Consider the following 144179-nt stretch of genomic DNA (forward strand, 5'->3'; position numbering starts at 1 on the left):
TTTAAATTCTATTCTAGATTTAATAGGTAGCCAATGCAAGGAAGCCAAAATGGGAGAGATGTGATCTCTGATCTTGGTTCCTGTCAGAACACGTGCAGCAGCATTCTGAATTAACTGTAAAGTCCTAAGAGACTTATTAGAGCAGCCTGATAACAAAGAGTTACAATAGTCCAGCCTTGAAGTAACAAATGCGTGGACTAGTTTTTCTGCATCCGCTTGAGAGACAATGCGTCTGATTTTAGCGATGTTACGTAAGTGGAAGAATGCAGTCCTCGAAATTTGTTTTATTTGGACGTTAAAGGACAAATCCTGATCAAAAACAACTCCAAGATTCTTTACAGTGGAGCTGGAGGCCAGGGTGATCCCATCTAAAGTAACTAAGTCTCTAGAAAGAGAGTTTCTGAGGTGTTTGGGTCCAATTACAAGAACTTCAGTTTTGTCTGAATTCAATGTCAGAAAATTGTAGGTCATCCAACTTTTTATATCCTTAAGGCATGCTTGGAGTTTAATTAATTGATTGGTTTCATCAGGCTTGATCAATAAATATAATTGGGTGTCTTCAGCATAACAATGAAAATTGATAGAGTGATTCCTAATGATGTCCCTAGAGGAAGCATATATAAACGTGAATGAATAGAAGTGGTCCTAGTACAGAACCTTGTGGGACTCCATGACAAACTTTGGCATGCATGGAGGATACATTACTGATGTGAACAAACTGAGATCGATATAAGAAATAAGGACTTAAACCAGCTTAGGGCGGTTCCTTTGATGTCAACTTGATTTCATTTTTGAATTCAGAAATGAATATAAACGATTAATTTAATAATAAGATAAAACCTCTTGCTGTTATTTCAAAGATCCAATCCTTTATGGTCCTGTTCAACTGTCTCACTGGACCTGGACCTTACAGTGTTGGAGCTGCAGGTATTCATTCATACACAGACTTAAAACTAGAAAGGTCGAAAGCTGTGAAGAGCATTCTGGACCCTTCTGATAAATTGTTATGAATTCAATGAAAACGTATTCATACCAAAACAATGTTTTGTTTGATATGACTACATTTCTTACATTCATTACTTATCTTGTGTTTGTTTATGTTTATTGCATTGCAGATTTCTATCTGATATCTCTATAATGAATTCTTGTAGTATTGCTTCATATTCTTGTAGGGTTATATATTATGTCTGTGTATAGACTGATGAGTTGCTGACAGTTGAGAGCTAACAAGTTCTTCTGGAAGCAGTGTGCCGTAGTTGTGCAGTAATCATGACACTGACACGCTTCTTTGTTAGATTTTTTTTTAATCAATTTACATAATGATGACAAACAACTAAAATGAAAGAGGGCACACTGACTGAAAAATAAATGTTCAACTTAAAAACCAAGATAGGGATCAACTGCTCAGAACAGGCTAAGTAGACCTACAGTATGTCTAATTCAAACCACAAAACTGAGAGGACGAATCAAAGTCAAATTCAAAAACGCTATATGGTAACAGCAACTAGAACCACGCGACTGAATCATTTCATTGCCTCTTGATGCCATCAGCTGGCAGTGCTGGCATGGGCTCTCCAGATGGCATTTTAGTGTTCTTGTGTTGGTACTTCGCTCAAAAAAATCTGTTGTGACCAAAACCTGGAATCATGACACATTATTCAAAGTGCTATCTTGTTCCCAAGCCTGAGATTCTTTTACAATACAAATCAGGAAACAGCCATGGTCCATGTTTTGGCTTTTACATCGAAAACCATTCCTTTATCATTGGCACTTCACATCTGTGTAAGAAAAACAATGTCCCTGTCATCTCCAATAAATAAATCTGACCAATAAAAACAGTCTGAACTCTATGTACATTGAGGACACAGCCCTCTATCCCTTTCTTTAAATAGAACAAAACACATACTTTATTATATAAAAAATATGAATTAAAGGGGAAGGAGTGATTGAACCCTTCCTTAAGAGAGAAGAGTGTCAGGTTTGTAGAAGAAGAAACTATTGTATGGGCTGAAATATGTGCCACCAGAAACTGAATTTGAATCATATTTGAATTTGAATTGCTTATAAATAATTGCATTTAAAAACTGAATTTGAATCACATAATTTGAATTTGTATTGTTCAATTTGAATCACTGGGACGGATTGGGTGAACCTGCCTAATCTACCTACCTAGTTTTTATAAGTTTAGGCAGATCCGCCCAATCCGTCCCCAGACAGCTAAATAGCTCCAGAAGCATGGGAATCTTTATGGACTACAGAACAAAGGAAACCAAATAGAATTTTTACATTTTGAGAACTGAATGTTCAGTTCCACACTAATAAATTCAATTTCAAATTACAATTCAGATTCATATTTTCAATGCAATGATTCAAATTGAACAATACAAATTCAAATTATGTGATTAAAATTCTGTTTTTTAATGCAATTATTCAAGTAAAGTGATTCAAATTCAATTATAAATGATTCAAATTCAGTTTCTGGTGGCACATATTTCAGCCCATACTATTGCACTTTCATCCCATCCTACAGAGACACTAATGGGCTTTACAATCAGCAGAGGAAAGAGCAGTGGCTTCCTGCTAGGTGTATGTGCTCATTCTCAGTTTCTGCTGTCATGTCAAAGCATTGTACATCCAAAAGAAACATTTAAGGGAGTAGTGTCAGAGGTTCCCCAAGAGGCAATCAAATTTGGTGGTCACAAGTAAATGACTAAAAGAAGCACAGTGATGGGCTTCAATCCCTGCTTGTGAGCAGGCTGGCTAGTCTGACCCTGTTCACTATTCCACTATACCATGTTTGACAGTGTACTTATTGATTTTGGTGTCAAGCCTCTAAACTTTACTTCCACCATGGCTAAAGGGACAAGGATGAGTCAGGTGGAGGTCAGACCGGCTGAAGCTGTGGGGGGACACGTCCTCTTAAACAGTACAACAGACTGTGTGCGTCCACATAGCCACATGGGATTTCTGCCTGCACCCATATGTTTTTTGACCACAGATGCTAACAAATTAGTATATGCAGAACCCTGTGTATACACATCTGTGTCCTTATTGAATAATGCAGCCATTTCCATGACCAAGCAAGTGGAGAATAGACTTCAGGCCAGAATTCACCAGAAAGTGACACCCCATTTCCACCTTGTATTAACATAAGTTCTGTTCTGGATACCTTATCTGGATCAGTGAGAGCACACCGTGTAAATGCACAAATGATCTACATCTGGAGGTGGTCGGGCTCACATTGTGATCACATCTTAGCCAGGTTTAAGTAACGTCTGTATAGTAAAAAGCTACAGGTAGTATCCAACATGTCTTCCGAGTTTAAAAATGGATTACAGCACCATCAAAAACAAACTGTAAACTTGCTACACAAAGTTGGCTGACTTGTCTACCTTGTCCAGATACAGATCACGTTATTAGCAGGTGGAAGTGGGGTTTATCCAAATCTAATGCAAACAACAACTAGAAAAGCTGCAATAAGTTCAACATTATCATATATCATTTTCTCTATTTTAAATTCTTCTTTTTCCACACCACCATGCAGTTAAAGGGAGATTCCAGTTTATTTTTCCAACCTTGTAACCACCAAGGTTTCACAGTGACATCACTTAAACACAAGTAGTCAGACATTCATATAGGTTAGACAGAAACAAACATGTAAATCTGATTATTTAAGCTCCCTCATGCGGAGAGTAACCTCAGACTAACCTGTTGGTTTCAGCTACAAAAATAAAACCCAAGTTATAATAAACTGGAATGATCCTTTCATAGCAGTGTGAAATCTTCCCTGTCTATAGAGGGCCATGAAATCCTTCAACTAAATCAAAACATTGTGATCGCAGCTGTGATAGGCACTTCCATCAATCCACAATCACTGTGAAAAATGTTTCTGCCATGTGTGCTTGTGGACATTGTCACCTGTCTCTCTCCTGAAGCACACGGCACACGTCTGTTATCTTTCATGTTCAGATAGCTCTGAGGCACAGAAAGGTCCATAAGCCAGCGGTGTAGTGTGCTGCCCAAATTCGAGGAGCAGAGAGGAGAACACGGCGCCTCCCGGGTCAGAATCGAGAAGAAGGAATACTTTGACTGTGGAAAAATACACTACGAGTAATGCACACAGCAGCAGGTAGGACATCAGTCTGTGTCACTTCTCATTTGTCCATTTCTAAATCTAAATCCTCTTCCTCAGCAGAGTCGATCAGACTCATGTACATGGAAGTATTGTGTAAATGAGGTCCAGAATTGTGTGTGTGTGTGTGTGTGTGGACAATATTTTCTTTTTTTATCTGAGAGTCATCAATTGTTGTATACTGTTGTGAGTCAAATCTGTTTTGCACATGACACTGAATACAACATGGACTGTTCTGATAGCTCAGTGGTTCTGGAGATCTTTATTGTCTCTCTCCTCATTTCCTGTCTTCATACTATCTGCTGTCAAATAAAGATTTGGGACACTTTTAAATTGATCATGTTTTGTGCAAAATGTTTTTATGGCATTGTTTATAGGGCCACAAAATACACCACAAGGAAGCTGCTAAAACAGATTTTTCATATTATATTTTGAGTGAGCTGCAGCAGAGGCTGAAGGTCTGACAGCATTGAGAGACTGTCATAGTGGCTGAGACTGTTGGAGGAGCCGGCTCAGACCACTTTTGTTTTGTCACAGTGAAGAAATTCTACAGCTTACTCCACACTTCAGTCACTACATTTACATGATGGTTGGGGCAGAATATTGTGGGGCACCTTGACAAATAAAACCAAAACTATCTGCATGATAACATGCTGAGACTATGTGGATTTTGTTTGTTTTTTAAGGGGGGGATATTAATAGACTATTTAATCACATTCAAGTCACTATCACCCAACACGTGGGTTATGTTTTGATCCAGTTCATCTGTTTGTTTGTCAGTTACCAGGATATCTCAGGCTTGATTTACATTATACAAGTAATCTATCTGCACAAAGTGTGGCCATCACTCCCTGAGGTGACACTTGACACTTTACCTCGATTTTGCCTTTATATAGTCTGATCATCCATCACACACTTGATGTGATTGCTATGCAGTGTGTGTGTGTCTGTGTGTCTGTGTGTGTGTGTGTGTGTGTGTGTGTGTGTGTGTGTGTGTGTTTTCCTTAGCTGTCCACCACCTGGTGTGGCAGAGTGACAGAGGAGCCGTTGATAAATGAGCCTTGTTTGTCTCTTCCCTTCAGAAAATATGTGAGCAGTTCCCCTTTCCCCTTCACAAAGATGGGCCCCCTCCTCACAAAGCGGAAGCCGTACTCCTTCAGGATGTTGTAGCAGTCCTCCACCACCTGGGGGCAACACACGCACAAACACACATACACAATATACACAAGGCTTTCAGAAAACCCCCCGAAACTAACTGATGCAGCTCTATGGAGACCTGCAATGAATCTATGCTACATTATTATTCAATGTTTAAATTAGAAAGCCATAGAGTTACAATATGCTGTGGAGTCAGTATGTCAGTATCATCCTTTGTGGATACCTGCTGTAGCTTTGCCCAACGAGAAATGTCTGTTCTAAAACTTTTTGTATTGCCTTACTATGGATGATTTCTAAAAACTGGGAACAGTGGTGAATCGAAATCACCAACAACTCATCCTGGAACTCACAAACGAACATCTAAGGAACTGCAGGCCTTGTTTGCCTCAGTGAATGTCGTGTTCATGATTCCACCAGAGAGACTGGGCAAAGATGGCATCCATGGGAAAGTGGCAAGGTGAACATCATTGCTGACCAAGAGAAACAGAAAGGGAAAAAATCCCGTAAAACATCCAGGGATCATGGAAGGCATGGGCAGTGTCACCTCAGAGCATGAAGGTTCCTGGTTTGAACCTCAGCTGGGGCCTTTCTGTGTGGAGTTTGCCAGTTCTCTCCGTGTCCGTGTGAGTTCACGCCAAGTACTCCGGCTTCCTCCCAGTCCAAAGACATGAACCTAACAGGTTAATTGGTGACTCTAAATTGTCTGTAGGTGTGAATGTGAGTGTGAATAGTTTTGTCTCTATGTGTCCTGTGATAAGCTGGTGATTTGTCCAGGGTATACCCCGCATCTCACCCAAAGTCAGCTGGGATAGGCTCCAGCCCATGTGACCCTAATGAGGAGAAGTGGTTACAGATAATGGATGGGTGGAGTCCTGTTACATAGTGATGTAAACCAACACCATACCAACATCATAGCAGTGGTGTATAAATATTCTGGTGGGACTGAACACCAGAATAAAAAATTCTGCTCTCTACAAGACCTTCTAAGGGGGGGGAAGTCTGGCCTTCAGTCCATGATCTGAAGTCTGACTCAGTTTGGTTTTGCAGCAAGACAATGATGTGTCTTTTAAGTCCTGTCAACTCCTGTCTGGATAAACTACATGGAGGTTTTGGAATGGGCCGGAACAATTAATTGTGACAAAACACAGAGCTGTGAGAAAGTATTTGAACACTTCCTAGTTTCTTCAACGAGTAGAAACAAAGTTGGATATTCTGCCCACTGTAGTTACAGACACATACGAATATATCTTAAATTTCCTCTTGATCATGTTTCAAGATTTTAGACAAAAAAAAAATGAAATGAAATGTATCACAGGAGTGAGGTGAACACTTGTGTAAGTTATTATACAAAGAGAATGTCCCTTCAAGAACACATTCTGCCTGAAACTAACTTAAAACAAACCTAAAATAAATCGATTTGTTGCAAACCTTTGAACCCTCTCTCAACAGTATGAATTTTGAGCTGCAGTAAAGCCCAACGTTATACCTGGATGTTTCCCATCACTCCTGTGGACTCCATGCGACTGGCCACGTTCACAGTGTTGCCCCAGATGTCGTAGTGGGGTTTTCGGGCACCGATCACTCCTGCTAACACTCCACCCTTATTCAGACCTGCAAGAGAGTGTTGACACATGTGACATGTAAGATCAAGACTGTTCAGATTGTACTTATGAGAACCTGGCTCATCATTTATCCCACCTGATCCCAAACCTTAGTCTCATATCAGTTAATGGAACACATTTAGCAGTTTTACAGCTGAATGTTACAGCTGAGATGTAGGGAGGCAGTTACATCACATGGGCGGCTGTAAATTGGAGGTAGAGCAGGTCGTCCACTAATCAGATGATTGGCGGTTTGATCCCCGGCTCCTCCAGTCTGCATCTTGAAGTGTCCTTGGGCAAGATACTGAACCCCAAATTGCTCCTGAAGGCTGTGCCATCGGTGTGTGAATGTGTATGAATGGTTAGCTCCTCAAACTGATGAGCAGTTGGCACCTTGCATGGCAGCTAATACCATCAGTGTGTGAATGGGTGAATGAGATATGTAGTGTAAAAGAGCTGTGAGTTATCGGAAGACTAGAAAGGAGATATATAAGTACAGTCCATTTATCATTTACATCGGTAGCCATAGTTTAATCACAAAGTCCAGGAGAATGAGCAACTCCAGCCTAACAGACATTGATTTTGATGTTTTATAGTTTTTACTGTGTACTTCATATCACAGCAACATCAGATGATATGAATATCAATGAGTGGAACCCTGAAACATGCACACAACAACACTGTTTAGATGCACATTGTTTTCAAGGGTATGCACCACATTGCCCTTTGCTGATAATGCAACTCAGGCAGTCACTGTGATGGATTCTAAAAGTCCAGTTGGAGTCAGCTACTTGAGTTTCAATAAGGGAAGGCTCCTTTGGGTTTATTTGATGCATGCGATTTTACATATGACAAAATGGATCACTTCCTGTGTCTAACCACACTGACAGCAGGAAGTTAATCACACACAGAGAAGTGTGTGAAGAAGACATACCAATGCGGAGCATGAAGTTGTTGAATGACTGGTAGTTGATGTTCATGAGTGTGACCTTCATGGCCAGAGCAAAGTCTGCCAGGTCTGCCAGGTGCTGCCAGCGCTCTCTGTCAGACTGCTCCTCCTTCTGTCAGACAGACAGACAGACAGACAGACAGACAGACAGACAGACAGAACAGCTCCATCAGCAAAAACAGCCACCAACCACATGCCGATGTCTATGATTATTATTATTATTATTATGTAAATTCAGCAACTTATTTGATTATGGGTTTATAACATTTTCATGTTAGTTCAACAAGTTAGAGACACACAGTGAAGTCACATGACCATGCCGACCTTCATGTAGGTGTAGCCATTGCTGACGTCTGGGGTGACACCTGATGCTGCCATGTAGGTGCTGCCGATGGTCTTGATCTTTGTGATGCAGCGGAACTGAGGTTCATCTAGCAGCTGCCAGGGACACAGGCCAAAGGTTAGCTTTACAAATACTCAGCAGATGTTCTGGCTCATGTTGACCCATACTCAAACACAGAGAGGAACAAGAGTGAGGAAGGCAGTTTACACTGTCAAAGTCTGAGATGATCTCATTGAGGAAGCGTAAGCATTCGATCCCTCCATTATTGATGCTCTCCTCTGTGTAGAAGTCAGAGAAGTTGGGGATTGAGGCAAACATGACTCCAATCTCATCGTAGGACTGGCTGTAAAGTTCCTGGAACAGATCAACAAGATGGAGAGACATCAGACATCAGAAATATTAACATGATTTTAAAGGATACAACTGTGACAAACAAACAAGCTGGGTTTCCTAAGAACTCACAGGAAAGAACATCCTGACTATTGTAGCAGTGTAACAGAAAAGTGAAGTCGCACACAGATTGAAGTCAGGGCTGACCTGCTCTGGTCTGTCTGTGGATGTGAGGGTCTTACCTCGTCCCTTTTCTTGGAACCCAGGAAGTGTCGGGCAACATGTTCGGGCAGCATGTTGGTCACCAGTGCTTCATTCCAGCGTCTCATCTCATAAACTTTCTCCTTCTGTTCATGGACCTCAATCTTCCACAGGAACAGGGTGCGGGCCAGCTTCTCCACCTACGCACGACAAAAGGGTGGAATGTTAGCATTTGACCAATACATGGACTTAAGTCTATCAGAAGAGCATTAACTTTTGTAAATACTAAAGAGAAAATATAAAATACAATACATACACAATACATGAACTTACATGTCGGGAGAAATAATAGAAGCTGACCATCATAATGAAGATCATAATTGTCATTGTGAACTTGGAGGGCACCAGGTATGACCTGCAAAGAACAATATTGATACTAGTGTTTGAATGCTGCAGTTAAAGTACTGAACACATGACAACATGAAATTAAGAGCCAAATACTTGAGCTTGACTGTAGGCTTTTATTTATTCCTACACAGGGTTTGGGCGTGAAGGTACTACAGGATGTGGAATGACCTCACCTGTAGTCCTGGAACCGGGCCATGTCGTAGCTGTCAAATATGTCCCTCCAGCTGTAGATGTTAACAATGCCGGTGGCCACGGTGATGAGCAGCATCAGTGTCAGCTTGACCATGTGACTGACCTGAACCAGCATGGTGGTTGCCATCAGTGCCAGCACAGCAATGTAGCTGTAATATTTGGGGTTGTCCCAGCAACCAGGGCCAGACCCTGGTCTGGAGGAGGAGGGAGCAGCTGTGGGGCTGCCTGAGTCTGGGACTCGAGGCAGACAACTCAGCTAGACAATGGAGCAACACAAAGTCATGAGGGAAGATTTATCATCAAACTGCATCAACACTCAGCTGTCCTTCAGCAGCAACATCCATAACTTACATTATTTTATGTCTCAGTTTCTTTTTCAGCACACAGGTAGTTCTCTGAGTGAGACAAAAATACAAACTCACCATATCCATGATGTCCGCCATGGTGAGGATGAAAATGGCTGCCATGGCCCAGGTATTACGAGCCCAGCGGGTGTGGTCGATCCAAGTGGAGAAAGACACCAGCTTCTTGGGAAAGACCTAACACAAACACCAACAGCACATTACTTATAGTAGTCCAGTACAGCCCATCAATCAAACCATTTCATTCTAAAGCCCCCAAACATTTTATCAAATTCAAATACACATACTGAAACCTTTCTGATTGGCTGAGAAGGTAGATATAGTTTTCAAGTCAAAAGGTTCTGATTCAAAACTGATATGATGTAAAGAGCTGATCATTTCTCTAGAGAAGCATCATCACTCTCATCATCACTCATTGATCTTTTTTGAGTGAGGACAGATAAATCATTGATACTAATTTGACTAACTAACTAACTAACTAACTAACTAACTAACTAACTAGCTCGTTCATGTGAAACAGACAAAAACTTAAAAGTTAGTTTGCTGTCATGAGATTGACTCAGGAGAACTGATTCTGTTAAAGCATTCATATTACATTTTGTTTTATTCATTGGTGAAAACATTTCATCATTGTTGATTTGATTTAGTGGTTGTTTGATTCTCATTGTTAAGAAAATTGGGTTTTTTTGCACGATGTTACATTATTTTTCAAGTCAGATGTTTTTGGAAATAACAGCATCAAACATATGCATGTATATCCAAACATATACTGTATGTGATATTAAAGTTAAGTGTCTTCTTAAGCATTCACAAAATGAAAATACATGTTCATGGTCAAGAGTACCAGCACAAAGGCAAAGCAATGTTCTGCTGTGGATGGTAGACTATTAGAACTATTTCAGCCACCTAAAAAAATTCTCAAAGCCACCAGACTCCTTTGACAAAAACATAATTTTACCAAAATATTTTCACAACACGGGACTCACACAGGAGGCGTTACAGCAGCGTGACGGCTGCGCCGCGGTTTAGCTGCGTCCTTTGCCCGGCGTCAACTCACACCGGACGCGTGTCAGCCGCGTTACGGCAGCGGAGCGAGCCAGCCGTATTCACGCGAGATCACGCGAGAATCCTGGACGTACGCGATAAACTGAAAACAACAACAAACAGCTGACTGCTTCTCCGACGTGGAGGAGATTATAAAAAGCATCTGTTGTGTCATAAATGATTGTGTGTTGTTCCACTTCAACAATCAGTCTCTCATCGTTCATACTGAGACCCTTTGATCGATCTTTGATCACCTGGTTACAGTGGCCCTGAAGTGCAAAACACAACAGCAAATTCAAAAACACAATAGCAAATCAAATAACACAACAGCAACTTCAAAAATACAATAGCAAATCAAATAACACAATATAATATCGAATAACACAAAAGCAAATCGAATAACACATTAGCAAATTCAAAACGGAAAGGGTAGGTACCCTCAGGTGACATGAATCGTCGCTGATTGGACTGGTGGTCCTCTGAACAGGAAAGACATGGCTTACATGTTTTCAAAATATGAGCGCTGTTAGTGACAACGTACGCGCTGCTATTAAAGCATATTTTGATGCACGACATGGATACGTGTTACTACGGAAGTGCATTGCATTCACTGGATAAAGAAATTAGACACTATCTCGTAATTACGAGAAAAGATCTCATAAAGATATTGGCACTTCCGGGATCAATAACCTTAAGTGAAACGTTTTTAAAACACAAAACACACATATTTTAGTAAGACAGACAACGAGCCACAACCTAATGTTCATCAAAACGAGCTACAACGGAGCCACACCAACAACATTAGTGTTTACTAGGACTTTTTATAATTTCTGGGAATTTCTATTAGGAATATTAATCAATAACTTGTACTGCAGTAACGCTATCTACACTTCAAAATCTAGTGCCCGACTACATCGGTTTGTACGGTAAAGCGTACAAACCGGTGCCTCGGAAACTCAGAAATCAAATAATAACCTCTTTTCTAAGATACATATGCAGATTTAGAAAAGTCATTAAATAAACAAATCAAATTGTTTTCTGACAACTTCACCTGATTCTTCTTCTACATGTTCCCAGCTCCTTCTGGGGTGATTTTCAAGTTCTTTCACTGCACCTGCACCTTGTACGGTAAAGCGTCACTGTGAAGACGCTTTACTGTACAAACTGATGTAGTCGGGCACTAGAAGTAGGTAGCTGGGGACATGTTGAACAAGAATTGTCAGAAAAAATTAGATTTGTTTATTTAATGACTTTTCTAAATCTGCATATCTTAGAAAAGAGATTATTATTTGATTTCGGAGTTTCCGAGGTGCACTTTAAGGCATCATGAAGCACTCACACGCTTTACCGTACAAACCGATGTAGTCGGGCACTAGATTTTAAAGTGTAGATAGCATTACTGCAGTACTGTATCATATTGAAGTTACTGATTAATATTCCTAATAAAAATTCCCAGAAATTATAAATAGTCCTAGTAAACACTAATGTTGTTGGTGTGGCTCCGAGGATGGCTTGTTGTGATGAACGTTAGGTTGTAGCTTGTTGTCTGTCTTACTACAATTGAAAATATGCGTGTTTTGTGTTTTAACAACGTTTCGCTTAAGAGTTATTGATCCCGGAAGTGCCAATATCTTTCTAACTTTACCGAAGTGCAGTGGCCAATAAGGCACCTTTCCTTATCGCGTAATTACAAGATCTTTTCTCGTAATTACGAGATAAAGTGTCAAAAAAATTTTAATCCAGTGAATATCATGCGTTTCCGTAGTAACACGTATCCATGTCGTGCATCAAAATATGCTTTAATAACAGCGTGTACGTTGTCACTAACAGCGCTCATATTTTGAAAACATGTAAGCCATGTCTTTCCGGTTCAGAGGACCACCAGTCCAATCAGCGACGATTCATGTCGCCTGTGGGTACCTACCCTTTCCGTTTTGAATTTGCTAATGTGTTATTTGATTTGCTATTGTGTTATTTGATTTGCTATTGTGTTTTTGAATTTGCTGTTGTGTTGTTTGATTTGCTATTGTGTTTTTGAATTTGCTATTGTGTTATTTGATTTGCTATTGTGTTTTTGAATTTGCTGTTGTGTTATTCGATTTGCTGTTGTGTTATTCGATTTGATGTTGTGTTATTTAATTTGCTATTGTGTTTTGCACTTCAGGGCCACCGTACCTGGTGCCACCGGTCATGACGTAACGTTGATGTGAAGTTATAAAAAGCTGCATGAACTGCGTATTGTGTTTTATTTTGAAAGGGGGCGGAAGTTTATTATGTTGATTCTGTGTCCGATTTCCTGTCTGGTGCGCAGTGCTCTGTTGAAATTTACGAGGTTTAGCAGCGGCTCGCGTCAAAAATAGAAATGCTACGGAATGCCGCTTCTGGGACGTACGCCTCCGGTGTGAGTGGCCCTTACAAATGTTTAATTTTGCTACAAATGTTTAATTCCTCTGTACATATTTAAATTTAGATTTATCTCAGGTCAATTTTAATGTATGGTTACTGTGTTATAGGTCAATTCTTCTTTTTTTAAATTACTTTTTATTCGCTTTTTTCTTAATAACATACACATATGTGCCAATTGGGCACAAAAACATACAACAAAACATAAACATAACAGGACGAGGGGAGGATTGTACATTATGTAAAACAGCAGAGTCAAAATACAAGTAAATAGACACCTTCATTCAAATTCAAATGTGTCTATTTACTTCTTGCATGTCTGTGTAAGCACATTATACACAAAAATATAAGGATGCTGCTCAAAAATAGGGGAAAGATTAAAAATTAAATCTTGATGGAGGGTTTGACCTTGTCTTTGCGGTCTATATGAAATCAGATCTTATAGTTAACACATAGCTGAGCCATTTTGACCAGTTCTCTTCAAAAATATCAGTTTGGTTTCTTAGTTTAAATGTAATTCTCTCCATAACATATATATTGTAAATTACATAAATCCACTCGTTTATTGTTGGTTTGTCTTTCTTAAGCCATTTTCTGGTCAGAGCGTTTTTACACCCCACTAACAACACTCTCAACAGGTATTTGTCCCGCTTTGCATATTCAAGTCCATCTAGATCACGTAAGTACATGACTTTGAAGTTTAGAAACATTTTCCTTTTAAAAACTGTCTCCAGGACCACAAGAATCTCTCTCCAAAATGGAGCCACAGAGGGACAGCCCCAAAAGTCTGCAGGCAGTCTGATCGGAATAGTTGGTCTTTGGTATGAACGAAAGAATCGAGTCATGTTTTTCCAACTGAATTCCCTCTGCTTCCCATCTTTCCTTAATTTTATTTTCCTTAATTTGGAAAGAGAAGTATGATCTCTTTTAAGATTTTGAAGAGCTGAATATAGTTTGGATATTATCTTTTTGAGCATGGCATTATTGTAAGCCCTCTTAAAAATGTTAAGAATTTCATCCCTCCCTGAAGTAAAATCCTTTAGGAATTTCTTGCTCATAAAATCCCTGATTTGTAAATGTCTAAAGTGATCTTGCTTTTGGAGACCAAATTTTTCTTTTATGTCATGGAAATTCAAAACTTTATCCTGATCTAAGAGTGTGCAGTTTACTGTAAGTCCATTTTCTGTCCAACTTTTGAACCTTGTGTCATACATGCTCGGTATGAAATCTGAATCGTATGAAAACCATTTAAACATTTCAGTTCCTCTCCTCAGTTGATATAAAACCATTTAAACATTTCAGTTCCTCTCCTCAGTTGATATTTTTTTGTTATTTCACCCCATGCTTTCAAAGAGCCAATTATCCATGGGTTGTTGGGGTCAGGGAGGTGACTAAATAATGAGGGATCTCCAACTAAATGATTAATTGGTAGTCTCTTTCCCATTGCCACTTCTATTTCTTTCCATTTCGATCTATAATTTGGAGTACACATCCCACTAACAGCCGAATTTGAGACGCTCTATAATCATTTCTCAAACAGGGGAGGGCTAGTCCACCTTTCTCCTTTGGTAATTGTAAAGTTTTATATTTTATTTTTGGCTTCTTCCCTGCCCATATAAATCTGGAAAGAATTTTGTCCCATTCTCGAAAATACAATTCTGGTTTCTCAATTGGTACTGAGTGAAATAGATATAAAAGTCTTGGTAGAATGTTCGTTTTAACAGAATCTATATGAGAACTGATATTCAAATACGGGATTATATTCCATCTATTGATATCCGCTATAATTTCCTTTTTGAGGGGGCTATAATTAATTTCTTCTAGTTCTGATATGTCTAAAGGCAGGAGAATTCTGTTATGACTGTGGTCATATTTTTTGTAGTCTGCTGTGTTTGTTTGTGTGCCCTGTGTCCTTGTTGTCAATTTCTTATGTAAATAGGGATGTGCCATCCCCTGGACATGATTGGTGGAGTCATTCCAGGCCCTAGCCGTGATTGGCTACAGCTGGGAACCACCTGGGATATAAGGATCCAAGATGGCGGCCGTCAGGGGGACAACCAGCACTTCCCCTATCCTCCTCCTCTCCCAACTGGCCACATGTCCTTTCGTGAAATTCATTGTGCTAGATTAGAAGTAGTTTTTTGTTTGGAAAGTAGGGGTGGACTGCCATTTTGTGTTGATCTTGTTTTCTCCTGTTTTCGTTAGTTAGGGAGGTAAGTCCATTGTCATTTGTTTTCTGACATTAGTGATTTATTTTCCAGAGAGAATTGTTTTTGTTGTTGTTTTGACCTTGGTCCACCCTGAAGTTGAACCTTAGTTGGAGTTATTTGATCCCTGAGTTGTGTAAATAAATCATTTTCTTTTCTATACAAACTTGTTGTACGTGGCTACTTGGGACTTTTTTGGAACCTTTTCTTGTTATGCTCTAGGCACCCCTAGACTGGGGCGTAACAATTCCCAAAGATTTTATAAAACTTTTCTTCCAGTCTAGATGGTACCTGAAGTGGAGATGTTGGACCTAAACTAAGGACCTGAGTTTTTTTTAATTTAATTTATAACCTATGACCGATATTCATCTAAAACAGACATTAACTCCGGCAAACTCTGATGGGTTTGAAAGGCTAACGAGCACGTCATCCGCAAACAGGGCCAGCTTTTGTTCACCTGCTGCCATGTTTATACCTGTGATTTGGTTGTTCTGTCTAATCCACTGTGCCAAGGGTTAAAAAAAAAATTACAAATAGGTTTGGACTTAGGGGACAGCCCTGTCTTGTTGATCTCTCCAGCAAGAATGGGTCTGTGAGCTCCCCGTTGATTTTTAGTTTAGCTGATGGTTTATCGTAGAGGGCTTTTAATGTATTAATAATTACTTGATTGAAACCAAATTTCTCCATAGCACTGAATAAAAATTTCCATCTGACTGAGTCGAAAGCCTTTTCGGCGTCTAAACTAACCAACATGGCCTGTATTTTATTTTGATTCATAGGTCTGATAATTTGTAGGGACTTTCTAATATTGTCATGTGTCTGACGTCCTAAGACAAAGGCTCTTTGATCCATATTGATTATTTGGGGTAGAATTTTCTCAAGTCTCTTTGTGATAACTGAAGTTAATAATTTGTAATACACATTAAGTACACTAATTGGTCTGCAGTCTAATTTGTCCTTGCTTACCTTAGGTATAACTGTGACATAATTGTTTCTTTCCATGATGTCTGGGTTTCCCCTTTTGTCAGGACCCAGTTGAAAGTTTTTAGTAAAATAGGTGTCAGAACCTCCTTCAGTTTCTTTCCCACTCTACGCTGAATCCATCCGTGCCTGGGGATTTATTAGCTTTGAGTCTATTAGCTGGGTAGATTTCTTATTTTGAAATTTGAGAAGCTAATAATTTATTTTCTTCCTCTGTGAGTTTTGGTAGATTTGAGGATTTGAGTAGTGACTCTATTTTCTGGTCGGTATTGACTTGAGGTTGTTAAAAAAAATTTTTTATAATATGCTTTAAAACAGTTTGTAAGTTCCTGAAATTGGTGATTTGTTCTGGTGATTTTTTATGTTCAGATTCTAGGTTTTTCAGTTCAGTCTGGAGAGTCTTAATTTTAGATTCTCTTTGTTTCTTAAGAAAAGATGTCACTGCAACCACCCTCCCCCTCATTGCTGCCTTGCAGGCATCCCAGAGTATAGGTGGAGAAACCTCTCCATTATCATCAAACTCCAAATATTCTTTAATTTCTTTCGCAAACTGTTCTGTCCTGCTATTGTTGAGTACACTAGGATTTAGTTTCCAGTGTGTAAGTTTCCTCCTACAGGTCATTTTTAGGGACAGATAGAGTGGGCAGTGGTCTGAAAGGTCCATTGCTCTAGTATGGCAGTCTTGTACTTTGCTACTGTCTGTCCCAAATATTAAAAAGGGGATGAATAGAAGGTATAGTCTTTGACTGATGGATTTAGGTGTCTCCAGATATCAATTAGTCCTATTTCTGATAATAGTAAATTCATATTCTTTGTTATTTTTTGGGGGTGAGATATTCTTATCCCAGTTGAATCAAGGTTTGGGTTGTGACCTGGACTTCCGTTTCCGATAGACAGTAACGTTGGTATGAAAGAGCTGAAGAAATAACAAAAAAACTCCCAAAATGTCTATAGATTGACTAGTTGAAAATTATACCCTATAATGGAAATTAAAGAGTTATGGACCTGAGATCTGGAGCGGTGACTCAAGAATTTCAAAAACAAAAGAAAACGAAGAAGGGGCGTCATAAGTCTACAAACAAATCAGTAGAAAGCATGGCGACCGAAAGCAGTTTGGAGCGAAATTTGAAAGAAATGCTGACGGGCTTCAAAGACGAGATATCAAGGCAAATCAGAGATTTGCGACAAGATTTTAATACGTTCTCAACGGAGATTAAAGAAATGCGAGGGGACATTAACAACATCTGTTCCGAAATTGAAACAATCACACAGAAGAGACTGGCCTCCGAGAGGACCTCTTTTCGAGATTAACATTGAACATTGGAATATTGAGTGAGTAACAAGAGACATAACTCCAAATATGACCTTTCATGTTAAAATGTGAGAGAACAGTAAATAAGGGGATATAAAACTGTATTGAGGTATTACCTAAAATAGACAAATGGGAAATAGCCTTTTGATACCACAATGTTTACCTGGCTTATAGGGGCCTGTTTCTCCCCTGAGCTTAAGAAAACATCATACATCAGGGGCTTTCCAGTAAGACCTCTTTCCTCTATGAACTAAAGAGGGATATCTTGAGTAACCATGTGGAGGTTAAATTAATTGGAAGTCTACAACTGGGGTTTGGAGTAAGGTTTCTGGGGTCACTGGTGCACCTTATGGTTGAAATCACACATTTTTGTTTTAATATTCTATGGTTGAAATCGCTTATCTTTGTTTTATTTTGGCTCTGTTTACAAAGACGGGGAGTAAAATTAAAGAAACTGGTATGATTAAAGTACTCTCTTTGAACACGAATGGACTAAATAACCCCATTAAAAGGAAACGTGTACTACAACAGGTTAAGAAAGAAAAAGCAGGAATTGTCTATCTCCAAGAAACTCATTTAAACGATGTGGAACATGTTAAGTTAAAGAAACTGGCAGGAGCCCAGGTATTCCACTCTTCTCACACCAAGAGCCAAGAGAGGAGTAGCAATTCTTATTAATAAGAGTCTTGTGTTTCAAATAGAAAAGTGTTTCAGAGATAAAGAGGGAAGATATGTAATGGTAACAGGTGAAATAGACCAACAATGTATAACTTTGGTTAATGTTTATAATCCACCAGGGACAGGAGAAGAAATGTTACAAAAAATACTGCATCTGATCATGATGGAAGCAAAAGGTATAACAATAATGGGGGGAGACTTAAATTTAGTTATGAACAAAAAAATGGATACACAAAGTAAAAGTAAACATAAGGCAGTGAAAGCAGCAGCCCTATTGAAAAAAGCTGAAATGGAGATAGGATTACTGGATGTTTGGCAAACATTACACCCCCAAGAGAGGGGCTATACTTTCTACTCTGACGCGCATAATGTGTTTTCAAGACTGGATTATTATTTCATGTTTAAAGGGGATATTGCAAAAGTTTCTAAATGTGAGATACTACCTATATCTATTACTGATTATGCGCCAATAATAATGGAGATATTCTTGAATACAGAAAAGGGAGAAACTCTATGGAGAATGAATAATTCACTATTAGAATATCAGGTACAGTATTTAAGGAAAATATGGAGAACAGCATAAAATCCTTCTTCGAGATTAACGATAATGGGGAGGTGAGTAACACAATATTATGGGAAGCAGCTTAAGCAACATTAAGAGGAGAAATCATAGCATACTCATCTTAGAAAAAGAAACAAAAAGAAAAAGAAGGGAAAGAGTTAGAAACAAAGATTACGGATTTACAAAAAGAATACGAAAGGGTAAGGACAAAGGAAGTATATGCACAATTAAATATAACCAAAAAAGCACTTGAAGCAATAGAAGTAACAGAGATTGAGAAAAAATTAACATTCAGTAGACAAAACTTTGAGAATAGCCCTAGAGCACTGAAAAAACTGTCATCCGAACTGAAGAAACTGCAAGAAAAATCTACAGTAGTTATGATTAGAGATAAAAACGGTGCCCTCCATAGGGGAAAATCAAAAATCGCTGCATGTTTCAGGGAATTTTATCAAGATCTTTATACTCCAGAATTACATGCGAGTGGGCAGGATATCCATAATCATTTAAAGCAATTAAGTCTCCCGTTAGTGACTCAGGACCAAAACAAAAATTAAGTACAGTCAATAACAGAGGAAGAGATAGTAAAGGTTATTCAGAAAGGCCAAACCGGTAGACGTCCTGTTAGTGATGGATTTACTTACGAATTTTATAAAGAATTTCAACACGTACTAACACCAGTCTTACGTAGGGCTTTCAATGATATTCTGGAGACTGGAGTTTGGCCAACGACCTGGAGTACAGCAGTGATATCAGTGATTACCAGAGAAGGAAAAGACCCAGAAAACTGCTCATCATATAGACCCATATCACTACTAAATGTGGATCAAAAGATATTTACAGCAGTAATGGCGAGTAGACTTTCAGATTCACTCCCTGAGTTAATTAATTTTGACCAAACTGGTTTTGTTAAAGATCGTTTTCTTGGTGATAACATTCGAAAGACAATTTATATTGTGGATCATGCCTCAAGAATAAAGAAATCAATGTTGACACTAATGCTGGATGCAGAAAAGGCATTCGATCGTTTATTATGGCCTTTTCTAATGGGAGTATGTGAAAAATTTGGCTTCCATTAGAGATTCATAAACTTGTTAAAGGGCATGTATAAGGATCCAAGTGCAAAGGTAAGAGTAAATGGGACACTTTCTGAAAAATTTACAATCAAAAGGGGTACAAAACAAGGGAATCCATTAGCACCACAGTTGTTTGCCTTATGTATTGAACCACTTGCAGAGAAAATAAGAAAAAACATAAAGATAAAAGGACTCCTTATTGAGGACACAGAACATAAAATTGCATTGTACGCTGATGATGTAATTTTATATTTGACGGATGTATGTAATTGATGTATGTAACTCTTTACCTATATTAATGGAGGAAATAGGAAAATATAGCTCACTAAGTAATTCCTTTAAAAGACAATTTGATTTTAAATGGGACCCGACTAAGGTGAAGTATTTGGGAGTGGATATACCTAATAATTTTGAAAATGTATATGCCTGTAACTATGGGAAATTGGAAAATGCAATAAAAAAAGACCTGAGTAGGTGGAAACTGATACCTTTCAAATTATTTGAAAAGATTAGTATACTTAAGATGAATATCCTGCCACGTTTCCTATTCTTATTCCAGAACCTCCCACTATTTGTACCATACACATCATTTAAACAGTGGGACAACCTACTGAGAAAATTCATATGGAATGAAAAGAGCCAAGAGTAAAAATAAAAACTCAACAAACAAAGGAAAGAAATAGGGGGCCTTGCACTGCCTAACTTAATTAATTATTATAATGCTGCACAGTTAAAAGCAATATTAATTATGAACAACAAAAACTGGAGACCAAAATGGAAAGAGGTGAAAGCTGACTTGGTAGGACAGTGTAACATATGGCTTCCATTAAGTAAAACTAAACTATATAATTTTACAGGAACACACACTATTAAAATATGGAGGAGGCTGTGTAAAGCAGTGAAGTCTAAGGATAAAGACTGGGCTTGCTTAAGAGAAATACAAAAAGACCCAGAGTTCCTCCCAAATAAAGTGGATAAGGCTTTTAAAATATGGGAAAGTAAAGGTCTGGTACCAGCGCCGGTTCTGGCCACATGTGCGCCCTCTGGGCCCCCCCCCCACCCGAGGCGAACATTTTCTCGTGCGCCCTCGCGGCTGCCTGTGCGCCCCTGGATGCGCCGCGCGATGTCGAAAGGTAGAAAAAATAAACAAGACAGTTATCCCGGAGAAGATGACTCTGATGACCGCTGTGCCACGCTGGCGGATGCGTGTGAAGCTAACGCTAACGTTGCTGGCTCCCCATCACCTGCCACCTTGGAAGACATCCTGGTAGCCATAAAAACGCTTGACAGGAGGGTAGACACACGGTTCACCGAGCTTAACGGAGTTATCGCGGACTTTAAAGTTGCCTTAACCGAAGTCAGCGAGCGGGTGTCGTCTACTGAGGCCGCCACCGAGTCACATGAGAGGCGACTAGAGCGGCTGGAGGAGCGATATGACGCATTAGCCTCCCAATGCAAACAGCAACAAGCCAAGCTGGAGGACCTCGAGGCCCGTTCCCGTCGGCAGAATATTCATATTGTCGGGATCAAGGAGAAGACAGAAAACAGCCGGCCTACAGAGTTTGTATCTAAGCTGCTTCCTAAACTGCTCGGAGAGGAGCACTTCAACCTTCCAATAGAAGTGGACCGTGCCCATCGGAGCCTGGCTCCGGCTACAGACGGCAGAGCGAGAGCCATCATCGCCAGGTTACACTACTATCAGGTTAAAGAGCTAGTGCTACGGCTCGCAAGAGAGAAGGCTCCTCTACAATACGATGGGCGCCCAGTGTATATTTTTCCGGACTTCACTTCGGCCACAATGAAGAAACGTCAGGCTTTTCGAGCTATTCGGGAGAAGCGCAGAGCCAAATCCATCCGATGTGGATTTCGACATCCAGCGTGGTTCGTGGTCACGGTCAATAACAACACCAGCACGTTTACCACCCCGGCCGAAGCCGAAGAGTTTCTGAGCCGTGAGGCTGATGGATGGGACGCAATCGCCAGCGCTTCTCCTCGCCGGGAAACGGAGTAATATCCTAGTCACGCTATGTCATAAATGCTGCCACACGAAAGGATGGCGTAAGTCAATGTTATTTGACAAAGACAGTTCACAAGATATGTTCATGTTCAGTCGGCGCAAGGACTAAGTAATTTTTTTTTATTTTTTTTTTTCAATGCCTGTATGTGAAGCGGGGTGTCTCCCCTGTTTGGAGAGAGATGGATAGTTATACCGCTAGTCTGAGCCACCAGCTGGTCTCTAAGTCTAGTATTGACTTAAAGTTAGGGGTATGGAAGCACTGCTCCTGTGTTCTTAGGGAAGGGTTTTGCGTTCTTTATGGGGTGTTTTATCAGCTCATCTGTCAGTTCGCATTTATTGAGTATGCATGGTCACAGTCATGGAAAATGTTTTTATTTTATTTTTTATTGTACATATAGTTTATGTTGACCGATCTACATGGACACAGCAATGTAAAAGTTAAAATAACTAGCTGGAACGTTAGAGGGATGAACAGCCCACTGAAAAGAGGGAAGGTGTATGCACATTTGCGTGCACTCAAGTCTGACATATACTTTCTTCAGGAGACGCACAAAAATCAGCAGCAAAAATACTTTGTCCCTCGTGGGCCTCCCAGGTTTATCAGTCAAACTTCAGTACAAAATCCAGAGGTGTCGCAATTATGATAAGAAAAAATATACCATTTATCCATTCTCAAACCATTTCAGACCAGAGGGGTAGGTATGTGATAGTCAGTGGGACTCTGAACTCCATACCGTTAGTATTAGTAAATGTTTATGGGCCAAATTTTGACGACCCGCTTTTTTTTCAGAACCTCTGCAAGGCTTTGCCAAATTTAGCAGATTCGAGTGTAATTATGGGTGGCGATTTCAACTACGTTCTGGATCCCATTCTTGATCGACAGCACTCCCAAACTAGTACTAGTACATGTAGAAACAGTGGCACACTTAACAATCTTATGCAATCTTACAACCTGGTAGATATTTGGAGACTTCTTCATCCCACCACAAAGGATTTTTCCTTTTTTTCCACAGTACATAAGTCCTACTCTAGGATTGATTTCTTTTTGTTGGATTCTAAACTGTTACAGTCAGTAATCGACTGCACATACCACAATATACTAATATCTGATCACGCTCCTGTTTCGTTAAGTCTTGACTTGAACCACAAGAGAGGTGAACATAGCTGGCGTTTGAATAATGCACTACTGAAAGATGAAGAGTTTTGTACCTATCTCTCTGATAAAATAGAAACATATTTAAGCACCAACGATGGGGGCGATGTAGATGATTCCACTCTGTGGGAGGCCATGAAGGCTGTCCTTAGGGGCCATATAATATCGTATGAGATAGCTAAGAAAAAAAAATCTAAACTAAGATTGACTGAAATTGATGATCAATGGGCCAAGCTAGAAGCTTCATATAAAACTGAACGTAAAATAGAAGTGCTTAATAAAATAACCGCCCTACGGTATGAATATAATTCTTTAATGTCAGAAAACGTATTAAAATTACTAAACTGTGTCAGACAGAGATATTTTGAGCTAGGCGACAAACCGCATAGGGTATTAGCTCGCCAGCTGAGGCAAATGCAGGCTTCCAAAGCCATACATTGTATTCAATCTGAGGGAGGTACTTTGCATACGGACCCAGTGAAGATCAATGAGTGTTTTGCGGATTTCTATGCTAATGTTTACAGGTCACAGGGCGACCTAGACTCTCAGGCTTTTGCTAATTTTTTTGAGAATTTAAACCTACCCAAACTATCGTTGGACTCAGTCGATATGCTTGATAAAAGTATCAATTTGGAGGAGATTACACAGGTTATCTCTTCATTCCCCAATAATAAGGCGCCAGGTCCGGATGGTTTTAATGTAGAATTTTTCAAAAAATTTGTCTCTAAGCTATCACCTTTGCTCTTACGGATGTTCAACCATGCGATGTTGACCTCTGGTTTGCCGCCTACCTTATACAAAGCTAACATCTCGCTAATTCCAAAGCCAGGCTGTGACCCTCAGGGGGTGTCATCATACCGCCCGATCTCGTTATTGCCCATCGAAACCAAAATTCTTAGTAAAGTTCTGGCCAATAGACTTAAGAATTGCATATGTTCTGTCATACATCCAGATCAAATGGGCTTTATGCCTGGTCGACATATGTATTTCAATCTACGCCGACTTTTCAACATATTATATGCCAAGCATTCAGGAGAGGCGGTTGTTATATCATCATTAAACCCCTCGCTGCTAGTATCAGACAGAGTCCTTTAATCTATCCTATTGACATGTTTGGCTATAAGCACTGTCTTTCGCTGTATGCCGATGATATCCTCCTGTACATTTCCCAACCACAAGTATCAATACCTCCTCTTCTGGCTCTCATTAACAAATTTGGCAATCTTTCAGGATTCTCCATCAATTGGGAGAAAAGTGAACTTATGCCAGTCTCTGCAACTGTCAATAAGGAATATTTACAATCTATTCCATTTAAGAAATCCTACAAAACTTTTACATATTTAGGTGTGACTGTCACCAAAAACCCAAATGAGCTCCTCCGATTAAACTGGCAAAGTAAAATTGAGAAACTTAAAACCAATATCGAATTTTGGAAAACCCTCCCAATATCCATGGTTGGGAAGATGAATGCAATCAAGATGATCGTATTGCCCCGCTTTCTCCATCTTTTCCAATCCATTCCATGTTTTATTCCATTAACATGCTTTAAACAGTTAGACTCAATCATTATGCCTTTCATTTGGAGTTATAAAACTATTAGAATCTCTAAAAAACACCTATCAAAACCAAAGGATGTGGGAGGGTTTGCATTACCAAATTTTAAATTATATTATTTGGCTGCGCATCAGGTCATTCTGTCGTGGTGGAAAAAGGGCCCTCCTTCGGAGGCAGACTCCTGCCCTGCGTGGCTGTATACAGAAAGAATGCTCTGCAAAAAAACTTCATTACCCGCTCTTCTTAACAGTCCTACTGCTGTTAAAAAGACATACTTTAATAACAGTTTTGTAATTGGTAACACAATAAGAATCTGGAAACAGATAAAACACCACATTGAGGCTCCAAAAACCTACTTAGACACTCCAATATATGAAAACCATTCTTTTTTGCCGGGTCTGACTGATAACGTTTTCCTCCTCTGGAAACAGAAAGGCATTCGCAACATACGTGATCTATACGTTAATGGCACTTTTGGATCATACTCGCAACTCATGGCTAAATATGACATTCCTAAATCTGGCCTTTTTCGATTCTTTCAAATCCGAAATTATGTCAGGACGCATTTACCCAACTTTGAGATCTTGGCAGAGCATGGGGTCCTTGAGGCAATGAACAAATGTGACCCTGGTGCTAAAGGGGCAGTTTCATTCTTTTACCAGATTCTGCAAAACAACACTTCATCGAAAACAGCAAGTATTAGGCAGGCGTGGAGGGATGAGCTGAATGTAGAATTGGAAGAAAAAGTATGGGATGAATGTCTGAAAAGTATACATGACTGTTATGTAAATGTCAGGCATTGCCTCATGCAGTTTAAGACATTACATAGACTCTATTACTCCAGAGAAAAACTGCACAGTTTTTTTCCTGATGTCTCACCCATTTGCAACAGATGCAAGTCTGCGACTGGTAATTTAGCACACTCCTTTTGGTTATGTAGTAAATTGTACACATACTGGAAAAATATTTTTCATTGCTTCTCTATGGCTTACACGGGACTCACACCGAACGCGGAACAGAAGCGGAACGGAAGCGGAACGGTACTTTGCCCGGTGTCAACTCACACCGGACGCGGATCAGCCGCGGAACGGCAGCGGAGCGAGCCGGCCGTATTCACGCGAGATCACGAGATCACGCGAGAATCCTCTCGACCCCTGCGGGGAAGTGGCCATTGCACCCACCATACGATATGTGCGCTAAGAGAAATGGCGACACATGCTTCACCTGAGGATTGAGACTTTGTAATGAAGACAGAGACGGAATGTTCAAAAAAAGTGGGCCCTGTTCTGCAAATGCTCCAAAGAAAAGACTAGTGTGTCAACGTGGAATACCTGTGACCTGTGATCTATTATGTACATACTAAATGAGCTGATTCTGTTCATGTTCTATTTGTGCGTTTTGGGGTGGGGGGAGGGTCTTGTTTTTTTTGTTTTATTTGTTTTTCCCTGTGCGTCCTGTGTTTCTTAAATTTTGAAAACAATAAACATATATATGAAAAAAAAAAGTGATAGTACTAAAATGTAACTGGACAAATTTACCAAATACTACAACAGAATGAAGAAGGGCAACAAATCATATCAGAGAGAGTGGAGGTGAACTGAATAAATCTATTTTGGAGAGAAAGAAATGGGAAACAGAGTTTTAAAGAAATCTATAGCCACCTAGATCCATATCTGGCAGGATTCGCTTGGAAGGTGAATAAAGATTTTTAGATCACCATCACACATAAACACACACACACAACACATTTCAGTTGCTGGAGAAATTGTGGGTTAGTAATGCAAACCACACACATATCTTCTATACGTGTGGTGATTAAAATCCTACTGGGAAAAGGTAAGTGGCTCTAAAAACAAATCTTGAAGTAGATATTCTAATAGGCAGCATATATAATATTGGGTTACTCCCTGTGTGATGTTGACACACTACACATCTTGATTCTGAATTACTGCACTTAAACAAATAAACAGAAATTGGAAAACACCTGTCCACCTAAGGTTAGACTCTGTGGAAGAATGTATGGATGGGAAGGTGACTTATAGCATTATTAAAAAGAAGTGTTTAAAAAAGAGGGAACTTTACCGTTGATACGAGATGGATTGGGGTGTGTGTTGATAAGTAGTGAGTATTGTGTGTGTGTGTGTGTGTGTGCATGTTGTGTGTGTGTGTGTGTGTGTGTGTGTGTGTTGTGTGTGGGGGGGGGGGGGGGGGGGGGGGGGGGGGGGGGCGCGTACAACATACATGGGGGGGGGGGTTGTACAGAGGCAAAGAAGTAACAAGTCATAGTCTGAACATGTATGTTTCCTCTATTTTATATTATTTTATATGTTTTTTTAAATGTATTATTATTTCTTTTGAGGTATATTTGCAAATGGTTCTGAATGAGTGTACACCAACCAAATGGACAAAACTATGATGGAAATATGGTATAATATGTGTACATTAGATACTCAGAGGCATATATGTAAACATAGATGTATAGTTTTACTTAATTTGTTTGATTGATTGTTTATTTGGTTGTTTATGATTTGAAGGCTCTTAATCACACATACACAGGGTGGGGTGAAAAAAAAAGTGTGTGATGATTGGGAAAGGAACTGTTAAATGTAATCATTGCTTGACACAATAAAGTATAAAAAAAAAAAAAAAACAAGCTGGAATTAACAGGTGTGTTGCTTTAGTAACAGTATTTTTAAACTAGAAAATTTCTAAAGAAATTTTGAGTGTGTGTGACTCTGGCCCCGTCGCCCCCCATACGTTATTACTGACCCTGCTCAGCAAATTCAGTACTAGAAAATTCCTGCAGAACTTTTGAGAGTGACGAGTGGGCTGCTGCCGGGGGTCTGTATTCCAAAAGAACACATCAAATAGTCATTTTTAACATGTTTATTTAGACACAGGAGCAGCTAGCGCTTACGCGCTAGCAATTAACATTAGCATGTTAGCATTAGCATGTTATCCTTAGCATGTTAGCACTGATGTGCTAGCAATTACCATTAGCATGTTACCATTCGCATGTTAGCGCTGATGCGCTGACACGCTATCAATAACATTAGCATGTTAACATTAGCATGTTAACATTAGTATGTTAGCGCTGATGTGCTGACACACTAGCAATTAGCATGTTAGCATTAGCATGTTAACATTAGCATTTTAGCATTAGTATCTTAACAATAGCAATTAGCATGTTAGCGATGATGCGCTGATGCACTAGCAATTAACATTAACATTAGCATGTTAGCATTAACATGTTAATATTAACATGTTAACATTAGTAATTAATATTAGCATGTTAACATTACCATGTTAGCGCTGATGCATTAGAAATTAGAATGTTAGAATTAACAATTACCATTAGCATGTTAACATTTTAACATTAGCATGTTAAAATGTATGCGCTAAGAATTAACATTAGCATGTTAACATTAGCATTTTAGTGCTGATGCGCTGACATGTTAGCAATTACCATTAGCATGCTGGCATTAATGTACACATTAGCATGCATTTAATTCTTAGTGGCAAATGTTAATTAACATGTTAACATTAACATGTTAACATTAACATGTTAGCGTTGATGTGCTGACGCGCTAGCAATTAACATTAGCATGTTAATGCTGATGCGCTAACGTGCTAGCAATTACCATTAACATGTTAGCATTAAGATGTTAACATTAGCATGTTAGCGCTGATGCACTGACGCGCTAGCAATTACTATTAGCATGTTAGCATTAACAATTACCATTAGCATGTTAACATTAGCATGTTAGTGTTGATGCGCTAAGAATTATCATTAGCATGTTACCATTAGCATGTTAATGCTGATGCGCTGACGCGTTAGCAATTAACATTAGCATGTTAAGTGCTAACGCGCTAGCTGCTCTGCTGTCTCTGTCTGCTATTTTAGACAGACAAGCTCAAATTAAGTGCCAAGAACTACTAAAATGGCCACCGCTCGGCTTCTGCCTGCTGGCCCCTCCCCCCTCTCCTCCTTCAAGCAGGCTGAGGTTGCCAAGCAACCAGGACCAACTCTAATCAGCTGCACCTGTTAGAATGTCAGTTGGAAATCCTGACAGAGACAGAGAGAAAATGCTGAGACCTTCCCTTGAACAGGAAGGATTTCTGGCCAAACCGTATTTCCAATCATTGAAACGGCTTAACCTGAAGCAGGCTGAGCCCTTCCTGATCGTCTACATAGGCATTTTGTGTTGATAAAGTCAAGAAATGTGCTCTTGGGAGCAATTGAAAGAACGTTACTTCTGCTTTCCTCCAGAAAATTTTCTGCCTTTTTAACATGGGAGTCTATGAGGCTGTCGATGGGTGCTGCTGCCGAATCTTTGCGTCTCCCGCCAAAACTATATGTCTGACAGCTTTAGCAGGTGAATGTGAGTGAGACGACAAATTTTGCTACGTTTCTATGTATAAATCGTGTCTGTAGTGGTACATTTGAGGCCACGGTAGTCAAATACGTTTTATTTTTTCACTGACAGTTGTCTCTCCTCTCCACTCTAGTGATGACATCACGCACTCTAGCTCTCGATAGTTCTCGCAATACACACCCATTCATTTTTTTGCCGTGGTTTTTGGTGATTTTTGGCAAAACCGTTTTCCGAAACTCTTAGAAAAGTCATAGCACACCGCACGTTTTGACACCCTGTTTGTGTATGTGCGACAAAACTCTGGGAGGAGAAGTGAGCCAAAAAACGGGCGTAAGAATAATAATAAGCGCGGTGGATAGCATATAATGGCATATAGTGTGCCTTACACGCACACTCAATAAAGAGAGGTAGTAAAAGGAACAGTTCACCTCCCTTTTTTTCCAGTCCTCTCACATAGTGATCTGCACAGGTTTTAGTGCTTTCAACAATGGGATTATCTTCTAAACTCCTGGAGCTTTTCTTTCACCCGTGACTCCATTTGTTTTCCTCCGTTATCCTTCAGTATCCTCTCCTCTAAGTTGGAGGACAGGTCCTCTCTGACAGCGGGCACCTCCATCCCCCATGCCCGCAGTTCCCGTGTAGCTTGATGTGTGTCCTCGTAGGTCCGTGGGCCGGTGCTCCAGTGGATCCGGATCGTCGTGAAAGGTGTTTGGAAACGAATGCCGTTTTCTTTCAGAGCTTTTTTAATTCCTCCATAGGCTTTGCGTTTTTCCATGACTTTGTGTGTATAATCATGGTCAAATCGGTTTATTGTTAAGATTAATTTTCTTTTTCCAGGCCAATGTCAATACCGTTTCCTTGACATCATGCTGCTGAAAGTTTATCACAATGGACCGAGGTGTAGCGTCCCGGCTTGCGGGTCAAAGCTCTATGAGCCCGCTGAATCCGCAGAGACATACCTTCGGGGAGGGTCAGCTCCGTGGTCAGCACTTTTTCCATAGACTTTATCATCGAGTCGCCCTCTGAGCTCTCCGGTACACCATAAACTTGTATGTTACTTTCCAAATCGCCGACTATTTAAACAATTTCCCTACGGGGATTAATAAAGTACTTCTTCTTCTTCTGATTTGCCGCAACCTGTGTTGCTCTCTCAACAGGCTCAGCAGAGCATCTTTCATTGCAGCGCCACTTGTTTCCATATCCGAAATGCGCTTCTCTGCATCGGTGATCGCCTGATCATGGCCCTTTAGCCTGGTCCCGACCTCAGTTAGCTTCTCGTTAGCTCGTGTCTCAGCGTTACTAGCTCATCCTTGAAGTATTTATTTAAATCTCCCTTGGGTTCAGAGATGGCTAAGTAAACGTCATTTTTGAAGTCACGGATATTGTTCGAGATAGTTGACAGTTCCTGAAACAGCTTGTCTGTAGACTCACCTCCATCTCCATCATCTATTTATCACAATTTTCATTTAGAGTCAGAATATTGGGCGATATAACATTTCCATAGGGTCTTTTAGAAATGAAAGCCATGCTTGGCAGCTTGAATGATTAAATGATTAATCTCACACTTTTGGGGCTTATTCCCAAATCCAAATTTAAAGTATCTCTGCTGCATTTTGGTAAGCAGTGATATGGACAGAGTGATTGATATTGTATTTGTATTTCAGTTTGGTGATTCTTTCAAACATCTTAAGAGTTGCTAATATGTTGATCTGTTTGATTGACAGGTGCCATATTCTTTTAGTCTAGTCCTCTCTCTTTTTGCAATTCAAGGCAATGTCCCTGAGAGAAAGACACAATCGCCATCCTTCAGAATGTTGTTGAATGTGTGTGTACTGTAGTCTGTTCTTCAGGTGTCAAATTGCTTCTACTACCTCAAAGTCTCTTGAGTCAAATCTGAGAAGAAGAGGATCTTCATATTGTAATATGTAGAATGTTTCTTAGTGGCCAGCCTGGGGAATATGTTCAAAGACTGTGGGTAGTGTAGCCTTGTGACCTGGTTGAGAGGGCCCCGTGTCTACCCTGTAACTAAATTTGAAAGTTTGCCCATAGTAGATGAGAGTTATTGATTTGATAAGAGTGAAATGTTTAAAATGTTTTGGACTTTCTGACTTTCTGTGTCCACACATTTGTGTTTGCATCATCTGACTGTGTTCATTAGTGCTGGTGAATATGTCAAACCTATAGGCCTTCCTTCAGCAGAGATTTTGACTCTGCAGGAACCTAATGACATGAATGAGGGCTCCATTCCATGTGGGTATCTCAGTATTCTTACACCACACCTGGGACACCTACATGGAACTGACCCATCATTCATGTTATTAGTTACACCTGAAGCTTCCTTCTGTGACATGGTGGTGGTAAGTACCCTAGATCCCTGAGCATTATTTACAGCGACTCTGCATTTTGTCAGTCCATGTGATGGAGCGCCTGACTGTGTGCATGCTGCTGTCTGACTGACCTGATCTGGTCTGAGTGCAGCCTGTGAGTCAGTCAATACTGGCCTGCCTGCTGGTTATCAATACATCTGAATTTCCATGACGAGGTGGAATCAGAAGTACTGTTCCAGCACACACACACACACACACACACACACACACACACACACACACACACACACACACACACACACACACACACACACTAAAGCCTGGTTTTCCAAGCTAATGTAGTGCTGCTGCCTTCCGTATGACAAAGCATAAAGGAAGAAACTGACGTTGAATATGTCTCTAGACACATGACGGCCTCACCCAAATGTGTCAATTAGCAGAACAGACTCCTCACAGTGTTCAGCCTCCTAACACTGATGTGGACCTTGTCAGAGCAATAACTACTGCTGTGCGTGGAAATCCTGAGCTTGTAGAAAAGTCAGAATTTAAGCATATGGTGGTGCTCGAGGCCCACTACAGTGTGTCTTCATGTGAACATTCCAATCGGTTCATTGTGCTGTTCTGTATAAATGCGTTCCAGGGGCAGTTGTTACGGAAAGAACGTCATTTTGATTCCACATCCATACTTAACACAAAGGCACAATATTATCTCACCCTTGAAAGGAAAGGGAGACATATCTCTAATACCATAACTTAAGACATATTTGTGAGAGGCAGGAGGACAAGTCATGTTTCCAGCTTTAAAATGGATACACACTGGGATTTGACCTAGATGACCTGACACAGTTGTTGGCAGTCACCACGTAAGGAAAAGGGGCTTCTAACTGATACCTGGTCCTACTAGGTAGTGGAAACACAGTATTTAAAACATGACATGTAAAGGCATAAAAATGTGTTGGAACTCACTCGAGGGAAGATGGCGGCCAGAGAACAGATTGTCAGGATGAGCAACAGGACTTCTCCCACTGCAAACGTGATGTAGTTTGCAATCAGCCTGCTCCACAACAAATAAGCATACAGAAAACCCTTGAGAGAACTATACAGCCCTTCAACTTGTCCAGATTCAGTATCCAAGTCCAGACTCTCTCATTTCAAAGTTTGAGAGTAAATAAGCTTGTAAACTGACCAGGGGTCTATGAGGGCCTCCATAGCTGCAGTGAAGAGCAAGACCACGCAGGAGCAGCAGAATGCAGCTCCACTTTGTTTCTCCTTCTCCACTGAGTAACGAGTCTCAAGGTCTGGATCCACAAACCTCAGGGAGAGCCTATTGGTGTGCTTCCCCTTCAGACTGATGACACAAGATGACGTCAGCACTCACATCAAATGTAAAACATCAGTATTACATTATCTACAGTTTATCTGTGAAACATTTTTATATTTAACAAGGTTGTGTGTCATTTCAGTTTGCTGCCATATATGCACAAGGAGAGGGCCATTTCCATGAAACAAAAGTTGAATCTGGCGACCTCTGTGGACAAAAGTGGTACTGTTTCCACCACCTCATTTGTTTCATTTCAAGGAGAATCAGAGTGAATCCGACCCGGTGGCAGGCATCCAGAATTACTGTACAGAAATACATTTCTTGCTGAAGGTTGTGTTTGTTTATGCAGGTCATATGGAGACATAAAGGCTTGTTGTACATACATGTTGCTCAGGAAAATATATTTGTTCAATTTACAAAAATATTTTGTGAGGTATAAGTTACCGACTGTTTCCAGCATGGTCTCAGTTATTTATGTCATTAGTGTATGTGTGTGTCCTATCTGGCAACAAGGAGAGAGTTCAGAGTGCCAGGTACTCTAAAGATAAGCGTGACGGAAGCAGCATCAGGAAGAAAAAGTTCAAACAGTAAGGAAGTTGACTCACGCTTGGACTATCTCCCTCTCCAGCAGAGCCTCATTGAGCAGTTTGTTGAGCTCCTGTTCATTCTCCTGAGCATCGATCACCCTTTCAGCCAAGTCCCGCAGCCGCAACCTTCTGCGGGGGTTAGGAAAAGATGGATTCACCACCTGAAAGAGAATGAAACACCCAAATATTCCATTTCTATATCTGATATTTACTATATCAATGCCATGACCATATCAACTAACTAATCAGTCAGGTAGTGAAGTTAAGCTTCATGCAGCTCTGCATCATCCCCAAACTCTGATGAGTTTTCTGTACTTCTGACATGGAGAAAGTACATCACAGAAGTCCTGTCCCCATATCACACTGTGAGAGAACAACACACTGTGAAGATCATCTGACCAAAGAGTCCCAACATCCACAAAGTGTTATGGAGACAGAGTGCATAAAAAGCGATATAAATAAAGTTGATTTGAGAGGTGAGTCCAGTGTTTTTGTGGTCTGCAGATGATGACTCTAACTCTTTGGAACTTTATTTTGGATGGGCAAAATGTCACGACTGAACACAAAATGATCTCATAGTCTAACACAATGATAGTATGCTGATAGTATGACTCGGGAACAGATAATGTGTCATGAAACATTGTGGGAGAGAATTCCACTTTGAACGTATACAGGTCCAAAGTTTCACTCCTGTCAATGCTGTTGTGAGCAGGGCTTGAGATGAGCTACATTTTCAGTATCAATGTAAAGTTTTGACAGCCTGTGACTCAGAGTGTGAGTTATAAAACAGTCACCAGTGTGACTCTTTCCTTTTTAATATAGGTGATGATTTCTTTGTTACCCTTGTGTCCAGTTCTTCTGGTTCTTCCGGTGTGGTGCAGGCTGTATTAACACTCCCGTTACACTCTGTGGTGTTGATCAGCAGTGGGGAGTTTCCATTGGAAGAGGTCACAGACAGCTTCTAATGTGACACAAGCAAAGTACTGCGTGAACACGATGAAAGGTTGACAGCCTTTTCTTCCTTCGCCTTTTACATTTCAGAAAATATCCATGTGTTTTGAATGCTGAACATGCTGTAGACTTTCTTACTTTTTAAAAAGACGAACAAAGAATTTAAATGTGACTTTTCATCTAACATGTCATCACTCTCCCTGTGCTGAATAAGCTGTCTAAATATAAGACCAACATTTGATTAGCCAAATATTTGCAGTGTGGGTGTGTAGCAGGTTTGACTCACGACACCATTGATGCCATTCTTTCCCACAGGACCTTTAGGAACAACCACCAGGTAGGTCTCGATACCGCGCTCCCTCAGGTAGTCACAGCGCTCCCCCCCATTCCCTGGCTCCACATCAAACTCACCATGAAGACACTCCATGGTGCTCTGTGAGATGTGGACACGACTGGTCCACACAGACAGACAGACACAGACAAACAGACACAGACAGACACAGACAAACAGACACAGACAAACAGACACACAAACAGACACAGACAAACAGACAAACAGACACAGACAGACACACAGACAGATACAGACAAACAGATACAGACAGACACACAAACAGACGCACACACAGACAGACACAGACAGACACAGACAAACAGATACAAACAGACACACAAAAAGACACACAGACAGACACAGACAGACAGATACAGACAGACATACAGACAGACGCACAGACAGACAGACACAGACAGACACACAGACAGACACAGACAAACAGACACACACAGACAGACACACAGACAGACACAGACAAACAGATACAAACAGACACACAAAAAGACGCACAGACAGACACAGACAGACAGATACAGACAGACATACAGACAGACACACAGACAGACAGATACAGACAGACACACACAGACACACACACACACAGGTTGAGGATTAGGAAGGTCATTGTAAATGGACTGTATGCATTCAGTCAATTTAAAATGACAATAATAATAACAATAATAATAATAATAATAATAATAGAGTGATGAATTACAACAGTAGACTACAGGACAACATGAAGTGAAAATGTTTGGTTCTTTTTAAAGATATTTAATTATTCTCAGTGTAAAATGTGTGCTGATCAACCCACAGAGGGATCTACAGAACCTTTAGCCTATTTTATTGTGTTGGCTGTCGTCTTCGATCACCAGCTGGCAGCTGTTTTCAGTGTACATGTGCTGCTCAGGAGCAGACAGACACAGTTAGAGAGTAGCTGGTGGACATGGTGACGAGTGAGTGAGTGAGTGAGTGAGTGAGTGAGTGAGTGAGTGAGTGAGTGAGTGAGTGAGTGAGTGAGTGAGTGAGTGAGTGAGTGAGTGAGTGAGTGAGTGAGTGAGTGAGTGAGTGAGTGAGTGAGTGAGTGAGTGAGTGAGTGAGTGAGTGAGTGAGTGAGTGAGTGAGTGAGTGAGTGAGTGAGTGAGTGAGTGAGTGAGTGAGTGAGTGAGTGAGTGAGTGAGTGAGTGAGTGAGTGAGTGAGTGAGTGAGTGAGTGAGTGAGTGAGTGAGTGAGTGAGTGAGTGAGTGAGTGAGTGAGTGAGTGAGTGAGTGAGTGAGTGAGTGAGTGAGTGAGTGAGTGAGTGAGTGAGTGAGTGAGTGAGTGAGTGAGTGAGTGAGTGAGTGAGTGAGTGAGTGAGTGCTGGTGCTAGATTCATTGAGACCACTCCAAATGAGTGCTAATGTTAGTCTGTGTCCGCTGGAGGTGTACACAGAATACGTTTGTGGTGCTTACAGCTTGTTATGGCCAAAAATTTAAAGCTGTAAATGTAAATATATAGACATAAACATTGCACCAACAGTGGACTGAAGGAGTTACTGTCTGTTCTTACCCCGGTATCCCCCCAGCCTCCATTTTGTTGGCCACAGTGACGTCTGTAGACCAGACGTCGTACTGCCAGCGTTTCTGACCCAGCACTCCCCCCAGGACTGTACCACTGTGCACTCCAACCCGCATGTCAACATCTGTCTGGGTTTTCTCTCGGACATACCTGTGGTTTGTTCATAAAGCAACCACATGAAAAGCAGCAAGAACCACAGCTAACTTCTGTTGTTACAATCATCACCTGTTTTCAGAACACACAAACACACCAGAAGTAAAGTAACTGAGGACCAAGTGACTAACCCACCGCATCATATTGTACACAGCTGACACTAACTGAACAGGCCAGCATCATCCTAACCCCCTGTCCCTGTACTCACGAGATGGCCTCCACCATGGCCAGACCCATCATGATGGAGCAGGCAGCGTGGTCCTCCCTGTAGTCTGGTAGCCCACAGATACAGTAGTAGCAGTCTCCTAGGATCTTGATCCTCAGCTGATGATATTTCTGATGGGGTAGATAAGGTTTAGTCAAAGAGATGGACCTAAGAACATAATAACCAAAGAAACACACTGGAATATCTGAATCCTTATCTATATCTTATCCTTTATATTATATTTTAGCAGTTACAGAAAGAATGGGTAATGCATAGATCCTCTTGGGCTGTGATTAAAATTAGGAACCTTGTCATCACTGTGAGGTTGCAAAGCCATGACAAGTTGCCATGAAACCACAACTTGTCATTTTTACATTTTTTGTCTCTGGATTAAACAAATCACATAGGGCATGTAAGTGTTTTTGAAATTTGGACAGGGGTACTCGCTTCTCACTGTTTCTTGGCCTTATGCAAAGCTAAGTTAATAATCTCCCAAAGACATGACGGTCTGAACCAAAAATCTTAAATTTGACTCATCAGACCAAAGTCCAAATTTCCACTGGCCTAATGTCCATTCCTTGTGTTTCTTGGTCAAAGCAGTTTGCTTCTTCTTGTTGGTCCTCTTCCTCAGTTGTGGTTTCTTTGCAGCAGTTTGACCATGAAGGTCTGATTCACACAGTCTCCTCTGAACAGTTGATGTTGAGATGTGTCTGGTACTTGCATTTATGAGGTGCTGTTAACTGTTGGTTTCTGAGGCTGGTAGCTGTAATGAACTTCTCTGCAGCAGAGCTGACGCTTGGTCTTCCTTTCAAATATTCGGGACTGACTGACCTTCATGTGATGATGAACTGTTGTTTCTTTACTTAATTGATTAGTTCTTGTCATAATATGGATTACTACAGAAGTTGGATAGAGCTATTTACTGTATGACAACACAACCCCTGAAAACACAACTGATGGTCTCAGACTTATTAAGAGGGAAAGAGAATTCCACTAATTAACTTTGACAATATTAATTAAAAATCATTCCAGGTGACGACCTCATGAATCTAAAGGAGTGTACCAAGCTGCCATTAAAACAAAAGATGGCTACTATAAATCTACAATATAAAACATAATTTGTTTTGTTTACCACATAATTCATATGATTTATTTCATAGTTTTCATGTCTTCAGTGTTAAGTATCAAAATAAAGAAAAAACATTGAATGAGAAGGTGTCCAAACTTTTGACTGGTACTGTATGTAAAATCTTAATATAGTTCTTTATGATTAGGTTAGTCCTAATCCTGGAGGAAGAACAGACAAATACAACAAAATGGAGATGTAATGCACCACTGGCTTGATCAGAAGATCATTTCTTTTTATGTAACTGATTGAATGACTTCAAATGATCCCAAATCATTTCAATGAAAGACAAGTATAAATTCTACATCTTGATCAACATCTTTACATCTTTAATTCATACATGTATATGACTGGAACAAGTAAATGTCATGGATCACTATTGTTAAGTAACAGTGTGAAACTCACTGCAGCCAGTTTGTCAAAGCGAGCAAAGAGCTCGTTGAGCAGTTTGACGAGCTCCTGAGCGCTGCAGGAAGACGACAGCTGGGTAAAGCCCACGATGTCTGCAAATAAAATACTGCATGACAACAAAAGACAGACATGTTAGTACTGACATCACTCAGCTGCACTCATATAAACAGTGTCCTCCATGCACATTTTCACTGTTTCAACATCCACACTGTGGAGGGTATTGTTTTCACGTTGTGTGTGTGTGTGTGTGTGTGTGTGTGTGTCCTGTAGCAGGAACTGTCATGTCACTCACAAAACTGCACAGGTGTGTGCAGTTGAGATTAAAATGAATGTCAAGCTCTAAAATAGGTGTGGTCTGACCCATGAGTACTCATGTAATGTTGTAAGGACTGCTGAGTGTCAACATGGGTGCTTATCAGTTACTTCCCAGAGAAGTGTGTGTCCTGAATCTCTCATGTATGATGCTGCTGTTTAGTTTACCACTTCCCTGTCATAAACACAAAGATCACAACCTTTCAAATTTGATCATAATACTTACAGTGAGAAGCTGAAGTCTGTGAATGGACTGTTTGTATGAGCTCAGGGTCTGACTTCTCTCATGTGTTATTAACACTGCTAATAGTGGGCTGTCTGAGCACCTCCCTGCTTGTTCTTCAATGCATGCTCTGTTGAATGGCGATGCTTTGGGTAACTGTTCCTGTCCACAACAGCTCTTTATGTTTAAGGCTGTTTTGAGTCACTTTCTCAACCACACTACATTCATGTTTAAAATGAACACCTGGCCTTAAAGAAAAGCTGTTCTGGTGCTGAAACAGATCTGACACAGACACAGAGCCCTGAATGTAGCATGTTACCTGACGTTTTCATGCCTGTACATGTACATGGTGTTGAACTGCTGCATCTCTTTCTGACTGGGCTCCTTCTTCATGTCCTGAAGCATCTCATCAGCTATGTGCTTTGGAAGGATGGAGAGCAGCAGACGTTCCTGTGAGGGACACACAGAGGACATCATCACACACAGCTACTGATGATAAACAGGGAGCATATGTCAGTTAAAGTTCTAACGTCCTGTCAGGATCACTGATGTCATCAAATTTTGGGTCTAGTGTAGATCGAAAGGCCAACATTAAGAAAGAGATCAAGAGAGAAAAGATCAACAGGTTGATGTTGTGCCGCCTGCATGCTCGTGTACCTGTGCATGACATGTAAACAAAACAGACCTGACCGCTGTGCAAAACGTATAGGATATCTTCACACAGTTACTTACTGTCATCACTATGACTACTGCATTTCTGAACAAGTTTCGCTGTCTGTCTTTTGTTCCAACCCTCACCTGTTTGCTCACGACTGAAAGGATGAGATTACAGGCTGGGCTCACTGTGAGGCACACAATTCAACATCTTCTGCCTCAACACAGATTACTTAGCTATGACTTTGCAATGGTATCAGATGAGGATGTCTCCAGGATAAAGGGATTATGGAGGAGAGGAGGAGAGGACACGCTAGAAGAGCTACTCTGATTAGTCTGCTGGTACGAGGACCAGGAGACAGGTACACTATAGTGTACAGTCCTTTAAAATCTAGCAACAATTAGAGGCACAAGAATACAGAGATGAAGAAGGACACATGGTGTACACAGCTGTCTATGTGGAGAGTTTTGTTTACAGGAAGCTGAATGGCCTCAAACTGTCAGTCAGTGCGGCTGTACACGGTGACCCAGACCTGCGCGCACACACACACACACACACACACACACACACACACACACTTTAAGTGTGAACACATTTAAAACAGGCCTTCACACATACATACAGTGTATATGGGTGGGGGGTGTGGGAGGGGCAGAGTGCCAGCTTTCTATATTCTTATCAAAACCTGACAGAGAGGCAGAGAAGCAACAAATGGCTGAGCGGGTTGGCTCTGTGATTACAGCTGACACCATCTCAGGAGGCTGGTTGCCATGGTACCCAGCAGCGACCGGATGCTCCTTGATTGGTCGGCGGGCCCTTGTATCCCAGCAGCCTGTGCTTCTCCATTAGTATTCTAGGAGTTTCTACCACTCTTAGTTTATCAGCCCTCTTTTTCTCTCTCGCCATCATTTCTCATGACACCTTCACTCTCTCTGTATTCCCCTCCATAATATGTCTCTCTCTGTCTCTCTCTCTGCTCTGCTCTGCTCTGCTCTGCTGCAAACCATCTGTTCCATAAATTGTAGTGAGATGAAGAATGCGAGGAGAGGAGGAGAGGTGACTGCTGACACAGTATAAGCTGAACAGGCATAAGACAGCCCCACAAACACACACACACACACACACACACACACACACACACACAAATAAGGCAGGCTTATTTTTAATAAGTCTCATAAAGGAAACACTGACCAGATGATGACTGATGCCAAAGATCCTGTCTCTGACTCTGGACCTAAAAGTGAGAGTGAAACAGAATGTTGTGCTGTCTGACCTGTTGCTGGCTCTGCTCCTCAAGGTTGAGTTTAACCTCCAGTGACTGTCTTGCCTCCAGAAAGGCCTTCCGATGCTTCCTGTCGGCCATGTAGTATGACATGACACCCACAGTGATGGCACAAGTATAGATCACAATGTTGGCCAGCAGCTTGAAAACAAAAGAGAAACAATTTTTAATAGACACATGCATAACAAAGGCATAACACTACAGAAGGTTTGAACAGAAATCTCTTCCATATTCACAAAGTTAATAAAATGTCCATAAAAGCTTTAAGAGGATATGTAAATGAATGTTTGTTTCGATCCATTTTATGTGAATATCAAGAGTTGGTTCATGGAAATAGTTGGTGGCTCTAACTAGACAGCTAAACAAGATGACGTTGTTTCAAAGAGCTCCAAATCATTTAATAATTAGAATAATTTAATAATTAACATGAGGAAGGTAGTGCCTTGGTTCTACAGCTCTGTGATGTCACATCCACAACGCTGGTCCGTCCACACAACTTTTACCCCACAAGGCGTGTTTTGCCTGCCACACTTTGTTAACTTGCTTAAATTTGGTCATTTTTTCTTGATTTTTGTGCTTTGAGGCTACGGAGTTCAATTGTTTCTCTTTTGTCTGTTTTTAAGATACATCAAGCAGCACAGAGCAGATCGACCAGACAGGACGTCAGACACACAAGTGACAGAGAGATTTCTACAGAGAGTCAATTTTCAAATTAAAACAACCTGTGCAATCTTCTCATCGTAACTGTGAAACTATTTAAGGCAAACAGGAAATACAGTTTCCTCTTTCAGGTTAAAGTGAATCATCTGACCACGGAACGTTTGGCTTCATCAGTATGGAGAATGAAAAGTAACAGGTAACAGGTTTTACAATAAAAACACTGGATGCAAACATGTTATCTGACGCTCTCCTTTAAACACTGTACCCTGAATTCTAATGTGTGCATGTGAGCATTTTGATGGTTGCTCATTTTGATCTGACTGTAGAAGAGTTGACCTCCTGTGAACAGGAAATAACAAGCTGTTTTTCTTGACAGTCCTGCCTGATATGCATTGTCCAAAAAAGTCTGAATGCATGTGTTTGTTGCCAACATTGCTCCTGCTATCTTTATGTGTAAATCTGAAATGTGGGTAAACTATTTGTCATTTTAAAAAGGTAGTTACATCAACTGTGGCTAGCACTAGTGCTAGCTACTAGTTTTATTGTAAGATCACAGAACCCTTGATCGTAGACTCAGTAGTTTTTTTCTGTGGGTAACGTAATGTTAATATTACGTAATAATAATAATATAAGTTGTGTTCAGCTTTATTAAACATTAAGACATAATGACTATTTGTCATTGTAGACATTTTGTATCAGGTTTAGGTATAGGTCTGCATTTGCCTGAATATGTTGACTGTGATGCTCAGGTTGGTTATTTGTAAAATAAAGATTTTTTATCATTCAGTGGAGACAAAAATGTGAACTGACACAATCAGTTTTCACACTTAAACAGAGCTCAAAGACTTTGCTGACTGTAAGAATTAGTTTGAGTTGTACTGAAATGTATGTATTATGAGAAAAACATTGAAACCATTTTTCTGTCTTTTGCAGATGAATCATTCCACAAACTAACTGTTATAAATGCTATTGAGGCTCATTCTGTACATAACAGGCTATTTGAAGAAAATAAATATGCCGTTCATGTATACCAGCCTGTATAGGTAAACTATTGAATATCTATATGTCTTCTAAAGCTCTTTTGGTTTACAGGAGGCTACGAGTAGGCTAGAGACATCAGCTCCTTGTCATATCAAATACACATAGTTATCAGTTTTATATTCAATTCATTTAATTGAAGTAAAAGTGTGTATGGTTTTGCAACCCGTTCTCATTCCCAACGCGTAAAATACCGACTCTTTGTCACGCCCCTTGGCGTCTGATACCGACGTAAAAGGTACCCTTCCGCATCTGTATGAAACACTCTGGGTTGTCCATTGACTCCAGTATAATCCGTTTGCACTGGTAAGAGACGCTCAGAGCAGAGCTCCAGCCGTCCATTCACTCCAATAATAACCCGACCAGCGATACATGACGCTGCAAGCTACAATCTGATTGGACAACCGAGGACCCTCTGGCTGGAACTGTTTTTCTCACTATGTTAAAGATTTCTTTTAATGATATCATCAACGTTTCTCAGCACAAACACGCCAAAGTGTCACTGATAATTCAACAATAAAATAGCTTCATGTTGTGGCCCTCGGTATGTTTTTTTCTCCTTCTAGCCTGAGAAATAAACTTTTTTTCCTATGTTTTTTTTCTATGAATAAAAGTTTATTTCTCAGGCTAGAAGGAGAAAAAAACATACTGAGGGCCACAACATGAAGCTATTTTATTGTTGAATTATCAGTGACACTTTGGCATGTTTGTGCTGAGAAACGTTGATGATTTCCTGGGTCCTCGGTTGTCCAATCAGATTGTAGCTTGCAGCGTCATGTATCGCTGTGGTCGGATTATTATTGGAGTGAATGGACGGCTGGAGCTCTGCTCTGAGCGTCTCTTACCAGCGCAAACGGATTATACTGGAGTCAATGGACAACCCAGAGCGTTTCATACAAACGCAGAAGGGTACCTTTTACGTCGGTATCAGACGCCAAGGGGCGTGACAAAGCGTCGGTATTTTACGCGTTGGGAATGAGAACGGGTTGGGTTTTGAGAAAGACAGTCTTAAGCTGCAATTTTTCAATCAACAAACTTTGTTTTTTATGAACTGATGGCACTCAGCTATATGGATAAAGTTTATGTCCTATTCTGACAAATAATTGCGTGTACATATGACAGCTGTTACTATTTGAAGTATTGATATTAATATAATTAATATAGATACTTTTTTAGATAAATAGAGGTTTATAAATCACAATTAGACAGAGTATTAATTATTAAGGTGATTTTATACAATGAACAGTTTTAACAACCACTTCAATCCTTTAAGACACTTGGGTTCTGATCCAGCAATAAAAACCTCATTAACATTTTTAATAAAAATAGAACCCCCATTTCATTTTTAGCATTTAGCAAACACAACTTCCCATGAGTGCTAGATATCATGGATTAAACAGCAGCAGAGACTAGTCATTTGTTGGGGACTATTTTCAGTGGTGGTGCTTTAGTGAAAATTTGGGGCAGCAGGACGGTGTGTGTGGGACTGAGTCAAAATAAACTACAGTGTGTGTTCATGGTAATGAAGGAACATGATCTTATGTACTTTTCTTCATTACCTATTCACTATCATTATAATTACTTATACACGTACATTAATATTACGATTCATTCCTACTTTCTTATTTACTCACATCTCTTCCATATTTAGGATTGGCTTGGTTTTGCTACTCTGGTCCAGTGTGCAAACTTTATTTTGATTAAAAAGAGACAGAAAGCAGCACTCTGTAGCACATGTAGCATTAGCAGATAACATCACAGCTTAGCAGACATTGGTGCAGAGTTAGTGCTTCTACATAGTGAGTTTTAACTAGTTTGTGAAACACATTTTTGGAAAGTAAATAAACAATAACGCCACCATTTTCACGTCTAATATGATCCTGTTCCTGAGAACCGTCATGTCACTCATGCTGATCACATCTGTTTGCTGTGTTAGTGAGGCAGCTAAGCCAGCTAGTACGTACAGTAAAGTAGAGGAAGCATAAAGCCTTGTTCTGAACTGCTCCCATCTGCCCTATGAAAGTTACTCCATTTCACTGTTAACACAAACTCAACACTTCCCATTTCTGTTTCAAATCAAAAGCCCTCTAGTGTTTCAGTGGACAGAAACTCCATTTCTTAGCAAGACTTGAATTGTCAATCATGTTGTGGAAAGCTCATTCATGGCTCTCATTATGAGTTGTGTCTAGATGGTTATCATAATCACAAACGACTCTTGTGAGATTTGTACCCAGTTCTGCATATGGAAGTTTGCTTTCAAGGCTTTGAGTGTGAAAGCGACGTTTGTGTCCCATGTGAAACCAAAACTCAAACCTGACCTATCATTTGAACCCAAAACCAGAATCCTTTACTCAAACTAACCAAATTGTTTTGGTGCCTAGACTTCCTAAAGGCTAACTGGAATAAATCCCACAAAAGTTTTCCAATTCTAGGGTTACCATGTAGACATGAACTGATTACATTAGGTATTACCGATCCAGTCCTTGGCTTAAAATCAAACTAGTTTAAAAATTATCCCAAACCTATTCATTCTGATTTCTATTCTTTATTGTTATCCTCTTTTGCACCATTTATTTGGACAAATGCATTTCACTATGATTAAACCCAAAAGTTTGGACACAACTTCTCATTCAATGGTTTAATTTGATCATTTTTATTGTCTTTATGATTTTCCTCATTGTAGATGAAAACTAAAGACATCAAAACTATGAAATACCATGTATGAATTATGTAGTAATCAAAAAAAACGTAAACAAAGCTAATTATATTTTATATCTTAAATTTTTTTGCTTTGATGACACCTATGCACACTTGGGGTCTTGAGGTCATCACTTGGAATGATTTTCCAACAGTCCTGAAGGAGTTCCCATATATGGTCAGCAAAAGCATTTCCTTCACTCTGAATCCAACTCATGTCAAACCATGTTCCTTCAAACAGTCCTTACATAGTCTGGAGGTGTGTTTGGGGTCATTGTCCTGTTAATAAAACAAATGGTGGATCTACTGAGCTCAAATCACACATGATGGCATCTCACTGCAGTATGCTATGGTAACTGTAATGAACTTCTCTGCAGCAGAGATAACTCTTCATCTTCTTTTCATTGGCCAGTCCTCATGAGAGTGTTTGATGGGTTTTGTGGCTGAATTCAAAGTTCTTGAAATATTCTGACTGACCTTCATGTCTTAAAGTGATGATGGACTGTTGCTTCTTTACTTAGTTCACTTAGATCAGATATGGATTGCTACAGTCGTTCGATAGAGATATTTACTGTATGACAACACTACATATCTGTAAACATTCATGTCTCATTAATACATGTTACTAACTAAACTTCTCCCCCGGAGTTTCTGTGCTCTGTCGTCCAGCAGGTTCTCGTGGATCGTGGCTGCTGCTGTGGTCCTGCACGACGTCCACTACATATATTATTACTGTCATTATTGCTACCATATCTCCATTACAGTTTATAGTTAATGATTTGCTGCTGCTGTGCATCTGTGTCTCTCTATAATAATAAATAGAGAGAAATAAAGAGTACGGTCTAGACCTGCTCTGTATGGAAAGTGTCATGAGATAACTTTTGTTATGATATGGCGCTATATAAATAAAACTGAATTGAATTGAACTGAATTACATAACAGGCAAAATCATTCCAGGTGACAACCTCATGAATCTAACTGAGACTAAGAGTGTGCAAAGCTGTCATCAAAGCAAAAGAATATAAAATATATTTAGTTTACACTTTTGTTTGTTTACTACAAAACTCAGGCTTTACTTATGTATGCATATCACTGTACATATATATTATTTTGAAATGTGCTGTATAAATAAAGTGTATTATATTCTCGTAAAGCTTAATACAATGACTTTTCCAATGTTAAATATTATTAATTAATATATAATAGTTGTGAAAAAGTGAATTTACCTGGTATGGGATCACTAAAGTCTATCTTATCTTATTTCCCCATTTAAAGAGTCAATCAATTAATCAATCATAAAACTGAAAGAAGTAACTGAAATGAGGTATCAAAAACTGTATTGATGAATGTATGATGATGGTCAAAAGTCCAAGAGTGTAGAGTAAGTAAGTGGACTTTGAGTAGGCATGTCATAGTCAAGAATTCAACATGGATGGTGCTCAGAATCAAACTACATCTGCTGATGAAGATCATGTGAGATAGTTGAAAGCACGTAAGTGGCTGTGAGTTTAGGCTGTTTTAGTATAAATACCAAACCTCAGTCTGCAGCTCTAAATGTGACCTTTAGAAATCCTGATGCAGCAGCATGAAATCATGAAATCTGGAAAGTGGAAGCAGCTGTGGTGGGCTTTTGGTCTTCTGCATCTGTGAAGCTACTTTTGTGCTCAAAGTCCTGGACCAGACTTCTGTAAGCTTGACGAGGTCTGGCTACAGCTCATCACACACACATAAATAAAATAATGTGTTTCAAGACAACCATCTGCTTGCTCCACCCCACCTATCTTTTTTTCTTTTAATTCTTACCTGTCTGCCGAGTGCTGCCCCCTGGATGTCCTCCTGCTGCTGCTGGGCGATAGTGACACCCAGAACCAGGGTGTGGACACAGCAGGATACAGTAGTGATGAGCACGATGGGTGTCAGTCTCAGAGGCAGCGTCAGGAAAAAGGAGAAGCTGAAGAAAGCCTGCCAGCCCACTGTGTCACTGGCCTGGTGGAAGCGAGCATAGTTCAAACCCAGGTAGCAGAATATCTGAGCTGCTATGAGCACCCACAGGGCGTAGGGCACCACCCGTCTCGAGATGCGGTCTGGGAGCAACCCAAAGCGACACAGCAAGTATAGAATAATATCTGCTGCCAGTCCCACTGATGCCACTAAAACAGAAGCCAGCTTGTCAGTGGTGTAGACCACCGCACACATAACGATGACATAGCTGTCAAAGAGGGCGGCGAACACAACAAGCACTAGCAGGGTTTCATGTCTCTGCCGTCTGAAATAAGTCTGGTAAAGGTTCTCCAGAGACTCGGGTGCAAAGGTGAGGCGCATGAACCTTGGCAGGCAGAGGCAGCATCCTGAGCTCCGAACTGTGACTTCATGCGTTCGCCCCACTGCCTGCCCAGGGTCAGAGGGCAGTGTCACCGAGCAGTCTGCCGAATACTCTGCAGAGTACTCCGGCTCTGAAAAGGCTCGGTTGCGAGGCATGGTGACCTCTCAGAACTTCTGCTTCCGGCCTTCACCTTTCGATCCAAAAAAGGAAAGCTCTTTGTCGTCCTACAGGAGAAGACTGAACGCTGAGATAACTCTCAGGTACATCATCTGCTGAGTAACCACCTTTTTCCCCAGAGAGCCTACATATGTGGCATTAATCACAGCAGTGTGTTGATTGTCAGGACCTGTACATTAGAGATGTCTTTGCTGTGCCTGTGTTCAATCCATCCAGAGCTGTCATGTGACTCAGTTAGTCCTGTGTCTCATGCACAGATCCAGCACACCTATTCTCTGTTAGAAACATTCATTAACAACGGATTGATTAACTTTATGTTTGCATGACTTCCTCTGTCTCCATCTTTCCTCTGGGTTGGACAGCTTTGTGCATATTGGCCATCCATAGTCCAACCTCACATGACCTGAATAAAGAAGAACAGAGAAGGAATTCAACATTGGCTTTATCCCTCAAAACACACACACACACACACACACACACACACACACACACACATTTGTTTTTCATCCAACCAAACCTGATGATCAGGTAGGTGTAGTACAGCCCCTGCTTCCTGCACCTGGCTGTTGTTAGGCTTCCTGTTTGTGTCAGAACATGGCTAAAGATATTTCACATATTTAAATACACTTGTCCTGCATACAACCAGCTCACACAGCCTACGTTGTTGTGTTTTCACAGTAACATTTGAGCAGGCATCGACTGTTATCAGAATATTCCTCCACTAGGTGACTAGCAGCTGGTTAATAAAGGGAAGGAAACAAATTCAGTGTGAGAATGTAAGCTTGGTTTAACATGCTGATATGATTTGTGATCAGGTCTGTCCGTGCGGGGGCCAGGCTCTCTGCTGTAGGCCTCCCTAGCTACATGTTGCGCTCGATCACACACACACACACACACACAGGCTGAGGAAACATGGTGAACACAGTCAGCTCAGCTCAGGCCATGCTGTCCAAAAGACATCACACTGTCACACAGCTGGACACACAGCTGGACACACCGCTGGACACACCGCTGGACACTGTGTGCGCGTTGTCAGGTATTACACAGAACCAACGGCACCCACTTTGTCACCCGGCCGAGTCTTTACAGGCTTCAGTTCTTCAGCATCTCTGAGCTGGACTGAGTTCACGTCTGGCTGACACTGACTCTGCGTGTCATGTCCTCTCTCTGTGTCTCTGTGTCTCTGTCCACCTGCCCTGCTGGAGCTGCTGTGGAAAGCCCGTCCACACTGATGCACCCTGGCTGCTTACCGTGTGTGCCGTGTGTCCTCCTCTGGCTGCTAACGCTCTTCCCTTCACACACACACAGATGTGTGTGTCCTCAGGCGGCCGCAAACACAGCAGCTGACATGTATCCGCTCACACTGACAACATGGAAGCAGCTCACGGAAACACAAACCCTGTGAGCTCCTGCTTCTTCTTTTTTTTTGGTCTTGGGTGTTTTCCGCAGAAGATACGGAACAGCCACACCGTCAATCACATGCGTTCAGACAACACTTCCGCTCACTTTCAAAATAAATCCGTCCTTTGCAAACGTGGATTTCAAACTTAGTTGAGTTACAGGGAGAATAAAGACATACAACATACAAAGATATTTTAAAGTTTCAATGATTATTTAACGTGGCCTATAACCTCTAGAGCTCTGTGTTCTGACATTGACTTTACATCATGGGTTTACCCTTTAGTGTTCATTCAACGTATCTTAGACTTCAGTCTTTCAGTCTTTCAGTCTTTGGCCTTTAGTAGTGGACAGTTTGCTCAGCTGTCATGCAGATGATGTGATAACAAATTAGCCATAATAACTGAGTGAAGTCCATTTAGTGATGAAGACCTTCAGTTGCGTTTGAAAGCTAGTAAGTGGACCTTGAGTTAAGATTTCTAATTGTCTGTAAAAGTATCAAACATCATTTGAGCTTCAGATGAAATCGTGTAAAAAACAGTCTTAACTCAAAGATTTTGATAGTAATTAGGACCGTTAAGGCTTTTATTTTGAAGGTAAATAGAGAATTTGCTCGCGTTCTCTGTCTAACTTGACACGGTCACCTCTCCATGTCCACATTTCTCTCTCAGTATCCCCGCCCCCTTAAACTAAACCATCACCGCCTCCCTCCCTCCATCCTCCTGGAGGACAGGAGGAGAACCAGTCTGCAGTGTGGTCTGACTGGCAACGATGGTTTATGAACTTATTCATCCATTTTGACAGGAGTATCTTTACCCAGCCACAGAAACATGGAAAAACATGATAGTTGTGGACACTTTCACAAATTTCAGTTTTTGCTCAGTATGTTGAGTTCATTTTTCAGTCAGTGCCTCTTTTATGCTCAAACCTTGTAGTGAAACCTGAAAGACAGAAAGGGACAGTGCAGTAAAACACTCATGAACCCGTCTGACAATAGCCCCTTTCAATGACACCACACCGCGAGTATGTCTATTGATTGTTCCACTGAAACCCTGCTGTGAACGTCTGATCATTACACAATTGGCCATCGATCAGAAACATCATTATCTCCCAGCTTAATTGTCCCAAATCAACAATCAAGGTCACATGGCAAAAACACAGAGTCACACATATTGTGTCTGTGCATTCACAGACTACACAGACATGAGGAACATGTCACCTCCAGTCTGGGAAATGTTAAATTAACTTTTGTCTCAGACGTGTTGTAGTCCACAGAGAATTACCAGGCTTGTGGATGATCAGTAATTCATTATCTCTGGATTTCCCTAATGATGTTACTGTGGGAGATGGGTTACAGCAGAGCACAGCCTGCACTATAATTAATTAACTGTAGGCAAGACTAGTTGTGGTGGAGACAGATTATGTGTTGGATTAAAGTAAACTGCATAATTTGAAATCTGACAGATAGCTTCTTTTTTCAGCCTGCATACACTCTGCATCAGTGTTATAAAAATTAGGGTTACACAGCTAGTTAGATGTTTTAACTTATACAATGTTTGTTCCTATTTATTACATGTCCTTAGGGCACTTCCCTTTATTGCTGTTTTCCTGAGACTGGCAGGGTAAGGTAAAGTTCAGGTTAATGTATAAATAGAGGGATTTGAGAACAGAATGGGGCCTAGGGACAGGTCAGAGAGGTGGCATCTAGATTGGGGACATACTGGCTACTCATTAGGGGATATGTTAAAGAAAGCTGTTTAAATGCATTATATGCAAATTGACTGTTAACAATTCACAGGGGTTGAGACAGCCCATCTTCAGGAAAATGTATAAGAACCAACTGTTAACGCTCCTCTGGGAGCCTTTTTCTCTGTAACCCCTTTAGTGTGTTGCACTGTGAAACGCTCCTCTTGTACAAGAACAATAAATTCAACTTAAACTTTGATGTTTTGAATCCGATCCTCCTTATTTAAGGGTCTTTCTTTAAAAATTCCCGTAACAATCAGTCCAGAGTGTTTGTCAGTGTATAGCAACTGACATACCAGCCCATTCTCACTCCCATTAAATACAGCAGTCTGGTCAGTGTAAGTGTCCCTGCACTTCAAACTATGATGCTATGGATACCAAGCTGTCCTATGTGACTAGATGGCAAATGTAAAAACTCCTGTGATCAACAAAAACAAACTAAAATGCTCTCAACGATTAGGAGTACAAATTCCTCAGTATTTAAGGGGACATCTGGAATTTCTTAAAGTGTCTAAGGTGAAATAGTCTCTGCCTTGTCTTTCACATTACAGGTCAGTATGCAGCGTCAAGGTCAGGGGGGCAAATTTCCTCCCATGCTTCTTCCAAAAATCCACTATTATCTTCTTATTATCGTCTTCCAACCAGTCAAGGTGCTTTTATCCTCCACACTCACACATTCATAGACACATTCATACACTGATGGTACCTTGTATGGCAGCCTCTGCCAGTGCCACTGCTTATCTTACCCACAGACACTTCTACATGCAGACTAGAGGAGATGGGCATCGAGGCACTCTCTATCACCTGAGCCACGCATGTGTGTGGATGTGTGTCCGCCAACCCTCACAACTTGGAATCTGCTTATCAGGAAGGATCCACATGGGCAGTTGGCCAGCCTGGAGGGATCTATTGTCTATGTCTGACCAACATATCGATATATCGATATCTATCGATATATATACATATCGATATCTGTGCTGTGGAGGATGTGTGCTATGGTGTATTCTGTTTATTGTTTGGGATGTAAGCAAACTGTTGTGGCTCCAGTGTGGTGGGTCATGAGGAGCAGATGTAATCCTTGACCAGCTGCTCAAAGGATTTCATCACTACAGATTTGTGATCCATTGGAATTTCAGGAGCCGGAACAAGCATTAACTATAAATACACTGCCTCAAGAGCTGTCCAAAGAAAGACAGTTATTTGGCATTTCCAGTCATTCCAATGCCATCGCTGACTCCTTTTCTCATTTCTCCTTCCAGAAGTTCAGAAGCTCTGCTCCCTATGCTGCTCCGTACCCCACACCATTTTTTCCATATACAGCGTTGACATTCTTCATGTAAATCTGACTCTCTCATCAACTCCTTGAACATCATCATCGATACCATAGCGCCATCAACCCTTTCATCTTACTGGTCAGCTTGGAAAAGTTTTCATCACATCCACCTCCAGTATAACTTTACCTTCCCATCTTTCGACTTAGTTACCATGACCTATACCATCAAAGGCTATTTCACAGCATCCACACTCCTCTTCAACCCAAGTCATTATGTCTGCATTTCGAAGCTCTCCCAGTTCTCTAAAGGCATTGTCGTACCCAAGTGCTATGGTAGATTCCTCTCCAGAGCTCCCCACAATGAAGCCACATCCCAAAGTTCAAGACCACAGCATTCACCACTTTGTTTTTGTCAATAAATCTTTCATTTTCTTCAGCTGATGGCGTATTCCTTGCTTGTAAATTGAAGCTTTAAGCAGAGTTTCAGGAGCCAGAACACGTGCTCCACTGTGCCTCTGCTGGCATTAACTATAAATAGACTCCTAACATCCTCCTCTTCCGCTCTCGTATTCTGAGCCATCTATCGGTGAAAACGAAGATGTGTTAAATGTTGTAGAAACAGAAACACATTATTATAATGTGGCTGTTTTGTGGTCTATGTGGTCTAGCCATGAATGAAGTGTTTTTGTATTTGTCAGATGCATGTCAGGAATAAGCAGTGATGATGATAAGTTTGGGGAAAGTTGACAGTTGTGAATTAGGAGAATTAGGGGAGCTTATATATATGTCAGAATAGTTGATACTGTTTTGGGCAAATGCTCAATAGTTAAGTAAAATGTAATTCAACCTCTTTTTAATGTTGTCTCTCTATTGATAGTTAAACTGGCGAGATATGTTTGTATAGTTGGTGGAACAGCAAATATTTGTACAAAGTTTCAGTTTTCATTTATATCCAGTAAACAGTTAGGCAGGTTCGGATAATAATTATTCTGGTGTGTCCTGTAGACTAGAAAGCATTTGTCTTGACTTTGTAAAAACAAGCCAAGTCAAATGATTTGATTGGGAAATGCTTGTTCCCATGCATCAGGTAGACACTGTCTTTCTGTGGACACAGCCAGAATCTCTTCTAGAAGAGATTGTTCTGTATCATGCTTCTTGTGGACAGTCTGCTTTCAGTGTGAAGCTTTATCAGCCACAAGCTAATCAACTCGGATTCTGTGTTTTAATGACTTTATTTGGTATGTAAATATCCTTGCTTCTAAAGTCAACATACACGTTGCATGTGTGTGTGTGTGATGCACAACTGTATGTAATGTGTATTGTGTTTTGTCTTGTTTGTTGCCAGGAGACTACAGATGCAAATGAGCATTGGCTAAATAATAAATGATTGTTTTTTAAGTGTGCTTTATTATAGTCTTTAGTGTTGACTCTTTGACTCAGAATAACAAACCACAGCTGTATAATAAAATCTAAATCTCCAGAACCGCGTCCTCGGTCTACCCATGGGTCCACCGGCCGCAGGCGTTCCTGTGGTGACGTCATGACGCAGCGTACGCTGCTGACGTGTAAGTCGGGAAGTGGTTGTCGAGTTGTCTTTAGCCTCGCGCTTCATGTCCGCTGTGCCCTCGCGCTCTGATCGGACTGTGCTGAGGTACCGGATGAAAACACCGCAGGACGAACCGGGCCCGGCTCACAGGTACGAGTGTTCTGATGACAGGAGTGTGGAGCTAACTGTAGCATCTGCTCCACCCACCGCTGTCACTGTTCACATCCACCCATGAAGGTGGTGTCAGCGGCATAGCCGTGCTGTTAGCCCCGGTAACATCTACTGAACCTTTCGGTTTATTGAGCGACCCTTTTAAATGGTGTCTGTGCTGAGCACGGGACAGTACGCAGCTGTCCCCGTGCCTCTCTGTGTATGTTTTCATGAACGTTATGATGTAGAACAAAAACAAAAACACACCGTGTCCGTGTGTGCTGCCACATACGTGCTCTCTTCCTGTTCCAACAACCACAACAACCGGTGCGTGGAGCTGACGGACGCCAGTTAAACCAAAACACTGCAGGCACCGACCCGGTCACCGACCCGGTCACCAGGCAGCAGGCACTGACCCGGTCACCGACCCGGTCACCAGGCAGCAGGCACGGCGCTGTGGTTAAAACCAAAGCAGATCACAGACACCTGACAGGCTCACTGTTTCTTCTGCAGCTGCCTCACAAAAAGGTTTACTGTTAGAGGTCCAGTGTGTCAGGTTTAGGGAGCTCTATTTCCAGAATATTCAAGGAGATGTTTTACAAATGTAAAACCTCCATGGATCAAAAAACAAGTCATAGTTGACCTTGTTTGCAGTTCCAGGTGTCCCGTCAACACTTTTACACGTCTCTTTTAGAATGGAGGTCTATGGTGTATGATCCAGGTCTTATTATAGGTCCTTGCGTCATGGGATGCTTCAGCATTCCAACTTCACAACAAACATTAGTCACATAAAACTCATGTGTATTGTTTGTATTTGGAGTCTTCTCAATGAATTGGTGTTTGAAATCGCTCATCACTGTTTTCCAGACCCCAGTGTGACATCTTCAGATGTCCAAAACCCAAACATAGAAAAACAGAGCAAGAAGCTGGAACTGATGATGTTTATCTTTTTGGCTTTGATAGTCGATTTTCCAACAGATGTAAATCCTGTTTCCACAATAGATTTTCTGGACTCTGTTTTCCACAGGTGTTGTTGAATGCATTGGTTTTATGAGGACGTGTGAGTGACTTGCACAACAACAATGGGGAAGAGGAGAGTACCAGATGTGTACAGAGCCCCCTTTCCCTTATACTCCATTAAAGTGGACCCTAAAACAGGGCTGGTGATCACCGCAGGAGGAGGAGGGGCTTCCAAAACAGGCATAAAGAATGCAGTGGTAAGTACTGGGTGTCAAGACAACACATTCTTTGTGTGGTTCTGTGTTGACTGTGTCTGATAAACCAGAGCACTGTAGAGTAACATGAAGCTTAGTGCTCTATGAGTACGCTGTCTCTGTCCTCTGGGCAGTACAGCTATCTGAGTTAGCTAGCTAACAGCAGCTATAGTTGGCAGCAGTTTACTCTACACTGTCCATCAGGAAACTGTAAAGCACAGAGAGTTGAAGTGGAGCAGCTGCAGAGATTTACAGAGACACCATCACACCTGATTACAAAATGTTACAAAAATGTTGCTTTATGCTTTTTACAATACTAAATTCATATTCTAAGTCCAAATAACACATCCTGTTGTACAAATAGCCCACACATGTTACATTCTGAACTCTAAGACACCTCAATGTTTTTGTGAGTTAGTATCAAAAGGACTCTAATAATAGACTAATACATAGCATAACAAAATCAAAGCAAACACTCTTTCCCACCAGAAATACTTGTGTGCACTCCACATATAACCTGTGTCTCTGTAAGAAAGAGGGAAACATATATGTTTAATGATTAATATTTCATAAAATCTGCTTCTGGATGTTTTACAGCAAACCTTGCAAAAGTAGCATTTAAAGATTCTTAACTTGTACTGTAATCACCAGAGCATGTTTAGTCTGAGTGCATCAGTGGAAATGTGGATTACTGACATTCTGAGTGTGCGTAAAGCGGCATCAGTGGCAGACTCATGCTCAGACTCTGTGTGTTTCAGCACTTCCTGGACCTACAGCTGGTTGGAGAACACCAGTACAGTGCCAGTCTGCTTTACTGCCATGACACTGAGACACGTGCCACCATGAACATGGCTGTAGGTAACGGTGTGATTGCTGCAGGACAGGACGGGACCTGTTGTCTAATGAAGTTTAAACACTGCACACAGAAAGAAGGAGGCAAAGCTGCTGCTAAAGATGGTGAGGCTCACCACCACGCTCTGAAATATACTTTATCTTAAAAATGGCATAAAAAATATGCTACTCATATTACACTCATTTGATAGATTAAGCTAATAATCTGTACAGCAACGATGAGCTTGTTAGGAAATGTTTGATAAAGTAACACCACGCCAAAGAACTACATCAGGTCATTGCAGCAGCGATGAGATTCATTGAGTTCAAATATATACAACATAGTCTCACAACTAGAACAGCATAAAGCTGGAGATGTCCAAATATTGAAAATAAGATAAGTTGGTAGTGTACAGAGAGTATGAAAAAAAATATGTATGACTTTGCTCATAGCGAATCACAGCAGGTGTTGCATTTAACGTGATAGAATGCGCAAAGATTGTTTCTGGAAAATCTCCTCATCCTATGATTTATACTGCAAATAGTATCATAATTCATTTTTAGCCAATTACCCAGCCCTAGTTATGTTTGTATCCCTGATTACAGTGCTGCCCATAAGTTTACATCCCCCGACACAATGTTTTGTTTCTCATTTCTCCGAGAAAATGAATGATAACACAAAATGTTTTCTTTCACTCTTGGATAGTGGTTGGCCAAAGCCATGTATTGTGAAATATCTGTGTTTACTCTTTTTAAAGCACAATGACAACAGAAACTATCCAAATCACCCTGATCAAAAGTTTACATACCCTTGTAATTTGGTCTGATAACCTGCACCTAACTTGAAACAGTTGGGATTGAATGGCTATTAAAGGTAAGTATCTTCACATGTGATCTGTTAGCTTGTAATTAGTGGGTGTGTATAAAAGTCAGTGAGTTGCTGGACTCCTGAGAAACCCTTGTATCACTCATGTGGATGCAGACTCATGGGAAAAGCAAAGCAAAGCAACTGCCAAAGGATCTGCGAGAAAAGGTAGTACAACTGTACAAATCAGGAAACGGATATAAGAAAATTGCCAAACAGTTGATAATGCCTGTCAGTGTTGTGGAGAAATTGCTGAAGTCAAAGGTCAATGGTGAAGTCAGGAGGGAAGAAAGTGTTCAGGAGCCTCTGATGTCTTATGCTGTATTATTTATTGATGCTTGGCCAAGGAGAACTAGAGACACTCTCAAAGTACACCTGAAGTGCTTGAGTCGGTCTCGCATTCTGATGAACTCATGCTGGTGGTCACACTTTAAACCCTCATAGATGACGCCACAAATACTTTACGCCCAAAATAGTCAAAGGGAATGCATTTACCCATGTTCGTGTTCACCTTCAACACATTCTAGTCTGGAGACACTGTTGTCTGTTCATGCTAATGGAACGTCAACAGTTAGCTATCTATTATGTCTAGGAATGCAGCAACAGGCCTCTTCGACCCTGGACACCACAGTGTTGAGATATGGTGGCACCCAGGCAAAGACAAACAATTAATACTGCCGAGGACCACAAGGCTCACACGTGACCTTGTGTAACCCAAAAAGAGAAAATTCCATAACAGTCAGCACTGTTCAAACACTAATTAAGAAATGGAAAGTAAGAGGAACTGTAGACAAGCAAAGTTTCCCCCACAACTGCAAGGAAAATTGTTCGGGATGCGAAGAAAAGGCCTCAAATGACATCAGGTGAAATTCAACTCTCCCTTGAAGAATATCATGTGGATGTCTCAAGCAGTACTGTAAGAAGGTACTTGAAGAAAAATGGGCTGCATGGTAGAGTTGCCAGAGGAAAGCCACTTTTACGCAAATGCCACAAAGAATCTCGTCTCAAATATGCCACACTGCACAGAGATAAACCCCAAACCTTCTGGGAGAAAGTAATGTGGAGTGATGAAACCAAAATTGAACTTTTTGGGAAAAGCCATACACGCTATGTTTGGCGAGGCATCAACAAGGCCTATGATGAAAAGTACACAGTTCCAACAGTGAAACATGGTGGTGGAGCCCTGATGTTTTGGGGATGTGTGAGCTACAAAGGCACGGGAAATTTGGCACCGGAAATTTTTGAGTTAATGGCAAGATGAATGCTGCCAGTTATCAAAAAATACTGGAGGAAATTCTACACTCCTCAGCCCGGAGGCTGCGCATGGGACGTACTTGGACATTCCAGCACGACAACGTTCCCAAGCATAGGGCAAAAACAAACAGTCAGTAGCTACAACAGCATAAAGTGAAGGTTCTGGAATGGCCATCTCAGTCTCCTGACCTCAGTATTATTGAACCACTCTGAAACGTGCTGTTCATGCAAGACAGCCCAAGAATTTACAATAACTGGAGGCTTTTTGCCAAGAATAATGGGCAGCTTTACCATCTGAAACGATTAAGAGATTCATTGACAACTACCTCAAAAGACTTAAAGCTGTTATTGATGTTAAAGGGGGAAATACACCGTATTAGGAACTGGGGTATGTAAACTTTTGATCAGGGTAATTTGGGTCATTTCTGTTGTTATTTTGGTTTAAATTGAGTTCTCACATTTGTTTCACAATAAATGGCTTCAACTGTCCACTAACCACGTGTGGGGAAAAAAAGGTTTTTGTGTCATCATTCATTTTCTCTTACAAATGGGCAAGAAACTGTAAACTAACTTCTGTAAGGGTATGTAAACTTATGAGCAGCACTGTATATATCAATGGCTGTCTCACTTCACTTGTCACTGGCCAGTGAGTCCAACTGGACTCAACTTGGACTGTAACAAATTTCTGCCTTAATTTCTGTCTTAATTCAAATCAGACATGTTCAGGTGTGTTTGTTATCCAGTAAAAGCTAGTGTCCTCTGTGCAATAGGGAACAATGTGCAGCAGGGTGATGCCAGGCGGCGAGCTGGGAAAGGAGACAAAGGTGGGCAGGATGGTGCTGCAGCGTCTGGAGACAAGTCTGATATGAAGGATGAGACAGCTCACATTACTGTGACTGGTTTGGCTGAAGTGCAGTCAGACCTGAACCCTCAGGACCCGCTCCAGAAGGTGGTCAGGTTCAGTTCTGACCTGAGCCTTCTGCTGACAGGAGGCACAGACGGACACATCAGGGTCTGGGAGGTAAATACTGTCTGCCATGCATGTACTTTGACTCATTTGGGAGGTGAGGACAGTCTTCACAAAATGAGTGACCCTTTTTCATATAGTTGAAATAACTTCAGATCAAAAGTCATATCAGCAGGTTATAGTTTTTAAATGGTGACACTGCTTCAGTCCTCGAGGTTCCAGTTCAAGTGAATGAGCTGCTGGTACAGAGATGCTTTTTATATGGAGGACCACAAGTATTTAATGAATTTACAAGTCAGTGAAAACGCATAATACATTTGGTTAGAAATGAATGTGTTAACTAAATGAATTTGACATTTATTAACTAAAAGTCATTCAGTATTTATTTAATATTTAATGAAAAATAAAATATACAAAGTTTGTTCGATAAAACAAGACATCATTCAAAAATTAACGGTATATAATAATGAATTCACAAATAACAGCATTTAAAAGAGAAATAAATAACTACAGTCATGAAGATATGGATTTTAATTAGGCATTTTACCCCACTGCTCATCGAGCTCTGCTGGCTACCTGATGCAGCCTGCATTAAATTCATATCACTAATGCTGACTACAAGGTTGTTTCCGGTACTACACCTAACTACTTGAACGCAGGCTTATGTTACCTCACGACTGTTGTGTTCTTTCATTGAACGCCTGGCTCTGCCACCTGTTTGTTCAAGGCAGTTCAAACTTTTCTTGTCTGTTGTTCCCCATTGGTGGAACATCCTACCAGTTTCTACCAGATCAGGGGCGTCCCTCTCTACCTTTAAAAACCTCCTGAAGACCTCCAGCTCTTCAGAGAGGATCTCCTCTCCTACACTAGCAACAACTGGACATGAGAAATCTATCCCTTTAAGAATTGTCACGGCACACTGCTGCACTAACACTTTCTTATCACACTGTACCATGACTGTTTCCCTTTTTTGGATAAAAGCAACAACTAAATGAATAAATCTAAATTTCCCACTTCCATGTCCATCTTACTGCTGCTTTATTATGACCTTTTAGTCTTTCTGTGACAAAAAGTTCAGTTCATTTTTAAAACTAAAGAGGACATAGATGACATATTTTGATCATTTCACTGTTGTTTTATGTTTGTTGTAGTTCACCTTCATAAGCAGTTGTCTGTAATCAGCTGTTCACGGGACAGATCACTTGACTCTGATGGTCTTGACTCTTCTACAGTTTCCATCCCTGAAGAAGAAGTTTGACTTCAAAGCCCATGAAGGGGAGATCGAAGACTTGGACATAAGTCCAGGCAACAAGGTCAAATATTGACACCTGCTGCTGTGGATATTTAATGTCAATAATTATAGTATTATTGATTGATTAGTAATGATCAGTGTGTGTTGTCATGCAGCACTTGGTGACTGTTGGCCGGGACTTTGCCTGCAGTATGTGGAGTGGCAACCAGTTGGCAATGGGTCTTAACTGGCTTGAAACCATGCCTCACATACCTGAGAAGGCTTATCGATATATGGGCTGCAGGTAAGAAAAAACACAAGAGCTCTTCCTCTTCTTCTATGTAAGAGCATCACAGCTATTCACCTCACCATATCCATCTGGATGATGTGACTGTTGTATTTTCGTACTTCAGGTTTGGAAAGGTGGAAGATCAAAAAGATGCCCTCAGGCTTTACACAGTCCAGATCCCACATAAACGAGACCGGAAACCTCCTCCTTGTTACCTCACCAAGTGGGATGGCAAGAGCTTCCTGCCCATGCTGACTGCTCCCTGTGGCACTGAGGTCATCTCCACTCTGGCTGTCAGGTAAGTGACACTATGGATACTGACATGCCTTAGACCAGTGACTCCCAAACTTTTTACACTGTGTACCACCTCAGAAAATATTGGAATACATTTTATATGAACGTTACCACTGTGAGACAATCGGGCAATAACTTCTTATTTGTCTGTGTGTCTCGACCAAGTCTCTCTCCCTCGAGCAACTGTTGTGGTTTAGTGATGATCAAGGTCACTTAAACTTTTCTTCTGTGGAAGTTAATCCAAAATCCAAAATCTTGTCTTTGACAGTGACTCTGGAACATTTCTTGGCCTTGGAACCGTGACAGGATCAGTAGCTATCTACATTACCTTCTCCCTCCAGGTAAAGGCAGTGTGGACACACATCTCAAAGCAACAGGTACATCAATCAGTGCTCAGTGATGATAACTTGGTTGTACTCTGTATGTGTGTGTAGAAGCTGTATTATGTACAGGAGTCCCACGGCATTGTTGTGACAGACCTCGCGTTCCTGCCTGATTTGCTGAAAGGCAAAAATATCAAAGGGAATAATGAAACAGCCCTGTTGAGTGTTGCTGTAGACAGCCGCTGTCAAGTACATGCTGTCCCCAACCGAAGTAAGTACTACATCATTATCCTCTGAACACACTAACGCCATGTATCATAACCATAAGACCTCTCACCTTATGTTTTGTCCCTTTGTTTTGTCTGCAGCATCCTTCCCTATCTGGTTGGTGCTGTTCTTTTGTGGCCTCATGGTGGTGGCAGCTGTCCTCCTCCTACAGTACCTCTTTCCAGGATTTATTTAAATCATGTAAGTCTGTAAATGGGACAGGGTTGATGGAGTTTGGACACATCTTCTCTTAACTTACTTTGCCACTGTCAGCATCAGAAGTCCTCAGTCTGACATTCAAACCTCCACAAAGTGCTGCACCACACCTCCCAACTGAGGCTGTGGTGGCTCTTCCAGCGCACACTCTGACCAGCTTTTATGGCACCCTGACACTGTCCCCCTTCAGCTCTCACCCAGTGGACTCAAACCAGACTGTGTGATTTTATTTGCTTTGATCTCAATCAATTATTCTTAATTCTTTTGGATTTGTGTTGAAGGGCTCAGGTTCATGAATGTTTAAAGGGGTGGAATCTTTTTATCATCATATTTAAGGAACAATGTAAAAATATATAAATGGCACATAATGTGCCTGATTTTGTTGTGTGTTTACACATAGACACTTTGAATTGGCCATATCCTTTGAATAACTGTAGTTATTAACAGTATTAAATTACAACGCAACATTGCAACATCTACAAATGGAGAATCATTTGTGATTATTGCAGAACAGATGTGGGGAAATGGGAGTCAAGTTGCTAAAAGCACATAGGAAGTGTGTGAATCCTAATGAAAATAATGAGAACTATTTTTATTGGAGTGAAAGCTTGTTGTTGTTTTCTTTTATGGAAGACATTGTCACCTTTAATTTAATGTAAACATTCTGACTGCATATAAGTTGCCCAGCAGATGTACAAAAATGTGAATGATTTTTTTAAATGATGCCCATTATTGTAACTAACTCGGTGAAATAATAGAAGAAATAAAATATTAATAAGAAAGGTACTTAAAAAACACTTTTGGCCTCTTTATGCTTCCTGATCTTAACAGAGTCTCTGGTGTATATACTTTACAAATATACATAGTTATATGCAGAGTGTGGTCAGGGAGAAACTGAGGTAGATTGATGGAGGGGTTCGGAGATCGACTGCTGGTGGGTAGATTGGAGGGAACCAGGAGTTAAAGACTCTGAGTAGGGGAGCAGTCTCTTCTTTGTCCTATGAAGAGGAGAGCTTCAAAAGAAGGTTCAGGGATGTGCAGAGACAGGTGTTTCTAAACCACCTTATTCACATCTTTTCATATATGTATGTTAAGTACACTGGAGAAGATAAGCAACCAAGGAGTTTGATTATTTTGTTAGGGATTCCCTGGTGGTGTTCTTTAACAGTCTCTGTGATGACCACAGATCTTGGGGAAGTGGAAGCTTGAGTTTATTTGAAAACGGTAGACGGGTTGAAGTTGGCCAGACTGGTTGGTCTTGCTGAATTTAAGGTGATAGATAAGATTTTAGAATAATGAATGTGGATAGATTGTACAACCCTGTTTCCAAAAAGGTTAGCACACTGTGTAAAATGTAAACAGAAACGAAATTGCAATTGTGCAGTACACTGAGACCTCCTGTTTAATTGAAAATAGCACAAAGAAAACTTATCAAATGTTGAAACTTGAAATTTGATTTCCTTTGGAAAGTGATATGAACATTTTGAAGTTAGGTTGTGAAACGCTAAACTCCTGGTGGAACATGAATCACAATGAATGAGGTTAACTGGCAACAGGTTAGTAACAAAACCATTGTCTGTGAACACACTTGATCATTGCATGCACAAATGACAGCTGAAACTCTAAAACATATTTTAAGGAGGGCCAGATTTGACAAGATGCCTGGGGGCCAATACTAACATTTTAAAAAAGAAAAAAAAATTAACAATAAAAGTTACAAACAAATTCAAGTCAATTTTATTTATATAGCACCATATCATAACTTCAGTTATCTCATGACACTCCGTACAGAGCAAGTCTAGACCGTACTCTTTATAATATTATTTACAGAGACCAACAGTTCCACCATGAGCAAGCACTTGGAGACGGTGGTGAGGAAAAACGTCCTTTTAACAGGCAGAAACCTCAGTACCTGTACAGGTACTGGCGCTGCACGTGTGGCGACAGGTAGTGGCTGTGTGGTCTGTCCTTGTTTTTATCGTTTTTGTGTTGTTTTTAACGCTGTTAGTAAGAAATCAACCAACTTGATTGGACTCTTGACCCTCGTACTTTGAAGCTTTCTCTCTCAAAACATAGAGGCTTCGTGTTTTATTGTTATATGGACATTGTTTGCCGTGGCACAGTGTCTGTGTGATCCTCGCCTTGGGCAGACAGGCAGGATCCAGTACCTTCACCGAGACCTGGCTTACGTCAACAGATCCGGAGACTGACTTGTCACTCAGTGGTTTCGGAGTGCCGATCCGACTTGACAGAGACGCTGACGTCACTGGGAAATCCCACGGAGGAGGGGTGTGTCTCTGTGTTAATGAGTGGTGGTGCAGAAACATCACTGTCAGAGAGACTGTGTGCACCGCGGACATTGAGCTGCTGTCTGTGTCTGTGTGCCCTTTTTACCTCCCACGTGAATTCCCCCAAACATTTCTGACTGTTGTGTATATTCACCCTAAAGCCAATGTGAACAATGCGGTGTCAACTATTCACAAAGTCACACATAAGCTTCAGTCCCTCTGTCCTGATGCACCCTGCTTCATCCTTGGCGATTTTAACCACTGTGATCTTAAATCAATGAACAACTTTTATCAGTATATTTCGTGTCCTACCAGACTGAACAAAACCATAGACTTATGTTTTGGTTCAGTTAAGGGTGCTTATAAGGCTGTTGCACTCCCTCCCCTTGGCTCCTCCAGCCACAATTCCATCCTTCTTCCCCCCACCTACAAGTCCCTCCTCAAACGGGGCAAGACAACAATCAGACAGGTGGAGATGTGGACTGATGGTGCGATCGATGAGCTCAAAGGAGCCTTCGAATGTACGGACTGGAATGTTTTTAACTCTTCTGATCTCGATGAGAGAACAGTGGTGATATCCTCTTATGTAATGTATTTAAAGGACTCTGTTATCCCAAACAAACAAGTGAAGGTGTTTCCCAATAACAAACCTTGGTTAAATAGAGCAGTGAAGGATGCACTGCACAGGAAACATAAGGCTCATTCACATGGTGGAGACAGAGAAAAATCAGAAGCTAAAAAAGAAGTTAGATATGAAATTAGGAGGGCCAAACTACAATATAAACAAAAAATTGAGAAGAAATTTCATAGTAATGATCTAAGAGCAGTATGGGATGGCATAAAAGCCATGACAGGCCAGGATAAGAGGCAAAATAGGCCAATAAATGATGATGATGAATACGACTTCTCAGTTGCATATAACAACTTGTGTGATACGTGGGGCGAATGTAGTCTGACCTCTCCACTTACTATCACTGCCTCTGATGTAAGATCTGTGTTCCTTAAATGCAATTCCAGGAAGAGTCCAGGGCCAGACATGATTACTGGGAAACTCTTAAAAGTTGACCCGATGCCATTTGCTTATCAGCCAACTAAAGGAGTGGAGGATGCTACCACTGCTCTATTTAACTTTCTTTACAAGCATCTTGAGGGTAAGAAAACCCATGCTAGACTTTTATTCACAGATTTTTCCTCAGCTTTTAATACAATTCAGCCACTCATCTTATACCGCAAATTAGTGTCCCTTTTTAATCTTGATATTGGAATGGTGAAATGGCTCACTGACTTTTTAATAGGTAGGCCTCAGTCAGTTAGGGTTAATAATGTCTTATCCCGAAAGAAGATGACTTCTACAGGTTCTCCACAGGGGTGTGTCCTGTCCCCTTTATTGTTTATTTTATATACAAATGACTGTAGGAGTCAACACACTGACAGGTATTTCTTAAAATTTGCTGACGACACAGCTCTAGTCAGTTTACTCCACGATGGAGAGGTTGACCACGGGCCAGTTACGGCTGACTTTGTGGAGTGGTGTGACAGCCATTACCTCAAGTTAAATGTCCTAAAAACTAAGGACATGGTCATTGATTTTAGGAAAACTCCACATACAGTCCATCCAACCATTATCAAGGGTACAGCAGTGGAGATGGTAGACTCTTATAAATATCTGGGGACAATAATCGATAAAAACTTGACACATGACCTAAATACCTCAACAATCTGTAAAAAGGGCCATTCAGAGATTATACTTTCTGCGCAGACTAAAATCTTTTAATGTTGATGAGACCTTAATGGTTTTGTTTTATAGATCTTTTATTGAGTCAGTTTTAACTTTTTGCTTGATCTCATTTTATGGAAACCTGTCGGTTAAAAACAAAAATTGTCTGTTCAAAATTGTGAGAGATGCCAACAAGATAATTGGCATGCAGCAGCTCTGTCTCTCAGAGGTCTTTGACAGACGAGCCCTACAGAGGGCTCGGTCCATCCTGTCCAGCCCTGACCACCCATTGTTGCAGGAATTCATTTCTCTGCCGTCTGGACGGAGATACATGCTACCTAGGGCACGAACAAATAGGTATAAATTCTCCTTTGTTCCACGTGCAATCAATGCAATCAATTTGCACAATTCTTAATCGCACTGTTCTTGTGGCATCTTTTATCTTTTATACACTTTTTGCTTTCTGTCACTTATATTCTTACTTCGTTTAGGATTGTTTAAATCAAGTTTGGTTGTGCTGTACTCTGCGACATTGTTCTATGTCACTGTTTGCCTATTTATTGTTTGTTGTGTAAGTTACATTGTCACTGCAAATCAAATTTCCCCTGGAGGGACAATAAAGCTCTGAACTGAACTGAACTGGTAGACCCAAGCTCATTGGTAGACAGTCATCCACCACGACTGGTTGAGTTAAAGATAGAGAGGGGCAGATAGAGAGAGAGAGAGGGGGGATAGACAGATAAATAGAGAGACACAGATGCACAGCAGCAGCAAATCATCAACTAACTATAAACTGTAATGGAGATATGGTAACAATAATGACAGTAATAATATATGTAGTGGACGTCATGCAGGGCAGTAACAATTTGTCACAATTATATATATATTTTAAATGGCAATGTCACCAAATCTAAGCCAACCAGGTGTGAACAAATCTTAAAACCAATTCTGCCTTTCTTTACATCTAAAGTCAGATAACACAGAACAAATTGTATGGAATGAGTTAAACTTGCATGAAGCTGATACAAATCTTAACCTCATGTTCAATGTAGAGGACCATAACACCAGCAGTTATGTCCTTAGAGGTTAATGTTTAGCACATTCAAATGCTTCGTTATGTCAACCAAAAAAGCCAAATCTGCCAGCCATACAGTATCTGACAATCCTAGCAGGCCATAAACAATATATTCTAAAAACATCTCCAAACCTGACTGTGGGCCGTGATTGGACATGCCTGCTCTAAAACTAAAAGACATTTAACTAAGGAGTCGAACATTTTCAGGCTGCTCTTACACCCAAAGGTCAGGCTAACAGTGAAATAGTATGTGCCTTTCCAGATGACATTGATGAAGATTCCCAAGGTCACAGTAGATAGGGAAGTCTTTGAAGGCGCTGGCGATGTCTGCTTCAGACAACCGGGTAGACGAGGGAAATAGCTTGGCATAGCTATTTTCTTCAACTTTCCCCATTAGATAATGCCATAGAAACCAGCTAAAAAATCAAATACAAAATGAGCACATGCAGGAATTCAACTGTCAACTTCACTGTTACTCCTTTATTTACCAGCAGGTGGCACCATGTCTCTACTAAACAAAATGTTAAAGACGGTGGTGAAGTCACTGTGTGTTCATTTAACTTACATTCAGTTCAGTCACAGCACACCCAGCACCCCATGGACCACTTCTGAGCTAATGGATGGTCTTTACCTCAAACACAGGTCTCCATAGATTCAGTTGGCATCAGTGGCCAGGCCATAATGAATGTTTTTCAAAATACTGGTTGGGTTTAACCTAATTTTTATGTGTTGTGTGTACTGAATATACATACAGACCTGGCCGGGCTAACTCCTCAGGTCTGTATTTACTTATTAAACTGTATTCACTTACAAACTCACTTGTCCTCCACTTTAGCTGGAGGGTGATATTGGTTTCTGTCAGTAGATGGTAGTAGTGGTTTTGCAATGCTCGTGATTGACTATCAACCTTTTGTAGGAGCAAATGACCCTGGTCTGAATGGAACATCATACGTGCCATCATACAAAGTGATGATCAAGGCCTGTATTCATCTAAGATTTTATTCTTTTGTTGTATTTGCAGTTTATTACAATATATTTGGCATCTGAATCAATAAAATCTTTGTTCAACAAGTGTGACACTGCTGTGTCACTGCTCAACAATAATGGTCAAATAAAGACAATTATAAGACAAGACAGCAGACATGACTTGAGTGGTATAGCATTAAATGTGTTAACAAGTAGACAACATTGCAACCATGAGGTTGCAGTATCTGAATTTATTGTGAGCATCACTGAACTACTAGTGCGGTACATATCCTGTGGAAGAGGGTATCTGCCAGGAAGTGTCCTTAAAAATATAAAGGCAGCAATATCTAGTTTAGTTAGGTAAAAGATGTTCTAGACTTGTTGGCTAAAATAGAAAAATAAGATCTGAAACTGTCAAGTAGAACTGCATTTGTGGCTACATGCCATGGGGTAAGTGGGAAAAAGTGTCTTTTCATAATCTAGGTGAACTCCCCCCTACTCTTCTCCCTGTGCACCGGGACATAGCACAGCTGGGCAAGTTTGCAGATGTGGAGTCTACCAGGTGACCTGGAGTTAGAACAATCTTCCTCTTCTTGGTTCCATCATCACCCATGACCTCAAGTGGGAGCTGTTGTTCAGCTGCAGCAGAGAATGCACTAATGTACTCCTCCACCCCATCACGGAGTCCATCCTCACTTCCTCCATCGCCATCTGGCACACTGTGTGGTGTTGCATTGTACAACAGTATTGTACATGTGTTTCACAATATTTTTTAATGTCATATTTATGCTCCTATATTTGCAGTACTTGTTATTTATTCTTCCTTCATATTTTCTAATGTTTTTTGTTTAGTTTCTCCAAGCAATTCTACATCTTGCTGTACCATGATGCAAACTGAGGACCTGTACATTATGGTATCATTCCTCTACTGGATGTATTGGTAAAAAACATCTGTCTTTCACGACCCTGCTTACCCCAAACATAAAAAAACAGCCTATTATTTGAATACAGTGTTGCTATCAGTGTTTCAAATGCTTTCAAAGGTGTGACAGAAATCATAAAGCATGCATGTTTCCATTATAAATTCTGCCCTCTCCTGTTGCTGCTTCACTTGTGTTGAAGATCAAGCATTTGAAATTAGAGAGAAACAACTCCTTCTCTTAGATGAAAAATGTATCCTGGGGTCAAAAGCATATAAAATACCAAATGCCTATTAAAGGCAGTTCAGTTTAGTGAGCATCAAGGATAACATGAAACAGACAAGCAGGCAGACATTACCTGCCAGAATGATGTTGTACTGTATGAACAGATGACAGTCCCTATGCAGAATTTAAAAATGAATTAACCATCACATTCTTCTTTGAATTTGTGAAAAATAAAATAAAAAGGTATTATCCAAACACTCTTCGAGGTTTGAATAATTTATTGTAAAAATATATATTTTAGTTTGTCTGTGTAGTTCTGCTCATATGAAACAGAGCCTGCTCTACACAATATTAAATGAACATGAACACATGTTAAAAAGCTTGTTTAATATTCTGAAAAATAAGTAATTATCTTAGGTAAGCTTGTATAGTATTAAAAGAACCGATGTGTCTCTGTCTCTGAAAGTCCTCATTAACTAACCATTAATTATGTTACTGGGGGAATGGATGAAACCTCAAGAGCAGAAGAACAGAGAGGGGTCCTTTCTTCGGACAGACCACAGTCAATGTTACATGGACAGAACAAGAAGTGAAGTGAAGCCTATGCAGAAGTATCAAAAACTGCAGTTCCTCAAACATCCACTTAAGGCTGGCTACAGAGTGAGCCAGTCTCCATAAGTCCCCATGTCCAAATGTCCAACTTCACAGCAGAAATAAACATGTTTACAGCCTGGTACAAAAAACTGTTTTGGTCTCTGTATAGCTAACTGTATAACTGTACTGAGGGTGAGTTTTTATAGAACTCACCTGTTTAAATTATATTAAGGCTTGTTAAGTTATGCAGAATTAAGAGCATGTCTTCATACAGCCCATCTCAGGTTCCCTGATGATCCGTGTCTTTGCCCATTTTTAGATTAACTGGGATGCGGCAGAAGCACAACAGCCAGATCCACCACATTCTGAGTGACGTCTCTTCAGAAAAATATGGGTGAAGTTACGGATTTGATGTCCAGTCTTTATACTGTCTATGGTACAGAATAGAAATCACAGTACAGATACCGATGACAAAATTACATGTAGACTGTAAAACATGTGAAGAATATGGATCCAGAAGAACAGTGAGCAACATCAGGTATCACCATATAGTTACGACCTGAATCACATGACATCCTCTCCACCACGGAAGGCAGGACATGGAAACAGGAACAGCCACAAAAACACAGAAAAGATAGCACAATATTCACACAGACAGGGGTACAAACAAACACACAGGTGGAGAAAGAGAGAGAGGGAGAGAGGCTGAATCTCCAGGGGGACGATGATTCACATCTAAATGTCTGGAATGAGACAGCCAAGAGAGATACACGGGTCCCAGAACAGGTTGATGGTCCAGCAGAAAGAAGAATGAAATGAGAAGGAGAGATAGAGAGAGAGAGAAAGAGAGGAAGAGAGAGAGCGAGAGAGAGCATTGCTTGACAGGTTGTGATGAACAAAAAGAAAACTTAGAATCACTAAATGAAAGTTAAAGCAAATATGAATTTTTAGCTTGGGTTTAAAGGTCTCAATCTATGGTTCAATGGTTCTTTGTCTGATGCAGCAGGAAGGTTAGTCCAGAAGAAAGGGGAATGATAAAACGCCCTGGAGCCAGCTGACTTTTTCCACAGACACGAGCCCTGTATTTTGAGTGCAGAGCACATGATGAGATATAAGGTTTAAAGAGATCACACAGGTATGAAAGGGTGAGCCCATTTACAACTTTTACAAGTCATGGAAAGCTCCTTAAAATGATTCAGACATGGAAAAGAGTTTTGCTGCAGCACCAATCCCTTCAGGACCAAACCATTTGAAGACCACACAGCAAAACATTACAGAAATCAGATCAGAGACCACATGTCTATAAAATGACTCCTGTGGCCAAGAAAACATCAAACCCAAGGAAGTGTTCATGCACCAACCGTTGATTTGACTGCTCTGAGGTGTGCATTTAAACCATGAGGTGGAATTCAATATAAACAAATGTAATATTTGTTGCTGTGAACAAGTATTCAAAGTCCACCTTCAGCCACTTCACCTTGGTTTGTCTGAAGGTTTGTGTGACAGTTAACATTATACAACGAACAAACAGCTTTGCCTTTTAAGAGATTTTCAAGCTTTTAGAAGTAGTCATGTTATTTTGTAGGTGAACCAGAACTTCCAGACACCTCTTTGCAGTGGCACTTTGTTTTGGGTTTCTGTGGTAGCTTTGTGTCACTTTGTTGTCCATAATTAGTTAGATTTATTTATTAGTATTATTATATTATTATGTTTTATACCATAAAACTTCTGATTAACATGCTTTCTGTTGTGTCTTTATTCTGTACACACACACTTCATTTCTTATGTGCTGATGGAAAAGTGGAATATAATGTCATGGAGCCTGTCCTTTAGATTTTCATATTGCTTGTATAAAAGTGCTGAAAAAAGTTGAAGTTAACAAAAACACACAACGAAGCATGGGTTGGTGGATTGATGTTTCCTGATGGCTGATCACATTTTATCTGCACACACAGTTTACTGCACAGGAGGCTGTCAGAAAAGAAATGCTCCTTTTATCTGTGGAATTTAAAGCTCAGCCTGTAAGCCTCCCACAGAAAACTGATTGCGGTGGGAGAAGAAGAAAGTTTAGGCTCATGCAGACTGAAGCAATAATAATCTCTAATGTGTTCCATCTCCCATAAGGAATTATACCTGGTGCCACTCTGGCTGCCCCTTCACCTCATACCATCCCCCTCTATACACAGCCACTCTGGCTACCCCCCGGGTGAATGCGATGTGTTTTGTAAAAGAGCTTTGAGTGGTCAGAAGACTAGAAAGGAGATATATAAGTACAGTCCATTTAACATTTACACTGCAGCCCACTGATTGGTCAGAAAGTCATTACTTATGCCCCTTATCGTCTGTGCTCTCCTGCTTTTTTCAGCACTCTTTTGTCTCACTGCATTGAACCTTTGCTGTAGCAGTTTGTCTCCTTGTGACAAACACATCATCCTTTCCATGTCCGCTACGTAGTAAGACTTAATCCACATTGAGTTTTATGTTGCAGACATGATAAATGTTGTTGACCATCAGCTTTGCGACAATGGATTACTTGAAATTATCTACTGTGATCTGATCTACTGTGCTTCAACCCTCCTGTCTGACACACAGCGAGTCAGTCTCATGTTGCTGCATGAGATCTGTTTCTTCTCATCTGACCATTGTTTAAACGATGCCCCATCTTAGCAGGCTCAGACACACACACACACACACACGCAGACACACACACATACACACACACACACGCAGACACTTAGCAGACACACACACACACACACATACACACACACACTCAGTTCTTCTTGTAATGATGCCAGTGATTGTAGCCAGTACTCGAGTTGAGGGGGGATGGGGGAAAAATGGTCATAATCATCCCTCTTCTAAAATGGTCATCCCTTCTTCCATCCCTTATGGCATTTTATCAATGCATGTGAAAATTACTTATATTTAACACTGGAAATAGAATTACCATTCGACATTTAGGGGGGCTTTATGATAATCAGTCTATTACCTATGACAGCGGTTTTCAAAGTGTGAGGCGCGCCTCCCTTGGGGGGCGCCAGAGGACTTCAGGGGAGGCGCGGCGGGAGAAAAAATAAAGATATATCTTACAAAGATATGTGTCTCATCACTGTGCGATGAAAACTCGGAGAGCTAGCCCCCAAAGAGTAGCAAAAAAAATCCACAACATGACACAGTATGTCTGATCTTTGCTGTTTCGTGTCAAAAGTTTTATTCCAGCGTGAAGAAACGCTGCTAATGTCTCCTGCTAAGTCTCTGCTAATGTCTCCTGCTATGTCTCCTGTTAATGTCTCCTGCTAATGTCTCTGCTCTGTCTCTGCTTTAGTTTGAATCAGTCACGAAGCTCCTGGTTGTTACATAAAGACAAAGAGGCTTTGACAGTGAAGTGAGACCTCTTGCTGCGATATACTACCTTTGGGTTTACTTCATTCTGGATCGTCATTGGTGGGTCAAAGGTGAATGTGGGCGGTACTAATAGATTCTCCTGACTCTGATTGGTGGACAGGTGACAGGTGTCAATCATCCACACTGTGTTGTTTTAGCCTTAGCACCGCGAGCTGCTACCTGCTGCTTCATGTTCTTTAATACCGCTTGTTTCAAACATCGCGTCGTCTTAAAACTTGAAGTCTTCTTTCCTCCTCCTTAAATTGTGTTTTTTTTATTTTTATGATTTAGGATTTGCCATGTCTAGTAAGTCACCCTAAAATTGACTAGAATGCAGGAAATTGCATCTAAGAAATACAAAATTTCCCAGACCCCCCTGCTGGAAAATATGTCACATAAATGAAAAATTTCACCATCCCCCCTGGTTTCATTTTACAACTCGACTACTGATTGTAGCTATTTGAAAATGTAACTGATTACACTGAATGATACTTAAATACTGGAGCATTGATATAGCCCTTGTTCAAATTTTGGTCAGTCACTTACAAAAAAAAGCATATGGGTGAGGTTTATCAGAATGAATTCAAGAGACCGACTAAAAACTCTGAAGCTAAGCTCAATAAATTTGAGTGGGTGTGGTGTGTGTTGTACACCAAGAAAGTAGTACAGACCCAAATGCTGGACCCCCACAGTGAGGACGCTGGGTTCCTTGTGGTTCCTATAGTTTCCAAAAGTAGATTGGGAGCCAGAGCTTTCAGCTATCAGGCTCCTCTTCTGTGGAACAAACTACCATTCTGGGTTCAGGAGGCAGACACGGTCATCACCTTTAAGAATAGACTTAAGACTTTCCTTTTTGATAAAGCCTATAGTTAGGACTGGCTCAGGTCATCCCTTAGTTATGCTGCCATAGGATTACACTGCCGGGGGACCCCACCGAGGGTTATGCCTAGCCAGGCACGGTATTGGTTGAAGATGCACACATCTCCCTTACCGAAAACTCTCTCTCTCTCTCTCTCTCTCTCTCTCTCTCTCTCTCTATATCCATCTCTCTCTATATATATCTCTCTATATTTCTCTATATCTCCCTCTCTCTATATATATATCTATATCTCTATATCTCTCCATATCTCTCCATATCTCTCCATCTGTGGACATGTCTCATTAATGCATGTTACTAACCAAACTTCCCCGGAGTTTCTGTGCTCTGTCGTCCAGCAGGTTCTCGTGGATCGTGGCTGCTGCTGTGATCCTGCATGACGCCCACTACATATATTATTACTGTCATTATTACTACCATATCTGTTACTGTAATCATTTTTATCATTCATTATAATTCATTGTCATTTTATCATTCATTGTAATTGTACAATATGTTTGTGTTGATTTGTCCTGTACACGTGACATCCATTGCACGTCTGTCCGTCCTGGGAGAGGGATCCCTCCTCTGTGGCTCTTCCTGAGGTTTCTTCCACCTTTTTTCCCTGTTAAAGGTTTTTTGTGGGCAAGTTTTTCCTCACTGGAACCGAGGGTCTAAGGACAGAGGGTGTCACTCCCTGTACAGATTGTAAAGCCCTCTGAGGCAAATGTACTTTGTGACTTTGGGCTATACAAATAAAATTGATTTGATTTTGATTTGATTTGATGTGTTATACTGTGGGGGGCATTTTGCTGTCATGGTTTGGGTCTCTGTAGAGGGAAGGAATCATTACAAAGTTGTTCTTAGTGATCACCTTTATCCTGTAAATATCCTAACATTTGAGTGGTCTCTTTCAGGGTCACAATGTTCCCATCCATAGGACATGAGGGTTCCCATCAATGGTTTGATGAGCATGAAGGTGATGTGAATCACATGCTATGCCTTCATAGTCACCAGATCTCAACCCAACCAAACACCTATGTGAGATTTTGTTAGACAGTACTCTCCACCTTTAAAACGCAGAATGAGAGTGTGGAGGGGGTGTGGTGCATCAGCTGCAGGAGAGCAGTGCCAGGTGAGAGTGATTGGCACACCGGTATCCTGTTGAGTTAATCACTCTCTCCTTTTTAACACAGTAGCGTGCTGGACCTGGAGGGTTGGAGACACACGACAGACACATGCTCATGGCTGTCGCAGCACCAGAGAGGCACCTGCGAACGGCAGACGGAGTGTATTGTGCAGGAAATAAAGAGTTAAAAACGTCATCACCACTTGTGTCGTATCTGCCGAAACCCACAGTGGCATCAGACTACGCCACAGAGAGAATATATTTTATAAGAATGGTGTTCATCCTTTTATCCAGTAGAGTCCACAGACCTGTACAATCAATGCTGAGGTGCACTGAAGCTGTTCACACAGTGGCCCAACACCTTAAACACAAGATTAAAGAATATAACTTAGAGTTCTCTGTTGCTGCTTATCACTGCCATGATGATCCTCTGGACCAGAGTTTTCATGTTGGGCTGCTTGTCAATTAGAACAGATGAAATGCAAAATCCACATATACTAAAATAACCCCAGTCTATGCTAAAACATTGTAATTGTTATTCATCTCAGCATAGTGAGCAGAGAGCAGAGTGAGCTGGCTATTTAGCCATATCCTGTACCTTTGGAGGGCTTTTGCTCTACAGAGAATTAAAGGGAGTTACATCAGAACGATCAGAACTGTCAAGCCTTGTATCAGTTAAGTATCAGAATTCTGTCAAAGACTGAAAACAGCATTGAAATTATGTCAAAGCAAACTGTGAAAAGAAAAGCTGCTCAAAAGCATATTTTTCCCTTAAAACACTGTTGGTCTCTAGAATGTAAAGAAAGTGTAGGTTCTCTAGCTGATCAGAGAACAACAACACTGGTTCTGAATTAACATTAAAAATATTTGTCAGATTAATTTAGTCACTCACAGCTCGTCATTGGAGTTTTTATAGCACACTACTCAAACAGAAGAAAAAAAACTCTTTTCTTGGGGACTATTTTCAGTAGCAGATTAACCAGCTTTTGCTTTAGTGAGTGATTTTGGCAGCAGGATGGTGTATGTGGGAGTCAAAATAAACTCCTACTGTGTGTTCATACTAATGAAGAAACACCTCACCAAAATGCAACAGTGTAGCTCATAAATGTCTTCACCAAAACAGCCTTCTACCAACTTAAGAACATATCCAGAGTTAAGGGCTTTATGTCCCAAACAGATCAGGAGAAGCTGATCCATGCTTTCATCTCCAGTAGACTTGACTACTGTAATGGTCTTTTGACTGGACTCCCCCAAAAAAGTATCAAACAGCTGCAGCTCATTCAGAACGCAGCAGCTCGAGTTTTGACCAGAACAAAGAGATCAGAACACATCACCCCAGTTCTTAAGTCTTTACACTGGCTCCCAGTTAGCCACAGAATAGATTTTAAAGTTCTGCTACTAGTTTACAAATCACTGAATGGTTTAGGCCCACAATACATAAATGACATACTAGTAGAATATAGACCCAGTAGGGCTCTGAGATCTACTGACTCAGGTCAGATAGTGGAGCACAGAGTTCAAACCAGACATGCTGCTCACAACTGGAACAAACTACCAGCAGGACTGAAATCAGCCCCAACTCTTAGCACTTTTAAATCCAGGTTAAAAACTTTTCTATTTTCACGTGCTTATGGCTGAGCTCTTTTGAAGAACTTTTAAAGAATTTTTAATCATAATCCAGTGATTCGCTTAATGTTTTAAATTGTTTTCAAATTTGCTATTTTAATGATTTTAAATGACATTCTGATGTTTTTAATTAAATTTTCTTCTCTTTTTATTTTTTATTTCTATTGCTATTGCTTGTCTTAATGTCAAATGTTTTTCCTTGCCTCTGTAAAGCACTATGAATTGCCTTGTGTACGAATTGTGCTATACAAATAAACTTGCCTTGCCTTGCCTTGCCTTTTAACAGTTTTTAGCTCTTCAAGCAGCATGGCTCTAGAAATGGCAACATCTATTGGTCAGTCTGATTGTCCTGAATTATCTTAATAACTGCATGAAAGTCTTATGTACATTCATAGTACCCAGAGGATGAGCCCTGCTGACTTTTGTGACTGACTGGCTTTTCCTCTAATACTATAATAACGCATACTATATAATAATGCATGAGGGTGGCCGTTTTACATGAAATGTCTCAGCTGTTGGATGCATTGCCATGAAATTTGTTTTGACATTCATGTTGACTTCAGTATTAACTGGGATTCTCTGGCTTTTCTTTAAGATGGGCTGTGGTGTTGCACACAGTACGTGTTAGGAGGATAAAAAATGTTTTTTAAAATGACTACAGGTACATGTCTGAAACCTGTGTCTGCAACCAGTCAGGTTTATATGTTCTATTTGTATTTGTGAAAGCTCATCATTAATATTACATTAATTAGGGAGATTTGTGGCTCCTGTCCAAATGAGATAACATACTGACCTCACACAGACCAAAACCAGAAGGATTAGTTACCAATGGGCAAACACCTTGTATACGGCTGCTCCAATAAGTCTCTGAGGACTTTGCAGTTAATTCAGAATGCTGCTGCACGTGTTCTGACAGGAACCAAGATCAGAGATCACATCTCTCCCATTTTGGCTTCCTTGCATTGGCTACCTGTTAAATCTAGAATAGAATTTAAAATTCTTCTCCTTACTTACAAAGCTCTTCATGGTCAGGCACCATCTTATCTAAAAGAGCTCATAATACCTTACTACCCCTCTAGAACACTGCGCTCTCAGGACGCTGGGTTCCTTGTGGTTCCTATAGTTTCCAAAAGTAGATTGGGAGCCAGAGCTTTCATCTATCAGGCTCCTCTTCTGTGGAACAAACTACTGTTCTGGGTTCAGGAGGCAGACACGGTCAACACTTTTTTTTTTGTTGTTAAAGATATTTCTTTGGCCTTTTTAAGCTTTATTTGATAGAGACAGCTGAAGAGTGACAGGAATGTGTGGAGCGAGAGATGGGGAATGACATGCAGCAAAGAGCCACAGGTTGGATTTGAACTATGGGCCACTGCGGCAAAGACTGAGTCTTTGTACATGGGGCGGCTGCTCTACCAACTGAGCTAAACAACACCCCGCAGTCAATACTTTTAACAGTAGACTTAAGACTTTCCTTTTTGTTAGAGTTTGGAACTGTTGGTCTCTGTAAATAATATTATAAAGAGTACGGTCTAGACCTGCTCTGTATGGAAAGTGTCATGAGATAACTTTTGTTATGATATGGTGCTATATACATGTATATAAAACTGAATTGAATTATACTTGTTAAGGTAACAATTGTCTCCCTAAATTTATCCAGCTAACACAAAGTTGAAGTCACTGACAACTGATGATGGGAACGGCAGCATCGACACAGTAACTGTAAACTTGAGCTTTTGCATGGGACAATGTAGCTCAGCCACCGTGACGCCTAAAATACACTGTTAAAACCTGCAGCACCAGAATATGGATACAGTCATTACCTGGTTTGGTGAAGCTATGTGGATCATGATCTGGTGGTTTGGCAGTGTGTGACATGTAAAAGCCAGGCAACACTGTGTGTGACCACGCTGATGTGCAGGTGGTTTGTGGGCTTCGACAAACTCCAAAGAAAGCCTTGCAGTCTCTCACCCCCTCACACACACACTGACGTTAGCCTGTTGCTCATGGTTTAAGTGGGTGGGAAAGATGTCACACTGCTAAGAATGGACGACGACTACACATGCAAGCATGCCAGATACCAAGACCACATAAACAAGAGGGAAAGAGTGGCCACACTTTATTTAGAGTGCTACTCAGAAGGCAGTGTAAGTGCATTATAAGGTCAAAGAAGTGGGTGTAAGTAGAACGAATAAAACTACAATTTAATGAACATAAAGTGGAAAATGTGTAGTTTGAACACTTCATAGGCAACACACTATTAGTCATATCGCCATTACAATTTTTAGTTATGTTTATCATTGTTATTGTTGTTGCTGTGCATATCTCTGTCTCTACCTCTGTCTCTTGCGCTCTCTCTCTCTCTCTCTCTCTCTCTCTCTCTCTCACGCTTTATAAACTTAGCAGGTAGCAGCAGATGCCGTCCACCATGAACTGAGTTTGGCTTAAGGTTTGCCAACGACGCCAAGTGCTTACTCATGGTGGGAATTGTTAGGTCTCTGTAAAAAATAGTATATAAGACGATTGAAGGTAGGCAATGAGCATGACTGAAAAAGTTAGCATTCATTGTTAGTGAGACTGGAGACTGCAGATTCCTGTTTTAAAGGAGAGTGGGAGCACACCTTGTATGTTTGCAGAACCATTGTGCGTGGTACACTTCTTATTTACCAATGTGAATGTTTCAACATGCACATTTTGAGAGCATAACCTCTGTTTGAATTGTCTGAGCTGTGGCTTTCTAATCCACTTGTGTACTTGGTCATGACATCTTGTCCTTCCTCTCTTACGTTAGCTCTGTGTCTGTGGTAGTTGACAAAGCCATTTCAATAAAAGTTAGGAGTGTTTGTTTGAACCAAAAACCTTCAATTTGATTTTTATTTTGGCAAACCAGACTGACTGAAGACTAGTTTTGCGTTGCCAGACCTATCTCCAGCTCCGGCTAAACCCATTATCATTCTGGTATAGAATATATATATATATATATATATATATATATAATATATATATATATATGATATATATATATATATATAATATATATATATAGTACTAACTGAAGTCTGATGACTCCCACAGCCTACTCTCAGCTCTACGTGTCACTGTGGCAGCCCAGTGTGTTTAGCACCATGGAATTAAATTACACAGATGATGGGGTTCTTGTGCACACACCCTGCTTCCATTTTGGGGTAATACAAGCAATTCTCAAGACAAACATGGAAAAGAAAACAAGGTCCTATTAGGAGGAGGCTTTTGGTTTCTGACAAAAGGGGTAATGAGAACAAGAAAATGACAGGGTGGTGGAACAACCATGTTCCTCTGTCTGTCTGGGGCTGACTCCCCTCTCTCGGTTGGTGACTTGAACTCTCCCTCACACAGAGCAGTGACTGAGCCCCTCTGAGGCCAGACAGTGGGAAAAATGATGCTTTGACAGAGTAAGAGGATCATCACACACCACATGTGCCACTGGCAAACACGTCTGAGGCTTTTTAAAAGTCCTTGTATCTTCATTTGTCAACATTTAGAGAGGGACGTGTGCATGCAGCAGTGCTTATTCCTGGTGGCTCCCACAGACCCTGTGGACAGCAGACAAGCAGTCTCCTGCTGATGACGGAGATGTGGTTTTACTACTAAATGTCAGACACACATACATACACTAACAGTGTATGTCAGCCCACTTGTGACACTTGTGTGCCACTTAAACATTCAAAACTTTTATGAACCCTTATGAACATAAGAACACTGAAACAGTTTTTGTTCAGACTCAGCATTAATGCGGCAGGAATATATATATATATATAATATATATAATATATATATAATAGTATATATATATTATATATATATATATATATATAAATATATATATATATAGTGTGTGTGTGTGTGTGTGTGTGTGTGTGTGTGTGTATATATATATGTATATGTATATGTTTTAAGACAGACCTGTCACACTGCTATTGGATTTGTGTGTGTTTGTCTTTTGTCTCAACCTCACAAACTTTTCTTGAGATGCCCAGCGGCGTTCTTTAATGTAATTTCGTTTTTTAGGTTTTTATCCACGTTATATATATGTTTTTAATATTGGTTTACTCATTTCACTCTCTGAGTGCCCTTAAATACATGTCACCTTTTCACCAGTGTACTACAAATGAAACAACTGGAGGTTGTTAACTGCTAACTCTCTGTAGATGTGTTATTTATTATATGGGATTTCTCATTATATTCATGTGTTGTCAGCTTCATGTTAAGCATGGATTAGAGTCAGCCTATCTGCAACCCATTTACAACCTGTAGCAGTTACTGAAGCTAAAAGCAGCAGACCAAACAATGTTTCTTTTAGATTAATTAACCTGGTAATGTATTTGAATAGAACTGCTTTTCTATTGGTCCAATAAACTCAGAGGTGCTCAGTCACCAAACAAAAACTGTGGATGACAGCGTGTTAGGTTGTTCTACAGCTGGTTAAACCTTCAATCCTCTCACATTGCACCCATGGGTGTTACGGTGTTGTACTTTCACAGAAACACACACACTGTGAGATTGTGGTGGGGGGCTTGCCTCTTTACCGATGGCATCACTCTCCACCACACTCTCTTAAAGACATAGTGAAATTATATGTCTAGGCCACAGAGTGATTCAGAGCTGTGCCGTTTGACTCGTTTGTCACTTTGTTTGTGATGGTTGTGTGAAGGAGGGAGGAATGTATATGGACCTGATGTGCTTCACGTGAAACAGTGAAGCTGTGTGGATTTCTATGATGGGAACCAGGCACACTCGAGGGCCAGCGGAGATCTGGGCCTTGCCTTGACAGCTTTGAATAAGTTGGGTCATGTTTTCATTGATAAATATTACAATATCAAAAAATGCCATATAAATAAATGCTACATAGACAGGCACAGGCTGTTTTTACATGTTTTCATTTATGATTATGTGATATATGTTATGTTTTTTCTCTGAATTTTTGTGTTATATGGGATGTTTTTTTCTGTGATGTTTTCATTTATGATTATGTGATATATGTTATGTTTTTTCTCTGAATTTCTGTGTTATATGGGATGTTTTTTTCTGTGATGTTGGTGGTTAAGGACTTGTTCTGATGGATCCAGCTCCAGATACATTTAAAAACTTTGATAACATGAAAAATCCAGAAATCACATATTTACCATCTTATTACTATTTAATGAATGGTAAGGCAGTACAAGCAATGATAGTATAAAGAATGGGCAGATTGACGTCACCCCTAGGTTTTCAAAGCACTGTTTTGAAGTCAAAAATATGCGACGCTGGCTGCCATCATGTTGCATGCACTGCTTCTTCCGCCTCCCAGTTAATCTAAATTTCCGTAAAGACATACATCACTGGTGGACCTGAGGCGGGCCAAATGATGCCTGGGTGCTCTAATAAGCCATCTGTAATGGCACTCAATATCATCTGAACTGGTGAGTTAAAGTTGTTGTTGGGGAAATTAGCTATGCAGACCAAAAGTGTTGTCTGAACCAAGCTGTAAACATGTTTATTTCTGCTGTGAAGCTGGGCATTTTTTTTTTTTTTTTTTTTTTTTTTTGAAAGATAAAGAATTTCAGGTGTATTTGAACATACTGGTTTGAAGAGAACACATTCTAGAATTACATTCAATAAGATACTTTAGAATTGTATTCAGCTGTGGCCACAAGATATAAGCAAACTTAATCCTTGTTTTTCCTAAAATCCTTCTCATACTTATCGTTTATACAAACAGGTGTGAGTGCTGTTCAAAGAGTGGTACATATCTGAGACCAAGTAACAATAGGAAAACTGTTTCTGAGCATTCATTTTTTAACACCTCTGGGCAAACTTGGTAGGCTGTACACAAGATCTTTGGTATGCATGATATTGCATCATTTATTAGACATCAACATGAATCCATCTGCTAGTCTGAAATGAACAAGATTAAATGGATGTCATCTTCATTCATCTGAAGGCACAAAGGAGCAACTGTTCTCACTCAGTTTGATTTCTACATTCTGCAGCTTGAATCCTGCTTAAAGCAAACAAACACAAATGGAGGAGGCTTTCATTAAGACAAATGGTAGGCCAGTCACTGGCCTACAGAGGGATGGTTGACACATGATGGAGGGTAATCCTTTGGGTATAGCCATTGTCAGTCTGTCAAACCCCTGTCAGTTTGGGAGTTCATGTCTTGTCAGCAGCACTTGAATGTCTACTCGATAGCATCAGGCCTGGTGGCCACATAGACAAAGACGACGATGAGCAGCACTATTACAGCCAGTGTAGGCAGTACTACAGTGGCTACCTGCTGTCCGGCTTCCTGCATTGCCTGCTTACGCTCCTTCTTATCTTTGGATGTTTCTTTCTTGGGTTTGCCTTTGAGCTGCCTCATGATGTCTACACGACCACTCAGTTTCACTGCGTCCACAGGAACAGAGAGTCAGAGTTGTGAACAGTTCCACGGTGATAAATGTTTTGGTAGCTTCTTCCAGTGTTTCTCCAACAATTCTAGACGTCAGCTTTGTTACAGCACAAAGTACAGTAAGTTAGAAGCCTGCTGTTCCTCAAGGAGCTCGACGTGGCAGTCGGGTTTGCGCTGCAGTGAAGTTTGCTCGAAGCTGGGCATTTTAATACGGTGGCTTATGGAGACTGACTCACTTCTGCAGCCTGTCTCAAATGGCAACTTGAGGAATTACAGTTTTTAGCACTTCTGCATCACTTCATTTCCCAGCACAGAAGGTTACTGCTTGAGTACAAGCAACTAAATCACTTGTGTGCTACTGTTTCTTTTGTGTGTAGAGAACATAGCCTCTAGGGGCCACTGTGGCCACTGTACTCATGCTCCTGAAACTGTCCCAATACCATGTATAGGCCTATAAAATAAAGTGTCTTTCCAGCTCCACAGGTTGATATTAGGGAAAAGGATGCATTAGACCAGCAAAGCTAAAGCACTCAGATTAGGAACACAAGGCATTGTTTGTCAGGTCATAAAGAGTCAGTTAGTGGCAGATCACCTAGCTCAACAGTAAAGTAGTGCTGAGTGTAAATGGGGAGGGTCATGTATGAACTCAAAGCACAGAGGAGCCACTGTCTCATGGCAGTAAGAAAGTTATAATAATATATATGTTGGATGAGGGCCCACTTCTCAAGATGGAGTCTACTCAGGGCAGTTGGTTGTAAAAAAAAAAAAAAAAAAAAAAAAGAGGACTCCCTGTGATGTCAAAGAGCATCTAAAAAGTCTAAATTGAATCACTGTAATAGATGAGAGTGGAGATTGGGAACAATAAGCTACATGAAATTAAATTTCCTCCAGTGATCAGGTTCCACGCTTTCACATTCAAATAGAAGCATTTTGTGACTTGGAAAAGAAGAGCAGGGGAAAAAGTGCTTGCAGTAGTTCATGATTTGATCATGCTTTGAAATGTTAATAGGACAAAATTTGAATGTGATCCCTCTTCAAAATAAACAGGGCTGGGGAGGGGCATATTGTGATTGGAGGGGTTAGTGTTTATCATGCATTGGGGCTCCGCTCTCTGCTTCAGAAAGGTTTTCTCTGGCAATGATGATCCAAACCAGCTCAAATAAAGGGCTGCACAGTTCAAGAAACGGAGTGAGTTTCTGTCACCCTGAGTACTTCAGCAGCCAAGCCCCCAAAACAGCACAGGAAAACATGGCAGCCCCTGCAGGGCCCTGAGTCAACAGGCCTCCTTCCTTTGCTGGATGCCAGCAGCTGCTTTTCCAATCACAGGAAAACCTATCAGCAGCCGCTTGTGGACACACTATAGTACACTTCTAGCTTCATGCTCAGTCTCTGAATAAAATCAACAATCTGATAGAAAGGGACATGGTCAGTCTAATCAGTGGGGGGATTATTACTCAGATACTTTACTTAAGAATATAAATAAAGATGAGAATAAAACAAAAGAAGAGTGACAGTCAAAGGCAATGTTAAATAAAGAAGTCTTTAGTTGTTCACAGTGCTTGCACCCTGATAGCACTGGGTAAAGAATTGCATAGCTCTGGTCCTTACTTACAAAAGGAGGAGCTAACGATTTTCCTATTTGTGTAATAGAACTTTAAAATAAATCCGAAAAGATTCTGGGAGCCAGTCCGGGTTATCTAAAGCTGGGCTGATTCATTCTTTCTTTCTGATTTCTTTCATTCTTTCAAAGCTTTTGTTTATGACAGCTGTAATTATTTTGTTACTTTATGTGATACCAAATCTTTAAAATACATTTTAAACAAAAGAAAGTAACATCACACATTATGGTACAGTTAATCACTCCAACCTGTGCACTTTGCTAACTAACTGGATAACTGGACTAAAATGAAGAAACTGAATATGTGTACAGTACTGGACTATATAAAAGATAGAAATAACAGTATGGCATTGTAGCGTCTAACCTGCCTGATCCAAAAAGGGACGAAGAATAGAATGATGTTTGTGGTGCTGGAAAATAATGGCAGAGAGAAACCTTCTGTCTCTGTAGCTACACCCTGAAAATAGGTTCAAGTTAGAACCTTAAGTGGTTCTTCATGGTGTTGCCATAGGGGAACCTTTTCAGTTCTGCAAGGAACCTTTTACCTATTGGCTCTCAAAGAACCTTTTATTATCAAGTTCTTCCCAGAATTTAGTGTAATTATTGTCCTTGAGTTTATTCAAAGTGCAATATGAAATAATTTTTAAAACTCTCTTCTTGCATTCACTTCCCCAAAAAATCATTTTATACTGGAAAGCTGATGTTGGAAAACACTGGCTTCACCGTTGGATATACGGTAATAGTATAAAATACAGTATAATAGAACAGCATTTTTATGTCGGTGAATATGAGATCAGACAAAGAAGTGCTTCACAGTAGGTAATCTACCTTATTTTCGTGTGTCTGGTGGTTTCTAGAATCATTGAATAGATATTTAGATAGAAAGGGATGTTTTGGTATGACTCATTTAACATCTACTACTTTAAATAAATGAAAGGATTACCAACTAGGCAAAGAAGGCAACTTCTGGGGAAAATTTTGTGACTCTGGGTTGGTGAAGCAACATCAGGTTTAGTTTAGATACTAACCAACATGTACACACGTAAAGTAATGAAACTGCCATAAATAGTCTTTTGTCTTTACACTGTGAGCGATGGGAACTTAAAAAAACTCAATAGATGAGGTGGAGGGTCAATGACGCCCCATGTGCCTTCTAACTGGTTAATACAGCCATGGTGATAGAACAGAACACAGAGAGAAGCTTTTCAGATCTGAATGCATCAGTCAAGAGCAAATCTGGAAAGTTGACTCTGGTCATCATGTGTGTATTAGCCCTGGCGAGGCGTTATATGCAAAATATGCTTCTATTTGTGTATTTGTACTATTTAAATCAGTTATATGAAACACAGTAGTTAATGTAAAAGAACATAAAAAACAGCCACTTTTGACTGTCCATCACTTGATTTTGGTGTGTCATTTTCAGTTTATTTGTTGGAGTTTGAAGCCGTCTCCTCTGGCAACAGGAACAGGCAAATTGAATTACATGGATTCTGATGAGCTAAGCTAAAACAGAGTTTTAATGATTTCTGTTTGGCAGAGGGCCCCGGAAATGGTGAGGGGGTAGACAGGGTGTAATTTTTGGAAATTGGTGTAGTACTGGAGCAGAGCCAGCATGAAGGCTTCTGATGGTGTTTGAGTGCTGCCCCGGGGTTAAGAAGCTAAAGTTTTTTCATGTCTTCATGTTGAAGCCCTGCATTTGATGCTTTTTGGAAAGCAGCACAGAGAAAAAGTGAAAAATAAGAAGGGCCCTCTTTGAACATCAGGGTGGTCCAGCACTTGTAGTCATTACCGTTGACTGGCTGCCTTCGGCTGCCATGTGATGATGAGTGATTCCTCCAGAGCCTGCTGCTGCTGCTTTCAGCAAGATATGACAGGAAGGTGAGAGGAAACACCAACACAAGAGCAGAAAAAAAGTGAAAACAGATTCAGAGAGCAGCCACACAGAGCTATGTCCAAAGCTGAAAAGAACTTTTTTCTCTGATAGCAACAATGATAAATGACATATAAAAAAAGATGGAGGTCACAGTGAAGGTCAAACACATCTGGAATATTGGCTATGACTTGTGATGAAAACTATATGTAAGATCACCAGTTCTCAACCTGGGGATCCCAACCCTCACAAGTGGTTGTAAAAGCTTCATGGGTGTTGCTAGACTGTCTAAATTTTAAGAGTAAGAAAACTTTGAAGAAAAAGAACTACAGGTATAATGAATTCAGCATTTCAGTATTTTCTGTTATTCAGGCAGATAATTGTATAAAAGGTTCCTCAGAATCTCAGGAATACTCATCTCTGATGAAATATGTAAATAATCTGTTGAAAGTTCATCCAAATGGCCCATTTGACACAAACACAAAGCTGTTCTGTTCTGTTATTGTTATGCATTGAATATAATATGAAATAATCAGATTTGTCATTTTGTCAGTTTACTCAGTGACAGAAAAGACTCCTGAAGGAAGCAGGTCAGGAAGCAGTGTGCAGTCTTCACATTAACATTCTCTTCTCAATAACCTGCAGGTCTGTTTCCAATTTGTCTGACTCGGTTGTTGTGATGTGACTGTAATGAGTTTAGTGTCATTATTATTGGTAAACATGCATTTAATAGCTAAAACTTCAGATGATTGACAGGCGGTCTTCGCTCTGGTAATGGTCTGTAGATGGAACTGCATATTTGGTCTCTGTCAATATGTATTTCTATTCAGTGGTGCCAAATATTGAAAGAGGGAATAGCAATTCATGGAATATGCAGGTCAAAACAGTGAGAGCGACGACTCCTGTTTATTTTTCCTGACTTTTAATGGATCACAACAGCTTCAGTGTGACGATTGTGGCAGTACAGTATGAATTGTCATGTAGGCCGTTATATGATTATTATTATATGTATTTATGTAAATAATCCACTCAAATCAGTTCAAAGGTTTTTTAAATCTCCCACATTTTTATGATCTTGTTCAGTCATTGATTGTTTTTACTGAGATGATATCATCAGGCTGTTCCATATATTTCCTCACGTAGAGCCTTCCACTTGTGGGAAGAATTCACACTTGCAGTTCTCTTGTGCTCAGTCGTATCCAGACATTTGATGCACCTCTGATGGTACTTTGTGGTAATCTGTGTGGTCATTTGTCAGTAAAAACACACCAGGATGTCAGTTAGCTGTTATAAAGATGAGAAATGCTGGTGAAATTAAAGATAGCACTTCTCATGTTGCTTTAAATAAGGTTTAATTAACTCATATGAAAGTCATCGCCACCTGGTAATAACACGTGAGCTGCATATGTTATCAGACTAATGACATTTGATCTTGAGGTGGATGCATCCCCACCTGGTATCAATAAACGTTCTCATCTTGTTGCTGCATTGTGATTGGATGTGTGGAGTCGGCAGGCAGAACTGGTGGATTTGTCAACAGCAAATGTGATTCAGGTCAAGTGAAGCAACACAGGATACTCGTGAAAGGACTGCTTTGATCTCCAAAGAAAGGATCACATGATTGACTCAGAATGAAAGGCATCTGTTGTTAACATGAATTACTGCTGGAAGCTAATCAAAGCTAGCGCTTCTGCTAGCGGGCCAGTTGGTTCATCTGCAGCTTTGTGACTGCCAGCTTCAGAAAGCAGGAAGAAGGAAGCAGAGTGAGGCGAATGGCTGATGCATCATGGTAAGATATGACTTCAGCTCCAAGGTTTGCACAGTCTTTACTTATCAGCCATTATCGTCCACAGAGATGAATAAGCACTGATACTTTGATCATCCCATCAGCCTGAGATCTTTATTGAGGAGGTGTGGTCAGATGAGCAATCTGGAATCTGTCAACACCTCGGCTCCCTCGGCCGGGAATTCCTTCTGTAGCCTGGCCACTCTGGAGCCGATCCACATGGAAAGTACTGCGCAGTGGAAACTGGCAGCCAAAAAAACTCAGACTTTGCAGTCCGCAACTCATCCAGATTAGCATTCCTTCCCCCTGACACATAGGCCGAGGAGCACATCATCATCTGACCAACAGCAAACGCACTTCAGGCCGGCGGGAGGGTGGGGCTGGGGGGGTAATAGTCTTATACTAAAGAAGAGGGTGATTAAAGGAGGATGTAGAGTCAAGCAGCATTGTGAAGCCAGTGTGCACTTTACACAACATTGGGTTCAAACTGTACACAACAGCAAACCCAACACGTGGGCAGAAGTCCTGAAACCTTTCGTGACTAAAACCATAACGGACCTCATCAGCTGAAATTCTTCACAAAAAACACATCGGGATGCTTTCAGATCTGTCAACGAAAGCTTGTTTCACTCACCTTCCACAGAGGAAGGAGAAGACTAAGAGGAACCCTTTTTCTTTTTAGCTCCATCCATTCCCATCATTAAATCATAAAACGCCTGGATGGCTCTACAGCCCAGGGTCTGCTCAGCCAGTGAGGGGGAGGGACAGGAGTGAGGAAAGAAAGAGGAGTGAGGCGAGGGCTGAGGGATGAAGAGGAGGTTGCCAGTTCATCAGTGGGGGTGTCGGGTGGGAGGGTTGCTGCTGGCTGCTCAACAGTAGCATTCTTTCACACGTAGCTGGAAGTAATCAGTGACTGAGGCTAGAGCGAAACTCTGAGCTCCTTCTGTTTGCTTTGGCTGCACCTCCCTTCTCCTCCCCCCTGCCTCCACCTCTTCATGCAAAGGTTCCATTTGAGCCCACATCCTCCTGCCTCTGTATAACCCCCCTATCCATCCGTCCTCACCAATCCACTCCAAATGATCTCAACTCTGTTGCCTAATCAGAGTGCAAGTGATCCTCACGTTTCCATCCTCCCTGCAGGAGAGGACAGTCAACAGAGAGAACAAAAGGAGGTGAGAAGAAAGAAGAGAATGTACGGTTGTGGGGTAGGACACAGGACAGGAAGAAGGAAGAAAGAGCCCCCCCCTACACACACACACACACTGGAACACACCATTTTTCTCAGAACCTGTTGAGCACAGACAGAACTCATCAATCCGGAGTCAGGCACACACTGCAGGGATAAAACAGATGCTGTAGGTTAATGCTTCCTTGCTGATGTCGAGAACAGGATGTTGCATAAGTCTCAAATCTCAATTGAATTCAAATGGCCTCATTGGCACTATAAAAGCAGCTGCAGAGCTGCCAGAGCTTTTTGGACCTTCGGTTTATATGTTGGAATGAGGACAGCATGGATGTAGTAATAACTGTTTTATTGCAGCAAGAGACATTGTGTCCTTGTGCACTGCCACAGCCATGTTCACTTTTGATGCTTTGTATGAGCTTTCAAGTCCAACTCAGATCTCATGTCATCCCATTTTTTTCATTTGTTTCAATAATATAATGTCTTATTAATATTTTATTATTACTAAAAGAAAGAACAACAGGACTTTGGAGGAACATCAGAAAGGATTCCCTTTGTTGGCGCGCTGCTGTGGCACAGAGAAACAATCCAAACAAACAGTTGTTCACTAGTTTACAAGGACAGACCACATCCTGTTAGCAGCAGTATTAAACAAAATGGTACAAAGGTACAGAGATACAACTAAATTCTACTCCTAAAGAACACATTTAGGCTACAAAATACAAAAGTGCACAATCATATGCACGGTTTGACGGTTCAACCCCAAATTGCTCCTGAAGGCTGTGCCATCAGTGTGTGAATGTGTATGAATGGTTAGCTCTTCAAACTGATGAGCAGTTGGCACCTTGCATGGCAGCCAATGCCATCATTGTATGAATGTGTGTGAATGGATGAATGAGATATGTAGTGTAAAAGAGCTTTGAGTTCCTGTCTAAACGCTTTGGGTCTGCTCTGGGTTCAGCTTCCCTGCTCATTCATTCTCAAAGCTGTATGCTGTATATAGAAGCTGTCCACTCAGCCTCTGTGAACACGCTGCAGTAACAACTGGGACATAGATGGGGCACACATTGTTCTGCCATCTTCTCAGCAATTCTGAGAAATATTATACAATTCATGTCATATAAAATATAATTAATCACAAACAAAATGTGGTAAAATATAAATATCAACACATTTTTTTGACTTTCTTTTTGGAGTGTGGGGATGCATTCAGGAATTTTAAACTGGCTGCATCCCTGATGACTACTTTATACACAAATACAGTAATAATGAAATTATTTGATCTTTGTATCTCCATTACAGTTTATAGTTAGTTGATGATTTGCTGCTGCTGTGCATCTGTGTCTCTCTATCTCTCTCTATTTATCTGTCTATCCCCCCTCTCTCTCTCTATCTGCCCCTCTCTATCTTTAACTCAACCAGTCGTGGTGGATGACTGTCTACCAATAAGCTTGGGTCTCCCTGATGTTTCTGCCTGTTAAAACGTTTAAGGTTTAAGGTGTTTCCTCATGGTGGAACTGTTGGTCTCTGTAGATAACATTATAAAGAGTACGGTCTAGACCTGCTCTGTATGGAAAGTGTCCTGAGATAACTGAAGTTATGATATAGCACTATATAAATAAAATTGAATTGAATTAATTGAATATTGAACATTTGTAAAGAATTTCTTTATATGTGGCTTGAGACAAAAACAGCAGGCAGGCAGCACTATCACGAATACAAAAAATGTATAATCTAAATTAACCACTGCTCCTCTGTCCCAAGGCGTCCCCAAGGGTTTGGTGCTTGGTCCTCTGCTCTTCATCCTCTACATGCTTCCCCGTTGGCAACATCAATCATTTTCTACTACTAAGCTGACAACATCCAGCTCTACATCTCCACCAAATCCATCACCTCTGCCACTCACTTCACTCTCTGCCTCATGACATCAAATCCTGGATGCACATTAACTTCCTAAAACAAATCAGAACCTTCACTGGCTCCTTAAAATCCTTTTCCTCACAAACAAAACCCTTCATAACCACGCCCCCTCCTACCTCACACCTTTTATAAATTGCTTTTAAAGTTTAACCTAAGTCTTCTTTGTTTGTAGTGCATTGTTTTAAAGTGTTGAGCCTGTGAAGTGGATTTGAGTATCTGGAAAAGCAGTCTTAAACAAAATGGTGCTCAGGAGGTAGAGCAGGTCATCTTCTAATTAGATCGATAGTTCGACCCCTGGCTCCTCCAGTCTGCATGTCAAGGTGTGCTTGAGCAAGATACTGAACCCCAAATTCCTCCTGATGCTGCACCATTGGTGTATGAACACACAAACACACAAGGTTGTCTTTAAAAATGCAATTTAGCTCATTTATATTCAAGTTATCTCATGACACTTTCCATATAGAGTACGTCTAGACAGTACCCTCGTTATATACAGAGACTTAACAATTCCCAATTATAGTGATGTTCAGTATGTTTCTAAAAATCTTCATTTTTTATTCATTACTTTAGGAACAGTTTGTATTTGGGGGGCGGGGGTGCATACTTTCCCATTATAACAGATATAAAAGTGCATGGAAACGTTCCTTGTAAGGGTCATTGGTCATTTGTATGGCAGCTTATTGCTGCCACGATGACATGAATTTGTGGAACCTTTGTTAGAACAACATTCACTATATATGTTTTATTATAAACTTTTGATTTCACAAACCAACATAAATTCTTCTGTTCTTCTTCTTAAAATATGATTCCTAATACCAAACTTAAAAAAAAACAAAAAACGAAAAAGGTCCAGAGACACTGTAACCCAGCTTACAGCAGTCCGTTATGCTACAGCAGAAAAAGAAAACAGATCAGTTTCTTGTTATAACTATAACAAGATGTTTTTTTTAAGTTCTGCTATATTATGCAACCTATCACATTATACATGTCATACTACAGTATACTATTTATCTTGATGATGAGTAGAACAACTGGTGAAAAAATCATGTGACGGGGCCCCGTGTACAAAGGCTCAGTTCTTGCTGCGGACGCCCAGAGTTCAAATCTGACCTGTGGCTCTTTCCCGCATGTCATTCCCCATCTCTCTCCCCACATTCCTGTCACTCTTAAAGCTCTGTCAAATAAAGCTAAAAAGAGAAAAATCATGTGATAAACTGAATCTAGGGGTTTACGAGTGGAGGCAAAGGCACGTCTTACAACATCACCATAATCCAGAACAGACAATTATCTACTTCCTCCTGAACATGGGGAATTCACTCATGTTTCTGTACCAATATTCATTTTTTGTTACAGCTTGTTGATATGTGTCAGTGTGAAATTTAAACATAACTTTTTGATCCAACCAGATTCCAAGATACTTATAGTCTGTAATATGCAAAGGATTATATTTTATGGAACAGCATATATGGAGTTGTGAATAAATTTTGAATGCATCTTTGAGTACATCTTGCAATTTGTTAAAGGATTCGTGTTCAATCTCAGTGAAACAATACAGAACTGAAAAATCTGCATAAAGATAGGCATTGCTATGTTTGTTATAAGGAAAGAACAAGACAGGACCAAATATAGATCTTTGTGTAACGTCCTTTCACAGTGGTATGAATCGAGAGCAATTATTTGCCAAAATCATGCATTGCTGTCTATGAGGCAGTCATTAACAGGATTTATGATCAAAACCAATGTCACATAGTGTCTTTTGGAACACAGCATGACCCAACAGTGTTGAGTATTCTTGTTAAAATAGGAGAATGCAGCACAATATATCCCTTCCATTATATAAGAATCACAGCTCTACTGAACCATCTATTCCTTTAGGTCTAAGTAGCAATGACTTCATGAGCTTCTTTAATGATAAAATTATAACTATTAGAGACAAAATCCATCACCTCTTGCCCTCAACAGGCACTGATCTGCATTCTGATACAGCAAGTTTGGAAACAGCTGTAAAACCTGATGTGTATTTAGACTCTTTTTCTCCCATCGACCTTCATCAAATAACTTTAATCATTTCTGCAGCTAAGCCGTCAACCTGTCTCTTAGACCCCATCCCAACCAGGCTGCTCAAGGATGTTTTACCTCTAGTTAGTCATTCTTTATTGTTTATGATTAATCTGTCTTTATTATCAGGATATGTACCACAGTCCTTTAAGGTAGCTGTAATTAAACCTCTTCTTAAAAAGCCCACTCTAGACCCAGAGGTCTTAGCCAACTACAGACCGATATCAAACCTTCCCTTTCTGTCTAAGATACTTGAGAAAGCTGTAGCTAATCAGCTGTGTGACTTTCTCCATAACAATAGTCTATTTGAGGATTTTCAGTCAGGATTTAGAGTGCATCATAGCACAGAGACCGCATTAGTCAAAGTTACAAATGACCTCCTAATGGCATCAGACAAAGGACTCATCTCTGTACTTGTCCTGTTAGATCTTAGTGCTGCATTTGACACCATTGACCATCAAATTCTTTTACAGAGACTGGAACATCAAATTGGCATCAAAGGAACCGCCCTAAGCTGGTTTAAATCGTATTTGTTAGATCGATCTCAGTTTGTTCACGTCAATGATGAATCCTCCATGCAGACCAAAGTTTGTCATGGAGTCCCACAAGGTTCTGTACTTGGACCACTTCTATTCAGTTTATATATGCTTCCTTTAGGGAACATTATTAGGAATCACTCTATCAATTTTCATTGTTATGCTGACGACACCCAATTATATTTATCGATCAAGCCTGATGCAACCAATCAGTTAACTAAACTCCAAGCATGCCTTAAGGATATAAAAAGTTGGATGACCTACAATTTTTTGATGTTAAATTCAGACAAAACTGAAGTTCTTGTAATTGGACCCAAACACCTCAGAAACTCTCTTTCTAGAGACTTAGTTACTTTAGATGGGATCACCCTGGCCTCCAGCTCCACTGTAAAGAATCTTGGAGTTGTTTTTGATCAGGATTTGTCCTTTAACGTCCACATAAAACAAATTTCGAGGACTGCATTCTTCCACTTACGTAACATCGCTAAAATCAGACGCATTGTCTCTCAGGCGGATGCAGAAAAACTAGTCCACGCATTTGTTACTTCAAGGCTGGACTATTGTAACTCTTTGTTATCAGGCTGCTCCAATAAGTCTCTTAGAACTTTGCAGTTAATTCAGAATGCTGCTGCACGTGTTCTGACAGGAACCAAGATCAGAGATCACATCTCTCCCATTTTGGCTTCCTTGCATTGGCTACCTATTAAATCTAGAATAGAATTTAAAATTCTTCTCCTTACTTACAAAGCTCTTCATGGTCAGGCACCATCTTATCTAAAAGAGCTCATAATACCTTATTACCCCTCTAGAACACTGCGCTCTCAGGACGCTGGGTTCCTTGTGGTTCCTATAGTTTCCAAAAGTAGATTGGGAGCCAGAGCTTTCAGCTATCAGGCTCCTCTTCTGTGGAACAAACTACCTTTCTGGGTTCGGGAGGCAGACACGGTCAACACCTTTAAGAATAGACTTAAGACTTTCCTTTTTGATAAAGCTTATAGTTAGGGCTGGCTCAGGTCATCCCTTAGTCATGCTGCCATAGGATTAGACTGAGGGTGTCACTCCCTGTACAGATTGTAAAGCCCTCTGAGGCAAATGTACTTTGTGACTTTGGGCTATACAAATAAAATTGATTTGATTTGATTTGATAATTTACATTTGGGGAAATAAGTATTCAACATGTCAATATCTTTTTGGTTAAAATAATGAATACATATATCTATAAAATGGTTTGTGTGTGTCTCTACTACTCCAAACTGGGCATCTTGGTTCACCTGATTTTGTCAATGGACTACACAAAATTGCCTTCTCATTGGAACCATGAGGCCATGTAGTTCAGGAAAATGCAATATTAAAAAGGGCCATCTTATAATATTTCCCTTTATGTAGAAGATGGAGAAGTATCTACCTGACGTTCTAAGTATCTAGTTATAAAATAAACTGGTCAAAATTGATACTGCCATCAAACAGAAAACTGCGGAATCACGTATTGGACCTATGATTTCTAACATATTCATAATTTACCTTATATGGAAAAACATTTTGAAGGGTGTGCATACTGTAAGACTGACATGACACCATCATAACCATGACATAACACCTGTCTTAAACATGAAAAACTTTAGGAAAGTTTTTGTCATTGTGATTTTCATTTGACATTATCATTCAGTCATTTTAAACATAAGCTTAAAATGACAGAAATAATGTAACTTTGGCAATATTTAAGATGTCTGACATAATTCTGCCTGAAAAATAAGAATGAGTCAGAAGGAGGTGGTAGGGGGAAGCTTGTTGAGGATCCAACTTCTCAGCAGTTCCATCTCAGGCTGGGACAACTGGTGGTACAGGCCTGGGAAGGAGTGGAAGGTGGTGGTCATGCCAGTTTTCCTCAGCAGCACTGATGTCTCTTCTCCCCACTGATGCAGCACCAGGTTATCACTGGTTCCATGGCATTGAAACAAGTCAGGTAGGGAGAGTCCTGTTCTGAGCCGCTCCTCCACTGCCTTCAGCACACAGACAGAAGATAAAAAATGCATGCTGCAAACATATATCAACATAGTTTGAGCTTTTCATCTCATCAACACCATGCTTGCTCAGTATTAATACATAATTAATTATCTTATAAACTAATTATGTATTAGTTTGACTAGCATGGCGAGCTCAATGGCGAGATTGGAGTGCAACATGTTGGAGGTAAAGCAGGATGATTCCTCTAATATCGAATAAAATACAAAGCTGAACGCCATATACAAGATGCAAAAGCACTTAAAAAAATGGAAACTGCACTTGAGTTGGGCACCAAGCGCATCGCCTATCTTGAGTCCAAGACAGACGATTCGGAGATCCGGGGCAGGAGGAAGAACTTAGGTCTCTTTGGTATATGAGAAGGTGCAGAGGGTTAACAGACACTTTTGGATTTCATTAATGGCATGCTGACATGATGGCTGAGGCTGGATCCTGACAGATCATTCACATTAGAGTGGGTTCATCGTACACTAGTGTCGGGGAAGCTTAAAGGTACAATATGTAAGACTGAAAGCCAAGCTCGAATTCTAAACAGTGGAGTGAGTCGCCCCCACCCCTCCCCTAACGACGCTCACGAGAGAGCACTGGTCGAGATACATACGTGGTAAATCAGACTGAGGGAGATTGTTTCATAGCGGTTACGTCCAGCACATATAAACACAGAGAAAGGAGAAAGGCCTGGCTTAATTCGTGGCAGCGGCAGCTAGTAGTGGCACCCCCACTGACCTGCTGAGGCAGCTGCCGGTGTCTGAGGCAGCACCGGTGTCTGAGGCAGTTGCTGGTGTCTGAGGCAGCTGCCACCGAGCACGGCCGGTGTCTGAGGCAGCACGGCACACGCAGGCAGGTGTACGTGTGCACCGTTACCGACACACGTAAAGTCAGAGCTGACTACGTATATTCCTGTCATAGCAACAAGCTGCTGTTGCATATTCTACTACTGCACCATTGAGAGCATCCTGATGGACAACATCAATGTCTAGTACAGGCACAGCACCGAAGAAAACCACAAGGCTCTGCAAATAGTGGGTTATTCAGCTAACTTGCCTAAGAGACATCTACACTAGACACTGCAAGAATAAGGCTACATGAATCATTAGGGATCCCAGCCATGCGGATAACAGCCTTTTCTCAATGCTGCGATCAGGAAAAAGGTTTTGGATATCCCAGGCCAGTACTGAGAAGCTCAGGAGGAGATTCTACCCTGAGTCTACACAGATCCTAAATGAGGACACTGTCCAGAACTATTTATGGCTATTATTCTTTACAGCTAAGTCAGATTCAAAAGGCAGAGGTTAACTTCAGGTATTGGGAAACCTGAAGAGTTGGAAATTTGCTCAAAATTTGCTTAAAAAGAATATTAGTCGAGATGCCACAACTCTCACAACTACACAAAAAGACAACTGATCTAATATGCCTCTAGTTTCTGACTGTATCTGTCCACTGTTAAATACTGACAATGATTCTTTAAATGTATTCACAAGATACAATTGCTTTGATTTGACAAAAGTCTGTTGGTTGCAGATGTACCTGAAAAGCAACAGAGTCCTTGTTGAGAAAGCTGGACAGTGCAAAAACACCTGCTACATCAGGGTGGTATCGACACACCAGGTGGAGGGCCATGGCTCCGCCCATTGAGAATCCACCTTTGATTAGAGGGGGAAAAAGAGAAAAGATCAACTGAAATGTTCTCTCTATGTAATAAGTATTAGAACAATAATTATAAACAGTCACATCATAAATATATTCATATTCATACAAGTAACAGGAGCTTACTCAAGGCATTTTATGCAGTCAGAGGTGGAAAAAACTTCACTTAGAAAAACATTAAGATGGATAGGAGTCCTCAGTTCCACATCATCATCATTTTTCTTTGCCTTGGAATAAGCAACCGCTCATGAGTCTGTCCTTAATCTCACACATCTGGGTACATCTGGGCACACTGTGTACATCTGGGAAAGTGTGCAAGTACCCATCATCCTGTCAGAAAGTTGAGGAACGAGGGAGAGTGAAAAAATACGAGGCTGAAGCGATGAAGAGTGGAGGTGGAATTCATAAATCTGGCCCGACAAGACCAAAGTGCGTGTGTGTATATACTTGTATACTAATACTACAATTAAAGCAAGTTGATTCATTTAAATGAAAAGATTACTGCAGCTAACAGTAAAGACCAAATAAACACAAAGGGAGACAAATATTAGAGAATAGTGTATTATTAAACATGATGACATCATAGCAGGCCATGCCTCTGCTGATATATTATTGTTATTGTGTGATTATCAGTTGGGTCGGGTCGATATAAACATTTTCCAATTGGTTTGACCTTAGGCAAAGGACTGGACTGGACTATTTATATCAAATCATACCACTAGGTGTTGCTGGTGACTCAGCTGTCCTGTACAAACATAATGAGAACCATGAATGAGAGTAGAGTTAGAGGTTTTCCACAACATATTCCTACAAATGTTTCACAATAAAAGCCTTGGCTAGGAATGAAGGTTGAAACATTGACCTAGAGGACTTTGAATTTAAAATAGATGCAGGAATTATTGAGTTTGTGTTAATAGCTTAATGGAACAACTTGAACGGGGCAAACATGAGCTCAAAGCAAGACTTTGGACTTGTCTTGCTTGACAAAATTGTGTATCATTAATATTGTATGACAGGACCCCCCTCAAAGACAAGATGGTTTATCCTTATTCATAACGTAACTGTAACAACTGCTAGCTCCTTTGCTAAGCAAACAGATATGATAAGCATGAATGACATCACTGTTCTAGTTTCTAGAGTTATACTGAAGTGAAAATGATTATTAACTTAAAAAATACAAAAATATTTTACAAACTAGTTAGAAACTCACTGTGAAGACAATTCTAACTTTGCACCAATGTCTGCTAATCTGCTAATGCTACCTGTGCTACAGACAGAGCTGAGAGGTTTGTAGTGACCGCACACTGAGTGCTGCTTCTTGTCTCTTTTTTATCTAAATAAAACCATTTTCAGTTCTTACACTGGACCAGACCAGAAAAACCAGAAACTGACCCAACCCTAATCATCAGCTAAAGTTAGCGGTAGCTGGCAGTAGCAAGCTGACTGGCAGTAGCAGAGTGTAGTGAATGGGCTGGATGATTGGTTTGACCACGTCCTGAATGTAGGATGGGCCTGATGGGCATGGTAGGAAAGTACCCGTACTGTAATGTAGGAGAACAGTGTGAGTGATGGGCGGGGGCACATACGAGCACACCAGCCAGGAGGAAGTTGCAATAGCCAGGCACAAGATAGTTTAGTCAAATATGTTAGTACGTTGGAAAAGGTCGGTCATGTTAGTATATATTAAACTATCATCTTGGGCAGCAATGAGCCCAGGGTGCAGCAATGGTACTCATGCATAATGGAAGACAGTGGAAGGAGTGGTGAATATGTGAATATGTGGCCAATGGCAAACTTATAACCAGTCTACATCCAGTGAGTAAGACTAGGCACGGTATACCAAGCCTCTGGAACCAGAACCAGAGCAGCATCCTGGGTGAGGAACAGACGTATATTCCTGATGTTGTGAAGAATAATTCTGCAGGAGTGGATTGCAGCAGCAATGTTGACAGCAAAGGTAACTGATCATCCACTGTTACATCACAATTCCTTGCAGACCAAGCTGCAGAGTTTTTAACTGTGATGGAGAGATCACGGGTAGAAGAGCCTTCCCTGAAAGGAAGTGCAGCTCACTCTTGTCAAGACTGAACTTTAGGTGGTGTGCAGACTAGGGCATGGCTATGTCGGCAGTGTAATCGATTATGGAAATACGTTGATTTGTCTAACGTGCGTTGAGCTGTCGCAATGAAGTGCTGCACCTGGTCAAAGCCTGGGTTCCCCTGCAGCTGCAGTTAAAAAATATTGCAAATGATTATCAACAAGTGTGGAGGTATTTTAGATGAAACAACATGGCTCATCGGCATGAAATATTGGAATATTAATGTGTCAAGTTTTTGATATTTATTTTAGGTGAATTCATTGTTTTTATTAATCAACTAAGACAAAAGCAATGTTTAAAATAACCCAAACATTTGCTGATTACTTACTTAGTTGATTAATTAAAACAAACAAACATTTGATTTCTCGACTGCAGAGATCTGCTAAGAGATGTTAGCCAGACACCAGAGATACAATTAGTCAAGTGTCATGTTGTCAAGTGTGACGTTGTAGGAAAAGCTTTGCGAGTGAATAATAAAGCCAAGGGCACCATGAACCCAACCTGCCTGCCTTGAAAACAGACTGATAGAGATGAAGATGGTCTCATTCAAATGTCTGTGTTGCTGTCATAAATAAATAATAAACACTTTGGATCACTGATAAACTGCCACAGTGCAGATTCTCTGCCTGTACCGCAAGACAACTCCACAGCCATCTTGCTGAGATTCAAGCATGTAACAGTACTAATAAAGTCAAAATGTCTGCCTTCATTTTGGCTGTTGGGTTTGGGTAAACAAATTGTCTTTATAAATATTGAAAGCATAAACCTAGTTACTACTACACTACTGTGTAGTGGAAGAACTTTGAGTTTATTAGTACTATTACATAAATCTTATTACTTGCTTGAAATTAAGTTTATTAGTTAATTTATATTAAAGTTATATATTGTATAATATATATGTATTATATATATTTGTAATTCAAATGGATGGAAATTTTTGAAGTGCACAAGTCCTGCATTTTGGCCAAATAGTTTTTTGAGTGTATGTGATAACGTTTATCATCTGACTGCTTTTATTTTTTGACAATTTTTTTTTTTTTTGTGATCGGAGTTCCCCGATCTTAACAATTAACTGGGTGATTACAATGTCATGATATTTCATATAAAAATATTTGGATAGATACTGAGACAATAAAAAAAGTATCTACATGTGTGTACTGTGGGTTTGTTTCCCTGTAAAATGTCCTGCTCAGGACTTGTCTTGATCATGATTAAACAATGTTTTCTCATCAGCTGATATTATCAGACTTTTCTCAAATCTCTCAAATATCGACATATGTCTGGCTCTGGTCTACAATCTAAAAAATATAACGTATCAAAATATTACTATTACCAATGTGAAATAGGAGAATCATTTGAAAAAGTTGTCAACATGGAGCACAGCCTTTGACTTGACAGGTCTGCAGTGTGTGTAAGAGGTTTCCCCTCCTCTGCACACTGAAACACACAAACACAGCCGCCTGCAGCCGGCCTCCCCCAAATCCTTTTCCATGGAAACTTCTGGCGCTTGTCAGTGTGTGAGTTGGGGAAGTGGACTCTGGGTACACGGGGCTGCATTTCTCCAGCACTGCTGAGTGACTCCACTGAGTATTTATAGTTAATGACAAAATGTTATGATTTAGTAAGATAATATTTCAGCAGTTTCCCAAGAGCATGTGTTTTTTCACTTACTTTCTCTGGAGCCTTTTAGCCCCCCCACACCACACACACAACCGTTCATATACAGTTATACATTTCAGGTTAACCCTTTTCCCACTGCTCTCAGCGGCTTCCCCTTTCATGTGCAGTCATTCTTCCCTGCCATTAAAACACTCAATGTCCTACCATATGTTTCCTGTGGGAATTCTTACCTGGCCTTAGCCATAATGTTTATGGTTCTTGATCCATGTGGTTTTATTTCATTGTTAATATCTGAACTTGATATGACTATTTGAGGCAAAAACAATTTCAGGACCTGAGAATCCCCTCTCAAAACCCTTTTTATTCTCTGCTGGCAGCATATGAAAGGACACGCTAACATGATGAGATGCATTTTACATCATGACAGAAGGAGTTTGGAACAGTCAGACTATGTGTGACTGAAAAAAAATAAAGAAGAAAAAGAATCTGAATATAAATCAGTTTTTTCTAATCAGATTTTAAATTTTGAAAGGTCATTATAAAAGCAACATTGTGTAACTTTTCTACCATAATTCCCACCACATATGCCTGCTTCTGCACTATGTAACGTTGTGCTCCAGGTACAAGAAGTACATAAAACTTTACCCCACACAGCACCAACTATTTCACTGATTTTGGAGAAAATGGATCATATTTTATGGAGAAAATGTTTTCTGGTTTTCCCTCCGACTCTCCACCTCAACTTTCTGTGATTTACAGAGTTTCCTGATAGACAGTGAAGTAAACTGGTGACAACTGTAGCTGCTGTTAGCTAATGTTAGCTCAGTTTGTTCACTGTCCTGCCTGGACTGTTAGCTCAGAGAACTGGGGGAGTGTTAGTGTTTGTAACACAGGCGTTTTAGACCACCGGGAAGAAGAGATTTTTAGACCCAGGGCGTGGGAGGGAATGCTGACAGGGACCAGAGCTGGTGTCATACTAGAATTTCATAGCAAATAAAAGGCTGAAGGACAGACACTGAGCTGGGCTTCTTAATCATAAGCAATGTAATCAGAACAAATACACCCGTACAACTGTTCATATTTACCACAGTGAGATTATGCTGGAGACAACAAATCACAAAAATACTAATTTCTATGGAGTGTTGCTTTAAACCTTTGTGACACGTAGTGTGCAGGCGTTGGCTTGTACCTCAGTGATGTGTGTATAATATAACTTTGGAATGTTCAGATATTAACCAGACATTAAGTCTAAATCAGATGCATACCAATTACCATCCGGTGTTTGGGGATCCCGGTGTTGACCTCGTCCTGAATGATGGACCCTAAGGTGCTGCACATGGTGTCTATGGATTCTAGGTGCTCTGGGCAGTCCCGTGAGATCTTGTAACGGTCAAACCAGACAGTAGACAGAGCCCCTCGCATGGGTGTGTATGGCCTGATGACACCAAGATGAGGATCAATGGTCAGCTACATGGCAAACCTATTAATCCATTAAGTGTGCAACGTGGCATACTTCCATCTATACCAGGAGTGTCCAGACTTTTTTTAAGGAGGGCCCGGGGACCAATACTAACATTTTAAAAATTAAAAAAATGAACAATAAAAGTTACAAACAAATGCACTGTTCTGTAATAATTTGTCACAATTATAATTTTTTTAAAAATGGCAATGTCACCAAATCTAAGCCAACCAGGTGTGAACAAATCTTAAAACCAATTCTGCCTTTCTTTACATCTAAAGTCAGATAACACAGAACAAATTGTATGGAATGAGTTAAACTTGCATGAAGCTGATACAAATCTTAACCTCATGTTCAATGTAGAGGACCATAACACCAGCAGTTATGTCCTTAGAGGTTAATGTTTAGCACATTCAAATGCTTCGTTATGTCAACCAAAAAAGCCAAATCTGCCAGCCATACAGTATCTGACAATCCTAGCAGGCCATAAACAATATATTCTAAAAACATCTCCAAACCTGACTGTGGGCCGTGATTGGCCCCCGGGCCAGACTTTGGACATGCTTGATCTACACAAATGGGTGATTCGTTTACAGTGAACATTTGACACTAAAAGTGTTCCTGGTTCTCGGAATTCATTATTTACGTAAATAGTCTAGCTGAGTAAATGAACAAGTATCTCAACCTGTTGGTGATTGTTAAAAAACATATTGCCACATTATCATTATGAATGCATTTGGTTCAGGGAACAAAACACACAAAAACACATTATCAATACATGATATCTGATTTAGTCAAATGTGACCTACCTCGCTGGAGCTGAGGGGTAAATAACTCTGATGTGGTCGAAGGACAGATCTGACACCATAACATCTTGAACCCAGGATCTCAGTCCCTGCCCAGTGTCACCTATACATTAAATCAAATAATCAGAGTTAGACCACAGACAGCAGGAATTCATTATGCATGGTGATTATGTTAGATGAATCCCGGATGAGGACAATGTGTCAGCTTTAGGTATTTTTATACAGTGCATTAATGTCTGTTATGAACAAGGTCTGTTCTCAGCTGTCTAACAGCCTGCTCATGCTGTGGACTACTACCACTTTGTTTCCTGTTTCCTCTACATACCATAGTTTTCGCCGCTCAGTATACAGTGTATCTAGTCTATTTTAAGAGGCTACCATATATAAATAAATAATAAAATATATAAAATGCGAGCAGTGATACCATTAACAGATTTGCTTTTTCCACTACTTTGGCCTTAGTTGCCCACGTCATCTTACTGCTTTGAAATAGATTTCATGCTCCTCACTGCATATTGTACACTCTGGTCAGAAGATCTTCAGTTGCTATGCACGAGATGCTGCAGCACTGGTATAATGTTATTCTATTATACAACTGACCTGCACTGCACGTGTAGTCTTCACTGCCTTCACCACTGAAAAAGCTGGTTTGTACCTGGTTAACTCATGAAAAGGAGAGAGCTGAAGCCAGGTGTTTTCGCTGTAACAAGAGCTAAATATCTGCTGGTCTAATAGAGTGTTTGTCTGAACATGGAGAAGCTGCTCTGCACATTTAGCTTAGATGACAGTTCATTTGAATACAGAAACTCCAAACTAAACTATGCACAGAAAGTGTTTGCTAGATTATTTCTTTGTTGTAACAATACATTTCTTATACCATTGGAAAGCCTGATGATTTCCTTTTTAAATGGTGCCACTTTGTAAGGAACATGCATTTGTGGGTTGCACACATGGACAGTTGGCCAAATCTTCTGGACAAACAGCTTTTCTTTACTGTTGACTCTTGTTTGGTGGATTGGATGATTCAAGTCTGAAGAAACAATTTAACTTTTTATTCATTTATCAAACAGTAGCCTCAGGAGTGTGGGGAAGAATCAGCCTGTTTCACTCAGCTCTCCCATGTGCCTGTTGTCATCTTCACGGTCTACATTTCTAATTATGTTTTTATTCTGCCATTTTGCCATGTCCACTCGCTTTGTATCTGTGTGTGCTGTGTGTCAGCGCTGTGCACACTGACCTAACAGGAACACCTCAAAGGAAGAAGTGCTCCTAGTCACCAAGCAGTGAGGATGTCCACGCTCAGTCTGTGTTCAGCGCAGCTATCCCACACACAATAACACATGGCGGGGAAACGAACACACGGAGAGGACAGAGCACCTGAGCCAGCGCCGGTCCTGGCCACATTTGCGCCCTGGGCGAACCCCCCCCCCCCCCGAGGCGAACATTTTCTCGTGCGCCCTGACGGCCGCCCGTGCGCCCCTGGATGCGGCGTCCGACGCCCCCCTCTGCCTTGTCAACACCCCGCTCCCGGGGCGCCCGCTCCGCTAACTTAATGAGCGGATTCGAAAATTACCGAGGTTTTTTTGCTTTTTCGGGCGTTCGTGCGCCCCCCACGGAGAATGCGCCCTGGGCGGCCGCCCACATTGCCCATAGCTAGGACCGGCCCTGACCTGAGCCGTGCAGGAAGATGATCGAGGCGGTGTGTTTGCCAGCTGGAGACGAGGCACAAGTCTGAAGCTTCCTGACGGCAGCCATGACAGCTAGACGGAAATCTCGCGAGAGGTTTCGGCCAGCAGAAGTGACTCTCGCGAGACGCATCACAAAGCCTGGGCTGGAATCCTGAAGTTATGAAGACACACCGTGTGTCATTCACACATTTCAGCTACATACACTGTGCAGGTTGTATACAGGTGTGTGTGTGTGTGTGTGTGTGTGTGTGTGTGTGTGTGTGTGATACAACACCACTCTCCTTTTCACAGTAGTTGTTACAAAAATGTATTTCAAAACATGCACCAAGTATATTGTGTTGCTTTATATCAAATAAACAGATGATTGAACACAATATATGAAGGTGTGCACATGCGCTGTAAATGTTCTGTCATCCTGAATCTTACATAATGTAACATCCAAGTAGATGAATGATGACTGATGGACACTTGGGGTCATAACATCTAAACAAAATATTATTTTGGGCACTTGGGCGACATGTACCTCACTGCTGCTCTTATGTGGTTAAATAGAGCATGTTTTCCAGTACTGTGTCATACACTATGTGGTTATCTCATGGAATGTCTGGATCTACAAATCAGTTTGAACACATTTGAGGGTCTTATCTTGTATAAACCTCGGCCTCTTTAACTTGGATTCTGGTCATTTTCTTCAGCCTTGCACTCAGAGACCACACAAACAGTGTCCCCGCCCTGAACCTCCACTAATGATGCTGAGATTGGAGGGAAGAGAGTTGCTTTATAAGGCCTGAACCAGATGTAGCTCCTCGGACTCTAAGTCTCTTAGTCGGTATTCTTGTGGTGATCAGCAAATGATGTATGCATAGCATATTTGTTGTATCTATGATTTCTGTTTTTTGTATAAATGATATCATATCAAATAAATACCTTTATACAGATGGTTTTGCCTAAAAGCAGTTACATTGTAAGGGTTTTAGTGTAGTCCTCCTGATGTTGTACAGGTGGAATCCAAGCAGCATCATTTTGAATTCATGATCTCTAATCTGGATTTGAACTGAAACATGACTGGATTATTGCTGCAGTGGATTAGCCCCTATAAACTTTAATTTCATGAATGTTTCTATTCCTGACCACAGACTGTATAAAATACGAACATAGTCTCCATGTTGTCAGCCACAGGTTTCTGAAGAGCTGTTGTGAAGCTCAGTGTGGTGGCTCTGGCCACTGCCATTGTGGCAGTCCTGCCTCTGCTCCCTCCTGGCTGATCTAGAAATGGTCAATGATGTGGACTGTGGGTAGAGCTGAGGTGGGCTAAATGAAGTCTGGTTACTAAAACAAGCTACCTGCAATGAAATCATGCTACTGCCAGCGAGTCTAATACAACACTGACGACTGTTTTATAAAATAAAATAAAAAAAATAGATGCCCATAACAGCAGCAGTTGCCGTGGCAGTAACTGTCCCAGACTCCAGCAACTGTCGTGAAGGCCAGTGGCAGCCTCCGGAAGTGCCACTACTAACTGCCGCTGCCACGAATTGAGCCAGCCCTTGCTGCAGCGATCATTAAGCAGCTAACTCCTAGCAGTTGCTAAAAACTGACCAGCAACCAGACCAGGTCTGACAAGATCTTGTTAATTTTGATGCATTTCAGCATTAAAAATAAAGAAAAAACACAGATTAAGAAGGTTTATTCAAACTTTTGATTAATACTGTGCTTTTCTGATTTCCTCCATAGAATCAATAGAATAGATACATACAGCACATGAAGCCACATGAAACACAGAACAGACAACAAGAACATGAGTCCAATAGTGTAATTGCTGCAGTTTGCTGAGGGCAGTGATGGCATGTTCTGAGATCTGTACCTGCGGCCGGATGGGAGAAGAGTGAAGTTCAGGGAGTAGCTGGGGTTGTGTGCTATGGTGACTCCTTGCATGTGATGGCTGAGATCAGAAGTAGGCAGATGAATGAATGTGTTTGTGGTGGTGACCATGAGCATCGTGAAGTGGAGGACGGGTTCTGCTGTTCTGCTTTGCTTTTGATTGATCACTTTTATTTTCTTTGTTGCATTTCATTGCATTTGTGTCATTTCTTTCTTTATCTTTTACTATCTAGTTTTTAAAAATTTCATTTTATTTGATCTTAATTGATTTTAAATGCCTCCCAATGCTATTCTTCGCCTTTGTAAAGCTCTGCCCCTGAAGAACTGCCTCTGTTTGAAATGTGTTACATAAATAAGGTGGTCTTGCCTCATGTGCAATAAATCCTGTGAGTAGAAGCAGTGTTGCTTTCTGAGGCTGAGAAAGTACATTTCTCTCTCAGTGAGAAAGTAAAGTGGTTGTAGTTTTTGAGGACTGCATAGACCACCAAGGCAGTCTTCATAATTAACGCTGAAATGTTCCTTTAAGATTTTGGGGGAGTCGTTGGGAAGTACTGCAGTTGTTCTGGCAGGCGCTCATATCTTAAGGCCTGGTTGTTGTAAGTGGTAAACAGTGGAGCCACAGACAGTAGCTGTGGAAACATAAATCAACCAATGATTCTTTCAACAGTCTGAACTCGACATACCACATTTCTACCACACTCACACACGCATCCACGTGTTCTCATGCACACACAGCAGGGTAAGAAAGCGCTGATCTGTGTTCAGACCCCTAATGAGCTCTCTCATCCTCAAGCTGAGAAAAAAGGAGGACAACCCTTCCTTTTGCTTTTATCATGCTGGAACCTTCATCAGCTAACTCCCAACTCCAACTATTTTTCACCGTCTCTGTTTTTCCACTTGTGGTATCAATTTGTTGAGCTGACATATTAACCGCTCTCAGTGAAACTCTTTTGGACACACAATGGAAACTTTTCTTATGACTGCTTATATCTCTTATTCTGTAACCAACACTTCAACTACTTTAAAAGTTTCAACAGACAGATGCATGCAGCGCTTGCTCAATGTTACGGCAGTGTTTTGACTTGTAAATCCAGGTGTGTGATTGCCAGCCCAGCTGGTCGCCGCTGATTTTTGTTCTCCTTTTGTTTTCATTCAGATAGAACAGCCTCTGGTTTATAGAGTTCTCTTTTGTTTGATTGATTTTGTTTCTTTAACAGCATCCACTCGCCCTTGGTTTTAATTTTAATACCTCACCTTCTTTTGTTTCATTAATCTGTATTTCGATCAATATATTTCTTTGTTTATTGAGCTGGGACATAACACTCATCATCGAATTACATTTTGTCTGATTTCACCTCTTCCTCTGAGGCTGACAGCTTTCAGCTCCAACTCTTTAATTGTCAGTTCACATCACATTAAGTCTTTACATACAAACTGTTTATTAAACCTGCTCACCTACACTTTAGCCTCATCCAGTTCCTACTTGTGCTTCTGAATAGAGATTTTTTATCTCCAGTGTTTCTACTCTTCCTTTTTTTGCTTTGTGTGGGATCAGCAGTACCTGCTTTCAACCCGCCATACAGTGTATCACTGCTGACCTCAGTATCCTGCTTCAACCTACACTGCAGTATGCACCCTCGGCCGCTCTTTTTCCAGCTTTTATGGCTTCACATCAAAGCTCCTCTCCTGTAGCCCTGCCAAAGAGCACCACATAACTCAACCAACATGAAAGTGTGGCAGAGTGTAAATTTTTTATGGACAAAAAAACAAAAGTAAACATGCTGAACCTCTTACACGCTAGATAATGGAGAGACAATACTAATGCTGTTGGCCCAGTTTGGAGCTGTGCACTCAGCTGCTCATTGCTTTACTTTTACATGCTCTCATGGTCATTCTTCTCTGCTCTGTATGTAATCTGTGATTCCTTCTACCTACAGCATAGGGGCAGAAGTTTTGGATTTGCAGGAATGCTCACAGGAGGCCAAGGAATTTTCTGGCAATGCTGTTTTATTCTCAGGCCTGACTTTGATGTAGATGGATGTATTCTCCATTCTTTCTCTTACTGAGAAAATTAGAAGCATGCATGTCAAGGTCAACAGGGACAGCATATGATACAGTGCAATTTTACTTTACAAAATTGGCCCAATGAAACTGCTCTATCTGTCCCAAAAGTATGATTAAGAAATAAATTATCCTGTTTATGACTTTGTTTTAGTCATGAGTAGTCCCTCGTCTACTCTCAGAACTTCTCATTCTCAGTAACCCCTATGCCCCACTCTCTCCACATGCCTCTTCCCATGAACACTGCTGCCTCTGTAGAAGTCTTCCTGCTGCTGCTGCTGCTGCACGAAGGCGTGGGGGTGGGTTTCACCTCACAACACAGGTCCACAGGAGGTTTGGCCAGGTAGCTTATAGCAATTGAGGTCAGATGCAGGGTAGAGAAAACTGATCCTCCACTAGCACTCAGGGGCAAATGTCTCCCAAGAGTTTTGGGGAAGCACCTGCTCTCCCCGGGCCTCTGATTTAACCGCAGTGCTTCTGTAGTTAGCCCAACTTCACATCAGTTTCTATTACACAAGAAAGAAAGAGGAAGCAGTGTTTTCTGAGCCCTGAGCTGCTCCTGCCAACTTCCAAGAGTATTTTTGGTTAAATGGTGAAAAAAGCTGGTCATCCCGCTGCTGGCTCTTTGCCTGAATGCACCCTAACAGACAGCCACTAGAAGTAGAGAAAATAAACATTGGAGAAATATGCTTTTTTGCTTTCTCTCTCAGATGTGAAGATGAATATCAATCTCATGTTTCTGTGTTAACCACACAACTTGTTAGCTTAGCACAAAGACTGGAAGCAGGGGAAAACTATATATTTGGCACTTGGGTGACAGAGCAGAGAGCAGCAGTGAGTTCTAAGTGTTCTGATAGTATGACAGCCAGTATAAGAAAGTATACATTCTTTTTTCTCACAGCATCCTTGATGGATTTAAAAAATTTTTTTGCCATTGAAGCTTTAATTAATGACCATCATGGTAAGCAGAACACAACAGGCAGGTGTAGGCTTAGCAGGTTATTTATAAAAAGGTGCGACAAAATACACAACAGGGGAGGAGGTGAGTGACGGTGAGGTCCAGGGAAGATATCCAGGACAGGAGGGTAAAGACTGGAGAACAAACAAAGGCAGGCTGAGCGTGGCAGGGTTGGAGGACAAAGCAGACAGAAGCAAAGACCAAAAAGATTCTTCCAAACATGTTTCTCAGAGCTGCTAAGTTGCTACATTACTGCGACGGAACAACAATGAACTGGTACAGTCCGGAAGGGTGAACCGGAGTTAACTACTGCAGGAGCTTGATGAGGGGATAAGTAAATGAGCAGGTGTGGATCAGAAAAGGTGTGGCAGGAAAGATTAGTGGTGTCCATGGAGGATTCATCATTGACGTGAACAAACTGAGATCGATCTAAGAAATACGACTTAAACCAGCTTAGGGCGGTTCCTTTGATGCCAATTTGATGTTCCAGTCTCTGTAAAAGAATTTGATGGTCAATGGTGTCAAATGCAGCACTAAGATCTAACAGGACAAGTACAGAGATGAGTCCTTTGTCTGATGCCATTAGGAGGTCATTTGTAACTTTGACTAATGCGGTCTCTGTGCTATGATGCACTCTAAATCCTGACTGAAAATCCTCAAATAGACTATTGTTATGGAGAAAGTCACACAGCTGATTAGCTACAGCTTTCTCAAGTATCTTAGACAGAAAGGGAAGGTTTGATATCGGTCTGTAGTTGGCTAAGACCTCTGGGTCTAGAGTGGGCTTTTTAAGAAGAGGTTTAATTACAGCTACCTTAAAGGACTGTGGTACATATCCTGATAATAAAGACAGATTAATCGTATCCAATAAAGAATGACTAACTAGAGGTAAAACATCCTTGAGCAGCCTGGTTGGGATGGGGTCTAAGAGACAGGTTGACGGCTTAGCTGCAGAAATGATTAAAGTTATTTGATGAAGGTCGATGGGAGAAAAACAGTCTAAATACATATCAGGTTTTACAGCTGTTTCCAAACTTGCTGTATCAGAATGCAGATCAATGCCTGTTGAGGGCAAGAGGTGATGGATTTTGTCTCTAATAGTTATAATCTTATCATTAAAGAAGCTCATGAAGTCATTGCTACTTAGACCTAAAGGAATAGATGGTTCAGTAGAGCTGTGATTCTCTGTTAGCCTGGCTACAGTGCTGAAGAGAAACCTGGGGTTGTTCTTATTCTCCTCTATTAATGAAGAGTAGTAGGCTGCTCTGGCATTACGGAGAGCCTACCTGTATTAATCAATATCATTATCTGATATTAATTTATTAACTAAGACAGGGTCCATATTTATTTTTCTTATTTTTCACTGTTGGAGAGGTCGATTTCATTTCTATTAGGTTTTTATGATCAGCTCCTCTTCTGTTTATGAAGTGGGGGGAGGGCTAGCTGAAGCTACCTTCGTTTGGTTACTGGGTACTTGCTAGCTATAGCAGATAAGGATTGTTCAGTGGTGTGGTACTGAGCCTCCAATTCGCTGAGCCTCACCTTTCAAAGCAGCAAATAAACTGCATGTATTACATATACCATTATCTGTAAAGGAGGACTAGTAAGTAGGGTTGCCACCTTTCAGCAATGAATATAAGGGACGCCCACCATGGCTCCTTAACCTTAAATAATGGGGCCATAACCAACTCCTGTGGGCCGGGGCGCCCGCAGCAGTATGTTTTATTTTGTGCCGTGTTAAAGGGGTAATCAAGAAAGCAATTAGTCAAACTTAATGCTTGGAATGCTTTATTACCATTGAACACATTCTCTTATAAAGTGTAATGAAATCTGTGTGGAGTGTGCAACAATGAACTTTTAAGACATAAACTAAATAGGCCGTATATGGCCATATATAATACTGTAATGGACTGTGTCTACACTGTGGCTGTTTGGGTTGCGTTCAATTAAGTTGTGCTGCAGTGTATGGAGTGACGTCTGGGTGGTGGCGTTATCAGAGGCTGTGAAGCCTGTCAATCATGGCAGTTGCCATGGCAATGAAGGGCGCGAAGTAGCAAGTTGGGATTGGTGGAGGATGGCTAATACTACTGAATACTACTAATACTACTGAATATTAAATAAATGATCATTCATTCGACTTTAACATCCTAAACAATCAATCAAACCACAATAGTCTACTAAAATCAAATCAATCATGGAAATCAGTCATAACATAATGTCTCATGCCGTATCAGTCTCAGGAGGTGATTGGGGTATGAAGAACTGTGACACTGACGCTTGGGTCTTCTGTGTTCTTTGGTACCTGCAGTGTTGCTCTCCTGATGCATGCTGTCACTGCGGCACTGAAAACACTCGCCAACACATTTTACAGTTTGCCTTGTAATCATCTCCACTGACGCTGTCCAACCAAAGATGTTCCTCTTCCCACTCACGTCTGTATTTTTGAGGATGTGGTGAAGTATATATATATATATATATATTATTTATTTATTTATTTATTTATTTATTTATAAGTAGCCTACACAGAATATAAGATTTAACTACCCACAAAATAAAAACTTTAAACATAAGGTGGCGGCGACGAGAGGACGAGAGGTGGGATTCAGATATCCCATACAGAGTGTGTGACACTCAAGTGTTACAGTCTAATCATAAAAAAAATACTTATAATGAAAAACCTAAGTGAGGCATGATTTCCCGATTCTGTACATGTATCATATACAATGCACTTATTTCTGAAATGCAAATTAGATTCATTCTTATTATTTTTTACAATAAACTGCAGTATAATATAACATATGGGAATGATAAGTTATGAAGTATTAACATAAATGATGTGCACTTTAACACTGATGTAAAGTTTAACACTATAAACACACTTTAGACAATATGAACTGAAACAAAACAAACAACCAGCCTTACAGCTCTGATGTATGAAGGGGTGGAAAATGAAAAACATTTTGATTGATTATTACAAGCAGAGCAAATGTTAGATAACCACATGCAGACAGATGTAAACCCCTGCTGAACAGATCTAATCTTTACCAATGACCCTGAGAAATGTAAGGTGGGAGGAGTTACCTACATTATTATTTTCATAACAGCTGTTAGGCCGCTCCATCACATTGACTGACATCAAAACAAGCTAACGCTAAAGTCAGGCTGAAAGTTACTAACGTTCTGCTACAGACAAATAAATACGTGACATCATCTTTACTGTACCTCTGTCTTTGTATCGCCTTTCCTCCTCTTCTTTTCTTTTCTACCTCCCCCGAGCACCAGAGAGTTTTGGTCGTTTCCACATTATTATTGTCAAGAACGAGGTGACGTCAGAAAACTGAGAGCAGGTACTTAATCAGTCATAATATAGTTTTACTATGAGAAAAGTTTTCTTTTTCTTCCCCCATTTGTGGTTCCCCCTGGATGGATGGTGCCCTTAGCATTTGCCTATACTGCCTATGCCACGGGCCGGCTTTGGTCTCTAGGCAACCGTGACAGCGCCAGGCACAGACAGCCAGAACACAGGCTTTTGATCATTATTGTTACATTTAGTGTTGTTGTGTGTGTGTGACAGACATGTGTATTGGACATTTATGGAAATACGGAACAAATACGGGATGCAACATTTAATTGCCAAATAAAGGACAATTCTACACGTGATCAAGCAGAAGAGAGCAGGAGAGGAAGGAAGAGAAGCCATTTCTAGGTGCTAAGCTAGACTGTGTGGCTAGCAGAAACTGGTACACAAATGAATGAATCGGATTTTATGTGCGAGTGAGAGAGAAAATCTGTTTGAGTGAGCAGGGCAGAAAACACTGTGGCAGTATCACCGACAACGTAAGTGACAGCGTACGCTCAGAATAGTGCGCCAGCACCCAGTTGAGTTTTAGATTATACTACCTTAAAATTTTCATGATCTTTACTTTTTTTGTGATTCTTGTCAGGGAGTCTAGAGTTTCTATTATTTGACCTCCAGTCATTTAACTGAAGTTGTATCAGGTGTGAGGCATCGGCTGTAGATTGGCAGCAACTGGCTGTCTCTCACTTTGATCTCTGTGAGCGCAGCAGCTAAAATGACAGACATGCTGCAACTTTCCACACTCCTATAGCATCCGCCTCAGAGTTTCTATTCCTGTCACTGCTGGGCAGCAAGCAATGCTAACTGAAGCAGGGGAATCCTCCAGCTTTCATACAAAAGCACCAGACTTTGATTGAATCATCCTGCAATAAGAGGGCCTGGGCTGAATGGGACAGACAAAAGAGAGAGAGAGAGAGAGAGAGAGAGAGAGAGAGAGAGAGAGGCACTGAAAGAAAAGAAAGGCACATAATGATCAAGGACTGTGAGTTTCATATTACAGTATTATATGCAATACTGAATAGCTCTTGTTGACAAGGTTCACCCACAACTAAAAGGTTTAATGTAATGAATTAATAAATAAATACAGATTATAATGACATGATTTGTTTGCATACAAATCGGATGATAAAGTCAAAATCTATGCTGGTGTAGGATAAATCATGGAGTATGAAGTATATAATACTGAATAAATAATGATAGTGAATCCATGAGGGTGAAAGCCCTGAAAAAAGTCTTGTAAGTGGACCTTGAGTTCATGTTCTGGGATATCTGTTCACATCAAATTGAATGACTATCTGGCTGGTAGTTTTTGAAATGTCTTGGATGGATGGACACTTGACCAGTGTCACTGCATCATCGTTATCGTGCTGATGGCAGCACAAAGAAAACAAGATACAAGATGTCTATGAAAGAAAGTCTAACAGGAAACTAAAGCTCATGACAAAAAGAATGTTGATTTTGGACAATTCTACAAAACTCCACACAATGTTTAATAATAATGTATGACTGTTCACTGCCAAGTTATTATTCATAAAAGAATATCTGCACAAAGCAACAATAGTGAGCCCTGGGGTTACTTTAGAAACATTAGATGAAACATTAGATTTTGACTCCAGTTGACTTTGTTCATAGTATGATGATAAAAACACTGTTGTTATTGTTGTTACCTCTTAATTTATTTCAGTAGGACTGGGTCAATACACTAGACCCAATGCAGTAGGCTCTGACAAACAAGTGAACCTGCCTCAACTTCTGCCCCAATGCAATCAGTCAGCAACGATCTGTCTGTTTTTTGAATTCTTATACCATTTTGTACCATATCCAGATACTTACCATTTTATACGATTGTTTATTGTAAATTTGCATTAAATGTTTTGGGAATGTTGTTCCTGACAAAGGAACTGAAGTGAGTGCGGAACCAAAACATCATGCAGACATATAGATGAATATTGTTGCTCTCGATGGTTCCAGGCTCCCAGGTTGAGGTGATAACTGCTGAGGACAAGTTGTAACTGCTGGGAATATCTGGGAGTTCACCGTCTTATCGAGGGAAAAGAGAGCGGAATGAGAGCTGTCCTGTAGGTGGACCAGGTGATTAATGTGCAGCAGGGCTGGCAGACACATTACCCATGCTCATACCTCTCACAGGAGAGAAACAAGCTTTGGCATCGAAAGGAAAACACCATAGTGGTAATGAATAATCTGGTGTGAACACGGCAGCGAGTTGAATTTCTACCTCTCCTTCGTTATTTTCCATCTGAAAATGTGTTGACGACATTCCAGTGCTTTGGAAAATGTGCGTGCTAAGTGAACAAACAGACATTGATTCAATTCCAGAGTCATATAAGCTAGAACATGATCCTAGGAGGGGCTGGGTGGAAGAAGGTGGTGGGGGGAGTACATTTTTCAGCTCACTCAGTGTGTTCTATATGTTTGGGTCCATGGACATTACCATTAAAATCTGTCTTCAATCACATGAAACAGTCTGATAATGTCATGTGTAAGGTATAACTTACTTATTATAACTTTATTTATATAAACTGATCTGAAACAAACAAACTCTCACAAAACTCACTGTTATAATAATGATAAGAAAAATATTAAATTTACTTCATTTGCATAGCTATGCATAGCATAGCACCTTATATGCAAACATGCAACATCCATTGTGCTAGACAGGAATGAAAAATAAAGAAACATTTAATGACAAAAAACTTCAAAAATACCTACAAATCAAACAGAAATTATATAAATACCAAAGAAAACATCTAAAAACTAAATCACATTTAAAGGTCCAGTGTGGATGATTTGGTGCCACCTAGTGGTAAAGTTACATATTGCAACTAAGTGACTACTCCTCGCCTCACTCTCCCCTTCTATTGTTCTGTTGTCCCTCCCCATCCTGTTGTTAAAGTGAACTTATTAGCAAAGATACTGAAAATCGCCCCTCTTCCCATATAAACCCATGTATTATTTAAAGATAAAACAAACTTTGTCCTCTAAGGCTGTCTTAGTCAATGAATTAATATCTGATTATGATATTGACTTGTTCTGTCTCACTGAAACCTGGCTGCAGGAGGATGAATATGTTAGCTTAAATGAATCCACTTCTCCAAGTCATTGTAATACTCATGTTCCTCGAAGTACTGGTCGAGGTGGTGGAGTTGGAGCCATATTTCTATAAGTCTATTAATAAATCCTAAACCTAAAGTAAATTATAATTCATTTGAAAGTCTTGTTCTTAGCCTCACTCACCCAACCTGGAAAACATTGCAGCCAATTTAATTTGTTACAGTATATCGAGCTCCTGGTCCTTATTCTGAATTTTTATCTGAATTTGCATCAGGCTTGATCTTTAAAACAGATAAAGTAATTATTGTAGGTGATTTTAACATTCATGTGGACAACCACAATGATAGTCTTAGTACTGCGTTTATCTCTCTATTAGACTCAACTGGCTTTTGTCAAAATGTAAATGAACCGACTCATTGTCTGAACCATACTCTTGATCTTCTTCTTTCATATGGCATTGAAATTGATCATCTAATAGTCTTCCCACAGAATCCTCTTCTGTCTGACCATTTTTTTATAACCTTTGAGTTCATACTACCGGACTATAAGCCTTTGTGTAGAAACTCCTACAGCAGATGTTTATCTGATAGTGCTGTAGCCAAATTTAAGGAAGTGATTCCTTCAGCATTGAATCAAATGCCATGTCTAACTGTAACAGAGGACTTGTCTACTTCCTTTAGCCACCCACAAATAGACCATCTTGTTGATAGTATTACAGGCTCATTACGGACAACTCTAGACTCTATTGCACCTCTGAAAAAGAAGATAATTAAACAAAGAAGGCTAGCACCATGGTATAGCCAGCAGACTCGTAAATTAAAGCAAGAGGCACGTAAATCTGAACGCAAATGGCGTGCCACTAAACTGGAAGAATCTCATCTAGTCTGGCAAGATAATCTCAAAACATACAGGAAGGCTCTCCGTAATGCCAGAGCAGCCTATTACTCTTCTTTAATTGAGGAGAATAAGAACAACCCCAGGTTTCTCTTCAGCACTGTAGCCAGGCTAACAGAGAATCACAGCTCTACTGAACCATCTATTCCTTTAGGTCTAAGTAGCAATGACTTCATGAGCTTCTTTAATGATAAGATTATAACTATTAGAGACAAAATCCATCACCTCTTGCCCTCAACAGGCATTGATCTGCATTCTGATACAGCAAGTTTTGAAACAGCTGTAAAACCTGATATGTATTTAGACTGTTTTTCCCCCATCGACCTTCATCAAATAACTTTAATCATTTCTGCAGCTAAGCCGTCATCCTGTCTCTTAGACTCCATCCCAACCAGGTTGCTCAAGGATGTTTTACCTGTAGTTAGTAATTCGTTATTGGATATGATTAATCTGTCTTTATTATCAGGATATGTACCACAGTCCTTTAAGGTAGCTGTAATTAAACCTCTTCTTAAAAAGCCCACTCTAGACCCAGAGGTCTTAGCCAACTACAGACCGATATCAAACCTTCCCTTTCTGTCTAAGATACTTGAGAAAGCTGTAGCTAATCAGCTGTGTGACTTTCTCCATAACAATAGTCTATTTGAGGATTTTCAGTCAGGATTTAGAGTGCATCATAGCACAGAGACCGCATTAGTCAAAGTTACAAATGACCTCCTAATGGCATCAGACAAAGGACTCATCTCTGTACTTGTCCTGTTAGATCTTAGTGCTGCATTTGACACCATTGACCATCAAATTCTTTTACAGAGACTGGAACATCGAATTGGCATCAAAGGAACCGCCCTAAGCTGGTTTAAATCGTACTTTTTAGATCGATCTCAGTTTGTTCACGTCAATGATGAATCCTCCATGCAGACCAAAGTTTGTCATGGAGTCCCACAAGGTTCTGTACTTGGACCACTTCTATTCAGTTTATATATGCTTCCTTTAGGGAACATTATTAGGAATCACTCTATCAATTTTCATTGTTATGCTGACGACACCCAATTATATTTATCGATCAAGCCTGATGCAACCAATCAGTTAACTAAACTCCAAGCATGCCTTAAGGATATAAAAAGTTGGATGACCTACAATTTTTTGATGTTAAATTCAGACAAAACTGAAGTTCTTGTAATTGGACCCAAACACCTCAGAAACTCTCTTTCTAGAGACTTAGTTACTTTAGATGGGATCACCCTGGCCTCCAGCTCCACTGTAAAGAATCTTGGAGTTGTTTTTGATCAGGATTTGTCCTTTAACGTCCACATAAAACAAATTTCGAGGACTGCATTCTTCCACTTACGTAACATCGCTAAAATCAGACGCATTGTCTCTCAGGCGGATGCAGAAAAACTAGTCCACGCATTTGTTACTTCAAGGCTGGACTATTGTAACTCTTTGTTATCAGGCTGCTCTAATAAGTCTCTTAGGACTTTGCAGTTAATTCAGAATGCTGCTGCACGTGTTCTGACAGGAACCAAGATCAGAGATCACATCTCTCCCATTTTGGCTTCCTTGCATTGGCTACCTATTAAATCTAGAATAGAATTTAAAATTCTTCTCCTTACTTACAAATCTCTTCATGGTCAGGCACCATCGTATCTAAAAGAGCTCATAATACCTTACTACCCCTCTAGAACACTGCGCTCTCAGGACGCTGGGTTCCTTGTGGTTCCTATAGTTTCCAAAAGTAGATTGGGAGCCAGAGCTTTCAGCTATCAGGCTCCTCTTCTGTGGAACAAACTACCATTCTGGGTTCGGGAGGCAGACACGGTCAACACTTTTAAGAATAGACTTAAGACTTTCCTTTTTGATAAAGCTTATAGTTAGGGCTGGCTCAGGTCATCCCTTAGTTATGCCACCAGGGTTATGCCTAGCCAGGCACGGTATTGGTTAAAGATGCAATCACATCTCCCTTACCGAAAACCCTCTCTCTGTCTCTCTCTCTGTCTCTCTCTCTGTCTCTCCATCTGTGGACATACATGTCTCATTAATGCATGTTACTAACCAAACTTCCCCAGGGTTTGCTCTGTGGCTCTTCATGAGGTTTCTTCTACCTTTTTTCCCTGTTAAAGTTTTTTGTGGGCAAGACAGAGGGTGTCACTCCCTGTACAGATTGTAAAGCCCTCTGAGGCAAATGTACTTTGTGACTTTGGGCTATACAAATAAAATTGATTTGATTTGATTTGATTTGATGTACTAGAGGGATCCAATATTAATTTATTTCCAACCTGAACATCATGTTTTTATCTAACGGAATATTCTTCTTCAGTCTATATTAGTCCACCGATAGTCTTTAAAAACATTTTCTCTGCGCCCACTGAACTGTTTGATCACTGACGTGCTGCACACAGACGAGGTACATACCTGTATTGATGAGGCAGTCTAACAGCTCCACAACACACAGAATATTTATTAAAAGAAAGCTGAAATTGTAAATTGTGAATTGTAAAATATCTGTAAATTGCAGATGTATTACTTTTTTAAAGTACTTCCAGTGGACTTATTCGTATTTGTTTACATGTTATAAATTTCAGGATGTGACAATCTGGAGATGGAGGAGTGATATTTTTAGCGATGAGTCAGGTGTGCTGTCATGCTGATTAAAGCACATTCTAAATGTCTAGTTGACCAATCAGATTACTCAGTTAGACCTACTTGTTGTATAAGCTGTGACGATGAACAGTGGATTTGTAGTTTAGTTTAGTGTGATATGATTATAGTACTGGGATTGTTTCTGACACTATGGTGGATGTCCAACATAGATAGATTGTTGATTTCTGGATGCCACAGCAGACACAGTATGTTAAGTGTGGTCTGGGGCAGTTTGGGGGGCTCCTGTTATCTCCATAGTTTTGAGCATATTCAGGTGGTCCTGACTGCACCACAGGACCAGATGTTCAATCACCCAACTGTACTCATCACCGTCCCGACTGAGGGTGATGGCGATGTTGTATGTCCTATTCAGATCAAATCAGCGGCCCCGATGATTAGCTGCTGTGCTGTGTGGTTGTGTGTGTGCAGGGTGCTTAGGTGTGTTTATTTTTGATGAACTGAATCAAAATTCCTCTTATTCCCCAATTTTCTTGCTATTGGCACTCCCTCTCTCTAATTAATTTCTTATGTCACTTAACCACAGAAGAATCTAGTTCAACTGCTCCTCGACTGATGACGTTGCTTGAGTTTATCTGTAAACCACGGTTTGTGGTTGTATGTGCAGAAAGTTTTTGTTAGTTAGTTAGTGTTTGTTATTAGTTGTTTGGCTTTGGTTGGGAACAGTAGCTGCCAGTCTATCTCAACACTGTGGTGGCCAGGGTCACAGAGACCTGTTGCTGCCTTCCTAGACATAATAGATAGCTGGCCGTTGACGGTCCAATCTGCGTAAACAGACATCTGTGTCTCCAGACTAGAATATGCTGACAATAACACCTCCATGGGTAAAGACATTCTCATTGACTAATTCTGGGTGTGTAGTATTTGTGGTGTTATCTTGGGGTTTAAAGTCGATCCACCAGGATGAGTTGGGCAGAATGTGAGACCGACTCAGGCACTTCTGATGAACTTTGAGAGTGTCTCTAGTTCTCCTTGGCCAAGCGTCAATAAATAATACAGCATAAGACATCAGAGGCTCCTGAACACTTTCTGTCCTCCTGACCTCACCATTGACCTTTGACTTCAGCAATTTCTTCACAACACACGTCCTGTCAGTGAGTTTACACAGGCTGCAGCCTCAAAATCTAGTGTAGCCAAAGCAGGGCTTTAATTCCAGCTTTGCCTTGTTTTATTTTTTGCCTGTAAGCATGTATTTGGACAGGAACAGGGAAACCGGCAACCGGTGGTGAGGGAGTGCGGTGGTGGGGGGGTGAGGGGAGCTGAGATGGGTTGCCGTGGGCGTGTCTATACCACTTGAATGTACACGCTGTGAAACAATCAGGAGATAGCTTTTTATTTCTCTGATTAACAGCTTTATCGAGGCCAGCGCTCGCTCTCTGTTATTGTTACTCTCTCTACTAAAGCGAACTCTCTCCCTCTCTCTCTCTAACCATCCGTAAATAGTAAATAGCAAGTCGGACTCAGATTTAGAAGCTGGTATGTGAAAAAAACAAAGTGAGAACACACAAAGGTAGATTATCAGAGTTCAGTCCGTGAATCCACCTGGATAGTCTCTGCTTCAGAAACATTTCAGGCTGTCTGTGAAGGTTTGACGGATTTGAGTGTCTTATTGGCTTGTGGAGCGTGATGTGGGGCTCCAAAATGTTGAATCTGGATTAATTTCTCTCCTGGACGCTGGCAATGTTTTTTGCGGCAACACCTGTATTCTGAACGCATGCTAAGTCAGGAGAGTGGATTGTCCCTGATAAAGTAGACATCGTGGATTGTGGCTGCTGTTGTGGTCCTGCACGACGTCCACTACGCATATTATTACTGTCATTACTGCTACCATATCTGCTACTGTGGTCATTTTATCATTCATTGTGATTCATTGTCATTTTATCATTCATTGTGATTCATTGTCATTTTGTCATTCATTGTAATTCATTGTCATTTTATCAGTCATTGTAATTGTACAATATGTTTGTGTTGATTTGTTCTGTACATGTGACATCCATTGCACGTCTGTCCGTCCTGGGAGAGGGATCCCTCCTCTGTGGCTCTTCCTGAGGTTTCTTCCACCTTTTTTCCCTGTTAAAGGTTTTTTGTGGGAAAGTTTTTCCTCACTGGAACCGAGGGTCTAAGGACAGAGGGTGTCACTCCCTGTACAGATTGTAAAGCCCTCAGAGGCAAATGTACTTTGTGACTTTGGGCTATACAAATAAAATTTGATTTGATTTGATTTGATTGTTGGGCTAATCATCATGTTTATGTCACTCAATGTTTGCTGGTATTTATGTGTTTTGGATTTTGTTCATTGGACATTTGTGATATGACCATTACAGTGGGTGGAAAAACGTCCATGGTTGTAAGGAATAAATGATTATTATACCTCAAAACAAGTTTGTCAACTGTCTCTAGTTTATTAGAATGATATATCTATAGACTATGGGAAAGAATCCAGAAGAACATTGTTAGAGGAACATCAAACCTGCATGTAAAACAGTAAGGCAGCAGTCCCCCACTATCCTCAACTGTTTCCCCATGTCATGATGTCATCCTCTAACCTCCAGTGCTGCTCTACAGAGAACTGGCTCCTGCCAGCAGGGCCAGGAATGTTGGATTGTTTGTTTAGAGGTTGCGAAAAGCATTTTGGGGAAATTGACACTTGCAAGTTCAACTCTGCCTAAAGACACTCACACTCTTCTGCACAGTAACACAATGTGAGCAGGTGGAAGGGGAAATAAATAAATTAACTTCATGTTTTTAACCATGGAGTGCGCTCATCTCAATCTCTGAAGTGTGTCATGTCAACCATCCACAGCTACTGTTTTTTCTATCAGTTAAAGTGTAAAAAGATAAAAATATAATAGAAGAATGCCTCATAGCAACACCAAGATGTGAGATCCATTCTAATGACTCCATCTGATTTAACTGTATCTCTGTTCCTGTTATTCCTTTGTGTAAAGGAAACAGATGATGCTAAAATCAAAGGATGTCAAGAGATCAGTATATTTGCCAGGACAGGACCACGATGGTGGTTATCTCAGGACACAACAGCAACTAGTTTCAGAACTCAGTTAAGAATATATGTGCTGAATGTGCAGGTCGGTCACAGAGGCAAACCATAACTGATCCATTTATATACAAAACAAAATATGTGAAAATGATCCTTGAATATTTGATTTAAGGTTTGTTTTCTTCTTACAGCAACAATAAATTAAATAATATAAAAAATAGAATTCTGATGCCCAGCTTTCCTGAGATGCTTATGAGCAAAATGTACGTTTGATTCAACATAATCAGATTAAATAAAAGTATTAGAAAGTCTGTAAGTAAATTCCAGTTCAAACTGTTTATGTTGTATAGGTTTGTAGGATTATTTCAGTTGGTGGGGATAACGTGATTTGAATCACTAGTGGGACATTAACAGAACTGACCCAGAGACAAAGTGACAAGACAAAGAGTTTGACTTCTATTACACATTCTCAAATCCCAAAGAATACAAAACCTGGTCACAATCTAGTAGAAGCCGTGGTAAATCAGAATTGAGATACCAATAATCAGTCATCCCAGAACTCCCAACTCCCTACTAAAGGCTGAGAGAGCAGTACCAGTCACCAGTGACGAAACAGTTGCTTACCCTTGCACCTGAATTCAATTAATCTGTAATCACCCTTCAACCATGCTGCATATTCAGGATTATGACTTATGACATACTTTGTCACACTTTGCCACATTGGGCGTTTGCAGAGAATAGGAGAAGTTTTTGAATAGTATGGTTCCACTAGTAAGTAGCAGTATGGTTACACAGAAAGCCAAAATGGAAATGGAAAGCCAAACCAAACACCCTCAAAATGGCAGACATGCCCCCAGCCTGACTGAGGCACTACAAACCTACTTTTCAGGAGTAGGACCATGCCTCAACTTCTCACTTTTTACATTCCTGTAAATACCATCTTAACCCTCTCCTCCTCTTTCACTCTCTTATTTTTATTCACATTTCTCTCCTTCCTCCTCTGAGTTGGGTCCTGAGGTGGTCTGTCTTGCCCTGGTAATACAGCGGATTTCCCACTGAAGCTTCCCCACAACCAACAGATCAAAGAAGTACAAGAGTTCAACTTTGACGCTGTTTTTGTTTAGTTAATACATCATTTAAACTTATTCTGTTGATTTTGTGGTCCTTGCCGTTCAATACACTTTCCTTCTTCATTACCCTAGGAGGGTTTATAGCCAGAGGTGGCACCCCATCTGAGCTGTGGTCTGACCACTGCACACCCATGGGATAGAGAGGTAAAGAAAGACAAAGAAAATCACCTTTAAAGATGCTAATAGGTGAATCTTTGGACAGCCAGGCTGGCTATAGCCATATTTTTCTTTTTTGTAGTGTCCAGCAAACAATGTGGGTTCACTGTTGCCACCGTGGGTTCTTCAGCATAGAAACACACAGAAGAATGGTGATTTAACACGTACTTATTCACAGTACACACAATGCTCTGAAATGTTTGTAGGCTCCTCTGCATGCTTTCGCTCTTGCTGCCATCTCCTTGTGTGTCTGTGTCTGTTCTCAGGTCCAGCATGCTACTGTGTTAAAGAGTGCTGCTCTCCTGAGCCTTCTCAACACCATACATCCCCTGCAGCTGATGCACCACGCCCCCTCCACAGTGGGCTTCATAGATGGGTGGGGAAAACCTGGTCTGATTAGGAGAGATGGCGTCCATCCCACTTTGGACAGAGCAGCTCTCATATCTAGAAACATGGCCAAGTTTATTCGTCAACTAAAAGCGTGACAACCCAGAGTTGAGACCAGGAGGCAGAGCTGCAGTCTTAAATCCATAGTCTGATAGTCTGAGTTTTGTGTTTATGTCTTTGTTAAATTCAATTGGCTTCTGATTGTAAATAAACCAACTTATTGTCTGAACCACACTCTTGATCTTGTTCTTTCACATGGCATTGAAATGAAACATCTAATATCTTTCCACAGAATCCTCTTCTGTCTGACGCTATAAGCCTTTTTGCAGAAACTCACAGCAGATGTTTATCTGATAGTGCTGTAGCCAAATTTTAAGAAAGTGATTTCTTCAGTATTGAATTCAATGCCATGACTCAGTATAGCAGAGGACTCATTTTGAGCCATGTATTTCTTTAGGTCTGAGTAGTGACTTCACAAGCTTCTTTAATGATACAATTATAACTATTAGAGACAAAATCCATCACCTCTTGCCCTCAACAGGGACTGATCTGCCTTCTTACACAGTAAGTTTGAAAACTGCTGTAAAACCTGATATGTATTTAGACTCTTTTACTCTCATCTAACCCTAACCCTTCATCAAATAACTTCAATAATTTTTTCATCTAAGCCATCAACCTGTCTCTTAGACTCCATCCCAACCAGGCTGCTCAAGGATGTTTTACCTCTAGTTAGCCCTTTGTGGCGTGGTCTGATGCCGCTGTGGGTTCTTCAACAGATATTGACTCAAACGGCAATGACGTTTCAATTGTTGGTTTACAATACAACTCAGTCGGTGTCGTTCTTTTATCAGTGCTGCCGACCGCTGTGAGCGTCTCTCCTTGTCTCGTGTGTCTCTTTTCTCCCAGGGCCAGCAGCCCCCCCCCCCATGGGAGCGGGAAAGTAAGTCGGCCACAGCCATCTGCGCCCCCGGCCTATGGATCAACGGGTGATCCGGGCGTTGGCATCTTTCATGTGGTGGAGCCACTGGAGGGCGGCGGGTCCAAGCAGAGGGTGAATGAGCGCCCCAGCAGGTAGTACCGCAGAGCATCGACCGCCCACCGGCTGGCCAGGCACTCCCTCTCCACTGTGCTGTACCTGGCCTCCCTTTCGGACACCTTCTGGCTGATGTAGAGAACCGGGCGGTCGACACCCCATGCCTGCTGGGACAGAATGGCCCCCACCCCTCTGCCTGACGCATCAGTCTGCAGGACAAAAGGGAGAGAGAAGTTAGGTGTGTGGAGAAGAAGCTCCCCACAGAGGGCCTGCTTTACCCTCTCAAGTGACACCAGGCACTGCTCCGTCCACTGGACCGGATGTGAGGCACCATTTCGGGTGAGGTCGGTCAAGGGGCTGGTCAGCTCTGCGAAGTTGGGAATATTTGCCGGTAATAGCCCCAAAAACCGCCGCACCTCTTTTTTTGTCTTGGGCCTTGGGCAGGCGGCAATCGCTGCTGTCTTATCTACCTGTGGACGCACCTGCCCACTGCCCAAGTGGTACCCCAGATACCGTACCTCCCTCTGTCCATCCAGCCACTTCTTCGGGTTCTGCCTCAGTGACTCGAGCACCGCAGCCACCTACCGCACATGCTCCGCCCAGGTGTTACTATGGATGATAACATCATCCAGGTAGGCGGCAACATATGCAGCATGTGGATGCAGCACCTGGTCTATGAGGCATTGAAATGTGTCTGGGGCCCCTAACAACCTCCCGAATGGAAGTGTAACGAATTGGAGTGGAGAAGGCCGTTTTCTCCCTAGACTCTGGAGATAAGGGAATCTGCCAGCAGCCTTTGGTCAAATCCAGCGTCGTAAAAAAAAACGAGCAGTGCCTAGGCAATCCAGGAGTTCGTCGACCCGGGGCATAGGATAGGCATCGAACCGTGAAACATCATCCACCTTGCAATAGTCCACACAGAACCGGATAGACCCATCTTTCTTGACTACAAGAATGATGGGGCTGCACTGTTGGACTCTTCTATTACACCCATCTACAACATGTCTTTCAATTCTGCAAGAACCACTTCTTGTGTTCAGGTATAGGACCGTGAACACACTGTCACGCCCGAGTGAGTCTCAACATGGTGTTGAATAAGGCTTGTGTGTCCTGGCAGGGGGGAGAACACATCAGCGTAACGCTGCTGCAACCTGGCAATGTCTGCTCTCTGGGACGGTGAGAGATGGTTTTCAGAAAGGAGCGAGGCAGGATTGGCCGATTTTGGTACCTTAGGCCCCAACTCATCTCTCTCTGCAATAGCCGTCACCAGGGAAACCGACTCAGCCTCTCTCCAAGCTTTAAGGAGGTTGAGGTGATAAATCTGTGTCGCCCCTCCCCTGTCAGATCACACGAGCTCATAGTCAACGTCACCCACTCGCCGTGTGACCACAAAGGGCCCTTGCCACTTGGCGAGTAATTTGGAGTTGGAAGATGGGAGCAATACAAGCACTTTATCACCCGGTGAGAATTGTCTTAACCTAGATCCTCTGTTGTACAATTGTTGCTGACGTTCCTGGGCCCGGAACAAATTCTCAGTTTTGCTCTCAGGTCCTGGACGTATTGAACTTTGTTTTTACTGGAGCTTGGACCTTCCTACCAGCTTTCTTTAACTAGGTCCAAAACCCTGTGTGGTCTCCTGCCAAACAGCAGTTCAAAGGGAGAAAATCCCATGGAGGCCTGGGGTACCTTGCGCACTGCAAACAACAGAGGATCTAGCCACTTATCCCAATTGCGACTATCATCATGAACAAACTTACGGATCATGGACTTCAAAGTCTTATTCAGGTGCTCAACGAGGCTGTCAGTTTGAGGGTGGTAAACACTGGTTCAAATTGACTTGATGCCCAATAATCCGTACAGTTCTCTCAGTGTTCGTGGCATAAATTGGGTGCCTTGGTCAGTCAGGATCTCTTTCGGGATCCCGACTCGGGAGATAACTTGAAACAGTGCCTGCACCACACTCTTTGCAGAGGGGTTATAATGAGCTGCCTGGAAGACCATTTCCTGGCGGCTTTTCGGTACCACCAACTGGGTAATTATTATTTCACCTGTCTGAGTGTCACAGCTCACTCTGTATAATCTGTCCATGCGCAATGAAAAGTGTTGATATGTTAACGCTGTGTCAGGGCGCACCATGTGACCATCAATTTTTATCACTTGGTCCAAGGAAAAGAGTAGAATATCATCACAAGACTGCTTGAGTGGAAAATCTTCCATGGAGTCAAACACAAGAACCTGTGGATGCCTCCTGCTGGCTCAACCTTCCCGTCCGCAATGTTGGACAACCTCGCATCACCGCTGAGCATGGCGCACATATCCCATGTCCCTGTTGGCTGTGAACGCACCCCCACACACTGTCTCACTAGCCTATCAAACCCCTGCCAATCAGTACCCAGAACATCCCTCCTGGGCCGGGGGAGGGTGCTGGAGGGCCGACAACCTGAACCACTTGACCGACCTCCATGAGCGGGCACTCACAGCGGAAGTGTCCGGGTTGTTCACACCTCCAGCAGTCCTGCCCTGCCGGCTGAGGAACCCTCTGTGAGCCGAGAGCAGCACCTGTAGCGACTGGAGCCTGGGGAGAAAAGAAAGGAGAAGGAGGATTAGTGCGGGGAAGAGGAGAGGGTCGAGCGGGTGTGTGGGGCGGGGGACCCGGCGCAGGTCTTCTTCTTCTGGGGTGCCGGCGTAGGACAGGCAAGAGAGGCTGGCTGACTCCCATGTGGCCAGGAGAGGACGACAAGATGGTCCTCCGCCAGGGTGATGGCAAAGGCAACCCAGTCCGAGGTGGCAGCTGGGAGCCCCTCCACGAACTGCTCCAAGATGATCTTTTCAAGTAGCCGGCCCTCGCCACTTATCACATCTTTCAGCTGCTGGGCAAAAACAAATGGGCGATCAGCGGGTCTTCTGCGGAGAAACCCAGACGATCGAGGATAGCCCTTTTTTATGTCTCCGTAATGTCCTCGGGAGGGGGCAGGCAGGCCGAGCGCTGCAGTTTGCGTGTCCCCCAACAATAGGGTAAGCAGCCGCATGGCCCACTCCACCCCCGGCCAGCCGCATGCCATTGCCTCGAACATCTCCAGAAATGTTTGTGGGTCATCATGTGCCGACATTTCATGGATCGTGAGTCAGACGAGTGAGGGGGCTGGAGATGCTGCCCCTGCCCGATTTACTATCACTTCCAGTAGCTGGGTCTGTCTCTCTGCCTGGCCCTGGAGCGCTGCAAGCTGTTGCCTGCTGAGCACCGCCTGGTCCCGGTTCATTGCAGCAACCTCTGCCAGCAGTGGCTCCGTCATACCTTGTCTCTTGCTGAAACACATTGGGCGCCAATGTGCCGTGGTCTGATGCCACTGTGGGTTCTTCAACAGATATTGACTTAAACGACGATGACGTTTTAATTGTTTATTTTGGTTTACAATACAACTCGGTCGGTGCCGTTTGCAGGCATATCCTTTTTATTTGTGTGTCGACAGCCGTGAGCGTGACTCCTTGTCTCGTGTGTCTCACTCTCACCTGGCGCTGCTCTCCTGAGCCCTCTCCACACCTCTCTCCTGCAGCTGATGTACCACGCCCCCTCCACACCCTTCTTTATTGGATATGATTAATCTGTCTTTATTATAGAAGAAGAAGATATACTTTATTAATCCCGCAATGGGGAAATTCTTGTTACACTCTATTTTTATATGTTACATGCATTTTAACCCAGACACACACATGCAGTACAAGGGCTCATAGACATACAGTTGAAGAGAGATGGTGGAGTGATGGGCGGCCCCCCTGAGAAGCGCCCAGCGAGCACTTTGGGGGGATCGGTGCCTTGCGCAAGGGCACCCGGCAGTGCCCAGGAGGTGAACTGGCACCCCTCCAGCTACCAGTCCACCTTCCATATTTTGGTCCACCTCCTTTAACGTAGCTGTAATTAAACTTCTTCTTATAAAGCCCAAGGTTTTAGCCAACTACAGACCGATATCAAACCTTCCCTTTCTGTCTAAGATACTTGAGAAAGCTGTAGCTAATCAGCTGTGTGACTTTCTCCATAACAATAGTCTATTTGAGGATTTCCAGTCAGGATTTAGAGTGCATCATAGCACAGAGACCGCATTAGTCAAAGTTACAAATGACCTCCTAATGGCATCAGACAAAGGACTCATCTCTGTACTTGTCCTGTTAGATCTTAGTACCGCATTTGACACCATTGACCATCAAATTCTTTTACGGAGACTGGAACATCAAATTGGCATCAAAGGAACCGCCCTAAGCTGATTTAAGCAGGGGCGGGTCCAGAGAATTTTCTGGTGGGGGGCACAGCGGGTAATAACAACTTTAATATTCATATTGTACAATTATACATGTTTTCATCTTGCTTTTTTTGACCACATTAAATCTGCTGGGTGTACTCTTACCAAGTGGTAACACACAAAACACTAGGATGTTTGCTGTAAAGAGTTAGTCAGAAGTTAGTCCTAGCTCTGTACAGTGAACATAGCAGTGTTCTGTGTAGTAATCACTTTTAAGCACCACTTAAATTCTTACAATGTAACAACAATATCCCATAATAACCAAATATAAATATATATATAAATATAAAACATAGAATAAAATACTCACTGTTCTGTGTAGAACACTGTGTAGCTATCAGTTTTAAATAAGACTAAGCACAATCATCACAATGAAATTTAGAACAGTAACAAAAATATCTTAACATCAGTAGTGCTCAGCTTTGTACAGTAAACATATGAGTGCAGTGTGCTGTGATAAGTTTTTAGCACCACTTGCTGCAACTGCTGGAGCTGCTGCAGCTGTCATCTGATTCAGCATGGTCATCACCAGGGTCAGTCCTCTCCCTTTGTGCATCTGAAAGTATTGAGTGACACAGTCAACACTTCATTAAGTCTATTTTTAATTGAACATACATGATTTCATTTTATTTTGAATGAAGCAGTGTACATGATTTTTTTAAATAAGATATACTGTAGCTTGAATTGCAGATATTTAACAAATACACAATTTTTTTTGACAATCTTTATTTATTTTTCAATTTAAACAATACAACATTAAATATGTAAAGAAAAAGAAAAGAAAAGAAAAGAAAAGAAAAGAAACAGTCTGTGTGAATTACATTAATGTTAAACCAATCCGGTTAATTATGTCTTCCCTTGTATGACAACCATTTTTCACTCCGTTTTAGAAAAACATCCTCTTTCAATCTCAGTTTATATGTAAGGTGTTCCATCTGTAGTATATCATCTATAATGGACATCCACTGTTTGTGACTTGGAGTGTCAGGCTTAAGCCAGTTCTTAGTGATGGTCTTCTTCCCAGCAACCAAAAGAATCCTGGTTAAATATTGATCACCCGCATGTACCATGCCCTCCAAATGACCAAGGTATAGAACTGAACAAGATTTGGGAATCACATACCCCAGAACATCACAAATAACCAAATGAACATTCTCCCAGAAAGGTTGTATTTTGATGCATTTTCAAAGAATGTGTGTGTGGTCTGCATCCATATGGTTACACTTCAATCCACTTCAATAGTCCAATTTCCTTTCCTATTTTTAGTTGTTTCACTGTAGAATACCATATATCCAAAGTAAGAGATATCACTGGGTTGAAATTCTGTTCATCTTTTATATAATTGGGGGTCCAATACTTGTTTGAATTGGGTATTTTAAGGCAGACATTTCAATGTCTTTCCATCGAGATACGTATCCCTCATCACACCAGTAGATTAGCTGTCGCAGTTGTGCAGCACGAAAATATTCTTTTAGGTTTGGGAGTGCCTTTCCCGTTTGTCTTTAGATAACTGCAATGTGGCATATCGTATTCTGGGCCGTTTACCTCCCCATACAAATCTCGAAATGCACTTATCCCATTTAAAAAACTGGTCTTTCGATATATCAACAGGTAAGGATAGAAACAAATATAGCAGACGTGGTAGAATGTTCATTTTCACCACATTTACCCTGTCAGTTAGTCCTAATGGGTAAGTGTTCCATCTGTCAATATCTCTCCTTATGTTTTTGTCAATGTGTTCATAGTTACTACTATATATTTTAGAGAGATCTTTGGTTATATTAATTCCCAAGTATTTGATTAGTTTTGCTTCCCAGTTTATCTGCGATTCCCTAAGTTCTTGGTTTGGTGAACAGTTGAGCATGAGCATTTGAGTTTTAGGTATATTTACTTTATAGCCAGAATAAAAACCAAATCTGCCAAGAAGTTGTGTAAACTGTTTGAATGAGTTTGCTGGATTTTTAAAAAATATCATAATGTCATCCACAAACAAACTTATTACATGTTCTTGTTTATTGATTTCTATGCCTTCTATTGAACTGTCCTGTCTGATCATCTGGGCCAATGGCTCAATATATAAGGCAAACAGCGTGGGGCTAAGACAGCAGCCCTGTCTGGTTCCTCTCTCCAAGACAAATCTTTCTGACAAAGAGCCATTGACTTTTACTCTAGCTGTAGGCTTGTTATAGATAGACCTGATGCACTGAACTGACTTTGAGTTAAATCCAAATTTTGCCAAAGTTAAATATAAGAATTCCCAATTAACTCTATCAAAAGCTTTTTCCGCATCTAAGCTGATCAAAGCTGCTTGTATGTTGTCTTTATTTATTTTATGTATAATGTGCATTGTTCTTCTAATATTATCTTGCGTTTGTCTATACCTAACAAACCCACTTTGATCCTCATCTATTAAGTCTGGTACAAATAATTGGAGTCTATTTGATAGAATTGAGATGTACAATTTATAATCTACATTTAGTACTGAAATCGGTCTATAATTTTGACAATACTCCCTGTCTTTAGAGGGTTTGGGGAGTACTGTAATGATTGCTTCAGTCCACGAGGGGGGTATTCTATCATAAGTCATGATCCAATTAAACGTAGTGTGGAGCAGTGGTGTTAGTTCTTTGCTAAATTTCTTGTACCACTCAGAAGGAAATCCATCACTACCAGGTGCCTTGCTTGATTTTAATTTTTGTATAGCCTTCCGGATTTCATCTATTGTTATCTTAGCTGCAATCTGTTCATTTTGTTTAGTGCCTATCGAGGGCAGGTCCAGAGAGTCAAGGAAGGTTCTTATTTCATTCTGGTCTAAAGTCGATGGCTCGGAATATAGTTCTTTGTAATAGTTTCTAAAAATGTTTTCAATTTCTTTTGGTTCACATTCAGGCTGGTTTGTTTTTGGGTCGTGTATTTTATTAACTGTGGTTTCTGTCTGTTGTTTCCGTAAGCGTCTTGCTCACAATGATTCATAGTAGTTTTGTTTTAGATATCTTGCTTTTGTTTCTGTTTCATATTGAAGTAAGTTATTAATTTCCTTTCTCACTTCGTTCATTCGTTGTTTGTGCTTTGGTTCAACTTTTTCTCTTCCCTTATGCTTCTGTTCCAGTTGTCTCAATTCTGTTATATATATTTTATACCGTCTTATCCTTTCTCTTTTGATATTACTTGTAATTGCAATCAATTTACAAATACACAATTTTAAGTGCATGGTGCCAGTTTTATACTGTGATTTAAAAGGAGGTATTAAAAGGAGGTATTTAAATTCCTTTATTTACTGAATAACTGTAAAATTTTGCAGAACACCACATTATACATTTTAAGGCTTTTCCCTAACACCTGCATTTTCACCTGGAGGTCCATGAGTGCTGGTTTGGCCCTGGAAATTTTGGTCTGTGTTAGCTGCCTGGCTGCATTCGGCTTGACTCTGACTCTCACACTTCTGCTGGTCACCTGCACTCTCCCTGCTAATTTTCTTAATGAATAAATTGGAGATATCTCCCTGCCTTCGTTTCATACTGTAGTCTACATTGAAAACGTGTCCACAAACACAACACCACAGCAACAACAATGATATGATGTTCTGTGGTTGACTGTTAATTTATGTCGCAAAGCACAAAACACACAACGGATGCACCACAATTGATGACAAATTTACATATCCAGAAATTGTCACACACCACAGCACTGGGGAGAGGTAAAACCCCTAACCTGCCCGACCTCAGAATGGGATGAATAGATATGATTTCACTTGGATTTTCTGAAGTCTGAAAACTCTCCTCCAGGAAAATTTCTTCCAGGAGTGTTTCCATGTCACAACCAAGAAACTGTTCCAGGAGGACTACAGGAATGACAGATTTTAAGGTCTCTCTTATTGCATAATGGACTACACAACTTTCTGCATGGACAGCATTGTACCATCCAAAATGGTCTGCTGCTTCCCAAACAATAAACCATGGATTAATGAGGAAATCAAACTTCTTTTGAACAGGAATGAGATGGCTTTCATGGCAAGGAATCAGAAGGTCCGTCCAAAAGGAGTTAAAGAAGAAGCCAAGAACAAATACATTGATTGGATCAAGGCCCAAATGGAATAGAGCAGGACAATGAGGCATGGAATGTGATGAAACATGATGACAGAATGCAGCAAGACTGCTCTGGAATAAGATAGGATAATGTATTGGTATGAGGCACCACTGCCATATTGAACATAAGCTTCTGCTTCACCATGTCCTTTCTGGCTTATTAGCCAATCATAGTTTATGCCCAAGATATAAAAGTAGGCTGTGTCCCTCTCCCTGACCTCTCGCTTCCTGCCTCTTCGGCCCGTCCACTTCCGTGTTGTTGCGTTCGCCGCTCACCTCATAGCACAGGTAGGTGCACCTTAGCGTCCTACGTGTGTTTTATTAACTAAAACCGTAACTTCTTAATAGATCCGGCATCTCCATTGCGGCCGAGGCGATATATTGGGGTCGTTTACCGCCGTTGACCGAAGCATAGGTGGGTCATGGTGAGCTTCTGTTGTTTATTGCTGTTAGCCAGGTGCTAAGCTCCCTTTTCGCTCCTCTCCCTCTGACAGTCTGCTGGTCACAGGGTGCCAGGGTGTGGCTTACTGGTCGTTAAGGATCCTCCAGCTGATGCGTCTCCTCCTGCCCCGGGTGTCTCCTTATGAAGATGCTATAGCACCTTATTTGGGCAACGTGGCCCCGACCTGGTTAATCTGCCCACCGTCACGGAAGCACCAAAGTACTCCCTCTAACAGTCTGCTGGTCACATTTTATGTGGTGGCTGTCTCCCCCTGTTGCCAACCCTCTTCATCCCTCTCCCTCTTTGGAAGGGATGCCAATTTACTGGACTGGAAACCGGAGTTTATGGACGTTAAAGCTAAGTAAGGAGAGCACTGAGTAATCACGGCTATTTAGCCACGGCTACTTTGCTGCTACTGCTGCTGCTGCTGCTACTGCTACTGCTGCTGCTACTGCTACTTTGCTGCTACTTTGCTGCATCTGCTGCTTTGCAGGCTTGGTTCGGGGTCCTGTCGACTGTGCCTGGTCGACTTGTTTCCTGCTGCTGGGCCTGGTTTCTGCTGCTGTTGTGCGTGGCGCTGTGTGTGTGTTGGACGCTACGAGCTCTGCCGGGACTCTCAGTCGGCCACTTGTTTGGACAGTGTGTGTGCGCGTGTGTGTGAGTGTTTTAAAGGTAATCTGCCAAGGTGTGGTGTAGTTGTGTTTTGAGTCTTACTTGGACAGTACCAACTGCCATGGCTGTGTGCGTGGACTGCACCATCTCTTACTCACAGTTGAAGAGTGAGATCCATCGACTTGAGTCCGAGCTCCAAAAAAGCTGATCGAGGGCTTTGTCTCGGTTGCCACTGCCCAGTCAAAACATATCTCACATTTACAGTCCTCAACTTTCACTGCTCCACCTGCACCATCACCTCCTTCACCCATGTCACCGGTGGTCTCGGATTCCGCAGCCACCCTCCCCTGGCAGGCAACGATGCACACCGGCACCTCACCTTTACCTGCCCGCCCGGAGGACCGTCTATGTGAAAAGAGCGGCCTCTCCTCGGACCAGAAGCCGGACGTGGAGACCGTGGGCACCACCAGGGCTGCTGCATTAGGCCTGGATACCTCAACCCTGCCGATAGGCACCCAGACACCATCAGCCGATCCAGGGGTCTACAGCGGATATGGGACAAATGCTCCGGTTCACAGCTCCACGCCGAACCGAGCCAACACCTGGACCCAGCCTTCCTGGACTGAAGTGGTGCGATGCGGTCGCAGGAGGGTCTCGGCTGGTGCACATCCACAACCTTGGCTATCTCAAACCACTTCACCGTTCTGCCGGAGGATGCTTCCGTCCATCCTAACGATGCACCTGCAGTTTCCACCTTACCTGGCCCTGAAGTCACCTCGGCTGCGCCTGCAGCGAGCCATGGTAAGGCCACTCGTCGCTCTTCTGCAGTAAACGACCGCCGTAGGTTGCTGAAGGAAGCCATAATCAGACGGTCTGGGGGTCTCCCTGGGGCTAGTCTAAAGCAGTCTCGTCGCCTCTGTCCACCTGCACAGACTCCCCGCTCTGGGCTGTCAACTTCTAAGCCGAGAGAGGCAGCGCCAACGGAGCGTCTTCAGCATCAACCAGGCGGCCCACACACCTAGTCCCCCCGTCCTCTCTTTCCTCCCACCACGTTGATCATCGGTGACTCCATAACCCGGGACATTCGTTTCATTAATGCGGCCACACACTGTTATCCTGGAGCCACAGTCCCACTCATTCTGGATAAACTTCTGGAAATGATGCACTCACTCCCAACCTCGATTAAGAGGATCATTGTTCATGTGGGAACGAATGACACCACCCATCGGGAGTCTGAGCGCACTAAAAATGATTTTAAACTCCTTTTTGGCGCTCTAAAGAGCTGTGGAAAGGCCGTTTTCATATCCAGCCCCATTCCGGCTTTGGGTCGTGGAGCTGGCCGTTTTAGTAGACTTCTCAGCCTTCACACTTTGCTCCAGTCCTCCAGCAAGATCTACAACTTTGGTTTTACAATTTTAACTTGTTCTGGGATTGTGACTCTCTTTTTAAACATGATGGGATCCACACAAACAAGAGGGGTAGCCAAATGCTGTGTGCTAACCTGCAGCACGCGGTGCACACCTTTCCATGTGACTGACTGTCTACAACTCCCACCCTCACACTGGATCCCCCCTCTCCCTCCACGACTGAACCACAACGTACTATTTTTTATGAGGGCTCTCCCTTCAGGTCCCTCCTGCTACTTACACCCACATCTGCTCACAACCAGCCCTCTGTTTGCTCTAGCGGTCCTAAAAGCCCAACCACTAGATATATTCCAATCAGAATCACTTCATCACACCAAAAAACAATAAGAGTGCCTAGACCGGTACTCCAGAATAATATAAACATCCCATTGATACATTGTACACAGCAAATTAAACCACAGAAATTGAAAATGGCCCTCCTGAACATTCGGTCCCTGACCAATAAAACCTTATCACAGAGCGCCGCCTTGACTGCATCTTTTTGTGTGAAACCTGGTTGGGTTTAGATGCACCTGCTGTTCTTATTGAAACTGCCCCACTGAACTATGCTTTTAATTTATCCTGTAGGCAGGGGAAGAGGGGAGGTGGTCTGGCCAACATTGCCTCTATTGCTGTTGACTGCAGACAAGTCTCCTCTGATGTTTTTAACTCTTTTGAATATCTTTCTTCTGTTTAAATGCCACCCACCCATACTTACAGTCACTGTATATAGAGCACCAGATCATTGCCCTAACTTTTCAGAGTTTTTATCTATTCTTAACACGAACTACGACAAAATTCTTATAATTGGTGATTTTAACTTGCACATAGACAACATAAATGACAAAAAGGCAACCGATTTTTTAAATCTTCTTGACGACCTCAGTTTTAGACAGCATGTCAGTGGACCAACACACCTGGTCATTGGCTAAGTTTTAGACGTAGAAATATCCTCAATTACAGATGTCGCCCTATCAGACCACTACTGCATTGAATTTACTGCCACTGCATCAACAACCCAGGTTAAAACTGAACACACTGTCAGAAAAACGAAAAAAGAAAGTTTTATAGCCCATATAAAAACACTGCCCCCACAAATTCTTCACTCATCCACAGACTTTTTAGCCAATGAATTTTATGAATTTTACGCACAACAACTGACCTTGTTGCACCAGTACAACTAAAAAAAGTAGCTCAAAAATGCAAGCCCCTCTGGAAAAATGAAAATGTCAACAAACTCAAACAAAACTGTAGGAAAGTCGAGCATGGATGGAGGAAAAGTAAACTCGTGATCCACTACGACAATTTTACATAATCTTTTAACAGACTACAACAAGGCACTAAGAAATGCCAGACAGAATCACTTCTCCGAAATTATAAATAAAAATCAAAACAATCCCAGAGTGCTCTTTAGTGCAGTTGACCATCTCATTAATCCTACAACTACATGTCCCAGTGAGTTTCTCTCTATCACTAAGTGCAATGAATTTTCTGCCTACTTCCATAACAAGATTTCAACAATTAGAACTAATATTAATCAAACAAGGTCTTTTAATGTTTTAGATTGCACTAAGCACTTTAATTATACCATACACTAATTTGCTCAGATTGATCCCGAGGCACTTAGTAAGGTGCTATCAGAGCTAAAACCCTCCACTTGCACACTTGACCCCATACCAAGTAATTTTTTAAATCTGTTTTTAGCTCCCTTTCAGAGGAGGTTTTAAATATTGTTAATGACTCACTATTTACTGGCACTTTCCCCCAGGTTTTAAAGACGCAATAGTCAAACCACAACTTAAAAAAACTAACCTAGATTCCTCAGACTTTAACAACTACAGGCCAATCTCAAACCTCACGTTTTTAGGTAAGATTTTAGAAAAAATAGTTTGTAAGTAAATTAATAATTTTATTACAATTAATAATATCTTAGAGACTTTTCAGTCTGGTTTTAGAGCGCACCATAGCACGGAAACTGCACTGGTAAAAGTACTCAATGATATCAGAATCAATACTGACTCAAACAAACTCTCTGTTTTGGTCCTACTTGATCTTAGTGCAGCTTTTGACACAGTTGATCATAATATTTTACTAAACAGACTTGAAAATTGGGTTGGCCTCTCGGGTGTGGCCTTAAATTGATTCAGGTCATATCTGACTGGGCGGGACTATCTTAGGGCCCCTTCTGTTCAACATCTACATGCTCCCACTCGGCAAAATTAGGTCATAACATTGAATTCCACAGCTACGCAGTCGACACACAACTGTACATCACAGTATCCCCACACGACCTCAAATCAATTTTTTTTCAAATCAATTTTATTTGTATAGCCCAAAGTCACAAAGTACATTTGCCTCAGAGGGCTTTACAATCTGTACAGGGAGTGACACCCTCTGTCCTTCTCTGTACTTCTCCATTCGGTATCGCTCAGGTCGCTCTAATGTTAATGCTGACTCCTTTTCTAGGCAGCATCACCATGGCAACACACCGCCAGATCTGGGGACATCCCTCCCAGGAACTGCCCTCCCAAAGTCTCTGAGATGTAAGGTTGAACCACCAGTACAGATGTCCCAAATGTCCATGTCTGCACTCCTCTCTTACACTCCAGATTACCTTTTCCACCCTCCAGCATGCAGATCCAGTGTTCAAATCAAATCAAATCAATTTTATTTGTATAGCCCAAAGTCACAAAGTACATTTGCCTCAGAGGGCTTTACAATCTGTACAGGGAGTGACACCCTCTGTCCTTAGACCCTCGGTTCGAGTGAGGAAAAACTTGCCCACAAAAACCCTTAACAGGGAAAAAATGTGGAAGAAACCTCAGGAAGAGCCACAGAGGAGGGATCCCTCTCCCAGGACGGACAGACGTGCAATGGATGTCACGTGTACAGGACAAATCAACACAAACATATTGTACATTTACAATGACTGACAAAATGACAATGAATCACAATGAATGATAAAATGACCACAGTAGCAGATATGGTAGTAATAATGACAGTAATAATATATGTAGTGGACGTCGTGCAGGATCACAGCAGCAGCCACGATCCACGAGAACCTGCTGGACGACAGAGCACAGAAACTCCGGGGAAGTTTGGTTAGTAACATGCATTAATGAGACATGTCCACAGATGGAGAGATGGAGAGAGATAGAGAGAGAAAGAGAGAGAGAGAGAGAGAGAGAGAGAGAGAGAGAGAGAGAGAGAGGGTTTTCGGTAAGGGAGATGTGACTGCATCTTCAACCAATACCGTGCCTGGCTAGGCATAACCCTGGGGGGAGGGGGAGTCCCCTGGCAGTCTAATCCTATGGCAGCATAACTAAGGGATGACCTGAGCCAGCATGTAAGAGGTAATAACTAACTTTGTAAAAGGTAATTGACCTTTAAGACGGGTCCTTGGGCTCTAACCCAAGGTGGTGTTGTCGGTAACACACACACACACACAAAAAGATCCTCTGATACATAACTTAGTGATAATCCTTTAGCCGACCACAATAAGATAAGATAAGATAAAATAGACTTGATCCCACACAGGAGAAATGCACTTGTTAGAATAGCTCATATACAGAAGGTTGATAATAAATTATTCATAAGTAAGAAATATATAAATATGTATTTCTATATATTTCTTACTTGATCCAAAAGTCGATCACCATCTCCTTTGTCTTGCTGGTGCTGATGTGGAGGTGGTTGAGGACAGTCAGTCACACATATTGTGCAAGTCCAGATAATCCGAAAGGTTTACTGAACAAGGTCTGGTACGATATTCATTTGCACTTTAGAGGGGAATCTCAAACCTGACTCATTCATCCTAAAAAAAATGACTATGACAAAAAAAACAAAAAGAGATAGAGAAAATTGAAGGGGTGCAAAAACAGAAGATCAAGAAAAAGCTCTTTGCCAGGTAGCATCTCAAGAAAAATATCTAAATCAAATTTCATCTGGTGCAAATCTACAACCTATGGGGGTAAGTGCTGCGGCAGACAGCCTCTACTATACCACCGTTCCACCGGGAGTAAACCGACTATCACAGATGTTAATCATGATGTGTAAAGAAGCAGAAACACACAGGTCTTATACCAACCACAGCCTGAGCGCCTTTGCCATACACAACCTGTCTGATGGCTGATAATCATTGTCAAAGTCATAACTTTCTATAGTCCAAAGTGCACAATTTAAAAATCCAAAATGCCTCCCTCTATAGGAGCAACTCCCCTACACGTCTGATGTGAGCTTTATGAATATGCATAAAGTGTATACACTTCACTGTACAGTTTGCATATGCTACTCCATTCCAGCCATGAGGAAGGCATCACTCAACCTCTATGTATCGAATATAATCTTCATTTGAAATAAAGTACAGAATACATTCCTTATTTGCAGTAAATCACCATTTCATTTGTTTGAGTGGGTATGGTAGGCAGGATACAATGACCTATTAGGCTGCATCATAAAATTCTTGTTAACAACTCTGGAAAATGAATGTAAAGCTACATTTCACTTTAGTGATCTTGGTGTGTACAAGATGACTGACGTCAGTGTTGCAGAAAAAGTGTGAAGCCTTAAATCACAAACCTCCTCAGCCCTGAGAACGGCAAACCAATAACAACAAACATGTTATTTTCCAATCAGCTTAATTAGTGGTTATTAAAAAGTTCCTTTCACACTAATGATTGCTTTAATGATTTATGGCTAAGAGGAATGGATTGCGCCAAGAAGGCTGTTTAGGACTTCTATTGATTTTTTCTTTTTTTGGCCTTTCTGTTTCTTTCTTTTTAGCCATGCCTCACACTCCACACGTCTGATTTTAGTCCATAAGCAACACATTGAGGTTGTGATGTGTGTGTATGTGCGTGTGTGTCCATTCTGAGTCACAGTAATGTCTTTATATCATTCATTACATCATTCTAACATCATACAGATTGCATGAGAGGTGGTGTATTTACTTACAGCCTGGACTGTGTGTGTGTGTGTGTGTGTATGTGTGTGTGTACCTACTGGTGAAACAGTAGCCCTCTCTTTGTTGATAGAACTTCATTGAACAGACCTCCTCTGTGTGGGATTTTTTGCATACTGCAACATTCAACCCAGGTTTTGGGTGGGGTGTGGGTCCTCCTGGCCATTTCACTAAGAGTGGGGACTCCCTTTGAGACCCCCTTTGAGACTGCACCAGAATGAGCCCCTGCTCTCCCCCCGGGTGAAGGAGTGCGTGCCTGGGTGTGCAGGGGAACAGAGTTGTTCTGTGTTGCTATGGTGATGTAATCTGTATATGTTTTGGAGATATAAGGCCTGCACACACGGGGCACATTGTGTAGAAATGATTCGAACCTAAACATGCAAGTGATTGAACCCTGTTGACCTCCTTCATTATATATATATATATATATATATATATATATATATATATAGATATATAATATATTATTGGCTTTTGCCATTCATGAAACTTTGAATATATTGAATGAAGTCTGAATATATTGAACGAAACCTTGAATATATTGAATGAAGTCTGAATATATGGAATGAAACTTTGAATATATGGAGTGAACCTTGAATATATTGAATGAAACTCTGAATATATTGAGTGAAACCTTGAATATATATAAAGAAACTTCACTGACGTCAGACTTCGCGGCAGTGCCTGCAGCCATCTTGTGTAACAGTCTGTAAAAGCGAAAGACAATGAGTCAGGCCGCCCGCAATCTAGTTGCAGCGATATTAAACAATGAGGACATGATAAATACACTGCGAATGCGTGCCGAAATCCTCCCGAAAAAGCTCAATTTCTAACCGTGGTAGGCCTACAACAGGCATAAAGTTTCGCCATAATCTCATTATGCATTTGTCTGTCTGTCCGCAGTCCGCTGTGTGAGTAGCTTGCCCAAAGCTGACAATGTGTCGCGGATCATAAAATACGTTCAATACTAAACTAAATATTCACCCTGCATTGATCTATGAATGTGGGCGATGCTTATTGTATCTAAACAATTTATGAAGAGCTTCTCTTTCAGTTCATGAAATCCCTGTAGCCGCAGCAGCTCCTCCAGTCCCGGAGAAGTGCCGCGTCAGAGAGCAGTGCCATTACGCACGGCCATTCACTGTTTTACCTTCATTAAATCACCTGAAAACTATATAAAGCTAACCATACAGTGTCTTGGACCCTTTCTTGTGTATGGGTGGAGATTGTGCACTGAGTCAGGGTCGGACTAGGAACAAAGTCCGGCCCTGGCATTTTTTCTCGGGACCGGCCCATCATTGGAGCCGTTTGGTGTTTAGTTCGGTAGCTTAAGCAACCGCTCCATATGTGAAGGCTCGCTGCGGGGGCGCAGGTTCGACTCCCGATCTATGCGGCCCTTTTCCGCATCTTAACTCGGATTTTCTCTGCTCCTCCTTTCCTCTTTTTAGAACCTCTGTCGTCCATAATTTATTGAAATTAATATTCGTGCAACATACAGTATGAAGTTTATCTATAGACTGTATATGAGTCTATCCCTGCTTCGGTTTCACATAAACCTAGCGGCTGCATGGACGCATCCATTTGATTGGCCAGGGGAGGGGGGGTGTAAATCGTAACTTCTGAACCTGTCATGAAGAGGCAAATATTAACCGATATTAGCCAGTGCAACCCAAAGCCTATTCCAAATTGATGCAAATGGGCCGCAAGTCCATTTTGGGCTGCTGGGCAAATGTTGCAAAGGCTACAAAATAACAAATACATACATACAAAAAAACATCAGAGGCCACCGGCCCAAATGTGGCCGAGATGGACCGGCCCATCTGGCATTTGCCCGGTATCACAGACTGCCAGTCCGAGCCGGCACTGGGTGTTGTGGGGCACTCCTGTGAGGTTGAAGGCATGCTGAGGTTGGCCTGATAAACAGCTGTCTGGCCTGTTTTATGTCTGCCACGATTAAAAAGGGAGCGAACTTCCTTGTCAGGAAAACGGTATTGATCAGGGGTATCGGCGGGATTTTGGCCCGTACACGCAGTGTTAATGATGTCCTCATAGTTTAATATTGCTGCAACGAGATTGTGAGCGGACTGACTCGTTGTCACTCACTTTTAGCTATAGCATCCACACCTTACACAAGATGCACACAATCAAGCATGAATTTGCGTATGAAAAAAGTTGATTTCATAGTTATTATTCTGCAGTCTTCAGTGAGTTGAACTGCATGTTAAACAGACGCAAAGCAGCTCATGTGACATGTGCATCAGATAAAACCAGGATCAAGTCCCAGCATGTCTACATATCTCCTTCAATTCAGCACCCACCCTCCCAAATCAAACCAACATCTTCTTTAAATATGTGTGTCCTGTTGCAAATTACACAACATCAGGCTGATAGAGGAACCACAAATTCCTATGGAGGTCTACACACATGTTGTACTCAGTGCACCCAGTTCCTCAGCCCCTCATTTGTCTTCTCTCATCACCCACCTTCATTTCCACATCCTTTTCCTTCCTCCACCTCTCCTTCCTCTTCTCACTCTGTTACACCCTCTTCTTTTATCTCTCCATTTATTTGTCATCCCCTTTTTCCTTTTAAACTTTTCCTGCCCTTTTTTCTTTTCCTTATTTTCCACTGCCACACCCTCAACCCAGCACCTCCTGGCACATTATCAAGTGTCACATCACATAATACATTTGAACACGGAGTTTCAAGCTTTTACATACACTCACAGCTCCCTCCAGGGTAACCTAATCATTTTTCTGTGTAATGAAGGATTTTACACTAATCGTCTCTGAACGGAGCTGAGCAGACATCAGGCCCTGCGGCTCTTTTCTGTCCAGTCAGCTCAAAGCTGCAATTACACAGGGTGTAAAGATGCCAGGAGAGGCTTTATGAGAGGAGACAAGGACACCCATGGGCAGGTGTCAAATGGAACACCCTGAGGCTGTTGGATTGGCTTGTGGGTAGGGACATATCCAAGCTGAGGGAAGCTGTGTGAGTGGCTGAATGGTAATGAGGAGATCATGCAGGGACAAGATTTATACTGGATTTAT

The 144179-nt window shown here is 41.2% G+C and overlaps 3 protein-coding genes across 6 annotated transcripts; 1 reads left to right on the forward strand and 2 right to left on the reverse strand.

Moving 5' to 3' along the window:
• Positions 1-1284: 1284 nt before the first annotated feature.
• On the reverse strand, positions 1285-48871 carry adcy3a (adenylate cyclase 3a). 2 transcript variants are annotated; one of them, XM_019262723.2, is made up of 21 exons: positions 48630-48871; positions 46683-47782; positions 40476-40625; positions 38867-38997; positions 38007-38118; positions 36479-36606; positions 36109-36267; positions 34512-34677; positions 34116-34235; positions 33293-33435; positions 32553-32714; positions 32333-32420; positions 9737-9853; positions 9296-9570; positions 9048-9129; positions 8756-8914; positions 8391-8537; positions 8165-8278; positions 7826-7949; positions 6777-6901; positions 1285-5316 (listed from the first exon to the last, which is right to left on the reverse strand). In XM_019262723.2, exons 2-21 carry the CDS (start codon positions 47355-47357, stop codon positions 5137-5139), a joined length of 3357 nt encoding a protein of 1118 aa, XP_019118268.1. In that variant the 5' UTR covers positions 47358-47782; positions 48630-48871; the 3' UTR covers positions 1285-5136. The 2 variants fall into 2 exon arrangements, with proteins under 2 accessions (XP_019118268.1, XP_019118267.1); XM_019262722.2 differs by having other exon boundaries at positions 7826-7952.
• Positions 48872-53336: 4465 nt separating this feature from the next.
• Positions 53337-62040, forward strand: preb (prolactin regulatory element binding). 2 transcript variants are annotated; one of them, XM_010754785.3, is made up of 10 exons: positions 53337-53492; positions 54520-54709; positions 55465-55663; positions 58427-58677; positions 59856-59936; positions 60031-60158; positions 60268-60441; positions 60706-60778; positions 60872-61031; positions 61129-61223. In XM_010754785.3, exons 2-10 carry the CDS (start codon positions 54575-54577, stop codon positions 61221-61223), a joined length of 1296 nt encoding a protein of 431 aa, XP_010753087.1. In that variant the 5' UTR covers positions 53337-53492; positions 54520-54574. The 2 variants fall into 2 exon arrangements, with proteins under 2 accessions (XP_010753087.1, XP_027142720.1); XM_027286919.1 differs by lacking the exon at positions 53337-53492 and having other exon boundaries at positions 54575-54709; positions 61129-62040.
• A 32395-nt stretch (positions 62041-94435) lies between these two features.
• On the reverse strand, positions 94436-104916 carry lyplal1 (lysophospholipase like 1). Of its 2 annotated transcripts, none has more exons than XM_027286047.1 (5): positions 104629-104916; positions 103059-103158; positions 102056-102225; positions 96953-97068; positions 94436-95403 (listed from the first exon to the last, which is right to left on the reverse strand). In XM_027286047.1, exons 2-5 carry the CDS (start codon positions 103115-103117, stop codon positions 95164-95166), a joined length of 585 nt encoding a protein of 194 aa, XP_027141848.1. In that variant the 5' UTR covers positions 103118-103158; positions 104629-104916; the 3' UTR covers positions 94436-95163. The 2 variants fall into 2 exon arrangements, with proteins under 2 accessions (XP_027141848.1, XP_010743458.2); XM_010745156.3 differs by having other exon boundaries at positions 94437-95403; positions 104726-104915.
• Positions 104917-144179: the final 39263 nt, after the last annotated feature.

The sequence above is a fragment of the Larimichthys crocea genome, chromosome XIII (genome assembly GCF_000972845.2).
Source record: "Larimichthys crocea isolate SSNF chromosome XIII, L_crocea_2.0, whole genome shotgun sequence".
In the NCBI taxonomy this organism is placed as follows: Eukaryota; Metazoa; Chordata; class Actinopteri; family Sciaenidae; genus Larimichthys; species Larimichthys crocea.

Coding starts and splice junctions, on each gene's coding strand:
- adcy3a (XM_019262722.2), bottom strand. CDS start 47,357: ATGCCTCGCAACCGAGCCTTTTCAGAGCCGGAGTACTCTGCAGAGTAT. Junction 32,715..33,292: donor GAGAGGGAGATAGTCCAAGC/GTGAGTCAACTT, acceptor TTGTGTCATCAG/TCTGAAGGGGAAGCACACCA. Junction 6,902..7,825: donor CAACTTCATGCTCCGCATTG/GTATGTCTTCTT, acceptor ACTCTCTTGCAG/GTCTGAATAAGGGTGGAGTG.
- preb (XM_010754785.3), top strand. CDS start 54,575: ATGGGGAAGAGGAGAGTACCAGATGTGTACAGAGCCCCCTTTCCCTTA. Junction 54,710..55,464: donor CAGGCATAAAGAATGCAGTG/GTAAGTACTGGG, acceptor TGTGTGTTTCAG/CACTTCCTGGACCTACAGCT. Junction 55,664..58,426: donor CAAAGCTGCTGCTAAAGATG/GTGAGGCTCACC, acceptor TCTGTGCAATAG/GGAACAATGTGCAGCAGGGT.
- lyplal1 (XM_010745156.3), bottom strand. CDS start 104,873: ATGCGTCTCGCGAGAGTCACTTCTGCTGGCCGAAACCTCTCGCGAGAT. Junction 102,226..103,058: donor TACCCCTCAGCTCCAGCGAG/GTAGGTCACATT, acceptor TGGTGTCATCAG/GCCATACACACCCATGCGAG. Junction 97,069..102,055: donor CAAACACCGGATGGTAATTG/GTATGCATCTGA, acceptor CTCTAATCAAAG/GTGGATTCTCAATGGGCGGA.